This window comes from Nycticebus coucang, chromosome 3 (genome assembly GCF_027406575.1).
Source record: "Nycticebus coucang isolate mNycCou1 chromosome 3, mNycCou1.pri, whole genome shotgun sequence".
Lineage (NCBI taxonomy): Eukaryota > Metazoa > Chordata > Mammalia > Primates > Lorisidae > Nycticebus > Nycticebus coucang.
This window is the reverse complement of record NC_069782.1, coordinates 31,166,550-31,310,728: the sequence shown is the minus strand read 5'-3', so window position 1 is coordinate 31,310,728 and position 144,179 is coordinate 31,166,550. Positions and strand designations below refer to the sequence as shown.

The 144,179-nt window shown below is 37.1% G+C and overlaps 1 pseudogene across 1 annotated transcript; it reads right to left on the bottom strand.

Moving 5' to 3' along the window:
* Positions 1-30,147: 30,147 nt before the first annotated feature.
* On the bottom strand, positions 30,148-97,752 carry LOC128580895 (receptor of activated protein C kinase 1-like; annotated as a pseudogene). Its single transcript, XR_008378755.1, has 3 exons — positions 97,508-97,752; positions 69,860-70,026; positions 30,148-30,776 (listed from the first exon to the last, which is right to left on the bottom strand). The product of XR_008378755.1 is annotated as a receptor of activated protein C kinase 1-like (transcript).
* Positions 97,753-144,179: the final 46,427 nt, after the last annotated feature.

Genomic DNA, 144,179 nt, shown 5'->3' with positions numbered 1-144,179 from the left:
TGCAACAATAAAAAATCTTCCAATAAAAACAAAGTCCTGGACCAGATGGTTTCACGTCAGAATTCTACCAGACCTTCAAAGAAGAGCTTGTACCTATAATGCAGAATCTATTACAAAACACAGAGAAGGATGAAATCCTCCCCATTTCTTTCTACAAAGCAAATATAACCCTGATACCAAAACCAGGAAAAGACATAATAAATAAACTACATACCTGTATAATTAATGAGTATTGACACAAAAATACTCAATAAAACTTAGAAAACAAAATTCAATTACATATCAAAAAAATAATTCATCATGACCAGGTGGGCTTCATCTCAGACATCCAAGGCTGGTTCAACATATGCAAATTCAGAGATATATAATTCAATGTATAAACAGAGGTAAAACCAAAGACCATGTAATCCTTTCAATAGATAAAAAAAGGCACTTGACAAAGTCAGCAACCTTTTTTGGATAAGAACACTTAAGAAAATAGGCATAGATGAGGCATTTCTTAAACTGATAGAAGCTGTCATTGACAAATTCACTGCCAGTCATCAATATGATTCAAATATCATATGGAATGGAGAAAAACAGAAAGCATTTCTGCTTAGAATTGGAACCAGACAAGGATGTTCACTATCACCACTACTACTCAAGATAGCAGTGGAATTCCTAACCAATGTAATCAGGCAAGAAAACGATATCAAGAGCATCCAAATGGGGACAGAGGAGGTCAAACTAATGCTCTTTGCTGATGAAACAATTTTATATCTCCAAAATCCCAAGGATTCAACCACGAGACTCCTAGAAGTGATCAAGAAATACAGTAACATCAGGATATAAGATCAATATTCACAAATCAGCAGCCTTCATATATGTAATAAATAGGCAAGCTGAGAATCAAATCAAAGATACAAGGCCCCTCATAATAGTATTAAAGAAAATAAAATATCTTGGAAGGATCTCCACATAGAGAACTCTGAAACACTGAGATAAGAAATAGCAGAGGATGTTAACAAGTTAAAGAACATGCTATGCTCATTGCTGGGAAGAATCAGCATTGTTAAAATGTTTATACTACCCAAAGCAATCTACAGATTTAATGGATTTAATCAATACCCATTAATATACCACTGCCATACTTTAAAGCTAAAAAAAAAATGACATGAAACCAGAAAAAAAACAGAATAGCCAATGAAATTCTATGAAGTAAGAGCAGATCTGGAGGCATCACATACCACATTCCAAGTTATACTACAACACATTCTTTAATACAATTATAAGAATAAATATTATTAGGACTTAATTATTAATTTTAAGATATACTGTTTTATAGAAGACTTTCAGAAGAATAGCTTTGATCAAGCTTTACCAATCTATACCACATCTGTTTTAATTTACGATCAACACCTATCGCATAATTCTAAGTGCTTAATTTACAATACAGAAAACTGGTAACAGGAGTGTGTGCAAAAACAATTATAAAAAAGCAATAGTTTGCTCCAAGTTATCAATGACTTTTTTTAAAGTAACAACTAAATCGCCTTATGGAAGATTTTGAGCACAACTCAAAATGTTTACTAGCAAAATGTATATTCCATGTGAATAAGTAATTAATTTATTTTCTATGTGAATTATGTAATTATGTAATTAATGGTTACAGTTCATCCATTCTTTTTCAAAGTCCTCAGACTCATCTCATAATCTATCTCTATTTCTTTATTTTGCTATAGCTTCTCTAATCTCTGTATAAGACCAACTCCTGAATCTTTAATAATGGCTTGCCCTTAGGATCTACTCACTGAAAGATTTGATTCCTGTCTGCTCAGGTATCAGCCTCTCTCCATCACAAGACAAAGTACCTGGCTCTGGTACAATCACCGGTCAGAAAGGCTTCCATAATGAGTCACATTAATGCCTCATTGTCCAGTTAGTATCAGTCACCAACAGAAACCCACACTTCACATTAACTATCAAATGCTGTACCTTTATTAATCTGAGTTCATCTGCAATTACCTTTTGCCCACCCAAGTTTTCCCACTTTCCTCATAGGCATTTACACTTCATGTAAATGGACTCATACTGTGTATCCCTTTGTGTCTTGCTAATTTCTTTTTTTCAGACAAAAACACTTGAAATTTATTTACTTTGTCCTGTATATCAACCATTTATTCCTCTTAAAATTATAGAAACATTCCATATTTTGAATACACTACAATTTGTACATATATTTTTCTACTGGATTGTCCCACTTGAGACAATCAGTTGTCAGTTTGGGTAATCATAAACAAAGATAATGTTAATATTTTCTAAGAAAAGAATATGTAGCCATATGTTTTAATTTTTCTAACAAGTGTCCAGGTTGTTTCCATATGTTTAGTTTATATTTCATTGTTGCTATATAGCGGTTATTTTGTATATGTTGAATGAAAATCTTTCATTAGATGTATGTGAGACATATGTAAGGCTGCTATAATGTGTGTGGGTAAGGATAGCATTGAGTTTGTACCTCACTTCGGGGGTGAGGGAAATCTTAACAATATTGAGTCTTCTAATTTATGAACATGGTATATCTCTCCATTGACTTGGGTCTTCTTTCACTTTTCTTGGCAACATGTTATATGTGTTATAGTTTTCAGTGTGAGGTCTTGCATGTCATTTGTTAAATTTATCAGCAAGTATTTAAATTTTTCTTTTCTTTTCTTTCTTTCTTTTTTTTTTTTCCCTTAAGACAGGGTCTTACTCTGCTGTTCCAGGCTAAAGTGCCATGCCATCAGCCTAGCTCATGACAACTTCGAACTCCTGGGCTCAAGTGATCCTCCTGCCTCGGCTTCCAAAGTAGCTTATCACAATACCCAGAGAAGTTTTTCTAATTTTAGTGAAGATGGGGTCCCCCTCTTGCTCAGGCTGGTTTCAAACTCCTGACCTCAAGGTATCCTCCTGTCTCAGCCTCCCAGAGTGTTAGAATTACAGGCTTAAACCACTGAAGCTGACCAAAGTTCTCTTGATGGTATTGTAAATGAGTATTTGTTTATATTTTAATGTCATTATTCAATTATTTGCAGTTAGTATATAAAAATATAATTAATTTTTCTATAGATTGGGCTCTATATAATATAATGTACTTTCTAAATTTTCTTATTAGTTCTATTTTTATGAATGTCTTAAGAGTTTCTTTGAAAACAACTATATAAACTGTGTATAAAGACAGTTTTAAATCCCTTATTTCAATCTTTATTCCTGCTTCATTATTTGTACCTCTGTCATTATTTGTAGGTCAGTCTGACAACTTCCCTAAGCTTGAAGAAGAAACAAATTTTGGCTTTTAAAAATTTTGTCTATTGCTTTTCTGTTTTTTATTTCACTAATTTCATCTTTATTACTTTTCCATTGAATCTTGGATTCATTTGCTTTTCTTTCCCTGGCTTCTTAAATTGAAAACTTAGGTCATTACTTTAATCCTTTATTTTAATTATATAAATTGAAAAGTATAAATTTCTAAGAAATGTCTTAGTTGAATCCACTAACTTTTCATGTGCGGCATTTTCATTATAATTCAATGAAACTACTTTCCTCCTTTTTGGTGATTTTTTTTAAAACCATGGTTTATTTACAAGTATGTTACTTAATTTTCAGATTTTGGGGTGTTTTCTAGATATTTTATTGTTGTTAACTTCTAATTTAATTCATTGGTAGTTTTAAGATGAAAGTTTGTAAGATTTTAATCTTTGAATTAATTGGATTTATTTTATCCCCAACAGATGGTCTGTCTTGGTGAATCTTTCATGAGCATATGAAAAGTTTATATATTTTTTATGTGTGGTAGTGTTCTAAAAATGTCAATGAGATGAAGATGCTTGATAGAAGTGTTCGTTTTTTTCTATATTTTTACTGATTTTTTTTATACTGGGTTTCCCTTCACTCACAGACTCCCATATTCAAATGCCTTCAATGTCTAAAATGCATCTTAGACAAAACAAGGTACTCCACCCAAATATGTTGCCCCACCCCCAGCCACAAGTTTCTACTATTTCAGTAATTTTCACCACCATCTTTCCTCTCACCCTTTGCTGACGCCAAAACACTAACAATAATCATTTACTTCTCTTTATATTACACTCAACACTCAATCTATCAATGAATTCCATTTTACCTCCAAACATTAAATCTGAGCATTCATTGCCGTTTCCACTGATAAAACTGTAGTCCGGTGGTCATGGTCTCTTTCACGGATTGGCCTCCCTGCCCTGCCCTTCTCCTTACAGCCTCTGGTCAGGGAGGAGATGTGGAAGAGGAGATGTAATGATTTTGGCAAATCCTCCAGTGACTTCAATTACATCCAGAATAATATGTAACACCACAGTATGGCCCACAGGGTGGGCCCCACATTACCTGGCTCCTGCATATTTCTCCAGCTCATCCCAGGGCACTATTCTCCTCCTGTGTTAGAGGCAGTGGGTTTTGTTTTCTTATCTCTGTGGAGGTTTAAGGGTTTGGAACTTTTTGTTTCTTCTACTTGGAACAGTGTCTCCCAGATTATCTCATTCTTTTGTGGCTCCCTCCACCCCACTATGGAAATCTCAACTCAAATGTCCTTTACCCAGAGGGATCGGATCGTCCTTGATGTCCCATATTCATGTTTTATCCATAGTCACTTCCTTATTACTATTCCACTTTATCCAACTTGGGACCAAATTTGTTTTATTTGTTTGTGTATTCATTACTTCTCTTTTCTTCTGGAATGTAATATTATAAGGGTAGGTTGAAGTGAACCTCACACAGTGCTCATGCTCCAATCTCTACCTCTAGTACACGTCTGATACATGGTACCCATGCACTAAATGTTGATTGTTTTATTGACTAGCTAACTCTGCCTCTCTGAATTTAGAAAAGACACCAAAGCATTTGGGTTAATTATCAATGATAATTATATCAATTATCAATTGACAATTCAATTGCTAACTGATGTAATATTGATAATTGCTATATTATTGATCATTGATATAATTATCAATTGATATCAATTATCATTGATAATTAACCTACAGTAAACTAGGTATGTGCCTTTTTCACACAAAATCTTGAAAAGGAACATCCCTGTAAGTCATTTGCTTGTTTAATAACCTTTACTATTTCTGCTTGACCTAAATCCTTCCTGTTTCTAACCAGTCTATGAAAAACATCTGACTGTCACTTGTTCGTTTCCTTCCTGTCACTCAGAGATCATCATGAGGCCTCTTTCTTTACTCCAGGCTAAATCATTCTACCATTTTTAACACTTCTAGAAGTTCTGAATATCTACCTCCAAAATCCTTTTGAGGTATTTCTATGTGCAGCCATGTCCAACAGAACTTTCCATCTTGTCCCAAACAGTAACGACCAGTCATATGTAGCTGCAGAATGCTTGACAAGTAAGGCGCTGAGGCACCGAAGGACCAATTTTTTTTAATTGTATTTAATTTTCATTAAGAAATATAAATACCCACATGTGACTAGTATCTACGGAATTAGCACAGCTCTATTAACAGTTGTGGAATATTCTATATCCTCCCAGGAAGAAGCACATTTCATTCACTATTAGATGAACCATATTAAATATGAAACAGAATTTTAGTTTTGAAGCGTGTAAGGAAAAGTGTTTCAATGCAATACACTGTATTTAAGAAAAATTTTGAATCTAGGGTGTCTTAACCTTGGCTCTAATTATCAAATTGATGTTATAGCATTAATTAGCCATAGAACTTTTTGTTTATGGAAGAAGCTGACATTAAAAATCCTGATTTATGAGTTGGCAGACTTATTGTAACAACACCCATAATTTTGTTTTTACATGGCATTTGTTACCCTTTGTTGAAAGGATACATACTGTATTTATAGACACACACACGTACAACTATTTGATTTTCCTAATTTCTTAAGGTAAACGCCATTCAGACTAGATTTTCTTTAGATATCATTTAACAATGCTATCTTTAGACTTATTAAAACTGATGACACCCCTTGACGCTATATTTATTTTCAGACTTCAAGGTGAGAGATGTGTATAAATTAGAGACAGTTGGAAACATTTACAAGTCAGCCTACTATTCGTGGGTGGTGGTTGTATCATGATATCCAGTGTGCTTACTGATTGAAGAAACTGTGTTCATTAAACAAGTAAACAAATCTGTGCCACATTTAGGTATTAGGTACATTTTAATGATTCCAAATTCCTATACTATACTTCTTACGTGGGGAGTTAAAGTCAGTGTTCACCTTTCCTTTTTTACCAAGGAGAAATGTCTTGATTTAAGGAAGGACTGTCTTTTTTTGCTAGCTTATTTGAGCTCTACTTAATACACAATCTCCAAAACTACCTTGTGCTAAGTAAATTGGAAATGAAATATGAAACCAATACATTTGATATTAAAATTTTAGCACTGCTGGTAGTCATAAAGCTTGCATCTACATATTTCTGTCATTTCTTCTAATATTTCACATTCCAACTTTTAGACAGAAACTTTAAAAAATCAAAATCTCTGGAGCAGTAAAAGCCTTCCAGATATCATCTGCCTTACATCTCCCGTAGACAGAAAAAAGCAAAGCATATGGTTCATGAAAGAAGGAAATGGTGGACGATCATATTTTTAGGATTGCTAGAATATTTTATCTCCAAACCTCATTTTTCATTTTCTCCTCTTTGTAGAATCTAAATATTTCTGAACAAATATGCCAAAAGTATATCATTTTTTTTTTAAAATTAGGAGTGAAGGCAATAATGTTTCAATAGAATTGAACTATCATTTTGATTCATAGCCCATGCCCTGGGGTAATAATGAACTAGGAGCCACACATTTTACAGCCATCTCTCTTTCTTTTCCTCTAATTCACTTTCCCTCACTCACATTCTCAATTTTTCTCTTTTTTTCCCCTTTCTCTCACAAACACACACACAACTGCAGTTTTAACAAAATTCATCTACGTAAGTAATGTGTAATGCATCTTTTTTTTTTTTGAGACAGAGTCTCACTATGTCACCCTCAGTAGAGTGCTGTAGCATCACAGCTCACAGCAACCTCCAACTCTTGGGCTTAAGCAATTCTCTTGCCTCAGCCTCCCAAGTAGCTGGGACTACAGGTGCCCACCACCACAACGCCTGGGTATTCTTTGTTGCAGTTTTTTAGCTGACCCAGGCTGGGTTTAAACCCTCCACCCTCTGTGTATGTGGCTGGTGCCATAACCACTATGCTACGGGTGCTGAGCCAATGTATAATATATCTTTACCTTTTAGTGGTACAGAAAAAGAAAAAAAAACTTCAATTAAATAAACATACCATCTCTGTGAGCACAAGTTTTCACGTCTATAGGAAATTTTTCCCTCATTAGGGAAGATTGTGTTGCTCAAAAGCCACAAGTTTCATTAGCACAATGAGAACTGATATTGTGATATTGGTGCTTATAAAATATGAGATATTTTTCACCTCCTTCCTATAATAGTGCATGCAAATTCTAAACTTCATATGCTGCAATAAATTGTCAGCATGCAAATGGCTGTTTGTCACTTTCAAAGGTGAAAGAGTTGTATTAAAAAGATTTCCCTCAGAAGAATATGTTCCAGCTCCATCCATGTAAACATGAAAGAGACAAAGTCTCCATCTTTCTTTAAGGCTGCATAATATTCCATGGTGTACATATACCACAATTTATTAATCCATTTGTGGATCGATGGGCACTTGAGATTTTTCCATGAATTAGCAATTATGAATTGGGCTGCAATAAACATTCTGGTACAAATATCTTTGTTATGATGTGATTTTTGGTCTTCTGGGTATATGCCTAGTAGAGGAATTATAGGATTGAATGGCAAGTCTATTTTTAGATCCCTAAGTGTTCTCCAAACATCTTTCCAAAAGGAATGCATTAATTTGCATTCCCACCAGCAGTGTAGAAGTGTTCCCTTTTCTCCACATCCATGCCAACATCACTGGTCTTGGGATTTTGTGATATGGGCTAATCTTTCTAGAGTTAGATGATATCTCAAAGTAGTTTTGATTTGCATTTTTCTGATGATTAAAGATGATGAGCATTTCTTCATATGTCTGTAGGCCACACGCCTGTCTTCTTCAGAGAAGTTTCTCTTCAAGTCCCTTGCCCAGCCGGTGATGGAATCACTTATTCTTTTCTTTCTTATACGTTTGAGTTCTCTGTGGATTCTGGTTATTAAACCTTTGTGGGAGACATAACCTGCAAATATCTTCTCCCATTCTGAGGGCTGTTTGCTTGCTTTACTTACTGTGTTCTTGGCTGTGCTGAAGCTTTTTAGTTTGATCAGGTCTCAGTAGTGTATTTTTGAAGCTGCTTAAATTGCCCTGGGGGTCCTCCTCATAAAATACTCACCCAGACCGATTTCTTTAAGGGTTTTCCCTGCACTCTCTTCTAGTATTTTTATAGTTTTGTGTCTAATTTATGGCTTTCACATGAAAGCTATAACCCAGTTATAACCCAAGAATAGGGGGAAGGGGGAAAGAGAGGTGAGGGAGGGGGGAGGTGGGTGGAGGGAGGGCGATTGGTGGGATTACACCTGCGGTGCATCTTACAAGGCTATATGTGAAACTTAGTAAATGTAGACTGTAAATGTCTTAACACAATAACTAAGAAAATGCCAGGAAGGCCATGTTAACCAGTGTGATTAAAATGCGTCAAACGGTCTATAAAACCAGTGTATGGTGCCTCACGATCGCATTAATGTACACAGCTATGATTTAATAAAAAAATAAAGAAAGAAATAAAAAGAAACAGAGAATTGGAAAAAAATAAAAATAAAAAGATTTCCCACAAGAAAGTGCACAACTTCATTAAGTGAAATCCATTCGAAGATGACCCAAAGATATTACAGAAGAAAGGGAAAACTGGTGATAGATATTGTTGCTGAAATGAGAAAATAATCACCAATTTGGCATCTGTACTATACATGTGTATGGTGTGTATGTATATTTCCATGTGTACACATGTACATTTACATATTTAGATGCACAGAATATTTTTTTTAAATCCCAAAACTAAATTTTCTCAATTGCCAGCATTTTTTGTGATGTGTCAACATGCGTGCTTCCGTAGGGCATAGTATCTGCTGGTCTGTGCACATTCACACTCTCACACAGAAAAATATCCTCACCCATTCTCTTTTCTTGCTGTGATTCTTATTTTCTTTTTTATTTCAACATATTGACAGGGTTCAAATATTTTCAGTATTATAGCTTGCTTTTGTAAAGCTTGACTCACAGCTGAAAGTGTGCCTACCACCAAACACTGTTCATGGTCCACTGCACACAAAATTTAGGATTTCTTTCTACCTCTGTGAAAAAGACATTGGTATTCTGATGGGAATCTGTAAGTCACCTTTGGCAGTAAAAATATGTTTATCAATATTTATTCTTTCAATCCATGAGCATGGTGCATTTTTCCATTTGTTTGCTACATCTATGATCTTAGGTTATAAACTTAATGTACACAAATTAGCAGCATTTATTTTCTTTTCTTTCCTTTTTTTTTTTTCTTTTGCAGTGTTTTTTCTTGGGGTGGGAGGCCGGGGCTGGGTTTGAACCCACCACCTCCAGTATATGGGGCCGGCACCCTACCCCTTTGAGCCACAGGTGACGCCCAAATTAGCAGCATTTTTATACACTAACAGTTAAGCTGAGAGTCGAATCAAGAACTCAATACTGTTTACAATAACTACAAAGACAATAAAATACCTTGGAATACATATATACTAAACCAAGGAAATAAAACATCTCCACAAGGAGAACTATAAAACAATGATAAAAGAAATCGATTAAAAAGATATTTAAAAGTCAATTCATAGCTGAAATAAAAAACAACAATGGATTTTTATGTTTATAATATATAAGTAAAAGACGTGATAACAATATAAATATGACAAAGGGTGAGAATTAGTAGGTTAATGAAATCATACTCTTGTGGAAATTTTATATTTGAAGTGATCTGAAATCAACTGAAGGGTAAATTCTGGTACTAGGGCTCCACATGTTAATACCCAGAACAAGCACAATATAAGCCAAATGGTTAAAAAGTCAACAGAAGATGTGAAATAGAATACTAAAAATGATTTCATTTACTGAAAAGAAGACCAAAAAAAATGGAACGAAGAAACAAAATTATTTAGAATGAAATGGAAAAGAAACATTGGGAATACAAAAAGAACAAATAGCAAGACGATAGACTTAAAATAACTATACTAATAAATGGACTAAATGTAATTGGACAAAATTATACCCCCAAAGCAGTGATTTTATAGAAACCAAGACTTAACTATGTGCTGTTTTTAAGAACTATGCTTAAAATTTAAGGACAGCAAAAGGTAGGAAAAAAATGAAGGGAAATAGATACATCTTAAAGAAAATCAGCATAAAGAACTCTGTGTGGCTATGTTAATATCATACAAAGTTAGTTTCAAAACTGAACATTAACAGTGAAAACAAGAGCATTTAATAAAGATAATAGCGATCAGTTTGTCAAGACGAAATAGCAACCGTAAGTTTACAGATCTTACAACAAAACTTCAAAATACATGATGCTGAAATTATTAAGCCTAGAGAAAATAGTAGATATCCAAAATCTCATAGGAAATTTAAGTATCTCTTCATCACTAAGTAGTAACATAAATAAAAGAAAAAATAGTAAGGATGTAGACATTTATAGAGTATTATAGTATTTCTACGATTTACAGAATAGAAAGTGTTTTGAAGTGTAAGTTGAGAGCTACCAGAAGTTGGTAGTATTTTTTTTTTGCTGGACTTCTCCAATTTTTTGGTTTCAGTTATGTTATATCTTAATGTTTTCATTTATTGATTCAATAATATTTGAGCCTCAGTGCTGGGTGCAGGCGACCAACAGTATATAGAGAGACATAGGATTCCAGATGTCAGAGATCAGAGTCTGGTGGGAAAGACAGACATTGGTAGTGGTAAGTCCCAAATATACTAAATAACTAAAAGAAAGGAATATCACAATTTTCCTCTTTGATCTTACAAAAATGTGATGAGGGGAAAATGTAAAATTGAGTACAATGGGTAATCTTATATCATACGTAGCATCTATAACGTACAATATCTAAACAAATATGTATATGAGCTATAATAAAGTTAAAATAATTATGTGTAAATGACATAGGATAGTCAACTTATACATGTATTTAAATTTATGATATTTATGGCATAAGATGATAATTTTTCAAGTAGCTATATGTGCACTTATATGTGATATAATGGATAAAATAATGTTATATATGAATGCACGTGCATAGTGTATTTACTTATATATATGTAAAATATTAATTTAGCTGAATTGTGAGACTTACTGGTCTATTTAGCTTTATCTTTGTATAAATATTTCTAGTATCAGTATCCATTTCGACCTTTTCCTGAAATGACATATTTAATACCCAAACCTCAACAATTGCCTGAATCGACACAAGGTTATTTTATCCAGAATCTCAGGGCACTGCCTCCTGTTTCCTTTGTTCTTATTGCCTCGCTCAAGTGCTGCTTTTTTGTCATTTATTTTAGAACCAGCTGCTGGAGCATATGCTGTCTACATTCAGAAGGTGCCCTGCACATTTTCACCCGCAGATGTCAACAGCAAGATGTCACTGTTATGTGTAGACAAGTAAATAAGTGTAAATGTTTGGCACAACAAACTGCCCTTAAAGCACCTGCACCACCACCTATCTTTTGCAGCTACCTTTTTTATAATATGCTGGACACATTCCTGCCTTTTTATTCTTTTAAAATGTAGGCATGTCAAGTTTTTTTAGTTCATCTTCTTTGCAGTCCTTAAGAATATCAGCCTGTGAAGATATTTGGGGTCTTGAGAAAGGTACTTAAACTTTCTGAGTCTCAGATTCCTTATCCTGTAACATGAAGATAAAGATATTTACTTTGGAGGGATATTTTAAGAATTAAATAAAATAATACATGTTAATCACTTAGCATACTGCTCAGCATTAGGGTCTATTGCAATTTGAGCTGGTTTCCATGGTTCAATGTGTCAGAGCTTCTAGACATGCATTTTGTGCCCTTTCCCTCTTAGCTAATTCGTGTAACTCTCTACAATATTTCAAGTATTCTTCATCATAGATTTTTTTTCAATGACCCCACTTAATGTTTGTCCTTCACTTTTGAAGCTTTAACATTTTCCTTATGGAATGTTGGCTTGAATCAGTATTTCCAGGACAAAAATATCCTTCTGAACCTGATTATTTTCTTCTAGGGTATAAATTAGTTTTCCCTTGACTTAGTGACTTTCACCTGGATGGATTGTCTGTTTTTGTTAGAGTAAGGGCTAACCAAGTTGAGGTCCAAGAGTTCATTCCGTATTTAGGCCAGTTGGGGTTATACCAAAGACGTATTTCTTTCATGCTTACAGATGTGCCCTTAACCCTGACCATCTGCTTAGCAAATAAGCAAAGGATCATGGTAAGTATTACTAACAGTGGGCTGTGTTATAAAACCTAGTCCCAGAGCTAAGCACTGCATCTCACCAATCACAGCATCATCTTGTTTAAAGAGTACAGCACAGCTAAGCAGATGTCTTGGGTGTGATCCAGGGACAATACCCATGGGAGGAGGCTGAGGGAGAAAAATGAAAGCCTTAAATAAAGTGGCATCACCAGGGGACTCAGAATATACCTATTTAGATGTATTTTCATTCTAAATTACTTTAAAGGGCTAAAAAACTAAGTTACTTTTCAGTTGATCCTCTGTAAGAGGCTCAAGTGAATATCTATTTGACATTTTTATGCTCACGCAAATTTCATAGTGCGGAACACACACACACACACTTGGCAACAGATACGTTTTCGGATAAAATCAGTATGGTGTACTCTTGGTTACAGTTTGTCATGATTTGTCTCTCTTTATATTTTATTTTTAACTAGAAGACCCTAAATAACATTTTCATTCAATTAAAGAATTTGAATTATAGCCATGAAAAAGATGGAATTTGGCAAACAGAAAAACAGTTTAAGAGACTGCCCACATCTCCTCACCTCCCAAATTCTAATTAGGCAAATATAAATTGGGTTCTGTGTCAGAGCACTCTGCCCAAAAGATAAAGCTGTGCCATTAAAATCAAAAGGCATGAACGTCAGCAGAAGTTTGAGAAGCTGGGGTTTTTAATCAGGAAAACTTCATTAAAGGAATGCTGCTTTATACATTGTTCTATTTTTATTCCCTGCCAAAGAAAATGATGAGAATCTCTGCTTGTTAAAAGAGAGAAAATAAAGGTGTTCATAGATGAACTACAGCATTTATATATATGACACTTTATCTTCCGGGGACAGAGTGATCAAGTTATCAGCTTATTATCTTTGAAATACTAATGAGATTTTTTTTTATTGTTAAATCATAGCTGTGTACATTAGTGCAATCAAGGGGTACAATGTGCTGGTTTCATATACAATCTGAAACATTCTCATCAAACTGTTCAACGTAGCCTTCATGGCATTTTCTTAGTTGCTGTATGTAAATATTTGTATTCTGCCTTTATTAAGTTTCACCTGTACCCATTCTAAGATGCACCATAGGTGTGGCCCCACCTATTACCCTCCCTCTGCCCTAGTCTCCTCCTTCCCTTCCCCTTCCTTGGCCCTTTCCTCATAGTCTTGTGCTATAGTTGGGTTATAGCCTTCATGTGAAAGCTATAAATTAGCTTCATAGTAGGGCTGAGTACATTGGATACTTTTTCTTCCATTCTTGAGATACTTTGTTAAGAAGAATATATTCCAGCTCCATCCATGTAAACATGGAAGAGGTAAAGTCTCCACCTCGCTTTAAGGCTGCATAATATTCCATGGTATACATGTACCCCAATTTGCTAGTCCATTTGTGGGTCGATGGGCACTTGGGCTTCTTCCATGACTTAGCAATTATGAATTGGGCTTCAATAAACATTCTAGTACAGATGTCTTTGTTGTATTGTGATTTTTGGTCTTCTGGGTATAAACCTAGTAAAGGAATTATAGGATTGAATGGCAGGTCTATTGAGTTTTTTTAATATAGAGGAAATCTGTGTTTGCCTATGACTACAGAAATGCTTTATTTTAACAAAGTAGTTGTTCTAGATGCTTATCTTTTAGGTGTTTTTTTTTTTCTTTTACATATATGGTAATACTACTTTCAACATTCAACAATTAAATCAACAGTCAGGGGCTCCTATCTAAGTACTAACCAGGCCAGACCCTACCTAGCTTCTGAGATCTGGTGCATTCAGAGTGGAATGGCTTACAGACCCAAATGACCTTTGGGGAATGACATGCAAAGTCTTCACTTATTCACAGTAGTGTAAGGTTTTGTGAGCTATCCATGATGTAGTTTAATAATTAGGAGACCTAGTCATGGAATGTAAATATTGCGTATAAGCAAATATAATTCCAAATAATTCTTTATGGAGGTTGTTTAAATTAAATGAGAATAAAGACAGTGCATACATTTCTTGATTATGCTTTTCTTTGTCAAAGTTGTAGGAGAAAAATCACCCTTGCGGGAGTCATGACAAGCCATAGTTCTCTATTGTTCCTGGGACAGCTGATAGGAGCAGAGGCTTTCAAAAGGGACCATGGCTTTGTGTTTGCTGGAGACAGGCACTGTTGCCTTTCCTCTTTGCATCTTCTGTGCCTCTTGTATAGGAGGTGCCCAATGATGGTTGTTTAATAAACAAATCTAGCTTGGAGATACCTTTTCAGATATGGTTGTACCGAGGTCTGGTTGTATTATCTTCTTCTCCCCATTCACAGTGAACCTATCTTTGTAGCCTCACTTCTACAGAAGTATGAATAGAGCCAACTGTCTAGGCTACACTTTACAAAACATTTTTAATCTGACCCGATGGCTGATCAAGTGTCAAAGCACATGCTTATGTCTTCAATTACAAACGGAACATGCTCGGCGACTGTGGCTCAAGTGGCTAAGATGCCAACCACATACACCTGAGCTGGGGGTTTGAATCCAGCCCAGGCCCGCCAAACAACAATGATGGCTGCAACCAAAAAACAGCTGGGTGTTGTGGTGGGTGCCTGTAGTCCCAGCTACTTGGGAGGGAGAGGCAGGAGAGTCACTTGAGCCCAGGAGTTAGAGGTTGCTGTGAGCTGTGATGCCACCGCACTCTACCCAGGGTGACAGCTTGAGGCTCTGTCTCAAAAAAAGGAATCAATTATTTGGGTGGCGCCTGTGGCTCAAAGGAGTAGGGTGCTGGCCCCATATGCTGGAGGTGAAGGGTTCAAACCCAGCCCCAACCAAAAACTGCAAAAAAAAAGAAAGAAAGAAAAAGAAAAAAAGAAAGAAACAGAGAACATTTAACCTTCCAGGCACTCATCCTGAAAATAAACCATAACTATCAAATGTTTAGTATTTATGAAAATTCTAAACATAAAACAAAGTATTCAGGAAAGGAAGCCTAAAACAGGCATATCTATTATTTGTGACATATTAAATTTTATTTTTTATTAAAACAGGTAATTAATTTTTTTCTCAGTTTCAGTCCTAGTAGCGAGAAAACTATAATCCTTAAAACTATTAGCAGTGTTATAATTTTTTTTTTTTACTGTGCCTTCCTACTGATTTTATTCTAGGTTTTACTGTATTTTTTATTTAAAAAGAATAACAGAATATTATTTATCCTTTTTATGTTACACATATATTTTATAAGCTATCTAAGATTTTATGAGAGATATAGATGCCATAAATACATTTATAGAATTTATATTTTTTTCTTTTATAATTTATATTTTCTCTTTTCTGCTTCCCCTGTGTATAACACAGTGACTAGCCTGTAAGGGTTCGATAAATGGTTTATGGTTAGAACTGAACAAATTGAACAACTCTGTGTCTTAAAGTAGAATTGAAAAACACCTGAAAGGATGGAAATTTTTGTTTGGAGAGTACAATAAATAAATGAGAGCCACAGTTCAGAAACTCTTGCATTTAATATGAGCCAATAGTGGAAAGGAACAAATAGGAGCAATTTAATTAATTTGTATCATCTGATTTTGAAGAGAAACAAGAAAAATAATTTACTGAATTAGCCATGTCTTTCTTTAGATGCAAAGGAAAGTTGAACTAAAAAAGCACATTTATTTTGGGTGACAAAAGCAAGTCAATTAACTTATGAATTCTAATGGAACAAATTACTTAAACATTTTTATATGTCTGTGAGTTCTTCTGTACTGAGTGATGATGTATTGTTTATACATAATAATTTAATTTTCTATCATAAATGATGGCTATATGAGGCATGCTCACTAATAAAACCAAATTAAGGGAAAAAGGGATTTTCCAGCTTCAATGGAACCATCTCAGAATCTACAGTTAAATCAAGGAAGCTTCCAAGTCAATACTGTATAGAATTTATTATGTAATTTTTTATGTCTTCATCATTTCTATTGATATTTTCAGAAGAAAATTGTTTAAACTAAAAATATATACAAATATATACCTACACGTAAGTCTAACACACAAAGTAAAAATATCCTTGATTCTTTTTTTTTTTCGCATTTATTTATTTATTTATTTATTTATTTTTTATTGTTGGGGATTCATTGGGGGTACAATAAGCCAGGTTACACTGATTGCAATTGTTAGGCAAAGTCCCTCTTGCAATCATGTCTTGCCCCCATAAAATGTGACACACACCAAGGCCCCACCCACCTCCCTCCTTCCCTCTTTCCGTTTCCCCCCCCATAACCTTAATTGTCATTAATTGTCCTCATATCAAAATTGAGTACATAGGATTCATGCTTCTCCATTCTTGTGATGCTTTACTAAGAATAATGTCTTCCACGTCCATCCAGGTTAATACGAAGGATGTATATTCTCCATTTTTTTTAATGGCTGAATAGTATTCCATGGTATACATATACCACAGCTTGTTAATCCATTCCTGGGTTGGTGGGCATTTAGGCTGTTTCCACATTTTGGCGATTGTAAATTGAGCTGCAATAAACAGTCTAGTACAAGTGTCCTTATGATAAAAGGATTTCTTTCCTTGTGGGTAGATGCCCAGTAATGGGATTGCAGGATCAAATGGGAGGTCTAGCTTGAGTGCTTTAAGGTTTCTCCATACTTCCTTCCAGAAAGGTTGTACTAGTTTGCAGTCCCACCAGCAGTGCAAAAGTGTTCCCTTCTCTCCACATCCACGCCAGCATCTGCAGTTTTGAGATTTTGTGATGTGGGCCATTCTCACTGGGGTTAGATGATATCTCAGGGTTGTTTTGATTTGCATTTCTCTAATATATAGAGATGATGAACATTTTTTCATGTGTTTGTTAGCCATTCGTCTGTCGTCTTTAGAGAAAGTTCTATTCATGTCTCTTGCCCATTGATATAAGGGATTGTTGCCTTTTTTCATGTGGATTAATTTGAGTTCTCTATAGATCCTACTTATCAAGCTTTTGTCTGATTGAAAATATGCAAATATCCTTTCCCATTGTATAGGTTGTCTCTTTGCTTTGGTTATTGTCTCCTTAGGTGTACAGAAGCTTTTCAGTTTAATGAAGTCTCATTTGTTTATTTTTGTTGTTGTTGCAATTGCCATGGCCATCTTCTTCATGAAGTCTTTCCCCAGACCAATATCTTCCAGTGTTTTTCCTATGTTTTCTTGGAGGATTTTTACTGTTTCATGCCTTAAATTTAAGTCCTTTATCCATCTTGAATCAATTTTTGTGAGTGGGGAAAGGTGTGGGTCCAGTTTCAGTCTTTTACATGTAGACATCCAGTTCTCCCAACACCATTTATTGAATAGGGAGTCTTTCCCCCAAGGTATGTTCTTGTTTGGTTTATCAAAGATTAGGTGGTTGTAAAATGTTAGTTTCATTTCTTGGTTTTCAATTCGATTCCAAGTGTCTATGTCTCTGTTTTTGTGCCAGTACCATGCTGTCTTGAGCACTATGGCTTTGTAGTACAGACTAAAATCTGGTATGCTGATGCCCCCAGCTTTATTTTTGTTACAGAAAACTGCCTTAGCTATACGGGTTTTTTTCCGGTTCCATACAAAACGCAGAATAATTTTCTGCAAATCTTGAAAGTACGATGTTGGTATTTTGATAGGAATGGCATTGAATAGGTAGATTGCTTTGGGAAGTACACAAATTTTAACAATGTTGATTCTTCCCATCCATGAGCATGGTATGTTCTTCCATTTGTTAATATCCTCTGCTATTTCCTTTCTGAGGATTTCATAGTTTTCTTTATAGAGGTCCTTCACCTCCTTCGTTAGGTATATTCCTAGGTATTTCATTTTCTTTGAGACTATGGTGAAGGGAGTTGTGTCCTTAATTAGCTTCTCATCTTGACTGTTATTGGTGTACACAAAGGCTACTGACTTGTGGACATTGATTTTATATCCTGAAACATTACTGTATTTTTTGATGACTTCTAGGAGTCTTGTGGTTGAGTCTTTGGGGTTCTCTAAGTATAAGATCATGTCGTCAGCAAAGAGGGAGAGTTTGACCTCCTCTGCTCCCATTTGGATTCCCTTTATTTCCTTGTCTTGCCTAATTGTATTGGCTAGAACTTCCAGCACTACGTTGAATAATAAAGGTGACAGAGGACAACCTTGTCTGGTTCCAGTTCTAAGAGGAAAAGCTTTGAGTTTTACTCCATTCAGTAAAGTATTGGCTGTGGGTTTGTCATAGATAGCTTCAATCAGTTTAAGAAATGTGCCACCTATGCCTATACTCTTCAGTGTTCTAATTAGAAAAGGATGCTGGATTTTATCAAATGCTTTTTCTGCATCTATTGAGAGGATCATGTGATCTTTATTTTTGCCTCTGTTAATATGGTGGATAATGTTTATAGACTTGCGTATGTTAAACCAGCCTTGCATCCCTGGGATGAAGCCTACTTGATCATGATGAATGACTTTTTTGATGATAAGCTGTAATCTATTGGCTAGGATTTTGTTGAGAATTTTTGAGTCTATGTTCATGAGTGAGATTGGTCTGAAATTCTCCTTTTTGTTTGGGTCTTTTCCTGGTTTTGGTATCAGGGTGATGTTTGCTTCATAGAATGTGTTGGGGAAGAGTCCTTCTTCCTCAATTTTTTGGAATAATTTCTGCAGTACAGGAATAAGCTCTTCCTTGAAGGTTTGATAGAATTCTGGAGTGAAGCCATCTGGACCAGGGCATTTTTTGGTTGGAAGCTTTTTTATTGTTTCTTTGATCTCAGTGCTTGAAATTGGTCTGTTCAGAAGCTCTATTTCTTCCTGGCTGAGTCTAGGGAGAGGGTGTGATTCCAAATATTGATCCATTTCTTTCACATTGTCAAATTTCTGGGCATAGAGTTTCTGGTAGTATTCAGAGATGATCTCTTGTATCTCTGTGGGATCAGTTGTTATTTCCCCTTTATCGTTTCTCATTGAGGTTACTAGAGATTTTACTTTTTTATTCCTCGTTAGTCTGGCCAATGGTTTACCTATTTTATTTATTTTTTCAAAAAACCAACTCCTTGTTTCATTAATTTTCTGAATGATTCTTTTGTTTTCAATTTCATTGATCTCTGATTTGATTTTGGAGATTTCTTGTCTTCTACTGAGTTTAGGCTTAGATTGTTCTTCTTTTTCCAATTCCATAAGATCTCTTGTGAGATTGTTGATGTGCTCTCTTTCTGTTTTTCGAATGTAGGCGTCTAAAGCGATGAATTTTCCTCTCAAAACTGCTTTTGCAGTATCCCACAGGTTTTGGTAGCTTGTGTCTTCATTGTTGTTATGCTCAAGGAAGTTAATGATTTCCTGTTTTATTTCTTCCTGCACCCATCTGTTATTCAACAGAAGATTGTTTAGTTTCCATGCCTTTGGGTGGAGTCGAGCATTTTTGTTAGAGTTGAGTTCCACCTTTAGTGCCTTATGGTCTGAGAAGCTACAATGTAAAATTTCAATTCTTTTGATTCTGTTGATATTTGTTTTGTGTCCCAGGATATGATCAATTTTGGAGAATGTTCCATGGGGTGATGAGAAGAATGTATATTCTTTATCTTTGGGGTGGAGTGTTCTATATGCGTCTATCAAGCACAGTTGTTCTAGGGTCTCATTTAAGTCTCTTATATCCTTGTTTAATTTCTGTTTAGAGGATCTGTCCAGCTCTGTAAGAGGAGTGTTAAGGTCCCCTGTTATTATGGTATTATCAGATATCATATTGCTCAGACTGAGTAAGGTCTGTTTCAAGAATCTTGGAGCATGTAAATTGGGTGCATAGATATTTAGAATTGAAATGTCTTCTTGTTGTATTTTTCCTTTGACCAACATAAAGTGACCATCTTTGTCTTTTTTTACTTTAGTTGCTTTAAATGCACATGTATCTGAAAATAAGATTGCAAATCCTCTTTTCTTCTGAATTCCATTTGCCTGAAAAATTGTCTTCCAACCCTTGACTCGGAGCTTTAATTTGTCTTTTGAAGCCAGGTGTGTTTCTTGCAGACAGCAAATGGATGGCTTGTGTTTTTTAATCAAGTCAACCAATCTATGTCTCTTCAGTGGGGAATTCAAGCCATTAACATTTATTGAGATAATTGATAAGTGTGGTAGTATTCTATTTGTCTTATTTTATGAGAGTCCATTGCTTAGTTTTATCTTTTGCATCAGTGTGGAGGTTAGGTTCTGTCCTTTAATTTCTGAGTTCTTACTTTGCTGCTGATCCATTGTGGTGGTCAGTGTGCAGAACAGGTTGAAGTATTTCCTGTAGGGCTGGTCTTGTTGTGGCGAATTTCCTCAATGTTTGTATATCCGTAAATGATTTGATTTCTCCGTCAATTTTGAAGCTTAGCTTAGCAGGGTACAGAATTCTGGGCTGAAAATTGTTCTGTTTAAGTAGATTAAAGGTAGATGACCATTATTTTCTTGCTTGGAAAGTTTCATTAGAGAAGTCTGCGGTCACTCTGATGGATTTGCCCCTGTAGGTCAACTGGCGCTTACTCCTGGCAGCTTGCAGAATCTTTTCTTTGGTCTTGATTTTGGACAGGTTCATCGCAATGTGTCTTGGAGAAGCTCGGTTAGAGTTGAGGCAACCTGGGGTCCGATAGCCCTCTGAAAGCAGTGTGTCAGAATCTTTGGTGATATTTGGGAAATTTTCTTTTATAATATTCTCTAGTATGGCTTCCATTCCTCTGGGGCATTCTTCTTCCCCTTCTGGAATTCCTATAACTCGTATGTTGGAACGCTTCATAAAGTCCCATAATTCTGACAGTGAACGTTCTGCTTTCTCTCTCTTCTTTTCTGCCTCTTTTACTATCTGAGTTATCTCAAAAACTTTGTCTTCTACCTCTGAAATTCTTTCTTCTGCATGGTCTAACCTGTTGCTGATACTTTCCATTGCATCTTTAAGTTCCCTGATTGACTATTTCATTTCCTTCAGCTCTGCTATATCGTTTTTATATTCTTCATATCATTCATCTCTGATTTGATTCTGTGTTTGGATTTCCTTTTGGTTATTTTCCACTTTATTAGCAGTTTCCTTCATTGTTTCCATCATTTCTTTCATTGTTTTCAACATGTGTATTCTAAATTCCCTTTCTGTCATTCCTAACATTTCTGTATAGGTGGAATCCTCTGCAGTAGCTACCTCATGGTCCCTTGGCGGGGTTGTTCTGGACTGGTTTTTCATGTTGCCTGGAGTTTTCTGCTGATTCTTCCTCATGGGTGATTTCTTTTATCTGTTTCCTTGCCCTAATTTTCCTTTCACTTCCTCTTGCTCTTTAAGTTCTCGTGCCTGTGGACTAAGGGTTACAGGACCAGGAGGGTGAGAAGGTTGAAGAGCAAAAAAGGGATGAAAGAAAGGAGGACCGAGTTATAAGTAAACAAAAAAAGAAAAATAGAGAAAGGAGAGGGGGTGGGTAAAAGGAATATTGACAAAAAGAAGAGAGGCACAGAAAGAGGGAGACAGAGCAATATAGGTGTATAGTAGGGTACTTTGATACAACCTAAAAAAAAAAAACACCTTCTGGGGGTGCCCAGTTGGGTGGTTCCCTTGAGGTCAGCAGCTCTTTGCTAACCTGATCAGACACAGTACCCCACCTCCACCAAGTAGAGAGGAAAGACAAAAATGCTATAAATCAAACCAAAACAAGCAAACAGAAAACTTTACGGGATAAAATTGGCTGGAAAAACCTAATAATAGCGGTAGAAACACTAACAAAAATGAAGTTCTAATTATTGAAATAGGCAGCAATGGGAATGTATAATTAAACTAGAAAAATTGAGAAAGGAAAAGGATCTGTATGGAAAAGGTTGAACTTAAAAAACAAAGCAATAATCCACAACATCAAAATAAACAAAAAAAACAACCAAACCAAAAAAAAAAAACCCAACCAAAAACAAAGCAGTATGTATATGTTATTGAATATTGTCTGGGCAACACGTGGTCTTCTGGGGTATGAGATGTTAATCACAGTTCTGATATGACTGGAGGCTGCTAGTTTCTCAAACCCCAGCACGTACACACCCTAAATCTCTCTTCAGCCCACTTAAAAGGCACTTTGAACTTGTTCACTTACTGAGCAGAAGCTTTCTCAGGGAAGTGCTTGTCGCTGGAATCACTGCTGAAGTGGCTATCCACTTACCCTGTGTGTCAAAACTGGTCTCCCTCTGCCCCCGAGGGTTAGGGCTGCAAGGCGGCTCAGACCCCGCCCTTAGGCTACTTGGTCACTGGGTTACCAGCTCCCACCCAATTCCAGCTCTGGGACCCTGAGGGCAGAGCTTGCAGGGCAGATCACTCACAATGTCTGCCTGTGACCCTGAGCCAAACACTATTAGCTCCGTCTGGCTCAGCGGCTCAGACTGGGGCCCTAGACAAAGGCCAAAGTTCTCTGCACTTCCGCTCAGGCTCTCCCCAAGGCAGTTCAGCTGAGTGCCAAGTCCAAAGACACCAAAACAGTTCACAGGTAAGGCCTTTCTGGTTTGCAGTCTCACTGCTACTGAACTTACAGTTGCGAGTGGGTTTAGACGGATTGAACACACGCGACCACTTGCCGGTTTTCCACTCTTTTAGTCCTCCTTTGGGGTCCAGAAGTCTCTCGCTGACTCCCTGTATCCTCTCAGGGGTGATGATAGGCAGATCCCACCAGCCAGAGATGCCTGGAGTCCTATATCCCCAGACTCACGGTGCCCAGATGCAAGGAAGCTGTTACTCGGCTGCCATCTTGCTCTGCCTCTCTAATATCCTTAATTCTTTCCGATTATTCGTAAAGAAAAACTGGTAAGTGTGACCATCCTACTTCACTTAAAGTTAATATTTTGAGGCACAGACAGGGAAGGAAGAGAACTCTTCATTAGACAAATCTCAGGATATACTCACTAAACCTCAGAAGTATGTTACATAGTGGCACAAAGCAATTACAAAGGAAATACAAACAAGTGTCCTGTTGAGTTTTTCATGATAATTAAATAGTTCTTTTGTAATAATATGAATTAAAAATCTGGATCCATGGAGCTGCAATAGAATGTGCTATATTGTCAGAAGTATTTATTTTAAAAAGTCATGGGGGCAGGACACAAACGTAGGAGGGTCCTTATCTAACAGAAGCAATTAATGTCACCTGCTTCTGTGTACCCTCAATGAACCCCCAACAATAGAACATAAAAATAAAAAAGTCAATCTGTTGAATGAACATTTAGTTGTGAAATTGAAGGGATACTTTCTTTTTAAATATTTCTTTTATGTCACAGGCTCTTGGAAGGAGCAGAATTAGGATGTGTCCAGCATCTTTTTCCAGTGGAGTGTTATTCACATGTTTAGAGTATGATGCTACTGACAATTCTACCACAGGTTTAGATTTCCCTGGAGACAGCCAGGTTTTCTCCAAAATAGCTAATCCTAATCTATATCCTCATCTAAGAACACATAGTCCCAGTCATGGAGGTTCTACATAACATTAAAACCAACAATAGTGTTATGCTATAATAGAAAACTGTAATAAATAAACACTGAAGTCAAATTATGTGCTTCATCATATTAATCTTTTATACCTATTTTGCAGATGAAATTTAGGTTTACACGTCAAGTAAACCACTTGACAATACAGAGCCAGTGTCAGAACCAGGATTTGAAACAATTTGGTAAACTTTAATGTTCATGCAAATAAGCTTTATGCCAAATATTTCTCTTACTTAAAAGTTTGCAGATATATTCTTAGGGGTTTAAAAATTCTACTTGAGTAAACATGCATAGCTGCATTCAGCATTTTTTTCATGAAAGAAGCAACAATTGGCCCACATGTATTGTGCATTAATGATGAATTATTTCACATTCATTAGTTTTCAAAATACTCATTGATCAGAATGTGCCAGTGACCCTGATAGGCACTGGGATAGAGCAGAAATTAAACAGACAAAAATACCTGTCTCATGGAGTATCCATTTTGGGTAGTAAGGCAGACTGTAAGAAATTAATAAATAAATTGCATAAAATATAAGATAAAGTGATTAAAACAGGGCGGAGTGGGGGAAACTCCGTGGAGTTACAGAGTGGAGCATGTCTTAAGGTTATTTGCCCAGCCAGGCAGAGATGCAGTCCCAACAGAGAGGCTGAGGCTGCAAGTTGCTGGCTGAAATACAGGAATAGAGGGGAACTCATTGCTTTGGGAAAGAAATGAGCAAGTTGAAAGTAATGGGAAAGGGAAGGGAAGGGACTGGATGGGAACCTTTGGAAGGTTTTGAGCAGAGTGCTAAAGCGATGTGGGATGTTTGAAAAAAGCATTCTGGGTGTACTGTCAGAAATAGAAATTAAATGTTAAAAACAAGAGGCAATGAGTCAGGAGGCTATAGCAACAATCCAAGCAAGAGAGGTTGGTAGCTTGTTTTGCCATCACGTGGAAGATGTTGGTGACTTAGAACGAATGAAACTTATGGAGGTGGTGAGAAGTTAGAATCTGGATATATTTTAAGAATAGAACAAAGAGGATTTTTGGTAGGAGTGTGTGTATTGAATGAGTGGCTAAAGATGTCTCCAAGTCTTGAGGCCCAAGAATTTAAGAAAAAGCTGCCATTTCTTAGATGAGGAAAATGTGAAAGGAGAGTTTGAGAAGGGACGAAAGACATTTATGGGCTTGAAAGTGGGTTTTGTTGTTGTTGTTCTTATTGTTGATATATTAGGTTTAAATAACTATTAATCATCCAAGTGGGGTCACCAGGAAGGCAATTTAGGACATGAGTCTGGAAGAGATCTGGGTTGGAAATACAAATTTGGAAGCTAATAGCATAAAGATGTATGTGTGTATGTACATATGGATGTGTGTGTATAAAGACACGAAGGTGGAAGAAAGTGAAGGAAACTCCAAATAATGGGTATAGATAGGAAAGAGTTAGGAAGATGACAGATCTTCAGAGGGAGGTCAGAGACACATGGAGAAATCATCAAAGTGAGAGGAGGAACAAGAGATATGGGAGAATAATCAGAATAGCCCAGTACACTGAAAACAAATAAGTATGTTCTAAGAAAGGCAGTAATCACATGTGTCATACCCTGCTGGCTGTTAAATATGAGTAACACTAACAACTAACCATTGGATTAAAAATGGGGGGGGGGTCGCTAGGTCATGGGTCACTACAAAAGTTTGATTCACCCATGCAAGTTTCAACCTGCATAGCTTATCCGTGCTGCTGGGAGGGCTTCATTTGTTTCTGTCCACATGGATTTTCCATTTCTTGATTTTTGTGTACCTCAAAGCTGTAGGAATGACCCACGTACCTTCCCAGCTTCTAATCAAGTGGTGCCCTATAAGTCTAAGAGGAAGACATTTATATTAAACAAAATTGTGTTTCCTAATTTATTGAATAAAATGAGAATGTGATTTATAAAAGCATTTTTTGTGGTATGTTTTTATTTGTTTCAAGTAGTAACTTCAAAATTCTCCATGGTTATATTTGAGGGCAGACTACTAGACTGATGGGCCCATCAAAAAAGTAATTTTTTTCCTCAATTATTCCCTCAAATAGGTTTTCTGGGCTTTGTGCTTTTGCTTCCTCACCTTCAGCAATGCCTATGGTTCTTATATTTTGCTATTTTTCATGATCTCATATTTCTTGTAGAATTATTTTATTCCTTTTGCTCGTTATTTTTGACTGACTGGGTTAATTCAAAAGAGTCATCTTCAAACTCTAAAATTCTTTCTTCTGCTTTGTCAAGTCTGATCTTAAAACTTTCCACCATGGCTTTGTATTTCCTTAAATGAATGTTTAATTTCAAGAAGTTCTTTTTTTTTTTAATGTATCTACGTATTCAGTAATTTTTTAATTGATTGCCTGGATTTTTTTTCTGTTTTCTTTGAGTTGGTTTTCCATTTTCTCTTGTACCTCATTGAGCTCCCTTAAAATCCATATTTGGATTTTTTTTATCTGTCATTTCAATATTTTTATTCTGGCTAGGATTCTTTCATAGAGAGCTGGTCTGCTCCTTTGGGGATGTCCTTCCACGCTGATTTTTCACACTTCTGGAGTTCTTGTGCTAAGCCCTTCTCATCTGAAGCAGCTGTCACTTATTATGTTTAAATTTTCTTTTTGTTAGATGGTACTCCCCAACACTCATACTCTTAAGGCTCTGTCTGTAACATATGTTGGGTAATGACCTTTGGCTTTGCTCATGGGCACTTTGCTGGGGGTGTAGGTTCTGTATGTATACCTTGGTACCTTGGGTAAAGATATCCTTGCAGTTTGGGGTGGCTCAAAGGAGTAGGGCACCAGCCCCATATGCTAGAGGTGGCAGGTTCAAACCCAGCCCTGGCCAAAAACTGCAAAAAAAAAAAAGTATGTGTGTGTATATATATATATATATATAACCTTACAGTTTCATCTCTGAGACAGTAGGTCATTCTTGTGAATAATGCCCTTTATTATTGAGTCAGTAAAGGTCATAGAGGGCTGTACAAGTTGTCCTCCCTTTCAGTAGGTAGTCTTGCAAGAAAGAGCCTTCTGGGGGCAAGACATGATTGCAAGAGGGACTTACTTTACCTAACAAATGCAATCAGTGTAACCTGGTTTATTGTACGTTCAATGAATCCCCAACAGTAAAAAAAAAAAAAAAAGAAAAGAAAAGAAAGAAAGAGCCAGCTTCAGTGGGGTTTTGGGAAGACCTGTGATAAGCCCCAGAAGAGAAGCCCTCAGATGCCCCTGGTGATGGCCAGGGCACCAGACCTCAGAGGACTCCTTATGGTCTGCCACAGCAGAAATGAGTAGAGGACGGAGGATGGGTGGGGCTGAGTCATACAAGCCTGTGTTCAGGCCACAAAAGGCAGACACAAGCATCTGTCTCAACAAGGATCATGAGGACCCCCAAGCTGCTGGAGGAAGCAATGGGAGGCGGCAGTGGGGACTGAAACAGCCCTACCAAATTAGAAAATCTCACGGGGGAGTTCTCATATGTGATTCACAGACTGGTCATCGGGAATGGGTTTTGCTCTTTTCCCTCATCCCCTGCCCTACAGATCTCTGCCAGCATCCAGCTGTAAGCAGCAGCCCAAACTCCTCCTCTAGCTCACCAGCGATGGCAGTGGGGACTGGGAGCTTCTCTGCCCAGGATCCTGTCCCAGACCAAAAGTGCAGTTTTCCTGTTGGGAGACTCTCCCACTTACTCTCCTTTCAGTACCACCAATGTGGAACTTCTGCTTGGTCTGGTCTCGGGCTCCTCCATCTCTCAAGATTAGTTTATAATTCTCCCTTCCGTTTCCCTGAGCAGCACAATCAAGTCCTGGGTATGGGACATGGCCTGGAGCTCTGTCCTCAGATCTCCCAAATTCAATCCCTGGCCATGCTGATCCCACTGCCCATGAAGTGAGTGTTCAAGCAAGCTCGATATCCCTCAAGCCAGGCAGGTGGCACCAGGGAGGGCTGGTGGGCACAGAGCTCACGGTCTGAGCCCCCTCGGTCTGTGGAAGGTCTTTAAGGAGAGATATTTGGGCCCCATTCTTTGTGGAAGGCTCGATGAGGTTTGTATGCTCATCATAGCACACATGACTGAGAACCCTGCCTCAGTTGTCCCTTGGGGCACCCATGTCACTCGGTAGCAGTGGGTAGGGGAGACATGGGGAGGAACAGAGTCTGAATGGAGAAGAGGTCTGACTCGGGTCCCTTGTGTCCTTCTCCCCAGACGGCAGCCTAGCCAGGAAGTCCACGTTTGGGTATCACACAGTGTCGCCAGGATCCACCAGCACCCTGTGGCCACTGCAGTCTGGGGGAGAGAGGGTTAGGCTGGAAAATCTTCATGAGGGGACAACATGAAAACTGAGAGTCAGAAGCTGCCTGTGGAGGTCAAAGGCACACGACGGGTGGAAAAGCAGTATCATACCCACCATCTTGGTTCAGGCCTCAAAGGTGGTAGCAGCCCAGTACTTTGTTTTCATGAAGTTCCCAGTACAGCTGTGGGGCTTGTGAGAGTAAACAAGCTCTGCAGCGACCTGGGAGCCCGAAGTCTGCCAGAGGTCTGAGAAACAAGTCCCCTTGCTATGCTTTCTGTGGGACACCAAGTTGCTCCAGGCTTGAGTTCTGCCAAAATATTGCCCTTTTTTGTTCTGCTCTGCAAATTTCCTAAGAAATCTTTGACAGGTCCTGGCACTTTTCCCTCAGAATCTCGCCTGAGCTATGTGGCTTCTTTCCCTTCTTTCATCTGTATCTTTTCCTTCTTTCTGAGACTATGTGCCAATCAGGTCTCTAGTTCAGCCAGCTTTCCCCAATTCTCCACTTATATTTAACTATCTGTCTGGTTTTATAGTATGTGTTAGATCTGTAAGCATAAAGAGTTGATGTCTAGTAGATTGATCATATTTATTGAGAATTATAGTCAAAGGCCCAGTGTGGTGGCTCATGACTGTAATCCTAGTACTCTGGGAGGCTGAGGTGGGTGGATTGCTTGAGCTCAGGAGTTGGAGATGAGGCTGAGCAAGAGCAAGATCCCATTTCTAAAAATAGCCAGGCATTATGGCAGGCACCTGTATCCCCAGCTACTCAGGAGGCTGAGGCAAGAGGATGTCTTGAGCCCATGAGTTTGAGGTTGCTGTGAGCTCTGACACCACAGCACTCTACCAAAAATGCAAAGTGAGACTCTATCTCAAAACAAAACAAAACAAACTCTCTCTCTCTCTCCATATATATATATATATATATATATTTTTTTTTTCCCCCCAAAGAAAATTAAGTCAACAGGAAGGAGGAGTAGCTGAGGATTATTTTTCCTGGGAAGAAAGCTGGACTTTTCTCACTACTGACAAACTGCAGCATCCCCTTGTTTCCCAGCAGAAACAAACAATCAAGGTTGGAAAGAAAGGATACTATTTTTATTGTTAACTGTAAATTTTCATAGGTTCTTGTCAGTGAAGGATGACGGAATACAGCACTGCAAAATATGCCTCTTTTTTTTTTGAAGCTGATACAAGAGGGGCATTTTGACCTTCCCTTTTTCTTCTGAAAGAAGGAGATGAAATCACTTTATCAAGGATATCCTCCCTCTATCAGAAGAAGGACAGAGAAAGGAAGTTGAGACCAAGAGAATTCTGTACAAACAGACCTTGTTCAAATAATTCTCTTGTTTATCCTCTCTACAGAAATCAGATATTTTCTACAATTATCTCTCTTCATTCAACTACTATAAAAAATATTTATTTTCTGCCACTTCTTTGGATCTTCATGTCCTTATGGAAAGCTCCTGTGTCTCATTAAACTTATATTAATAAATATCTGTGGTTTTCTCCAGTGAATCTGTTTTATGTCAGTTTAATTCTCAAACCCAGATGAAAAAGCCTGAGATGATAGAGGTGAAACTTAACCACTCTGACAAGAATAATAAGTTGATATAAGTTTGTAGAATATTGTCTGACACAAAATAAATGGACTATAGAGTTTTCTATTACTGCTACAAAAAATGTTGGAGGCATTGGGTACATGGAAATCTGTACAAATTATTTTACATTTAATTATTTAGTAATATAATTCTATCTCCATACTAAACTTTCCCTTTTTATGATCTTTTAATATGATCTTCTGATATTAACAATGTAAAATAATTAGTTCCTGGAACAAACGTTCTAGTATAACAGATTCTAAAATCACTTTGCCAAGATGATATATTTTATTTTATGATTGAGGCTCTTGACATCTTAATTTTGATCTTAATCTTTTTTTTTTTTTTGGCAGACAAACCAGTTTTTTATTTGTGCCGTAATTCATTTCTAGCGAGTACTAATGGTCACCTGCCACACTCACACCAGGCTGTCCGTGTAGCCAGCAAACAGAGTCTGACCATCAGCAGACCATGCCAGAGAAGTGCACTGAGGTGGCTCTGCCTTGCTGCTGGTACCGATTACTTCTTGCTTCAGCTCATCTACAATGATCTTGCCCTCTAAGTCCCAAATCTTGATGCTGGGGCCCGTGGCAGCACACAGCCAGTAGTGGTTGGGGCTGAAACACAGGGCATTGATGATGTCCCCACCATCTAGCGTATAAAGGTACTTGCCTTCATTGAGGTCCCAGAGCATGGCCTGGCCATCCTTGCCTCCAGAAGCACAGAGGGACCCATCTGGCGAAACAGTCACCGTGTTCAGATAGCCGGTGTGGCCAATGTGATTGGTCTTCAGCTTGCATATTAGCCAGATTCCACACCTTAACCAGCTTGTCCCAGCCACAAGAGACGATGATAGGGTTGCTGCCGTTGGGTGAGAAGCGGACAAAAGACACCCACTCTGAGTGGCTCTCATCCTGCACCGTGTATTTGCACACACCCAAAGTGTTCCACAACCTGATGGTTTTATCTCGGGATTGATCTTAATTTTTAACTATAAATGTTAATAATTGCATCATGAGTCTTTATGACTGCCTTAGTCCTTTTGCCTCATATTTCGTGCCACTATACATAGAAATTATTTTAAAGTGAAAGAAGTTTTTACATATAGATAAAATGTATGCATCTTATAGATTTAAATAATGTATATATATACTGTAATAAATACTTTATATAATATAATGTATATATAACATACATTACATATTGCATACATAATATTATTTATAATATGTATATGTATACACACATGAATACATTGTGTGTGTGGTGTGGGAGGGCATGATTTGGAGTATAAATACATTATATGTTCATATTTTTATAATAATATTAATGCATACAGTACTAAGTTTTTACTACCATATAATGTGCAATCTTTTAATGCAATTTCTTTGAGCAGATAAATGATACACTTAAAAATTATAACTTTTAAATGGCTAGACACAGTGGCTCACCCTATAATCCTATCACTTTGGGAGGCCAAGTCTGGAGGATCGCTTGAGATCAGGAGTTTCAGACAACCCTGAGCAAGACAGTAAGATCCCTGTCTCTACAAAAAATAGAAAAATCAGCCAGGAATGGTGATACAGGCCTGTAGTCACACCCGCTCTGAAAGCTGAGGCAGGAGAATCACTTGAGCCTAAATGTTTGAAGTTTCAGTGAGCTACGATGACATGACTACACCACAGTCTGGAAGATAGAGGGAGGTCCTATCTCCAAAAATAATAACAATAATCAATAAATTATAACTTGTAAAAGTGAATACATCCTTAGAGATTCCATTAATGAATTCTAATTCTTATCACAATTGATACAGAGTTCCCCTACTAAGGGCTAAATAGGGACCCTGTCCCCCAATTTACTAGGTCTAAGTAGGCTCAGAAGTCAGTCTCATCACAAACTTCATCTCTAGGCCAAAACAGGCCCTTTGGAAGCTGCATTCTCTGGACAGAAACAAACCTCATTAAAAGCAACCTGATTGGTATGTCCTGTGGGCTGCCCCTCTTTGAACACACTCTCCTGCTTCTTCTGGAGCAGAGAAGAGCTTGCTTGGAGCAAAGACTCCAAGGACCACCGTTTTTATTCTGCACTGTGAACTAAAATGAAATCTTAAGTGTCCCCCTAAGTGGCTAATTAACTGGACCCCCTCTTGGCCAGGAAGATCCCTAAAACTGAGTTGCCAGCCAAGAGAAAAGAGATCAGACATGCCTCCATCATGCCCTGGCTTCTTAGAGATGTCCTCTGTGACTCGCCAACAGGCCTAAAGCTATGCAAGACCTATCTGCATGTCCTCAACGTCCATAAACCACTTGAGCCTGTCTAGTACTTCCTATGTAAATAACAGATCTTTCATCTTAATCATTCTTTTCACTGACTCCAGGTCTTTTAGCTTAACTATTTCAGCCAGCTGTCAGCTAAAGAATCTCTAAACTCACCTTTCACCTGTAAGCTCCCCTATTTCCAGGTGTTCCACTTCTGGGGGCCAAGTGAACGTATGCTTTCTATGTGTTGATTTATGACCTCCTCTGTAATTTTGTATAAAATGTATAAAACCAAACCTTAACCCCACCATTGGGAGTCCATTTGCTCTAGGCTTTTTGGGTGTAGCCCTGGGTCATGGTCCTCAAATCTGGCTCAGAATAAACTACCTTAAATTATTTTACTTGTGTAGCTTCTTTTCTGTTGACAGCACTATGGCAGGTCTTTTTTTTTTTTTTAATTGCTTTTATTGATTGATTGATTGATTGATTGATTGCAGCTTTCTTGGCTGGGGCCAGGTTTGAACTCAAACTTGGCATATGAGGCCAGCACCCTATTCCTTGAGCCACAGGTACCACCCCACTATGGCAGTTTTAAAATTAATTTCTGCTCATAGGGCCCTGGGCAATTGTGACATGCTCTAGACATACATTCCATTCCATAGGCTGGGCAAAGAAGTCTATAAATCCCTAGATAGAAGGCCCAAACAGGCTTCCACGCCACTGCAAGAGGTTCTGTCTGTTCTCCTCTTTCACTTATCCATTTATCTTTCAATAAAGTCTGTCCTTTTGCTTACTCAGTAGTCTAGTGATTCATTCTTCAACTTTCCAAGGACTCAGCAGAGAGAAATTCTGGCCACACAATGATATGGTCAATATTTCCCATAGGAAGTAAAGCAAAGTGTTTAGATCTTATAATGTAAAATATATATTCAGTCTTGAGTACGGAGATTTACATAAGATTCCATTTTCCTCCCCCAACAAGCAAGCAGACTTTCCTAAACCCATTGTTAAAGTTCTATCACATATATAAGGACAGTAGAGGTAGAGGTCTTTGAAACAATTTAAGTTTAAATCTCTTTCTCTGCATATTCTGTTATTTCATGGATTGCTTGAGGCCAATTCCATGTGAAAGGTTCCGTGCTGTTAATTACTTTGTTGGAAGAAACAAGGGGGAAAAAGAAGTCTTAAATGAATTTTTTAGACCATACTTTGTCCAGATTTTCTTTCTTTTCATATCCTCTTCTGCTTTTTGGTATTATTGCAAGACCTTGAGCTATTCATGGCTAGTGATTCTCTACTGAAAGACTTTCGTGTAAGGTTTTCGTTTTGGTTGGGGTGGGAGGTGAGAAGTTATATAATTGCAATCCACTTTTGAAATGTTCTATCACTGAAACTCTAATAACAGCAGGTTTTTCAATATTAAAAATAAAATTTAGGTGAGGAAACAAAATTGTATCAAAATCTTTATTTGGAGAATTTTCAGCCACCAAGTTACCATCCTTTTAGGTAAAAATGATTTTATTTCTCATGCTTCCAAAGAAAGGCTTTCTCCTTGACCTCCCTCCAGGCTTTAACCTTCAGTGTCTCTCCTTGTTGGGCCTGCATCACCCAGTTTGAACAAGAATCTTGCTGAGTCAGCTTAGGAAGAATCCTACACCCTGGATATCTTATCATCCTGGTCTATCTTCAGCAGGAATCTCATTTGATCCCTTTGAACCATATCCCCCCTTACTCACAACATTTTCCTCCTACTTTATTGTATACTGTGATTACAAATATCCACTTTTCCATGTTGTATTTGGAATTGAGGCCAGTTCTATACTGAGATCTCTTTTTTCATATTGCAATAGTTCCTAAGTAAAATCTGTCTTTACCACTTTGCTGCCCAGTTGGTTTTTCTTGGATGCTCCCCGTTTATTCTTTGGGATTTTCTCTACACAAACTTGGACTCATAAACATTGGGTTGTTTCAATCCGTACTTCTTTCATATTAGACACTTTCCAATATCCACCCTGTTGTTTTATGTTCTAAATATAAAATACATTCTCATGCACCACAATTGTCCTCTATATTTTTTCTTTTGGATATCTCCTTATATTAAAAAAATCAAACAAACACATATATTTATAACCTGTTTTACATTTGGTTTCATTCTGTCTTGATTTTTGAGTTGAGCTCTGACAAAAGAACAGGATTAGTTCTTGTCTCACGTGCTTTGTACATGTGTTCTGCTTTGCTTTTGTAAAAGTGGCAGAAATGTGCAAGCAATGTTTTAGCCCTGTGGGCACTCGTCAGGCACTAAGTGGTGACAGAGTGCACTGGCTACCAAGCATTTCAACTGCCTTAAGATCTTTAGATTTTAATTTTATGTCACCTTGAAAAGTCTTATTGAAAGGCCCATTATATTCTCTTCCCCTGGTACTGATCAAGTAAAACAAAAATAGAAACATCATTGAGCACGATGTTGATTTTGAGAGTGGGCATTGTTTAAAAAGAGAATGCTAGGAAACCGCGATAAAGTACAAACATGTATCCGGGCATAATAGACATGGCCCATTGTTTTGCCTCAGAGTCTAGAGCCTTTCAAAAAAACCCTTTTTTTTTTTTCAGTGAAGAAAATCTCAAGAGAAATTGTGAGATTACTTCTCTAAATGATAAGCAGGTCAATGTCACTCCCTTTATGAAGCAAATAAAACTGCATGTAAATAAAAAGTGATTTAAGCTTTTCCAAATAAATGAACCTGATCTGCATTAAAACAAGACCAGGTCCATGTAACTAGTCAAAACTGCCAAATAGGATCAACAGCTCTTATTTAGAATGCAAATTCATGATTTAATGTGAACATTTATTATTTATTACAACATTCTCTTAATACATCCTATGTGATTCCTAGGCGTAGAATATGAGAAAAGAGTTTTTAAGTAAACAGGGTAGATGCATCTATTTTTTTTCCCTTTCAATGTATTTGAGATGCTTGCATTTACAGAAAGCACAGACCACTGTAATAAAAGGCTTATATTTGAAATTTTGGGGATTTGAATAATAAAGTAATACCATTCAATGTGATTTTTTTATTTGTAAAACTGGTGTTCAAACAGGAACATTAATATTATTTTCCCCAAAGTAGCCCATTTAGAAGGAGTACTACTCATATTGATGTCACTTTCAACACAGCTTCTTCTTTTTTTTTTATTAAGTCATAAATACATAGATCATGTATACATTAATGCCTTCATGGGGTACAATGTGCTGTTTTTATATACAATTTGGAAGGCTTACATCAAACTAGTTAACATAGCCTTCACCTCATTTACTGAATTATTGTGTTAAGACATTTATACTCTATACTTAATACATTTGACATATACTCTTGCAATATGAACCACAGGAATGGTCTTTTTTTTTTTTTTCTCTTGAGAATTCTTTTTTTTTTTTTATTAAATCATAACTGTATACAATGATATGATTATGGGGCATCATACACTCACTTCATAAACCATTTGACACATTTTTATCACAGTGGTTAACATAGCCTTTCCGGCGTTATCTCAGTTACTGTGCCAAAACATTTGCATTCTACATTTACCAAGTTTCGCAAATACCCCTGTAATATGCACCACAGGTGTGATCCCACCGATTCCCCTCCCTCTACCCACCCCCCCTTCCCACTTCCCCCTATTGTTAAGTTGTAGCTGGGTTATAGCTTTCATGTGAGAGTCCCAAATTAGTTTCATAGTAGGGCTGAGTACATTGGGTATTTTTTCTTCCATTCTTGGGATACTTTACTAAGAAGAATATGTTCCAGCTCCATCCATGTAAACATGAAAGAGGTAAAGTCTCCATCTTTCTTTAAGGCTGCATAGTATTCCATGGTATACATATACCACAATTTATTAATCCATTCGTGGATTGATGGGCACTTGGGCTTTTTCCATGACTTAGCTATTATGAATTGGGCTGCAATAAACATTCTGGTACAAATATCTTTGTTATGTTGTGATTTTTGGTCTTCTGGGTATATGCCCAGCAGAGGAATTACAGGATTGAATGGCAGATCTATTTTTAGATCTCTGAGTGTTCTCCATATATCTTTCCAAAAGGAATGTATTAATTTGCATTCCCACCAGCAGTGCAGAAGTGTTCCCTTTTCTCCGCATCCATGCCAACATCTCTGGTCTTGAGATTTTGTGATATAGGCTAGTCTCATTGGAGTTAGATGATATCTCAAAGTAGTTTTGATTTGCATTTCTCTGAAGATTAAAGATGATGAGCATTTTTTCATATGTCTGAAGGCCGTGCACCTGTCTTCTTCAGAGAAGTTTCTCTTCAAATCCCTTGCCCAGCCTGCAATGGGATCCCTTGTTTTTTTCTTGCTGATGCGTTTGAGTTCTCTGTGGATTCTGGTTATTAAACCTTTGTCAGAGATATACCATGCAAATATCTTCTCCCATTCTGAGGGCTGTCTGCTTGCTCTGCTTACTGTGTTCTTAGCTGTGCAGAAGCTTTTTAGTTTGATCAAGTCCCAGTAGTGTATTTTTGAAGCTGCTTCAATTGCCCGGGCGGTTCTCCTCATGAAATACTCACCCAGACCAATTTCTTCAAGGGTTTTCCCTGCATTCTCCTCTAGTATTTTTATAGTTTCATGTCTTAAGTTTAAATCTTTAATCCAATGAGAGTCTATCTTAGTTAATGGTGAAAGGTGTGGGTCCAATTTCAGTCTTCTGCAGGTTGCCAGCCAGTTCACCCAGCACCATTTGTTAAATAGGGAATCTTTTCCCCACTGAATGTTTTTAATTGGCTTGTCAAAAATCAAATAGCGGTAAGTAGCTGGATTCATCTCTTGGTTCTCTATTCTGTTCCAGATATCTACTTCTCTGTTTTTGTGCCAATACCATGCTGTTTTGATCACTATCGATTTGTAGTAAAGTCTGAGGTCTGGTAGTGTGATTCCTCCTGTTTTGTTTTTATTTCTGAGTAATGTCTTGGCTATTCGAGGTTTTTTCTGATTCCATATAAAACGAAGTAATGTTTTTTCAAGATCTTTAAAATATGACAGTGGAGCTTTAATAGGGAGTGCGTTGAAATTATATATTGCTTTGGGTAGTATGGACATTTTGATAATGTTGATCCTTCCCAGCCATGAGCATGGTATGTTTTTCCATTTGTTAACATTTTCAGCTATTTCTTTTCTTAGAGTTTCATAGTTCTCATTATAGAGATCTTTCACGTCTTTTGTTAGGTAAATTCCCAAATATTTCATCTTCTTTGGCACTACTGTGAATGGGATAGAGTCCTTAACTGCTTTTTCAACTTGACTGTTGTTGGTGTATATAAAGGCTACCGATTTATGAATGTTGATTTTGTAACCTGAGACGCTGCTGTATTCCTTGATCACTTCTAGGAATTTTGTAGTAGAGTCCCTAGTGTTTTCCAGATACACAATCATATCATCTGCGAAGAGCGAGAGTTTGATCTCTTCTGACCCTATATGGATACCCTTGATCGCCTTTTCTTCCCTAATTGTGGTGGCTAAAACTTCCATTACAATGTTGAAAAGCAATGGAGACAATGGGCAGCCTTGTCTGGTTCCTGATCTGAGTGGAAATGATTCCAATTTAACTCCATTCAATATGATATTGGCTGTGGGTTTGCTGTAGATGGCCTCTATCAGTTTAAGAAAAGTCCCTTCTAGACCAATTTTCTTGAGTGTTCTGATCATGAAGGGATGCTGGATATTATCAAAAGCTTTTTCTGCATCAATTGAGAGAATCATATGGTTTTTGTTTTTTAATTTGTTTATGTGCTGAATTACATTTATAGATTTATGTATATTGAACAAGCCTTGAGACCCTGGGATAAAACCAACTTGGTCATGATGTATAATTTGTTTGATGTGTTGCTGGATTCTGTTTGTTAGGATCTTGTTGAATATTTTTGCGTCTATATTCATTAGTGATATTGGTCTATAATTTTCTTTTCTTGTTGGGTCTTTTCCTGGTTTGGGGATCAGGGTGATGTTTGCTTCGTAGAACGTGTTGGGTAGTCTTCCTTCTTTTTCTACATTTTGGAACAGGTTGAGTAATATAGGTACTAATTCCTCTTTAAAGGTTTGGTAGAATTCTGACGTGAAACCATCTGGTCCCGGGCTTTTCTTTTTAGGGAGGTTTTGTATAGTCGATGCTATTTCTGAACTTGATATGGGTCTGTTCAACATTTCCACTTGATTCTGGTTAAGTCTTGGAAGGTGGCGTGCTTCCAAGTATCGGTCTATTTCCTTCAGATTTTCATATTTCTGAGAATAAAGTTTCTTGTAATATTCATTAAGGATTTTTTGGATTTCTGATGAGTCTGTGGTTATTTCATCTTTGTTGTTTCTGATTGATGATATTAGAGATTTTACTCTTTCTTTCCTGATTAGGTTGGCCAGAGGTTTATCTATTTTATTGACCTTTTCAAAAAAACAGCTTTTTGATTTATTGATCTGTTGTATTATTCTTTTGTTTTCAATTTCATTTAATTCTGCTCTAATTTTGGTTATTTCTTTTCTTCTACTGGGTTTGGGGTTGGAATGTTCTTCCTTTTCCAGTTGCGTGAGATGTCCCATTATGTTGTTAACTTCCTCTCTTTCCGTTCTCTTGAGGAAGGCTTGCAGTGCTATAAATTTCCCTCTTAGAACTGCCTTTGCAGTGTCCCAGAGGTTCTGATAGTTTGTGTCTGCATTGTCGTTTTGTTCCAAAAAATTGGTGATTTCTTTCTTAATCTCATCTCTGACCCAGCTATCTTTCAGCATAAGGTTATTTAACTTCCATGTTTTTGTATGGGTATGCAGATTCCTGTTGTTACTCAATTCAAGTTTTATTCCATGATGGTCCGAGAAGATGCATGGAATAATTTCTATTCCTTTAAATTTACTGAGGTTAGACTTGTGACCTAAAATGTGATCAATTTTGGAGTAAGTTCCGTGGGCTGATGAGAAGTATGTGTATTCAGTTTTGTTGGGATGAAATGTTCTGTAGATGTCTGCTAAATCTAAATATTGGATGGTTAGGTTTAAATCTAAGATATCTTTGCTCAGCTTCTTGCTGGAGGATCGATCCAACACTGCCAAGGGAGTGTTGAAATCTCCAACGATTATGGAGCTGGAGGAAATCAAGTTACTCATGTCTGTTAGAGTTTCTCTTATAAATTGAGGTGCATTCTGGTTGGGTGCATAGATATTAATAATTAAGATCTCGTCATATTGAGTATTACCCTTAACAAATATGAAGTGACCATTCTTGTCCTTCCTTACTTTTGATGGTTTAAAGCCTACTGTATCTGCAAATAAAATTGCAACACCTGCTTTTTTCTGATTACCATTTGCCTGAAATATGGATGACCATCCTTTCACCCTGAGTCTGTATTTGTCTTTTAAGTTGAGATGTGACTCTTGTATGCAACAAATATCTGGCTTGAGTTTTTGTATCCAGTCAGCTAACCTATGCCTCTTTAGAGGACAGTTTAAGCCATTCACATTGATGGAGAGTATTGATAAGTCTGGTGGAATTTTGGGTATCGAGTTTTTCAAAGGTCCAGTGGACATTTTTAATCCTTTCACCAGTGTGGAAGTTGCAGTTTGATCCGAAGTTTCTCAGTGAGTTTACTTTTGTGGTATAGGATTGGGTTGGTCATTGTGGAGGATAGGTCTGAGAACATCCTGAAGAGCTGGTTTACTTATGGCAAATTTTTTCAACATATGAATGTCATTGAAGTATTTAATTTCTCCATCATAGATGAAACTCAGTTTAGCTGGATACAAGATCCTGGGTGAAAGTTTTTTTGCTTTAGGAGATTAAAAGTTGATGACCAGCCTCTTCTTGCTTGAAAAGTTTCAGCAGAGAGATCTGCAGTTATTCTAATATTCTTACCTTTGTACGTTATAGTTTTCTTTCGCCGGGCTGCTTTGAGAATTTTCTCTTTCATGTTAACTTTAGTGAAGCTAATTATGATATGTCTGGGAGATGGCTTATTGGGGTTGAATTGTGCTGGGGTTCTGAAGCTGTCTGCTATCTGAATTTCAGATTCTCTAGGCATGTCTGGAAAATTTTCTTTCATAATTTCATGTAGAAGGGCCTCTGTGCCCTTGGCAGCCACTTCATCGTTCTCCGAAATTCCTATAACCCTTATGTTGTTTTTTTTCGAATTATCTGAGAGTTCTCTGAGTGAGTGATCCGTTTTTGCTCTCCATTTCTCTTCCTCTTTGAGAGATTGGGAGCGTTCGAAGACTTTATCTTCAATGTCAGAAATCCTTTCTTCTGCTTGCTCCATTCTGTTACTGTGGGATTCTACTGTATTTTTCATATCTTTGAGGGCTGTAAGTTCTTGTTTCAGTGTGTCTAAGTCTTTGGTGGTTTCGTCTTTAAATTCGTTAAATTCTTGAGACAATTTTTGAATTTCTCCTCGAATTCCTAATTCCATTTTATTAATCTTGTCTGCAAACCAAATTCTGAATTCGACTTCTGACATCTCAGCCAGTTGTTTATGAATGGGATCTTCAATCACATCTGCCGTATCTTTTCTTGGGGGGGTTGATCTATTCTGGTTATTCATGTTACCAGAGTTTTTCCGCTGATTCCGCCCCATGGTTTACTCCTTTTGGTTTTTCCCCTGGGGTTTTATCGAGGGCCCGTACAGTGTTGTGGCCTGAGAAACTGGGGCCCTGTCTGGTGTGGTGGAGCAAAGTGGTTCTGTCTTGTTTTCAGCTGGTTTCTGTTCGATCCTATTGCAACTTCTACTCTGGCTTGAAGTCTCAGCTGTGTGGAAAAATCAGCAATTAAGTCACCCCGCCTGCCCACCTCTGGCCCCAGTTGGAAAAGGAGAATCAAACCTTCCTACAATCGCACACCCAGGGCACCGCCTGAAAAGTCCTCAGTCTATTAGCCCAGTTCAAAAGGTCCGAATCAACTGTCTCAATCGGCACTTGTCTCGGGTGGAAGGGTTCAAGAGGTCTCTGGGAACTGGATCACAGGGGCCTGGTGACTCCTCTGACACAGCTCACCCCAGTGCAGCGTGGAGTCAGGAGGAGCCACCCAGCAAACAGAGCAGTCTGGGAAGGTTGACGTCTCCTTCCCCACTTTGCCCCTCCATCGGACCCAGTCACTGGTATCTCTGCAGATGGCTAACCCAGTTGCCTGCAGTGAACAGACACTCCAGGGGTTTGCACCTGCCTGAATCGCAAGGAAGTCTTCCAGGCCCCCGCAGACTGCCGCTATCTAGCAGGAGGAGGTGGGGCCTGACATCTTTGAGTGTTTGATGCAGGTGATGGGAAGGAGGTGTTCACTCAGGCTTAGCCCCGTCCCTGATGGATGCTGCTAACAGAACAGAACAGAACAGACAACTTTGTGAGGTTCTGTCTCTGTTCCTGTCGTCGCCTACAGAAGACGGGCTGTTTTGAGTTCAAACGTCTTTGCTGCTGGAGAATTGCGTCTGAACACCTGTCTGGGTCGGCCCCGCCCTGGAAGCTTCCCGGGTTTGTGAGCCGTATCACTGGTGGCCTCCTCTGGTTGCCCAGGGAGACAGGGGGTGTGGCCTCAGAATATCCAGAAGTGAGCGTTCTGCCGTTAAGGAAAAAATGGCTGTTGATCTACCTCCAGGGAACTGCTGCTCTGGTGTGGGCACTCAGGCGACCCTTTTCTCCTCTGTCCCGCGCCCCAGAGTCAGCACTGAGCGGCCGCAGTTTGTGCTGGGTCCACACCCCTTAAGAGATCCCCCACGAATCAGAACTCTTGGGGGATGGGCCCCCAGACCCTGATTGGGAGTGTGGGGGGAAGCTAGAGTTTCATTCAGTTTTACACAATACTACGGTCCGGGGAGGGCTCCTGCACTGCACCGCAGGGAAGTGCCGCCAAGGCTTGATTTCCCCTCAGCAGAGTGCCCTCTCCTCGCTCACGTATCCCAGAGTCAGCGCTGACCTGACGCAGCTCAGGCACTGTGCACTCCCCTCGAGAAATCACCCAAGGAGCCGAACTCCTGGGGGATAGGCCCTCAGACCCTGAGTGAGAGTAGGGGTTCTCAGCTCTCAGCGGAGAGGCCAGAGTCTGATTCAGTCTTGGGCCCCGTATGCCCGGGGAGGGTTGCTGCACTGCACCGCAGGGAAGTGCCGCGAGGCGTGACTCCCCCTCAGCCCGGTGCCCTCTCCTCACTTGCGCGCCTCAGAGTCAATGCTGACCAGTCGCAACTCGGGGCTGTCCACTCCCCTTGAGAAATCACCCAAGGATCCGAAGTCCTGGGGGATAGGCCCTCAGACCCCGAGTGAGAGTAGGGGTTCTCAGCTCTCAGCGGAGAGGCCAGAGTCTGATTCAGTCTTGGGCCCCGTATGCCCGGGGAGGGTTGCTGCACTGCACCGCAGGGAAGTGCCGCGAGGCGTGACTCCCCCTCAGCCCGGTGCCCTCTCCTCACTTGCGCGCCTCAGAGTCAATGCTGACCAGTCGCAACTCGGGGCTGTCCACTCCCCTTGAGAAATCACCCAAGGATCCGAAGTCCTGGGGGATAGGCCCTCAGACCCCGAGTGAGAGTAGGGGTTCTCAGCTCTCAGCAGGGAGGCCAGAGTCTGATTCAGTCTTGGGCCCCGTATGCCCGGGGTGGGTTGCTGCACTGCACCGCAGGGAAGTGCCGCGAGGCGTGACTCCCCCTCAGCCCGGTGCCCTCTCCTCACTTGCGCGCCTCAGAGTCAATGCTGACCAGTCGCAACTCGGGGACTGTCCACTCCCCTTGAGAAATCACCCACGGATCCGAAGTCCTGGGGGACAGGCCTCCAGACCTCAGTGGGCGGGAGGGGAGCGCCGGGGATTCAGGGTTGCCGGCAAAGGATTCCCAAAGTTTTATTCAGCCCTATGTCCGGCAGGAGAACGCCACGGCACCCCAGTAGGGGAGGTAGGTCCAGTTTTTAGAAGGTCTCTCCCGTGGAGTGTAGTGGGAGGGCCTTTAATTTCTGCCCGCTTGTTCAATTGTGGGGCTCTAGAGCCGGTCTCATGGGGGAGGGGGACTCCCGTCCGCTTGGTGGTGGATTTTGTACCTTTTGTTTGCGTCCTTGTGATCACAACTTGCCTCAGCGGTGTTGATGTGCGTTCTTCAGCCTTCTCTCTTGGTGAGGCTCAAGTCCACCAGGATACTTACTAAATTCCTGTCCCTTAACTCTCCTTCTGGACGGGAGCCTTTGTTGAAAGCTGGCTTCAGTCCGCCATCTTGTCTCCTCTCCCATAGGAATGGTCTTATGGCTTACCCTCCTTCCATAAAGTCTCCCCCCGTCCTCCCCCTCTTCTTACCTCCTTTATCTTGGACTATAGCTGTGATTTATCTTTCATATGAAAGTGTGAGTGATTAAAAATTGGGTTCATAATAGTTCTGAGTACATTGGATATGTGTTCTTCCATTCAGCTTCTTATCATTGCCATCCTTTTAAATAAGAAAACACTACCTCAACCACTCCAAGGTTAGAAAATATACAGAAAGCCCTGTAGCCCAGTAAATGAGAATGTGCTACTTTTATCTAGCTGTGAGGACAGGCTATGAAGAGCAGTAGTCGTTAGTAAGTACTCCCATCCATTGCCATAAATTTTACAAATCATAGCCTTTATGGGCCTTATATGTCATTTAAATATTTAAAATCTCTCAGTGTGATAAAAAGCTTATTTTGAAATTCAGTCCATGATCATTCTGGACTTGACACCTATTTGCCCTGGCCGTGTCTTCAGTTGATAACTGGAACAAATGGGTCCATACTGAGTCAAAGTTTTATAAATTTTATCCCAAACATGTTTATGTTGTGATGGTGGTGGTTTTGTGATTGCTGTCATTTTTATTGTGCAGCCACGTACGTGGCAGCTCTAAAAAACCCTCTAAATTGGGACTAGCTTTTAAATTTGAAATCACTTGATTTAGAAACAATTTTATCCAAATTCTAAGTAAGATGTAGATTTCAATTTTGGTTTATCTGCCTAAACATATGTGTGCATATCAATTATTATTGTTTAATTATTAATTCAGTTTTCAAAAGTCTGGTCACCTGGTCTTTGTTCTCAGAAAAAATTCAAGCCTTTTTCCCTATTCTCTTATTTAACACAGCAATCATCACCCCAGAAGATTTCTGCAACCAAATACGGGACCAAATTTCTTCCACATCACCATGAATCAGTTCTGCTGCAGACACCAGCTGGTGGTCCTCCAATTCAATTCTGATGCTATCCACCTGGATATTGATCAGATCCCACAGGTTGAGGGCTCAGTCTCCAGTTACAAGGCTGGCTTCCTAGACTTTTGACCAAACAGCTTCAAGGTCGGGTTCCCATAGTCCCCTCATTGGACTTGATTGCTTTTCTGGAGAGGTTCACAGAACTCAGGAAAACATGTCACCCTAAAGTATATGACAACAGATACAGATAAGGAGATGCATAGGGCAAGGAAGTGGCACACCACTCTCCAGGAATCTCCATGTGCTCAGGTCTCTGGAAGCTCTCTAACGCTCTCCTTCCAAGGACTTATAGAGGCTTCATTATGTAGGAATGATCAACTAAACCAGTGAGTCCAACATTCCACCCACAGGCCCCATGAGACCCAAGATGGCAGTGGATAGAGCCCACCACAAAACTATAAACTTATTTAAAACATTATGAGAATTTGGGGGATTTTTTGATGGAACTTGACTACATGGTTCTCTGGTGTGAACATTGTAGATGACAAGGTAGTGTCGCAACATCTAAATTAAACACACATCTGCTGTGGCCATTTGTCTCCATTAATGGCTTCGGTTGATTGCAGTATGCAGCTTCCTTTGTGTTATTTTTTAAGCAATGATGGTCAAATCGACACCATCTGATGTTACAGGTGCTTGTGGTAACCTGGCAAGGCAGTGATAATCAATATTTCAACCTACCATTGCAACTTTATGTGTTTAATATTATTTAGAAGTCAGGTGAGCACTCGTATTTGATTATTGAGGGTTCTTTCACACCTGGGAGACACCTCATACATTCCCCACTGTGCTTTACAATCGCCCCTTTACCTCCTCTTTCATCAGCAGCAGAGATGTAAAAGGGCCCAAACCTTGCTTTTGATTTTCTTCTTAATTAATTTTCATAAGAAGTAAATATAGTCCTTTATCTATTATAATTGTTTAATCCCAGCATGGCTTTTATAATGTCTCAACAGAAATCATAACCCCCCGTCAAAAAAAAAAAATAAAAATAATGGATGAAGAAAGTGTATTTGATAAAAAGTGAACAGATGACTACTTTTTTTGTCAAGGCAAGTAGTAAGGTACTTTGCTTAATTTGTAGGGAATTGTGCAAGTTTTCAAAGTCTATCATTCAAAAAGGCATTTTATGCAAAAACATGCTGCCAAATTCATTGTGTGTGAAGGACTGTGTTGTAAGGACAAAATAACAGAACAGAAAAAAGTCTGTCTACTCAAAGAAAAAAATAATTTTTTTTTTAAGTTACCGCTCAGATGGATTCCACTGTCACAGCTAGTAGAAGCAAAAAAAATCAAAACCACTTACTGAGGGTGAGCTTATTAAATGATGTATGGAAAGTATGGCAGATATAATTTTCCCTATAAAAAAGGAGAATATTTCTAAAATCAGTTTGCCACATCAGACTACAGCTAGCCTAATTGAAGAAATTGGAAAATTGATCAAAAGAAGTTCAGAGAGAAAAGCTGCTAAATTTAAATGTTATGCTTTGGTGATGGATGACAGCACTGAGACTACAAATACGGATCAACTTGCTGTTTGTATTAGTGGTATTTATGACAAATATCATGTCACTGAAGAAATGGCTTCTCTAGTGCCATTAAAAGACACAACTAAATCAAGAGACTTGCACATAGTACAAAGCAGTAAAAAATATGTTAAAGCGGTTTTTTTAGTCCATTGTCAATATACGTAGTATAGTTACTGATGGCGGCCAACTGATGGTAGGAAAAAGAGAGAGACTAATAAAATTAAAAGAAAACAATGCAATTGCTGCCCCACACTCATGTTGGATGAAGAATCACTGAATAGCACGTAAACAAAATTTATGCAAATTGTCATCGAGACTGAATTTCATGAGTCAAGTGATCGAATCATCACCAATTCCAGAAATTCCTTAAAAGCATCACTGTTGATTTGGTGACATCCTTTACATTTGGAGGTAAAATGGTAAGTTGAGGCCAAACATTGAAAACATCTTATAATTTGCACATTATCAAAAACCAAACTTATGCCAGTACTTGACAATGAAAACTGGCTTTCTCTTTTTCCAGAGAGTTAGCATTTTTAGTGGATTTAAGGTCTCATATAAATGAGTTAAACATATGTCTTCAAGGTAAAAACCAACCTATCAATACAACATTTCAAATTATAACAGCATTCCAAATAGAACTGAAATTATGGCAAGCTCAAATTAGGGCACACAATTTTATGCATTTCCACACACCAGGAAACACAGTCCTGGGAACAGTGAAAAATATGCAGTCTTGTTTTTCGATTTTATAGAAGAATTTGAAAACAGATTTCAAGATTTCCAGGAAAATAATCAATATTTTGGTGCATTTGAGCCTCTGTTTTCAGTTGACATAAATATGTTGCCTGCCAATTTTCAAATGGAATGCATAGAGCTGCAATCTGACATTCAACTTAATGAAAAGTTTGATCATGTCACTTTACTGGATTTCTATAGGTCCCATCTTCCCAGAGACAAATATCCCTCACTTCACAATCATGCCTTCCTCATATCATTACTTTTTGGCAGCACCTACATTTGTGAGCAACTATTTTCAAGAAAGAATGAAGCACATTTAAAGTAAAATAAAATTAGAACCAAAATATTAAATGAGCATCTAAAAAACTCAGTGAGAATTCCAACTACTTCCATCAAAACAGATACTGATGCTTTAGTTTCTTAAATTCAATGTCAAATATCCCATTAGTTTTGTGTTTCCCACTTTTCTTTTATTTTTATGTTAAAAAATCTTTTTAAAAACTCCCAACAGCATTTTATCACTTAGGTATGTATATTGTCTATATTAGTGATCACAAACTTGGGACCTGCTCAATGATTTTAGAAGACTCTCTGACTGGGCAGCTGAATAATTAGGATTATTATGTGAGGACATTTTTGCTTATCTGTGGTGGCAGATATCACAAAAATTACACAAAGGCCTTTTTTTTCTTTGCTTATCAGCTTTTGTTAATGTTTGTGTGTTTAACGTGTGGTCCAAGGCAATTGCTCCTTTTCCAATGTGACCCAGATAAGCAAAATGGTTGGACACTCTTGGACTAAACCATTGATCATTGGTAATCAACCCAAATTTCAGCCCCTCCTCCCAAGAGGAAGCAGAGTATGGCTGAAAGTTCCAACTCTTTAATCATGCTCTAGAGTTCTAGTCTTTCCAGAGACTAGCTCCATCCAAAAGTTATCACTTAATCATTAGCATCCAATAAAACTGTCCTTTAAAGATTCCAAGGATTTTAGGAGTCATATTCTAGGAAAGGAGGAAAAGGAAAGTGTATAATTTCACAATATCACACCAGGTCTCTGGACTTGTGGGTATTTTTCTTCGTTTGTTTGTTTGTTTTTCTATTTCTTTCAGTCTACTAAGTGACAGGAAGGGTATTTTCTTAGGGAAGAAAACTTTATGGTTCAGCTTTAGGTACAACTTTGTAAGATATGCATTTCCCTTTTTCCAGGAGAAAGACTTCTATGGTTAACTCTCAACAGATTTCTTGTCCTCTGCTTGTTCTATTTCTGAAACATTTTAGGGGAATAGTGCCAGGTCAGGTAGTTTCATGGCTTTTTATACATGTATACTACAAAGCACTCCATCCCTATCCTGAGGTCCATTCCACAGGGTAAATACTATCCTGCTTTTCATTTATTTATTTATTTATTTATTTATTTATTTATTTATTTATAGACAGAGTCTCATTATGTCACCCTCAGTAAAGTGCTGTGGCATCACAGCTCAAAGCAATCTCAAACAGCAAACCTCTTGGGCTTAGCCGATTCTCTTGCCTCAGCCTCCCAAGTAGCTGGAACTCCAGGTGCCCACCACAATGCCCCAGCTATTTTTTTGTTGCAGTTGTTTAGCTGGTCTGGGCCAGGTTCAAACTTGCCACCCTCAGTATATGTGGCTGGTGCTGTAACCACTGTGCTTTGGGCAATGAACCTGCTTTTCTTTTAATATGCTTCAATGATCTGGAAATTCTAGCTAGAAGTTATAGTCTGACAAACTGGTTAATTACCAGAATAACTGAAAGCTCCCCACAAATTCCTGCCCCTGACATGGAAATTTGCCATTAAAATAACTAATTTATTTGTTAGTTTGCTGCTGGAGTAACAGGATGAGGTTTTGTTGATAGCTCTCATTCTGTGAGAGACAACTAATTTACAAAGTAATAATTTTGAGGTTCATTAGATTGACAAGGACAATTTAGAAAAGTTAAGATGGGGTAAACGTGTACATTTTAATCTGGTAAGTTGCTTCCCTTTTCAGTTTCTTCTTCCCAATGTAGATGCCAGGAGGAAGTTTTTCCTTCAACCTCTAAAGGTTCACTGAAAAATCATCTCAAAAAAGTCAAATTAATTGGAAAAAAAGGCATGCAGATTTATTTAATGTCTACATGGGAAACTTTGTGCAGGATGACAAGGCCCAATGGAGAGAATGGACACTCAAACACCATGTTTAAAAGAGGAAGGGCTTTATTTTGGCTGGTGGAGTGACAGCACAGAAGAATTTAAAACAGCCACATTCCCTGACTGGCACAGTTTTCTCCTTTATATCCCTAGTCAAAAAGTTCTGGTCCCCAGGGATGCAAGGCTGGTTTAACATACGCAAGTCCAAAAACGTTATCCACCATATTAACAGAAGCAAAAATAAAGACCATATGATCCTTTCAATAGATGCAGAAAAAGCACTAGATAAAATCCAACATCCTTTTCTAATTAGAACACTGAAAAGTATAGGCATAGGTGGCACATTTCTGAAACGGATTGAAGCTATCTATGAAAAACCCACAGCCAATATTTTACTGAATGGAATAAAACTGAAAGCTTTTCCTCTTAGAACTGGAAGCAGACAAGATTGTCCTCTGTCACCATTACTTTTCAAAAGAGTGCTGGAAGTTCTAGCCAATACAATTAGGCAAGACAAGGAAATAAAGGGAATCCAAATGGGAGCAGAGGAGGTCAAACTCTTCCTCTTTGCTGACGACATGATCTTATACTTAGGGAATAACAAAGACTCAAACACAAGACTCCTGGAAGTCATCGAAAAATACAGTAATGTCTCAGGATATAAAATCAATGTCAACAAATCAGTTGCCTTTGTATACACCAATAACAGTCAAGATGAGAGGCTAATTAAGTACACAACTCCCTTCACCATAGCTTCAATGAAAATGAAATACCTAGGAATATACCTAACAAGGGAAGTGAAGGACCTCTATAGTGAAAATTAGAAAATCCTAAGAAAGGAAATAGCAGAGGATAATAACAAATGGAAGAACATGCCATGCTCTTGTCTGGAAAGAATCAACATTGTTAAAATGTCTATACTTCCCAAAGCAATCTACCTATTCAATGCCATTCCTATTAAAATACCAACATTGTACTTTCAAGATTTGGAAAAAATGATTCTGTGTTTTGTATGGAACCAGAAAAAAACCCATATAGCTAAGGCGTTTCTTGGTAATAAAAATAAAGCTGGGAGCATCACCATACCAGATTTTAGGCTGTACTACAAAGCTACAGTAGTCAAGACAGCATGGTACTGGCACAAAAACCGAGACATAGACATTTGGAATTGAATAGAAAATCAGGAAATGAAACTAACATCTTATAACCACCTAATCTTCAATAAACCAAACAAGATCATACGTTGGGGGGGAAGACTCCCTATTCAATAAATGGTGCTGGGAGATCTGGATATCCACATTTAAAAGACTGAAACTGGACATACACCTTTTTCCACTCGCAAAAATTGTTTCAAGATGGATAAAAAACTTAAATTTAAGGCATGAAACAATAAAAATCCTCAAAGAAAGCATAGGAAAAACATTGGAAGATATTGGTCTGAGGAAAGACTTCATGAAGAAGACTGCCATGGCAATTGCAACAACAAAAATAAACAAATGGGACTTCATCAAACTGAAAAGCTTCTGTACAGCTAAGGAGACAACAACCAAAGCAAATAGACAACCTACACAATGGGAAAGGATATTTGCATATTTTCAATCAGACAAAAGCTTGATAACTAGGATCTATAGAGAACTCAAATTAATCCACATGAAAAAAGCCAACAATCACATATATCAATGGGCAAGAGACATAAATAGAACCTTCTCTAAAGAAGACAGACAAATGGCTAACAAACTTATGAAAAAATGTTTATCATTCCTATTTATTAGAGAAATGTAAATCAAAACCACCCTGAGATACCATCTAACCCCAGTGAGAATGACCCATGTCACAAAATCTCAAAACTGCAGATGCTGGCGTGGATGTGGAGAGAAGGGAACACTTTTACACTGCTGGTGGGACTGCAAACTAGTACAACCTTTTTTGGAAGGAAGTATGAAGAACCCTCAAAGAACTCAGGCTAGACCTCCCATTTGATGCTGCAATCCCATTACTGGGCAGCTACCCAGAAGGAAAAAAATCCTTTTGTCATAAGGACACTTGCACTAGACTGTTTATTGCAGCTCAATTTACAATCGCCAAAGTGTGGAAACAGCCTAAATGCCCACCAACCCAGGAATGGATTAACAAGCTGTGGTATATGTACACCATGGAATACTATTCAGCCATTAAATAACTGGAGACTTTACATCCTTCGTATTAACCGGGATGGAAATGGAACACATTATTCCTAGTAAAGCATCACAAGAATGGAGAAGCATGAATCCTATGTACTCAATTTTGATATGAGGACAATTAAGGACATGGAGCGGGTGGGGGAAGGGGAGAGTAGAGAGAGAAAAAAAGAGAAAGAGGTAGGGGTGGGGAAAGGAAGAGCAGAGAGAGGGAAGGAGGGAGGGGGTGAGGCCTTGGTGTGGGCACACCTTTTGGGGGTAAGACATGATTGTAAGAGGGACTTTACCTAATAAATGCAATCAATGTAACCTGGTTTCTTGTACCCTCAATAAATCCCCAACAACAACAACAAAAAAAACATTCTGGCCTAAGGTTTCTTTCTCATTGGTCACTTCGAATCGAGCCAGAAAAGCTGGTTCTGGCTTTTAGGGAACCACGGGGTTTACAGAAGCTAAGCTTCAAGTTTCTAGGTCCCAGAAAGTTAAGTTTCTACAAATTCCTAAGAGCTGAGTCACCATAGGGAGAACCTCACAGGTGTATCCTTGGGGTGTCCTTGAGCAGATCTCTGTTCTCTTAGACTTTGCTTTTTCGAGTATCCTCTCTCTCCTTTAGAATGGAGACCCAAATGTAACCGAATGAAGGCTCAGCTGCTCCCTGGACCAGATGTATTGAAAGAAAATGACTTTTTCACAGAGTTGGCAGTGAGGAAATAGCCAAGAATCATGACTCAAAGAACCCATTTCAAAGACGTGGGCTGAAGGTAGGGTTTTAAAAAGAGAACTTGATGTAAAGGCTATGCGGGAGTGGCAAGGAGATGTTGGTTAGCATGATGACTGTGTTGAATTGTTGCTCCATCTGGTCAGTGGGTTGGCATTATCACAAAGGCTGTGTGTGTATAGATTAACTGCAGACCTGATTAATCTCCTGGGGGGGTCTGTTGAGACTCAGTCTCTGGAACTTCTAAACAACAAGCACATAATTAGATGGAGGAAACTTCTGCAAAGGAGTAACTGGTGGAAAGAAGTAGAGTAAAGATCAGAATTTCCCCATTAAGGAAGGGGAAGGAAGTTTTCAAACTGGGCACTGAAAAATAGAACACTGGCTACACAAAGACATAGGGGAATTGTCAGTCTTTACACTTAACACTTAGGTTTAACAAAGTATGGATAGCTCTATGGAAATAAGATTGGGCAAAAATGGTAGGATCTAATGCTGATTAACCGAATGGGGAAATCCAGTAAGGCCTGTCTAGATTCTTCTTGGTCTGTCTGAGCATTGAAAGAAATTAAAAATATTTTACTCTCAAATAGGGGATTTTGACATTATGGGCTGACTTAAGGAACCTCAAGATCTTGCTGACCTCCCTGCATCTATCACTGGGTCTCCCACAATCATTGAAGTTTTTTCCTTTTTTTTTTTGACTTTTTTTTTATTATTAAATCATAGCTGTGTACATTAATGTGATCATGGGGCACCATACACTGGTTTTACAGACCATGTGACACATTTTCATCACACTGGTTAACATAGCCTTCCTGGCATTTTCTTAGTTATTATGTTAAGACATTTATATTCTACATTTACTAAGTTTCACATGTACCCTTGAAAGATGCACCGCAGGTGTAATCCCACCAATCACCCTCCCTCCGCCCTCCTCCCCCCTCCCTCCCCTCACTCTACCCCTTCCCCCTATTCAGCCTGAGATCCAAACCCACCTAGGAGAAACAAACAAAAAATCAAAAACATTCTTTTACTCAGTCTGGTACTTCCCTGTAAGACTGGGATATGACTACACCAGAACAGACACTTTAAAAAGATAACTTCCTTTCTCGCAGACCCATTCAAATTCCAAAGGGAACTATTTACCAGCTAATCTTCTCTCTCATTCAATCATCCTCATTAGTAATCCTTTATTGTACCTCAGTAAAATCCCTTTTTCCATTCTCCCTTAAGTCACTTTACCAGATGGCATGGAAGCATCTGAACCCTGTTAGGGAGTTGACTCTTCATTTTCTGAGGGTTTCCATATACTCACATGAAAACATTTGTGTAGGTTTCTCTTATTAATCTGCTTTATTGTGAGTTGATTTTTCAGTGAACCTTGTAAGGGTAAAGTAGACATTCTCCCTTTGTCACAAAAGTATTCATTTCTTCCCCTTTCAATGGGAGACTTATGACCTTTAGTTAAACATGGTAGGTCACATAAATCTTTTATGGCCAATTTTCACACAGAATGGTGGAGAGAAAGTTAGAGTAGGAATTTTTTGTTTTATGATTGGCTTTGGGAAAGAGAATTTCTTGTTTCTGTGACCTATCTTGGAGAAGAGAGATTCTAGTTTCTATGGCTAGCCTCTTGGGAGAATGGGAGCGAGAGAAAGAGGGTAAGGGAAGATCAGAGAGAAACGTTTACTTCTGAGGCTGCTTCTGCTTTTAATTAATTAATTTATTTATTTATTTTTGAGACAGAATCTCACTATGTTGCCCTCAGTAGAGTGCTGTGTCATCACAGCTCACGGCAACCTGAAACTCTTGGGCTTAAGAAATTCTTTTGCCTCAGCCTCCCAAGTAGCTGGGACTATAGGCGCCTGCCACAGTGGCCACCCAGCCTATTTTTTTTTTTTTTCTGTAGTTGTCATTGTTGTTTGGCAGTCTCAGGCTGCGTTTGAACCCTCCAGCCCCATTATGTGGCTAGCACCCTAGCCGCTGTGCTAAGGCTCTGAGCCAGGTTTTTATTTTTGATATTGCTTTCTGAAGTCCTAACAGCAACAATCTCTCAAAATATAATAAAAATTATTTGTATATAATTAAAAACGGTGATAAATGTTAAATAATAAGGTAGAATTTTTTAAATTTGGCTTTAATAAATGCTAAACATTCTGAAGAATGCTCAGTTGCAGCTTGGGGAGGAGGAGGAGAAGCCAAGAAGCAAGTAGGCAAGTCCAACTTTAATGCAAGCAACTCCCCCTTTGAACACTGAGCTGCAACTTCTTCAAGTATTTTTTTGCTTGATCTTAAATTTGAAAAAAGGAAATTGGCCCCATGGCATGATCCAATTGTCTGTTTTTAAAAGAAAAAAATTGTTGACTAGTATCCCTGTATGTTTAAATTAGTTAGCAGTCTTATTTCTAATATCTAGTTTGCCTTACTTTGTATGTCTTTGATTTTCTTGCATGTCCAAGAGCCAAATCATATCCTCTGAAAATAATTTTCTAAAAATCAATTTACGTTGAATCACTGGCTGATAAATGAAATTTTGCCTGATTCCACCTCAGACAGTAGAACACTGAATCGCTATTTATTTTGGAGAGAAAGTTAGACCATTAATGTTGTTGAACTAACATTAACTTGAAAGAATCTTAGTAAAATTTTCTGTGTTTAAAAGCATGGGCAAAGGAAAAAGCTGAATTGGAGGAAATCATAAAACTGAATGACCAATAAATTTTATGAGACAAAGCAACTAATTAAACATTTGTTCCCTAAAGACAGACATATTGTATTAATAAACACAATAACAGAAGTAGAACCTTGCTCCCTAATCAGGTAAATTTCATTTTTATTTTTCTTTCTTTATTTAATTTATTTATAATTACAATTTTTTTTAAAGACAGAGTCTCGCCATGTTGCACAGGCTAGTTTCAAACACCCTGGTGCAAGTGGTTCTCCCTCTTCAGCCTCCCAGTAGCTAGGATTACGGGTACGGCCTGCTGTGCTCAGGTGCATTTTTAATTTATGTCTATATAGAAATGATGTCACTCTATAATTGAGAAAATTTGCCTATTAGTCTTGAAATTTAGAAAACTCATCTTCCCCAAATCAGGGATGGAGAAGAAAGACACATTCATCAGTCCTTTCAGGCCTGCTAACTTAACCAAAAACCTCATCAGAAACACCTAGGCTTTTCCTGCTTTATCCTGTCAAGCGGATACAGAGAACCTCTGCAAGGTGTCTACCTAACAGACTGTTATAAATGGTCAACATACAGAGATGGTCAACATGTGGAACTAGGCCTTCAAGCTCTTTTTTCTAGGATGAGTTAGTAGACTTCATTGTCACACCTCAGTACCAACAGCTCTGATGGTCATTCCAGAAAGAGTTCCAGAATTGCTTTGAAAGGTGGACTAGGTACTTGCCTGGGTGCATGGCTTCCTGAGGGGATGCTTTGAAGGTGATCTCATTCAGCAATGAGGTATGTATGGAGCACTTGTTCTAGGATGAATTGCGAACATAATTGTCGAACCTCATTAAGTGTAACTTGATTTGTTTTAATCATTCCTAATGAGGACATGCTCAGCAAACCTATTAATTTGAAAATTGTTGTAAGTAGTATCAACACTTGGAATTATTTCACAACTTGTAGAACATTAAAGACTCATTTCTAGGGGGAAAAATGCTTCTTGGAGCAGGAATACTTTAGGAAGGAATGAAACCACCATTGTACATGAATGTATCAATGGCTAGCTACTAGTGCTTTTATGAACAAGAAAGAGAAGGATTAGACACAAAGATGTGAAAAGATCTTAAATTTGGATGAATTAGTGCATGTCCTTTAGAATTGTTAACACTGGTTTACTACCCCAGTGAACTTTTTTTTTTTATTTTGGGGACATCAGAATACTTGCTAAAACTATAAAGCATACCATACCTTGTGGGGAGTTAGGGTAGGTGTTAAACTCTTTGCGAAATATTTAGGCATTGCCTAAAGAGGCAGGGATTAAATAAGTAAATAGCTCACAGTCATGCAGCAAAGTTGAGTCTGAAACCCAGATGTCCCAATACCAGATGTATTACAGTTTTCGTTATTTCTTACAGAAAAAAAAAAGAAAATAAAGCCTGCCAATAAAAAGTTTGATCTGTTCATATACTAAACCAAATATAATTAATTTAACATAAACTCACTTCAAAATATACATTCCTTGAACTTGTATATTTTACCAGGAAAAGTAAACCAATATAACTTTCTGTATATCTTTATAATAGACTTTATTTTTGAACAATATATATTTCAAGTGGTGTTACATGAGTACAAAAAACAAAATTCCATTTCTTTATTTTTAGTTTATATTACTAGCATACATATTGAAGTCAGAAGTGTCAGAGGAAGCTTTTTAATTTGTCTCCTGTGTACCAAACCACACAAAGAAAGCTTTTGCAAGACAGAACATTTCTGTCAAAAATTGCTATATACAGGTGGTTATTCGGATTCATTTCTTATTTGCTCGATATATCCCGTTTGACAGGATTCTCTGTGCTTCAACTAAATTATTAATGTTCATTCCCTTCTACCCATTATTTACATAAAGTAAAATCCAGCACCATTGTGCCTTTGGTTCCTCCCTCCCAGGTATAGATTTCAAGGAAAACAATTTTAAATGAGAACAAGATTATATTTGCGATATAATTTAAAAAGACAAAATTAGAAATCACATTTTTTCCTCATTGATATGATTTTGAAAGAAAATATCGCAAGAACTTTGTTAAAAAAAAAATTCTGTGAAAATACTAAAACATAGGGCGGTGCCTGTGGCTCAAAGGAGTAGGGCGCTGGCCCCATATGCCAGAGGTGGCGGGTTCAAGCCCAGCCCCGGCCAAAAAACTGCAAAAAAAAAGAAAAAAATACTAAAACATGAAGAAGGGGTGGAAGCTACTGGTCATGAATGGATGGAAATGAAACCTTTTCGTTTCTCAAACACAAGAATCTAGTATTTCTATAACCACCCCCCTTCCTGGAATTGATAGCCATTCCTGCAGCACTCCAAATTCCTCTACAGAAATACTTCTTCCTACTTTGTGCAATATGCTTGGACTAGCAAGTATTCTGCTTTGTCTTTGCCAAGGAGTAGACTTGTGACCTGGACGTCAATCATTTTAGGAGTTGTCTTCAGTAGAGTAACAGAGAAGGAATGAGGAGGACTGATTCATCCAAGAAGAGCCGGGTCTTAAAACTTTCCCTTATTTCCTACTACCTGGATTTGTGGAACTTTTCTTTTCCACACCCTTTGTGACACGTTTTTTCATCAATTAGATCCTTCTAGGCTACCTAGGCTGTCACCTGCTCTTCCACTGAAACTCCCCTCTGTGTCTAAGTACCCAGAGGTATTCTCTGGCTCACCATAAAGAACAGTAATAGGGGTAAGGATTAAATTATTTTATGAATAAAATACTTGCAATAAAACGTTAAATATTCTCACCACAAAATATTCTTCTAAAATCTATGTCATGGATAGATTTTACATAAAACCATCTTCAGTACCTCAAGAATAAATAACACTTCAATTTGAAGGCTGAAACAATATTTTTCATAAGAAGCTTTGTATTCCAATCATATTTATGCAAATAGTCTCATATGTGCCTGATTTTCTAGCTAATACTGAAAAACAAAATGTGTCTTTCCTCTTGACCATGTCCTTAACAGCAGAATAGAGTGGAGCTGCTGTAATCAGCGCCCCTGCTCGTACTATCAAGTTAGCATTTCATGTTCAATGCCCTTTTTCTTCTTAAAACAAAACCAAAAAGAAATAAAAACATAAGCTATAGAGCAAGGACAATAGAGATTTTAAGGATTTTTAAACTGGAAAGCAGTTGCAATCAGATTCCTTTTAGCCTTTTGGTTTTCAATTATCTTTAGAGCAGCTGAAAACAAACTCTAAAATGGAAGGAAAGAGTTATCAGTAATCAGAACTGCCATTATGAAAATAATCTTACCTGCATGGGAAAATGTAAGTGATGTGAAAAATAGTGAAGTAATTAAAATTTTATGAGCTTCATGCTTCCTGACAAAATCAACACTCAATATAACAGTGTTTCTTTTCTTTCTGAGAAGAAAGAAAATTCTACTTTGACTTGGGAATTGGTAAAGGGTTTTTTTTTCTGTTCTTTCTTCAACTTCTGTCTGTTGCCCTTGTACTCCCATCCCCTCCTCCAAAAATTTCGCAGAAAAATGAGGAAATTAATTTATAGCATATGGAAGCACTCACTTCTCTCCCTGTGCTACCCTGAGGGGTGGGGGAAAGTGATGTGCAAAATCTGTCAAATGAAATATGTATTTCCAAATGTGACCCATAAGGAAAAGTTTCTTGAAGACTTATGAAGCTTGGGATCATTCATAGTTCCTTTCTCTGAAAGTCAGTGTTTTTATTTTATTTTATTTTATTTTATTTTATTTTATTTTATTTTATTTTTTCAGACGGAGTCTCAAGCAGTCGCCCTGGGTAGAGTGCTGTGGCATCACAGCTCATAGCAACCTCAACCTTTTGCGCTAAAGCGATTCTTTTGCCTCAGTCTCCCAAGTATCTTGGACTGCAAGCACCTGCCATAATGCCTGACTATTTTTTGGTTGTAGTTGTCATTGTTGTTTGGCAGGCCCTGCTAGATTTGAACCTACCAGCTCCAGTGTATATGGCTGGCGCCTTTGCTGCTTGAGCTACAGGTGCCAAGCCAAAGTCAATGTTTTTATACCTGCCCCCACTATGGAGATTAGTTCATCAATAAAATATATTCATTTTCTTTGTTTTTCTAAAATATTAGTTTTCTTTTTTCTGTGTGCATGTCCATTCACTTAAAATTAAAGTTTTTAATTAATATATAAATTATATCATTTAACATGGGATAATTTTATGAGCACCTGAAGTTATTTAGATCATCTTTTATGTAAGTTAATAAAGGGACTTTGTATCGGGAATAGAAATTTTTTATGTAATAATAAGAATAGTGGGGTGGTTATGGTGGCTCACACCTATAATCCTAGCACTCCGGGAGGCAAAGGCAAGAAGATTGTTTGAGCTCAGGAGTTTGAGACCAGCCTGATCAAGAGAGAGATGCCGTTTCTATTAAAAATAGAAAAAAGTAGGTAGGATGTGGTAGTGCATCCCTGTAGTTCCAGCTATTAAGGAGGTTGAGGCAAGGGGATTGCTCAAGCCCAAGAGTTTAAGGTTTCTGTGAGCTATGAAGCTCTACTCAGGGTGACAGAGTGAGACCCCATCTCAAGGGAAAAAAAAAAAAAGAATAGTGTATTACCTCCCAAGATTTCCTTTTTTAATCACTCCTGTTTCCCTTTCATATCAGTTTTAAAAATTAGAGATAGTTTACATCTATATAGATGTAGTTTAAATATAAAAATATATTAAACAGATATCTTTTCAGTTTCCATTATTTTTATGTTAAAACTACATCTATATGAAACTAAACTGATGTCTGCCTAATGAATGATAATTTCCAAAATAATTTCACTTGCATTTTAATTTAATTACTGCAATGTGCTGACGCTGTGTTAAGCAGAGTTTTCGAAGATGATAAAATCTATTCCCTGCCTCTGAGAAGGTCAAGTCTAGTGAGAGGGATGTGCTAGGCTTTATGATTCTCATGATCTCTGCTGCCTTCGCTACATAGTGTTCCTTTTACATAATCTTAACCCTTGGATGCCCTGTGATGTGCTGCACACAGTTACAGAATTCCTCAGCCCCTCACTGAGGACATAACGGGCCCTCATGCTCTTCTGACAGTCAGGAGCTCCTAGAAGTTTGGCTCCATATCCTCCTCCCCCCTCCTTCAACGTAGATATTTTCTTCAGCACATATTTTTTCCCTCCCTATGATAAAAGATGAGTTTCTTTCTCTAGAACTTCACTTCATAAGTATTTTCTCTATTCTTTATAATTTCCCTTTATTTTCTGGCTTTTTGCCTTCAGCTTGATTGTCCAGACTTCTCCTTTGGTTTTGGATACTTAACTCCCAATGCGTTATTTCAGTTTTCCCCTGCCCTTCCATTCAATTATAAGAAAGAGGGATTCCGTGTATCCTGGAAGAAACCATGGACATCAGGTATGCTTAGGTGGGCTACCGTGCAAGGGCATCTTGTTAGCAATGGGGGACTTAAAAGTTTACTTTTTTTTTTTTTCTTTTAAGAGTACAATATTTATTTTCACTGTACCTTTTCTTAGTTTAACTATGTTTTTTTTTTTTTTTATTAAACCATAGCTGTGTACATTAGTATGATCGTGGGGCACCATACACTTGGTTCATAGATCGTTTTTCATGAAATTGATGTCATTGTGCAGTGGTGGTGGCAGCTGTTTCTCTTCGTCCCGCCCCTCCTCTTCCTCATTCCCATTTCTTCACTCTCCCGTCACCCTTTTTTCCCCACCCTTTCTCCCTTTTGTCTCTGTCACTCCCCTCTTTTCCGTTACTTCTCCTTTTCCTTTTCCTCTTCTAGCTCTTCCTTCTCCTATTTGAAGTCCGTCTTTTATAGATCACCTTATTATCTCTGCTTACCTTGCTTTCAATTGCCATGGTGAAACACACCTAGTGTATTCTCCTAATTAAAATGATATATTTGTCCTTAGAAAGTGTCCAAGTAGAATCAGTCCAGACCTCTGGGGAAGGAGCTGTGGATCAGGATGCATAAAACCACAGAAGAAAAAAGCTTCTACTCAACTCATTTTCCATCTATGTTTGGCACAAAGTTTGAGCTCATAAATTGTATTACATAACTCACATATTTAACTGCTATGCTTTGCTTTACTCTATGGACATCTAATTAAGAATGTCATCGGGGCATCTTTATTCTCTTCCTTACACTGAGTGTACTTTGTTTCCCATTTAAAATGAGACAATGTTCAGGGAAGTAGAATTGCGGAGGTAAAACCATGCAGAAACTTTAAAACTTTAAAGAACATGAACATCTAACTTACTGAGGCCATATGGCTCAACTCTGTCTTTCCCATTAAGAAAAGATCTCTAGTCATATTTTGGTATTAACATTGATAAGACTTATTTCTGGAGTTCAAGAAGTCTGATTGACAATTTTATGGTCTAAAAGACTTCCACTAATCCTGGAAAAACTATCCTCCCATGTAAACATAGAACAGCTTTTGCATTTGCATAAAAATCTTACCAAGAATTAATTTGGAGCCAAATTCTTGTCTAATAAATACATATGCATTTGCTTAAAAGGTACTCATTGCTTATATAAAAATATATCTACAAAAATGATCTAAGAACATAATACATTGAACATAATACATTCAATATACACTGAATATTCACTGTGTGCCAGGCACAGCGAATCTATGAACTAGGACTTATCATTTCCTTTATATGAAAATGAATTGAGGTGCTAACTAGTTACATGAGGTTTATACACAAAGTACATAACTCCAAAATTCATACCTTTGACTAGTACAATACATTGTCTATCCCAACAGTAGAGAACTTGGATCCAGAATCCAGTCCTGGCATCCTCTATTATTATCGCTATATTCCTTCCATAAAATGAAATCAATTCATAATTGGTTAGTCAATTATAGAAATTCCTTTCCTTTTATTTCAATTCTCTTCCAAGTTACGATCTTTTTTATTTTATTGTCTTGAAACAAACCTTTTAAAACATTGATCTGCATTTCGTGTACTTTTCTCAGCACCTATTAACTTCTTAACCAGTTAACCTTGCATTTGTTTCAAGCACAATGCCAATATATTGTGCTAACGCTTAGAGTGCCCTGGATTTTTTTCTGCTTTGGAACTCTTTTTCATTTCTTCACCTACACATCTCATCTTGGCTCTTTGTGTACATGGGTTTCTCTCTCCTCCTTAAAACTCTGCTTTATTTAATTCTAAGGCTACTTTCCTTTACAACATTCCTTCTCAGAATTCTATGTTGAAATTTTACCTTCAGACCAGCTGTTAATGTTGTCCATCACTTTTCAATTAAAGTGATTTTTTGAATCATTCCATCTTATTTTGATCTGAATTAAGTCAATGCCCCTACATGTTTATTTCCAGTGTGGATCTTTCTTTGGGACATTAGCACCACATTTATAACTGTCAAATTGGCAGCTATACCTAGGTAGCTCACAAGCCCCTAAAAATGAACATGCCCAAATTGCGCTCATTATCTTCCCTGCCTAACCCACCTCACCTACATGCCATGTCTTAATGGTATTGCCAAATACAGACTTCAACACCAGAATACCTGGGCCCTCCTGCTTCCTCTCTACACAGTCCCATCACATTCTGTCAGTGACTCTTTTTTTTTTTTTTTTTTTTTTTTTTTTGTAGAGACAGAGTCTCACTTTATAGCCCTTGGTAGAGTGCCGTGGCACCACACAGCTCACAGCAACCTCCAGCTCCTGGGCTTAAGCGATTCTCTTGCCTCAGCCTCCCGATTCTGTCAGTGACTCTTTACAGTATTTCTAAACACTGTCCTTTTCTCCCTGTCACTGTTTTACCAGTGCTACCACCATAGGTGATTTTGCGTCTAAGTCATGAAGTTACTCTTAACTATTTTCTTTGTCTTCTGTCAATGGCAGTCATCACCATTTCCGTTTGTTGATTTTGATGGTAACAGAATAATCATTTGCAAGAGTGTCATTTTTTTTCTGCCACTGTCCTTCTTGCCTATGACATGAAATCTAAACTCTTTATCAAATATTAATACATACAGATTACATTTCCTGGTTAAGATTTCTCATAATTGGCAATGCCTATAGCTCAGTGGGTAGGGCACTTGGCCACATACACCCAAGCTGGCGGGTTCTAATCCAGCCCAGGCCAGCTAAACAACAATTACAACTGCAGCAACAAAAAAAATAGCCATGTGTTGTGGCGGGCGCCTGTAGTCCCAGCTACTTGGAGGCTGAGGCAAGAGAATGGCTTAAGCCCAAGAGTTTGAGGTTGCTGTGAGCTGTGACGCCACAGCGACACTCTACCAAGGGCGACATAGTGAAACTCTGTCTCAAAAAAAAAAAAAAAAGGGCAGCACCTATGGTTCAAAGGCTAGGGCGCCAGCCCCTTATGCCAGAGGTGGTGGGTTCAAACCCAGCCCTGGCCAAAAATTGCAAAAAGAAAACAAAAAACAAAAACAAAAATGCTCAAGTTAAACTTAAAAAAAAAAAAGGATTTCTCATAATTTAGTGGAATATCAGTATTAGAATACATAAATTATAAATTATAATATCTCAGAAAAAGTTTGTTAAGTAAGGTTCCTGTAGTAGCTGTGCCCCTCACCTGGGTGGTGTGCCCTATAGGTGAGAGCATACCAAAAACTTGCAAATATAACTTAAAATATAATTTTAAGCCCCCCTCAGTCCACTGAATGAGCTCCTTTGGGCCAGGGTCATCCCAGAAAAATCTTAAAGCTGAGTTGCCAGCCAAGAGGAGAAGAAAGATAAGACATGCCTAGTTACTCTCTGTCTCTTTTGGAGTTATTCTTTATAAAAGTAAGACACAAAATCATTAACAAACCTAAGACCATATAAAACCAAGGTTAAACCACATCTGCGGGTAATCAATTTACTCAACAGATCACTTGAGTCTCGGCATAGGTCTAGTGGCTTATGTGTGATGGGCCGACTTCATATTTACTTAAAAGATTCCAAACCTAGACAAAGCTTCATTTCTATAATTGATAACAAGTAAAATATCTTTAGACTCACTTATAATCTATAAGTCCCTGCTTCAAGATGTCTCGCCTAACCAATGTGTAACTTCTACATATTGATTTCTGACTTCATGCACAATTTCGGTCTTCCTAAAACGTACAAAAACCAACTATACCCTAACCTCTGCAAGACCACTTACTCGAGGCCTCTTGGACATGGCTCTCTGGGCCGTGGTAGTGCACATTTGGCTCTGAATAAACCTCTTTAAATTATTTTACAGAGTTTGAGCTCTTTTCCCTGACATGAACAATAAAATCCTTCCATTCAAATGGTCGATTTTATTAGTTTCGGTGACCGCATACAATTATGTAACCACTACCACTGTCACATCTCATTCCTGACACCACTTGCCAGGGCCCAAGACTAGGTTCCAGACGCGGACCCCTAAGTTACCTTGCTCAGGTAAAGTTTCTCTTAGGTGCCTGAGGCCTATCTACTTTAGCTGGAGAGAGAGAAACAGTGTCTTAGAGACAGTAAAGCAGTCTTAGAATAGATGATCTTAGTCTTTAGTAGAGCTTGGTAATCTTCAGCAGAGAGACGCAGTGCTGCCGTTCTGCAGGCAGGAGAGGAGATAGTCAGAGTAAGCGGGTCTGGGATAGAATGCACATGCTCCTGACTGACTTCTCCTCCAGCCTAATATAAGGCTGATTTCATGCCTCTAGACACCGCAGGTGTTGAGACTGCCAATTCACCATTGCTCTCATCACGCAAGCTCTCATGCTTGTTAGGAGAGCTAAATCCCTCTCCATGCCCTTTCCACCAAGGTGTTCCATTATTGAGCTATACAGGTATTTCTAATAACTCTCACTCCTCCTAGTCATAGGTTATACGGGATGCTACATACCACCATTAAAACACGGGATGATTTTATTTCCCCTCCATTTTTTTTCCCTTTTCTTGTCTCTCTTCAATGGTTGGCTGTAAATACATGTACACACTTTTGATCTGCTTTCTGCCATAATAATTTTAACTTTTTTATATAAATGTAACCAAACAATATACTCAGTGGTCCCCTCTATTTTGTTGGAGGATATTTTTCAAGACCCCCAGTGGATACCCCACCCAGTACTTAGGATCAAATTCAGAATATTTATCCTATGTTTTTTCTTATACCCCTTTAATAAAGTTGAATTTATAATCTAGGCACAATAAGAGATTGACAGCCATAACATAATGAAATAGAAAACTTCTAACAATAATAATTGAAGTCATGTGAATGTAGTCTCTCTCTCTCTGTCTCTCTCGCTCTCTCAAAATATTTTATCTTACCAAATAGTGGGTAACTAAGACTTCATACGGCAAAACCATGGATAGGGTGGGGGATACTGTATATCTCTCTGTATTTAACCTATTTTTCTTGTAATAATGCTTTTGAGATTTATGCATGTTTTTGCAGGAATAATTCATTTCTCCTTTTCATTACTATAGAATAAATGAACCAAGATGCACCATGTATATTGGACTCTGGTTGTTTGTTTCTTCACAGCATTGTAAGGTCTATTAGCACAAAAGCCTGCTGGCACCACATTCAATTTCTTACACATGTAATTGTTTCAAAAATAACCAACCAACAAGATTTTCTTAAGTCATTTAGGGTCTGTCTGTTTTGCATATACCCAGCATCTGCTGCTCATTGGCAACCTGGAGCCTTTTGGTTTTAAGACACTGAATGGCCATCACCTTGGAGACTGGTCACTGGTCACTGACTCAGAGACTCCCATTGTGCTGATAAGTGATTTCACCTAGACATACAAGTTTCCTGTCTGATTCCATCTGCCCAGGGAATTCTCTGTCTAGATGGGTCCCCATTCTAAGCCTCTGACAGACTTATTTTGTGAGGACCCTTTCTTCTCATTCAACTGTGTCCAAACATCACTCCATAAAGATTATTGTGGTTTATGTGATGTTATCTTTTTCCTTGATCAGTCCCCAACTTCCTCAAACCCCTTACAATTATAAAATAGTATTCTACACTACAGCACATTTCATTCATTAATCAGCTGATAACCATTGGATTTGTTTTCACTTTTGCCTATTATTCATAACTCTGCTATCATACAAATCTATGCAAGCATATGTTTTAATTTCTTTTGGAAAAATCCAAAGAGCATGCCTGAGTCATATAAAAATATATGTTTAGCTTTTAAGGAAATGATGAAATTGTTGACCAAAGTGACTGCAGCACTTTGTGTTTCATTAAGAATGCATGAGTTTTTTAAGCGTTCCACATTATATCCGACAAATGCCAATGCCAGTTGTTTCTGTTTTTGTTTTAACTTTAGCAATTCTTGTGGGTGGATAGAGGAATCTCATTGTGATTTCAATCTGCATTTCCATGATGACTAGTGATGTTGAGTAGCTATCTGTTCACTAGTTTGTCATTCAGATACATTCTTTTGTAAAGTATCTGTTCAAGTACTTTGTCTTTTAAAAAATGGATTCTCAATGAGCATTGAGTTGTATGGGTAATTTTTAAAAAATTCTGATGCAAACCATTTGTCAAATATGTATTTTACATTTTTTTTTCTAAATCTCTGGCATGTCTTTTCTTAACTTTGTCTTTTGAAGAGCATAAAAGTCCATCTTATCAAATGTTACTGTGATTTGTGCTTTTCTTATGTCTTATTTAAGAAGTTTGTACTTAAGCCCATAACACTAAGATTTTCAGCCATGTTTTCTTTTACAAATTTAATTTAATTTCAATTACAATTTCAATTGTAATTCAACCTTACAATTTCAATTTAATTTATATATAGTTGAATTAAGCGTCTAGGTTCATTCTTTTCAAATAGATATCCAATTGTTCTGGGTCTTTTTGTTAAAAGACTATCATCTTCTCCCTATTGAATTATGTTGGTACATTTGTCAAAATCAATGGACCACTGAAGTTATGTCTATAATTTATAATCTTTAAATGCCCTTTTTTTACTTGATCTTAGCAATCCATTCTACACACTACTGTTCTACTGATAGAAATAAAACATAAATACGCGTGTCCCAAAAGTCACCCATAAAGTTGTCATCCATAGGTAAATGGGAAATTGTAGCTAAATGTACCTTAAGTTAGAAAATATTAATTACAAAATTTCACAAAAATATAAAATATTCTTTATGTGTTGCCAACCTCTTTGTAAAAAAATTATTTGTGTTATTATACTACTCTCGTACTAAAAATCTTCCCCAGTTCCCCATGGAATAAACACAAGGCACGTTCACAATGTCCATAATACCTTTAACACTTTTGGCTAGTGGAAGAGGACCTGTCAAAAAGAATAGCATGCAGTGTGCAAGTACACAGAGGTATAAAAATGTGTGGTATTTTATTGAAATTTACAAGTACTTTTGTATTTTTATAATATATACCATGAGGCCTGATGTATATTCATCTAGTGAATACAATTCTCTTTATCGTTTTTTAAAATTTTATTTATTATTAAATCATAGCCGTGTACATTAATGCGATCATGGAGCACCATACACTGGTTTTATAGACCGTGTGACACATTTTCATCACACTGGTTAACATAGCCTTCCTGGCATTTTCTTAGTTATTGTGTTAAGACATTTATATTCTAAATTTAGTAAGTTTCACATGTACCCTTATAAGATGCACCACAGGTGTAATCCCACGAATCACCCTCCCTCCGCCCAACCTCCCCCTCCCCTCCCCTCCTTCTCCCCCTTCCGCACATTCTTAGCTTATAATAACTGGGTTATAGCTTTCATATGAAAGGCATAAATTAGTTTCATAGTAGGGCTGAGTACTTTGGATACTTTTTCTTCCGTTCTTGAGATACTTTACTAAGAAGAATATGTTCTGGCTCCATCCATGTAAACATGAAAGAAGTAAAGTCTCCATCTTTCTTTAGGCTGCATAATATTCCATGGTGTACATATACCACAATTTATTAATGTAATTATTTTGCTTTCTTTTTCCAGCATCTTCTATCTATTCATCTTTGCGTCTTAATTTCACGGTCTAGTTCAGTGCAACTAAAAATATCAGTCTCTGAGAGGCATCATTGGCACCTTGTGTCCAAGGACAAAATTACAACAAATATAGTTAAATGGGCAACCCCTCTTTCTACTGAGCTGAGCAGAAGAGGTGGGTTTTATAGACAGAAAAGGGCTCAAGAAAAGAGAAACAGAAAACGAAAAGTGCATTGGTCATTTCCAAGTTGTTGTTGTTATTATTATTATTTGCAAATGTCAAACAGAGAGGACTTCCTTATCATTCTGGCTAAAACTGGCCTGTTTGGGAATTTGGATAATCTCTCTCTTACCCACCCACCCTGAACCCCATTGATTTTTTGGAAGGTAAAATAATTTAAGTTCTGCTTAGCGACATGAAATTTTAGCATGAATGGCTCTATTTTGGTTCAGATTGTTGGGCTAAGTGTAGGAGCTCAGTCCAAACCAATGGGCTCCTATAAAGTCTATTCCACACAACTTGTTAGCAGGGCAAAAACGCAAGACTCGCTGAGTCATTATCTCCAAGAGTGAGGTCAAGAAAATGTGTTTTAACACAAGCATTTCTATTTATTTTTGTGTGTGCTTATTGTTTTGTATGATCTATATAGTGTTACTTTAGCAATTCTATAATGTCTAAGATTTCTTATACGTAGTCAGGTATGTTTAAATCATTTAAAATTTTTAAAGTGTTGACTAAAAGAAAGAATGTTCAGAGAAATTTGAAATTCTTATAAGTAGCTACTTATCTGTCATCTCTCAGTACTAATTTTGCTAAATTAACAAGTATGGTTTTCACTCAATTACCAGATGCTTGACTGACAGCTTCCTGGAATTTGAAAACTATATCATGTGAATTCTCAGGATGGCATAGGGGAAGAAGAGAGAAAATGCTAAGGGATTTGTTATAAAAATGATTATTCAACCCTAATACATCCTTTTATATTTTTTCAAATCTTGACAAGAATCATACAATTTTTTTCTCTTTTGTTATTAACTAATACATTTTCTAACATCAAATATTTCCTAGATGAAATCTTGATTAAAATGTATTTTCATTTTTTCCATTATTCTGTTGAATTTCATTAATTTATATAAAGTTTGTAATTAGGTAATTTATTTATGTGATTCAGTATTGAGAAACCTCATTCTATCTTTGTTCCTCCACCTCTTTTCACCACTTTTCTTAGTTTATCATTTATTCTTTTGGTTTTTATGGAAATAAAAGCAAACATGTTTATATATATCAGCTTCCTACTTTATACAAGGTGGCATAATATATCCATGGTTATGTACTTTGATGTTTTTCTTTCTGTTAAAAGAAATATCCTCAATATCTTTAGTTAATTACTTTTTTAAAAAATTGTGTATTTCTTTATTGAATGAAATATAGATTCTTTAGCCAGTATTTATGGATACTTGAATTATTTCCAAAGATTTGTTATTCTGAAACACACCACACTCCCACAATTTTGTATATAAACATGTGCATTAAAAATATACCATTTGTTTAGATTCCAGGAGGTAGGATTGCTAGCTCAAAGGATAAATGTGTCTTTAATTTTGGTACTTATTGCTAGAACTCCTTGTTCTTCAAAGGTGCTGCCCCACTGCATGTGTGCTAGTCTCACAGATACAATAGTTTTCAAATTTTTGGATAGTTTGTCCACTGAGTGATAGAAATGCTATTTCAGAATAAATATGTTCCACTTCATATAAGTAAAATTTGGTGTATTTTTACACATTTGTCCAATAAACTGTCTGTTTATAGTCTTTGACCATTTTCCAATGGGTTGTCATTGTTTACTATAGATTTCTGAAGATATTTTAGATAAGAGAGAGACAGTCCCAAGTCTATCTTGAACAACTAGATGAAGAAAATATGGGAAAGGTGGCTGTCTGTGGAGAAGGGAGGTAGGAATTAAGACTTTGATTTTTGACATGTTAAATTTGAGATATCTGTGAAGACATTCAAACTACATGCAAATTAGGCTGTTGGATGTTCCAAATTGGAACTCGAAAGGGAGAAGTAGGGTGTTATATAAATTTTGTAGTCATTTGCATAGAGATGATAATGAAAGTTCTGGGAATGGATGAGATCATCTAAGAAGAAAACGTAAAAATGATCAGGACAATTTTTGAAGACACTCAAATATTTAGAGTAGTCCAAGAAGTACTCATTAGGATGTTGGAGAAACTTAGCACTCCAGGTACTGGACTAACTATATAGGGCCTAACCAGCTGAATCCTCTAGGCCAGTGGTCCTCAAACCTCTTGACACCAAGGAGGAGTTTCACAAGAGACAGTTTTTCTATGAACCAGGGGCAAAGGGGAAGATGGTTTCAGAGTGATTCAAGTATCTCCACCTCAGATCACCAAGTATAGATTCTCATAAGGAGCATGAAATCTACTCACCTCACAAGTCCAGTTAATAGTAGGGTTCATGCTTCTGTGAGAATCTGGTGCCCAGGCTGGCTGACCTGACAAGAGGCAGAGCTTAGGCAGATAGCCCCCAAATGGGGAATGCTACAAATACAGATGAAGCTTTGCTCTCTTGCCCATCTCCTTACCTTCTGCTATGTGGCCCTGGTTCCTAACAAGGTATAGATTGGTATCCATCTGTGGCCTGAAGGTTGGGGACTGCAGCCCTGCCACTTGCCTCTGAGAGAAGGAAAACACATTAGGGAATCTTCCAGGGTGATTTATATCAGTGGGATCTGATGGCAAATCCCACAGCCTGTTTAATGGGAGTATGATAAAGACAAGAACTTGCTAATTCTCCATAAAGTCTGTGTGCCATTGAGGAGATGCATGACCACATGCACATCTATTTGGCAGCTGGGTGTGGTTTGGGACATAGCCATCATGGGAAAGATAAAATGTTCCAGAGACAGAAACTAGATTCAAAAACTAAACTTGCACCAGCCTCATCTTAATTCTCCATTATTTATGTATATTTACATATAAATATGTTTTTTCTTCATTATTTTGAAGAATGTGACTCATTTAATAGAGTGATACAATGTAGTTAACTTTATAAATACTCAGGAAATAAACTTATATCAGCATAAAAATATGTCAAAGTTTTAAGAGTTTTTTCCCTTTGTTAAAATTGAATGTTATTTTTATTTTCTTTTTGATTACCTGTGTTTTTGTTTTTCTAGTCATGAACATAAATTTATGTATGTAAAACGTATATAAAGATAAGGTTTTTTATCTGACTGACAAAGAGAACCAGTAGTAATATTTTTTCCCTGTGAATTTATTTTCAACATTAAAAATCAGAAACAGTTTTAAAATGGATAAATTAGATCAAACTACTATCTATTTTGTTGGCCTAATTTTTATCTCATTATTGTAAAGTTTGCGATTGGAGGATCTAAAACATATGTGCTATTGAGATTAAATTCTCATTTGTAATTGATTCAATAGAAAGAGCCTGTGATTTTAATTTATTTTTCATTATGGGCCATGATATTTGGGTCCCTTTTTCATTTAAATGCAAAAATATTCACAGAGTATTAGCTCAATGTAGTGCAGTTTTAATTAATTCAATTGCATCGGCTACCTCTTGACCAAATCATCTTACCCTAATGGGATGTGCTCTTATGGAACGATAAACAATGATTCAAAACAAGGCAATCGTAAAGTGATTTGCTGGGGGAAAAGCAAGGAATATGCTGGGGCTTTGGAAGTGGGAAAAGCCTTTCCTAGTGGTTGTATAAAGAGGCAAAGATCGGTGTGTGCTACCTTGGGGCTGGCTGGTAGCTCTTTTTTTCTTAAAATCTAACTTTTGAAAGGCTCCAATTGCTTCCCTTCGGTACATCTCATGAATCCCCTTTTTATCCCCTTAATTTATCTCCATCTCATTATGCTCTTGTCAAGTGTGACCTTGACACTTCTGCACTTAATTTGCCTTGCAGCATGTGCCTACTGTTAATAATTCCTTTCCATTTGTGTTATTTATGAAAACATTTAAAGGCATAACTGCACAAGCAATTTGCCTTCATTTTGTAGGTTTGTCCTTTCCAACTCAAGAATAAAGAGCTTGTTTATTCCACCTTTGTCTATAATTTGTACCACAATGTGGTGATTCACCAGATACAATGCCAATAAGTCTTGCTGAATCATTCTCTGATGCATTTAATAAAATGTATTGGTTGAGTAACTAGTGATGTGAATAGGATACGTCCAGGCTAATGTTACCCCATAAAATGATTATGATATTAAAATAAGTGTGTTTACCACAAGATGCCTTATAGTTGTTGATGAGGTAACAGTATATAAATACTTTAATATATAGATAATCACAGAGCAAGGAAAGAAATGCACTGATGGAGGATTGCTCTATACTCTGTCATCCTATAATCACCAATATACTGTGTTCCCAACCTAGCTTTTCAATATACCAAGCACATATCTTCTTTAGCTATGAAACTGGGCCACACTGGATTGTAACTTAAAATTGAATCAGAAGAGGTAAATTACAAGATTAAAAGGGTATACAAAAATAATTTCTTCAACTTTCTTTATGCCAATAAGATGTCCTTAAATAATGAAAATATATATTATATCAACAGGTACCCATTTTATTTCTTATTAAAACTCAGTTGCTAACATTGTATAAGCATCCCCTAGACCATCCTTTGAGAGATTTTGGGTATCTCCTACCAGAAAGCTTTTTATATACCTAAGACTGAGAAACAGGTATGTTCTAGGATTGTATGCAACATCCTGAATGGAAGTTTCATATTTGATGGGATGTTCATTTGTCTCCAAACTAGGTAAATGCTATTGCTAGAGCACCATCTCCAGCCCAGCCCCAGAAAGTGTATATCATTGTGCAACAGAAATTGAGTAGGGGACATTCCTACCTAACTAAAGCATCAGTGTGATCTTAATAATCTCATTTGGCAAGCCATGGCCATTCGATGACATTCAGAGATTCTCAGGGTTCCATGGTTATTGCAAATCCCTCTCATCTTCCATTTCTCCACTGTAAACTTCTCAGTAACTGTATCAGGAAATATAATGGAATTCTCTGGTCTTTTGTCGATTTCTAGCCTTGTATCCATCACAGATTCTACTTACTTTTACACAGTAATGGTTCCCAAGACCTTGATTTTAAACCATCTGAACAGAAATTCCTAAATGGTATAATTTACTGTAATATTACCAAGGCACCTTTTTCCTAAATGGCCATTTGTTTTGTAGGTGATTAGTCCTGGTGAAGATAAATTGACCTACATCGTATGGAATGTTAGTTGCCAATAAAGGTGCCTGATATTAACCAGGGTTCCAAAAACCATGGAACCCTGAGAATCTCTGAATGTCATTGGCACCTGATATTGCATTTGGACCACCCTGTTTTGGATCAGCTAATGCAGAGTCAAACACATAATTCTTGCCAAATAATTTAATTTGCTTTTTCAAAGAAATTCAATAATTCACATTAGATAGATAGATAGATAGATAGATAGATAGATAGATAGATAGATAGACACCAGAGAGCTAAATCAAAGGATAGAGAGTTTGTTCCACATATGATGTTGGTGTAACATCATGATCATGTAATCACACCTACAATAAACTATGAAGACTCAAGACTGTAACAGGCAAAATCTTCCATGCAGCAGTAACTAAGCAAGATCCAGAGTTATTCAGAGGCAGCCCCTTGGTGGAGAGAGAAAGTAGAGAGAGCTGTTCTACTGACTGAAGGCTGGCAATAACACTGCTTTGTCAGGTCACTGGGCTGTGTCCCACCACTAAAACATTAGACAACAGTGAGTACTGATGGACATATGTTAGACCTGGGGATTTAAACCTTCTGAGGACAAGGATTTTGCCTAGTTCACCTTTTGATACACTGTTCCTAAATCACCATCTGTTCCAGTGTAGGTGCCCAATGATATTATTGTTTGATGGTAAAGGAACATGTGTGAAGCATTCTTCTAGAGCAAAGCAATCCCAGTAGACTGAAATACCCTATGTATGTTTATAATTCCTAAAATTCCAAGACAAACCAAAAACTATGTCCATTTAAAACTGTCTTCTTACAGCTCTACCTTACTGTCATGGAAATGAACATCTTCATCAAAGAGTTGCAATTACACTCTGTTACCAACCTTTCCTTTGCTTCTGTAATGGTATCCCTCTCTATTCATTGAAGACTTGTCCTTCTCTACTAATGCAGGCACATAAAACACAAACAATGTTTTTGCTTTGTATTTTATTTGGAAGACCTGTCATATCTAAATATACCACTAGACACCCACTGGACACCCACAGATCAATGGCTAGGGGGAATGTTTCACCTAATTATCAGAACATGTGAATAACTAAGAACTCTTCAGTTAATTTTACAGACTACCTGATGTGATGTTAAATTTGATAATAAATAATGCTCACCATAATAATTCCAGAAAGTTTTCCCAGTATTATTATGCCTTTAACTGATCATTTAGTTTTCATGTATTACTAATTTATGTTCAGATTTATATTTAAAAAGGAACTACAACTACTTGTCAATGCTATAGCTTGCATATGTTTTATTATTAATTCTTTATTTTATTTTATTTTTTATTATTATTATTTTTTATTTTTTTGCAGTTTTTGGCTGGGGCTGGGCTTGAACCCTCCACGTCCAGCATATGGGGCCAGTGCCCTACCCCTTTGAGCCAGAGGTGCCGCCTTATTTTATTTTATTTTATTTTATTTTATTTTATTTTATGAGACAGAGTCTCACTCTGTCACCTGGGTAAAGTGCTGTGGTGTCATAGCCCACAATAGCCTCAAACTCTTGGGTTCAAGAAATCGTCATGCCTGAGCCTCCAAAGTAGCTGGGCCTATAGGGGCCGGCTACAATGTCTGGCTAATTTTTCTATTTTTGGTAGAGAAAGGGTCTTGCTCTTGCTTAGGCTGGTCTTGAACTATTGAGCTCAAGCATTCCACCTGTCTGAGCCTCCCAGAGTGCTAGGATTATGGGCGTGAGTCACTATACCCAGCTTATTTTTAATTCTTACATTAAAGAATAAGTGTAATCTCCCATAAAGTATAAATTCTACATGGCATACACATTACTATTTCATGCATAATATATCTCAGTTTCTGTAAAATTATAAAAGTAACTTTTTAATAGATCTCCATATTACTAGTAACCTTTTATACTCGAAAATAAGGAAGCAGTGGGCTTAAAAAGATTTTTACCTAAGGCTAGCTAGCAGAATTTAATGTGTAAAATCCAATTTTACTTTTTATCATTTATGACAAGTGAACTTTAGCAAGGCAAAACAATTGTTAACAAGTGGAAACACTGCTTATACAGCATTAGAAGAAAAAATATACTTTTTTTTTACCCTTAAATATGTAAAGTGTCACTATTATGAAACTTGACAGATTTGAGGCAAGCAGACTTAAAGGGGTACATTTTAATGTTTGCTAAACATAAAAAGGAGTTTTTGGAAAGCACTGCATGCTTTAAAAATAAAGGACATTCATATGCAAGATACCAAGTAGCTTACCAAAATATTCTGACTTATTTCTCTTTAGATACAAATGATTAATTTTCTAAGCTTGAATGATGTGAAATCAATAATCCAGTATCTCATTACACATTTATTTGCTTAATGAGATGTAACATAAATTTTCACCACTCTCTTCCTGCCTCTAAAAAAAGGCCTAGTGTCTTTAATATAATATTTCAAAACTAATTAGTCTTCTTTTTGACAAGACACATGTGCATTTATTCTGAATAAAAGCTGTCAAATGAGATTTTTTAATGAATTATTTAGAATTCTTCTTGAACTTTTTATATCTTGGTAACCTTGATCACATGAAAGAGTAAATTTTTAGCCATTGTTAAAGGCAAGACAGGGCCGCTGTTGTTTTTTTTTTTTTTTTACTGCTTTTAGCATTAATCCGTTTATGTTCTCAGTTGTACAACCTTATAGTCTAAACTGAATTTCAGTATTTAATAATTAAAACCAGCCATTAGTTATTTTAATTTATATGTGTAGTAGACTTATAATCAACATAATATAGTATTTTTGGTCATTTCTGAGTTCCTAAAAATTCTCATCATTAAATACATTGGATTCTGCTATGAGAAAATCATGTTAATGCATCTGAAAAAATGTTTTAGTGGAGTTAGATAGATGTAGTCTCTTAAATCAGTTATTATTAAAAATTGCTTGTAAAAGATCCTTTAAAACTAGCAGAAATTTATAGTACTTAGAACATGGTTGTTAAAAAGACATAGTGTCCCATCTCTCTTTGAGTTAAGATCAAACATATGCTTTGAGCTGAAACAGTTTAGCAATTAAGATAGTACTTATACCACCTTCTGAAAAAGGAATATACATATATAGTAGAACCTTCATAGTTGACCACCTCCTTGCATTGACCAAGGCCTTAAGTTGGTCAAATTTCCATAGACTGGACATGCACCACATGTACATATAAGTACATACTCCCTTATGTACTTATAGACATACTCCCTTATGTTGACCATTTCTGTATGTTGACATATTTGTTACTATCCCTTGGGTGGTCAACTTACAGAGGTTCCACATAGAAATGGGAAGAGTGATTCATTCATCTGAATTAAGGCAGTCAATGTCAGTTTGGTTTGGGTAAGTGGAATTCAGTAAACCATTTTCATGCTCAGATTTCTGTCTACAGTAAACAAAAAGAAGAGGCCAATGGATTTTGCATTATTTAAAATTTACTGTTACAGTTGGAATAAGGAATATGCTTCTATCCTCATTGCTAAAACTAGATATTGAGCTTCCATGACTGACTTACCTATGGAATTGCAGATACACAAATTGTGGCAAAGAAAAGAAAGATCTGCAGAGCCTGTCACATACAGACCCCCACACTGCTATTTTTCTTTCCTTCTCTTTTTTGATGTACTCTGTCATTTGTGAATTCTTAATTCAAATCTTCCTATATTGACTTTAATTAATATGGGTTAACCTCCAGCACTGTATGCAACGCTTCTTAAAGCACATTTCATAGATGCCATCTTCTGTCACTTCTCCATCAAAACTAAAATTTCCTGGTAATTAAATAGTGTTATGATTCTTTTACTTTTGTTTTTCAGTCACTAATGTTTCTACTACCTATTGAAATATCTGTTACCTTTTACTTTTATAATAACTTCATATTTAAAGCAAAGTTATAAGGAACAGATTTAACAATTGTTTGTGTTTTGTCTTGTCATATCAATCAATTTCTGGGTACAGGTATCAATATTATAAATATATACGTATATTCACCCTCAAATGATTCAGAAAATTTTTTATTCTTTAAAATATACTATATATTTATATTTACAAATATCGATACATTCAATAAACCATTAACTAGACGAATAAAGAAGAAACAATAAATGACACCAACTATCATCCGGAGTAAAAGAGGGATATCACTATAGACTCAGCAGAACTTTAATGGGAAATCAGAGAATAATAGGAACAACTTAAATATATAGATAAAATAATTTATCTATAAATTATAGAGAGAAGGAAGGAGGGTTGTGGGGGAAAGGAAGAGCAGAGAGAGGGAAGGAGGGAAGGGGGTGGGTTCTCAATGTGTGACACATCTTGTACCTTCAAGGAATCACTAACAATAAAATATATATATGTATATATTATATATATGAAATGGACCAATTCCTTGGAAGTCCAAAATATGAAAATACAAACTGAATAGTTACATAATAATTAAAGGGATTTAAGTTATAGCTTAAACCTTATGAAATTGATTTTTAGGCCTAAATGGTTGCATATAACATTTAAAAGAAATGACACCCAGGCTACACAATCTCTTCCAAATAACAGAATAGAAGTGAGTACACTAATTTTATGAGGCCATAATTACCCATATAATAAAATTCTACAAAGAAAGCAAAAGAGAACTATAGCCAAATATTCCATGTGAATCTAGATGGAAATAAATTTAAACATAATACTAGTACATCTAATCCAAGAACATGTAAAGGGAATAATGTATCATCCTCTAGTGCAATTTATCATGAAAATGCAAGATTATTTCAGGGTTTAAAAATTACTAATTTGATAAACTATAGATATTTACAGACTAAAGATTAAAACATGATCATATCAATTAATGTGAAAAAAAGTTCTGATAAAATCCAATGTCTATTCACCAAAATAAAAGAGAGAAAACAAAAAGGAACTCAGTAAACTAGAAATAAGGAAGGATTTCCTTAACCTGATAAAAGGCATCTAAAATAATCTGATACCTAACATCATACCTAGTAATGAAGACTAAATGTGTTCCTCCTAAGACTGATAGTATGGACAGAAATCTAAACATATTCCTAAGATTGATAGTGTAGACAGAAATCTAAAATGTCTTCCAAGATTCTTGACTCGTGGTTCATACCCGGAGTGTGGGTGAGACCAGGCAATATGATAGTATATCACTCCCATGAATATATTACTATTTAATTAACTTTGAGTTTATCAAGAAGGAGAACATCCTAGGATGGCCAGACCTAATAAGGACACCTTTGCTCTCCTCCCAGTCTTGAAGAAGCAAACTGGCATGTGTTATGACCACACCTATGGAGAAGGTCATGTGGCAAGGAGTGGAGGAGAGCCTCTAGGAGCTGAGAGCTATCACAAGCCAAATGCTAGCAAGAAATGGGGACTTCAGTCAGGCAATGTCGATCACAGAATTCTGCCAACAACCATGTGAGTTGTAACTCAACAAGAAAATAGGAGGCATTTCTCAAATCAGTGAGGCAATTTCCTTCTTTATTTTGGTAGTAGTTACCTATATGTATGTAAATATACATTAAAGCTCATACAATTTTACATGATAAAGGTACAATGTCAAGATAATGAAATTCTTTATGGCACCTTCTCAATTGCTATATTTATTTTCTGGTTTGTAACATTATTATCAATTGACATGTAATAATTTTACATATTTATGGAGTATACATGATATTTTGATACATTGTGCAAAGATCCTATTTGGAAAGTAACTGGTCAATTCTGCCCTTCTGTTTCTACCTATTCAATGCTATCTCACTTAAATAAGATATCAGCACTTAATCCCTTCAACCAGGTGAAATGCTTAAAAGAGGTTTCTTGTATATAAGAAAAGAGTATGTCCACGCTAATGCCTACTATCACACTTCACTTCTTTCTTCTAAAAAAAAAAATCAATTTTGAAATCTTTCAAAGAAACACTAATTCAAATTACTTCAATAGGAACTAAAAAAATCATACACATATCATAGGAAACAGAAATGCATTTGGCAGCCTCCTCTTTTTGTCATATGATAACTAAGACTATAAAATGTGACATGTAAAATTAATTTAAAATGTATATTAAAATGTAAATATTCACCTCATATTTATTAAAATGTAAATATTCACCTCATCTATTATTTTTTCATAATATGATATCATATTTGAGGGCATCTTTCCTGACAGATAAGATCAATAAAATACCATAAAAACCTAAGTGTTAAAACTAATAAAGATTTGACACCAACACTCAACAAATGGGCATAAATAAGCAATGTTTTTATTGTACAAAATAAAATCAACATATTCCGGTTGTACTCTAATTTCAGCAATTTTCTACTATACAAGAAACTTAAAGGAAAGTTAATATTTCAGCAATTTTCTACTATACAAGAAACTTAAAAGAAAGTTAATATAGAAAACAAATTGACCTAAATTTTAATAAGATATCTTTCATTGTATACCATCTCAAAGCTTGGCATAGTTTTGTTTTGTAGAAGACACAATCTTCTCTGAAATAAAAAGCATGGAAATTTGGCTTGAAATACACACATACACACATACACAATCATATGTAGGTATGTAAAAAATAAAAAGTAAAGAGGAGCTTAGGATATGATTTAATAATTGTGTCCCTTGGTGTTTACCTAGAAGAGTTAAAAACTCATGTCCATGCAAATACTCGCATATGGATGTTTTAATCAATTTTATTCGTAATCACTGGAAACAACCAAAACTGCTCTTCCATAGGTGAATGGATAAATAAACCATGGTACATCCACATAATGAAGGTCATAGGAAGAAATGAGCCATCAAACCACGAATAAGTAAGAAGAAAATGTAAATGCATATTATGAAATGAAAGAAGTCATTCTGAAAAGAATGTATGATTCAACTACATGACACTCTAGGAAAGGCAAAATTACACAGACAGTGAAAAGACCAGAGGTAGCCAAGGGTTGGGTAAAGGGAGAGATGAATAAAAATAAATAAATTAGTGGAGTATAGTGAATTTTGAGGGCACTGAAAATAAAATAATACGAGGCCAGACAGTAAGTTCACTAGTTCTTCCCAGAAAAAGTGCTATAGATCTCATTGCTGATTATCTCCAGGGTCGCTTTCCAAGTACTCCCCTTGGCCATCTAGTGACTTAGTGATATTCAGCAATGAGGTGTGTTGTACCTTTTCTAGATTGTCCAATCTTGTACAATGTTACCCAAGTGTCATTATACATTTGTCCAAATGTGTAGAATATGCAACATCAAGAGTGAATCCTAATGGGAATTAAGGACTTTGATGAAGATAATGTGTCAACGTTAGTTCACTGATCATAACGAATGCACCACCCTAGTGGGGAATGTTGACAATGGCGGAGGCTATTCTTGTGTGGAGGTAGGGAGTGTATGTGCTGCCTTTGTACCATCCCCTCCATTTTGCTGTGAACCTAAAACTTCCCCCAAAATTATCTTTAAAAATAAGAGAGAAATAAGACACAAATCCAAGATACATTCTTTTTTAAAACATTTTTAGTTTACGTCAAACTCTTGTCTATTATTGAAAAATTAGGAAATATAGAAAAAAGAAAATACATTCAAAAACACTGTCTCCTACCTTTTATGATTATGGATTATGAAATCCAGTTGTATTTTTTGATTAAATAAGTGCTCTTTGTATGCTTTCTCCAATTCATTTAATTTTCTAAAGACCTTTAGACAAAGTTATTAATAATGATAATAATAACCATTGCCTGTCTTGCTTATGCAATTTCCTATTTTCTCTTTTCATTCACAGTTACTTTGTTATATAAATGGTGGAGCCCATGGCCAAAAGAATTATGTGATGGTGTTCTTTCAGGAGTAATAAATTTTGATGGTCAGTTTGGCAGAAAGCAAACTCCTCATTTCCATATCATGATTCAGAGTACCAAGAGGTTCTTTTCAGATTATGTATACTTTTAAGGTATATAGAATTTCCAAAAATGTAGAGCCTGATTGCTCTACAAATATGGTCAGCATACGTCAAATATTTACTTAATTCATTAGTAGAGAACCAGCAACTTGGTAAGGCAGGTCTGAAGTGATTTGGAGAAAGCACAAGTATTTATGGCAGGAAAAGAGGATGCTATAATTTAGAAATAAAGCTGGTTTATGTCCTATAAGCCATTAAAACTATAATTTTGCTGATATTATTTGAATCTCTACCAAATAATTCATTTGTGAAGCTGTGAAAGAAGAAATATTTCATTGCTATTGGACAAGAGTTATTTGCATTACTCTTGGTTATCTACAAATTAACATCCTTCCTTCAGTCATAAAATATATTAATGGATAGTAAATGGGAACTCAAATGAAGGCACACGATCCTTTTGCATATTTCTGAGTTTTATATTTTCTAAATCATTTTATATTTATAAGTTAAAGGTTGAGGTGGTTCATGTGATTGTAGATGTACCTTCAAATGACACTGATAAAGAGTAATAGTAAAGGTAAAGGTAACAAACGTGAATCTGCTGTATAGAACCTGGGGTGGAGAGAGGGCACTTTCATTGATGTTCTTTAATCAGATGGATTCTGGAAAAGCCTCTGGCAACCAGATAGCTGGAACATTCAATCCTCACCACTTTTATTATCACTTATACCTCGTGCTTCGTTTGCTGTGCATGACCACATGGTTTATTCATACCACGTCGGGTGTTTGGCATCCAAGGTCTAGCATCTAACTTCTAGATTGCATTTAATCATTACTGTGTAAGTGTGACATTTAACTGGTGCTTCAATTCCTTCGATTGGTATAGCTGGCAGCAGTGCTTATTTTCTTAGCCTTTGGAGAACATTCTCTTAAAAGGGCCATTCCTCATAGGTCCACTATCTCTGATTCATTTCCTTCTTGCTTACTGGGGAAATACCAGCTCCATTTCTTGACAGAACAACAACAACAACAACAACAAAATGGAAGCAAAACAAACAAAAACCATTCTAAACTAAGACCTGTGAGGACACCGCATTGTTTAATCCCATAATATAAGTGTGTTTGTGGGTGCCTTTGGAGGATGGAGGTGTTGGTAATGACAGCAATGGCATTTTTAACTAACAAGTGAAAGAAGTTTAAGCTTCCCAACTTCACATTTTAAGAGTCTCTTCCAAAACTTTGCAAAGACTCTAGCAATTAGTTTATACGGATGCCCTAAGTTTCTACAAAATTGATGGAAGTCAAGAAGTTTAACCACCATGGGTGAAGCTATAATCTCTTCTCTCTCTGAACCTCTAGGTAGACTCTCCTCACTTGTGGGGGATGTGGAGGCTGTGGGGAATGGGTAGAGAAGCATTGAAGTATGGGAAGTAATTTAAAAATTCGGTTCATGGAGACTTTACATCTTTTGCATTAACCTGGATAGAGCTGGAACACATTCTTCTTAGTAAAGTATCACAAGAATGGAGAAGCAAGAATCCAATGCACTCAATTCTAATGTGAAGCCAGTAGATGAACTAATATATACCCACATAAGAGAAAAAAATCAATTCAAGATGGAGAGCCGGGAACGAGGGAGCGGGGAGGCAGAGGAGAGAGGGGATGAAGGGTTATAGTGTATGGCACACCTCTTGGGGTCAGGACTCTACTATAAGAGGAACTTTACATAACAAATCCAAACAGTGTAACCTAATTGTATCCTCAATGAATCTGAACCAATAAATGGAAAAATTAAAAAAACACACACAGAAAGAAATTTGGTTCACGGGAATTAAGTTTTCAGAATAGAGTCCTTTTGGAAGGTTACCTCCATATACATTACTAGCATGGTATGATAGACTAGTAAGTTGAAGAACTACAAAGCTTAACCTTTTCTAAATTACCAATAATAAAAAAATAATTTTTTACCAACCTTACTAAATAAGTGAATTACTTTTATTCTCTCTATAGAGAGAGACTGGAAAGACTCTAGCAATTATTTCAAATGGATGTCCTATGTTACCCCATAATATTATAGAAGATAATATTTATCAAGGAATCATTATATGAAAAAGATGATCAAAGAGTATATAATAACAACAGCAAAGAACAAACGTATTCTAGAGATGAGTTAGACATTGAATTATACATTTTCCCTGGATTTGGGATATTCTTCAGTTTCTAACAAATTTATAATTTCTTGGAATTTTTATTCTTGGTCTAAAAATGTTAATTTTCATACTTCAATTTGAATGCATAATTTTGTATTTTTTTTAAAGGAGGCCTTCAAGATTAATTTTTTGGACTTACAAAATCTGAATCAAGTCCTTAGTTGCCTGGATCTTCTAAGCCTCAGATCCTTAGTGTGGAGTGTGGTGGGTGTTTGGTATGAAGAAATTGCCTTTTGTTATTTTAGTCTCTTATAGAATGGAGGGAAAAAAAGTTAAACATTCACCTTTAAATATACTATCCTGTCCCACATTGTTTTATGTTGCCATTAATCTGTTTTTAATAAGATATGCAGCCTATTTTAAAATAATATAATATTCTAGGTACTAAAAATCACACTGAGTGTTTTTAGATTTGTTTTTACTTTCTATAGAAAAGAGAAAAAACATCTACCTGTATTGTGTATATAAGCTCAAAGGAACATGTATATATAATCTGTCACCATCTGTTCTGGAAAATAAACTTCCACAGACAACCAAGAACAAAACTATTTCAAATATGCCCAAGCTGTGAATTAAAACTGCATTAAATAAGTCTGCAGAATTTCATTCCTCATTTCTATTGCTCCCCAAATGCAAAATTTCTGCAGCAAATATATATTTTATCTCATGATGGGAACAAAAGAAATTAACAATATATAATGTATAGCTGGTGCTGCTAGCTAATTTTTAAAAGTTGCTAAAAACACAACTGCTAATGAGACACCACTCAAACTTCATTTTAAACTTGGTTTTAATTGTCAATGCTTTCTGCCAGAGTAACTAAAAATTATTTTCATACTATAATTGCTAATAGCTATCTTTCCTAGTTAAGATGGCTCATTTTCTCCCAAATTCCATTCAAGATACCTATGAGGACTTAAAATGTATGACAACACACAATTATAACAACACGTAATACTAAAAATGACAGCAATCTTATTTCTTCATTAAATTATAAAGCCTACAAAATGGAAATTGAGAATCATTTTGAGAGAGCTGAAAAGTTATACTGGAACCGACCCATTTGTCAGAAAGATGAAGAGGATAATTATTTTTAACCCATTTTCTTCTTCCTTATTTGGAGATCAAGGGCCTATATGATCCAGAAAATTGAGCAGTCTTTTTAATGTCACATTTATTTCAGTTATGAGGCAACGGAAATGCATCCCTCAATTCTCCATCACACACGTCTCTGATCACATTGTTCTGTACTTAGTCCTATACTCCAAAATCTCAATGCAACTTAGGAGGTCTTGCACAAGTGCAATGGACAAAATGTTTGTGTCTCCCCTCATTTCATATGTTGAAATGTCAAGCCCGATGTGATGGCAATAAGAAGTGGGGGCTTCGAGGCTAATTAGGTCATGGTGGTGGTGCCCTCATGGTGGTCTCTCTCAAGATGGGTTTAGTGACTTTATAAAAAGAATCCTAGAGAGGGCAGCGCCTGTGGCTCAACAGAGTGGGGCCCATAGGCTGGAGGTGGCAGGTTCAAACCCAGCCCCGGTCAAAAACTGCAAAAAAAAGAGAAACCTAGAGCACTCTCTCTCCGTCGTCATACCACAAGCATATACAATAAGAAGTTGGCATTCTGCAAGGCAGAAGAGGGCCGGCGCCTGAACCTGACCATGATGGCACCCTGATCTTTAACTTCCAGGCTCCAGAAGAGGGAGAAATAAATTTATTTTGTTTATAAGCCACCTAGTCTGTGGCACTTTGTTACAACAACCCCAACTGATAAAGACACCATAAGCAATATCTAAGGAGAAAGAAAGGATGGAAAGTACTATTACCTTGTAAAATGTATTCTCTTTTGTGTTTCAGCATTTCAAACCTTTATAAAGAAACAAGTAGGGTGAGGATGATGTTGCAGCCCAGTGGAGCTGCAGGAGGTGAATGTCAGGGAAACACTAAATATGGTTACAAGGTCCTGGACCTTCACTCAGTTCTACAAGGATTAACTAAATAGGCAGGATTGCCTGAAGGTTTGAGGTTTTTGTGAACTGACTCAAAAGGCTGATTTGTTAGGAGGGAAAAAACAATTTTTTTTCTTCCAATGTGGTCAAAATTTCATATTGACCATGACATTTTACTACATTACTAAAATGTTTTTAGAAAATGGAAGTTTTGCTGTTTCTAAAAGCAAAAATTTCCTCTAACTAGAAACATGTTTAACATTTGGTTATCATACCTATTATCCTTTTTTTTATCCATTCTTGAAACTTACCCATTTTTTTTCTAGTATCGACAAAGAATAAAATGAAGAGGAAGTACCAAGAGATCCACATTTTTACTAATGTGGTCACCCCTTTTTTAAATAATAGAAGGATTTATTGTGTGTGTCTGTATGTGTGTGTGTTTCGTTTTGTTTTGAGACAAAGTGTTACTCTGTCACCCTGGGCAGAGTACTATGACATCATAGCTCACAGCAACTCTTGGGCTTGAGCAATGCAAGAGCCTCAGCCTCCCAAGTAGATGGGACTACAGGTGTACATCACTACACTGGGCTAGTTTTTCTATATTTAGTAGAGCCAGGGTCTAGCTCTTGCTTAGGCTGGTCTTGAATTCCTGAATTCCTGATCTCAAGCAATCTATACCTGCTTCAGCCTTCCAGAGTGTTAGGATTACAGGCATGAACCACCACGCCCAATCCTAATAATAGAAGAATTTAGAATGGTAGTGTTATTTTATATGATTAAGAATGTTTGGGGAATCATAATTACATCGTTTCTTACCCATTTACCATGGCAGGGACATCAGTGGGATCAAATACTCATATTCTTCTGTCTTTATTCAAATGTCTGCATAATTGTTCCGAAATAAGATATTTTAAAGGCAGGGGAGTGAGTGGGGAGGTGGCCAGAAGGAGGGGGATTGATGGGATTACCCTGTAGTGCATCTTATAAGGGTATATGTGAAACTTAGTAAATGTGGAATGTAAATGTCTTAGCACAATAACTAAGAAAATACCAGGAAGGCTATGTTAACCAATGTGATGAAAATGTGTCAAACAGTCTATGAAACTAGTGTATGGTGCCCCATGATCGCATTAATGTACACAGCTATGATTTAATAAAAAAACCATAAATATAAAAAAATATATAATAAAAAGGTAGGGTCAAAAGCATATAGTACTAGTGAGAGAGTGAAGACATAGTTATAATTATCCATATTAAGTATTAAAAATTTAAATAAACAATTCATTATAAAATAAACAATCAGAAGTCTGATATACTAACAATTTTAGTGTTCGCACTTCTCATCAATTCGTTTATCGATGAAGGAGATGCTGAAAGCAAAAATTTAAAAATTCACATGTCAGTAATAAAATACATTTTGGAATATTAAAAACATACTATTATTAAAAATCACTTACAATATGGGCGGCACCTGTGGCTCAGTTGGTGGGGCGCCAGCCCCATATGCCGAGGGTGATGGGTTCAAACCCGGCCCCAGCCAAACTGCAACCAAAAAATGGCCGGGCGTTGTGGCGGGCGCCTGTAGTCCCAGCTACTCAGGAGGCTGAGGCAAGAGAATTGCTTAAGCCCAGGAGTTGGAGGTTGCTGTGAGCTGGGTGAGGCCACGGCACTCTATGGAGGGCCATAAAGTGAGACTCTGTCTCTACAAAAAAAAATTAAAAAAAAATAAATAAATAAAATCACTTACAATAGATTAAGTTGTAGAAGAGTTTGACATTGTCTATATTTTAGACATTTGCCTAAATCTAAATTGCATTTACATTAGTAATGTAAGCTGGACTCTGATATAAATCAATATTCTTTATTAATAATACAATTCTATTCATGTCAGAAGGCAGTTCTCTTTCTGATAATTACTATTGCATATTCCATGTTATTTAATGACATATAGTCATTTCAACTTAAAGCTTTTGGTTAACTATTTGTAGAAATCACGCAGATCTATAGGATCTAGAATGTTGCCTTGTTGTTTGACAGACCGTACCATAGTCTGTTACCAAACACCAGAAATTTTTGCTTTTAAAAGATGTGATTTTTCTCTTTTTCTCTTGGGAATTACTTTATTGGTTCCTCCCAGTATAGCAAGCTTGTGTTAACAAGAATACAGCTGCTGTCTAAGAACATGGTTAGTGTTGGAAGAGAATCATATTTTTAGAAAGAAATGTTAGGTTATGATTAGGGCATGAGAGAGTCATATAAAATATACAGACATGTCCATTTTTAAAACTCTAGCTTTTGTGTTATAATGTGTATCATATAGTGTTAGTGTAGTGGATATCATATAGTGTTAGTGTAGTGTATATCCTATATCATGTACATATAGTGGATATCATATAGTGCTAGTGTAGTGTATATCCTATATCATGTACATATAGTGGATATCATATAGTGTTAGTGTAGTGTATATCCTATATCATGTACATATAGTGTATATCATATAGTGTTAGTGTAGTGTATGTCCTATATCATGTACATATAGTGTATATCATATAGTGCTAGTGTAGTGTATATCCTATATCATGCACATATAGTGTATATCATATAGTATTAGTGTAGTGTATGTCCTATATCATGTACATATAGTGTATATCATATAGTGTTAAATTAATGTCTCTGTACTGTCTCTGATTCTATCTGTACTGCTATTAGAAGTCTGTGTTACTCACTTTCTTGAATTTTTAGGCACAGAATCGGTTGAATTTATCATCTTTTAATGGAGAACAGTAATGTCCTCAGGAATTACTGAGCTGTGAAAAGTTAGTTTCTCCGTAATCTAATGATGACAGGCTTTTTCCCATCCATTCATGCCTTTGACTATTGGTCTATTTCCTCCTTTCACTTCTCACCACAATTATAGTGATGATTCTTAATTTCTTTCTCTCGTTGTTCTCATATTTTGCCTTTTGCAGCTCTACTAAGGACTTAATGTTACAGAAAAAAAAAATTTAGTAATCTTGAAATACCCATCAGTTTAGCTGCCAATGGTCATATTTTCACACACACAAAAAATAAAATGTAGGAACTTTTGTTATAAATACGCTGTTTTAGATGCTGGGTAAATATCTTTGACTACTGTGTTGACTTACCATTTTGCATTCATATACCAGACCTCTAAAGCTGTCAGGATTCTGTTCACCAGAGAATTATTCACTTATTTTTTTTTCCTCACCAAATCTGTGCATTCATTCAGAAGGTAAAACTATGGGACACTGAATTGCATCACAGGAATTTAGATCGCCATTTGAAAATCCTTCTCTTTTGCGTTCAGTATTCATTTTGCTTATTGCCAGTGTGTTGATTTTTACACACAGAACACAGTAGCGTTCAAAGTAGACTTTCACATCACTGCTTGAAAGATCCCACAGGATCAGATGTGACATAAGGTGGGTTGATAAAACTGTAAAGGCAAAGAGCATTAGAATGGAAATAACATTAGTTTCACATTTTCTAACCCTGTAGCCTTTTATAAAAAGGTAAATGATCTAAAAGGTATAAAAATACCATCCAGGCATACAAATAATGACATAGGGATCATCAAATATGTACGTAGTAAAACAAAACAAGACAAAAAACCCACCAAAATTCTGGGTTTTTTTTTCCTTTCTGTAAGATATTATAGTGTAGGATGAGAGGGAATAATAATTTTATTTCATTATTTTTTGAAAGAATGCATCCTATAAGATAACCCCCTGCTACGTTTTAAAGGTTTGGGGATTTTAATTGGCTTCTATGTAGCTCTGTCCTCAGTGCCTGTAAAATGACTGGCACGGTGTAAGTGCTCTATAAGCATATTTTTGTTAAATAAATGAATAAACTACCAGATATCAGGAAATTGTCTTTTGTGGTAGGCCAGGTATAACTCTACTGAACTATAGTACTTAAAGATCAATCAAGGTAACTGTGGCATATAATAACAATAGTAATTAGAAGTCAGAAGGATATCCTTTGAAACCTGGGATAGAGGGGGAGTTCACAACCTTATACATAGAAGAGGTAGAATTTAATTCATAATCTGTCTGACTTCTAAATCCACAATGATTAACCTCTACATGTTGAGGCACTCCAGACATAAGAAAAATGCATAGGTGAAACAATATACAACTATAGGTTCACCCAAAATGAACATGAACATGACAGTTGTACTAGGCTATAGACAGGTCCTGGGAAACTCCACATTTTAGCGACAGAGTAAGCAAAATCTTGGAAGAAATAAATAAACCAACCAGAAAGCTGTGAAGAAAATAAGACACAACTGTATCAAAGGCCAACGGAGTAGAAAATGTTAATACAGATTAATAGAAAAGAGGAAAATAAATAAATAAATAATGAAAACCTATTGAATTTGATTATTTGGAGGTCTTTGAAAAGAGCTTTGGCTGGTCAGACAATTTTTCCAGTCTTTCCTTAGTTCATGCTTGTAATCTGAGGGGCAAGAGGTGATTGAAGGAGAGAGAAAGAAGAGGTGGAAAGAAGAATGAAGAAAAAATTGATACAGGGAAAGATGACAAGCTGAACATTTGCAATGACAGAGGAAGAATGCAGTTCAAAAACAAATGTGTGGCTTGGATTTGGGCAAAAACAATGCCACTTCATTTGAAGTTGGACAAATAAAAGGAAGTGTGGACAGCAGAGATGATTAATCTGATGGCCTCTATTTCTTTTGTAAAGTAAGAGTAGTAACAGGATCAAGCAGAGAACCTAAGGAGATAGAGGCTCTTTGGAAGTGAAGAAATTTAGTTGGCTCAGTGTGCTACTGTGGAAGACTATGTTATCTAGAAACCAACTGTTTTATTATTTGTGAAATGTAAGATTATAATAATAAAGAAAAATTATTTAATATATAGATTACCAAGTTAACATAATTATTTATATTATTAGTAAAGAAAATGAAGAGTGAAGTTGTCAGGGCATAATACCAAAAGACAGTCTCACAAGATAAAATTTCACCTCCCTAAATTACATTAGTTTCACCTATAAGTTTCTTGAAAAGAAGGCTCCTAGCCTTTTACCTAAAATGACACATCTGAACAGTCTATTGAATACATAGAGTTGTATTACTTATACCTGAGCACTGACTTACCTTGAAGTTTGACTTCCTAAACATTTTCATGAGTTACATTCAGTTGTAAGGAATAGCAAAAACCTCATTCTCAGACTCTAATTAAAAGATAGCAATCTCTAGTCTTTATTTCTCCTCTTTTATAACAATCCCTGTTACATATGCTAGCATCAAACTTGATTACATTATCTAGGAGTAACCAGTTTACAAATTCTCTGTGATTCTTGCAGCACAGTTTCTTCTCTTTTCAGATTTTCTGGGACATATTATTTTTCATAATTCAAAATATACAGCAATGCTACTCATATGTAATCAAGTCAGTTGTATTCACCATTATTCATAGTCTCACTATATTTTAATGTTTCAGAAGACCTTGGTTTCCAAGTCTCTTAAAGGATAATGTATATTACTTTTTGTAATTAAATGATGTTTGCCAATGTCACTACTTACCATGCCTCTGAAACAATGCTGAGGACAGAGGATGGCCTCTTCTGTAATAGTATTAAAATAAGTAATGTCAGCAGCTAGCTGTTCTAGCGTGATTGAGTTCTATGAGTTTTTCTGAAAAATTATTAAAATATTTCTGTTGTGCACTGCAGAAAGAGGCAATAATCCAAATAATTGAATTGGAAATACTTTTTTGATCAACCTGATCATAGTATCAACTTTTTCTTGTCTGAAAAAACAGATTTAGGCCATTGCATTATATATGTGTCATCTGGTTTTTTTGTTTGCTTGTTTAATTTTTTGTCTTTAAAAGGCTTGTTTGGTCCTCGGTTGTCTTTCATGAAGCCAAGCCATGGTGTTTTCGATTTCCTGTTTGTTCTCTATAGCAACTAGTACAAGGTATGTTGTATTTTCATTGTTTACACAAATATTGACATATTTGTTCAATATTCACAGTTCAAAGAAGATGATGAGCCATTATCACATTAGTAAATTAGTAAAAAAAATAAAAAAAGGGCTCCACATGATGCTATTTTTTTTTAATTCCTTTGGCATTTCAAATATTCATTATAAACAAGAAAGAATATATATACTTTAAAATAATTGTTATAACATAATAAAGCTACTTAATCTTAACAAACCTTACTCATACTACTATTTTCTAATAATTTGTTGGATTTCACTTTAATTTTAGCTTTGCTTTGGCCTCTGCTATTGGGTTCACAGGCAAATCACTGTTTTTGTCCACTGTTACATTCATAAAAAAAGAAAATGTTGCACCAGGTGACTGATTTGTATAATTCATACTATAAAATCATTATTGGTGAGAAAGATGATGAGGTTATTTAAGATTATTTTTTTCAATTACATTCATTTAATGGAAGTCAAGGTAAAGGACAAATTTGTTCAGTGTTTAAATTCAGCAAGTAAAATATTAGTATGGTTTGAATGTGTCTCCTGAAAGTTCATGGGTTGAAATTTAAGTGCTGATGTAATGGTCCTGGGAAATCAGGCCTTTAAGAAGTGATTAGGTCTGAGGGACTTTACCCTCACAAATGGATTAATGCCATTATTTCAGAAGTTGGTTAGTTAGGAGTTCTCTCTCATAGGTGATGCTTCCCTCTTTTGTTTTCTGACATATTATGACAGCACCCAGGACCTTCCCTGATGCCAGTGCCATACTCTTAAAATTCACAGCCTCAGAACAAAGAGCTAAATAACTTTTTTTTTTTTTCATTATTACTAAGTCTGGCTGGGCGTGGTGGCTCATACCTGTAATCCTAGCTCTCTGGGAGGCTCAGGGGGGTGAATTGCTTGAGCACAGGAGTTTGAGGCCAGACTCATCTCTACTAAAAATAGAAAATCTACCCAGGTATTGTGGCAGGTGCCTGTAGTTCCAGCTACTTGGGAGGCTGAGGCAAGAGGATCGCAAGAGCCTAAGAGTTTGAGGTTGCTGTGAGCTATGCCACCATGGCACTCTACCCAGGGAGACAGAGTGAGATTTGTCTCAAATAAATAAATAACAATGAATAAATAATAAATAAATAAAAATAAATTACCCAGTCTGTGATATGCTGTTACAACAACAGAAAACAGACTAAGATAAATATTTTGTGTGCTAGTGCACATCTCAAGGAAATTGATTAGAACACTAATAAAATGTGTACTAGCTAGTAAAGGGGTAGCCATCTAGTGAGTTATTTATTTTAAACCAGTTTACTTAAAAAGTGAGAATATAGTGTAATTTATCAAGTGATTCATATTGTCATAGGGTATATGATTTAAAAAGTACACAACATTTTCATTTCATTTTTATTTTTATGAAAATATGAATAAATATAGAGCTATAGATATATACCAGTACAAATTACTCAGACTTCCTTGGAGCCATTCTGCATAATGTTTTTGAAATCCCCATATAGTAATGATCAGACTTAAGGGTAAATTATTACCCAAGCAGGGCCATTTAATATGAAGACAAATAAGCATTCTGCAAAAACAAGCAAGACTGAAACAAGCTCAGAGTTTCATTATAGCACTTCCCAGCCACTCATCAAGTGACATAAGCAGTTTCTCTCAGTGTGAGAGGTGGCATTTATTAAGCGATTGTTATATTCAACATAGCGTGTACTGCTGGTCTCATGTACTTTGGTTAAATATTAATACTTATTCTAAAATACAGATTATTACTCCCATTCACCAGACAAATACATCATTTTCCATCAATCACACAGCTAGCAAATGGCAGAGCCAAGATTTAGCCTCAGATCTATATGACCCACATTTCATGTCCTTGATCACTATGCTGTCATGAACCTTAAATTGTGTATTTCAATTGTTGTATCTTTAAAGTGAGGACTTGATTTCTACTCTGTCCACTCATAAAGCTCTGTCGTATATTTCACATTTGTGAAAATGTATTCATTGTGTCCTATCTAAATAACCAGCCTGTCCATGGTACTTGGTTTTGGTCAATGTCTTGTGCTTAAAGATGACAGCATGCTGTGTATGAACAAAAAAGCTTTAATGTAAAGGGACTGTTTCAAATTAGTCTATCTTGTGTTCTCTTCCTCTGCTACAAGAATAGAATATTCCAGTTAGAAGCTATTTGTTCATCCTGGATTACAGAATGGAATGTCAAGAGGGGCAGACCTTTAGTCAACCCATGGTCCTACATCAGAGCCTTGGACACAACGCAGGCTTCATACAACATTAGAAAGAAATAGATATTTGTTTTTGTGAACCACTTTGATTTAGTAAGCTATTTCTTACCTCAGCCAAAGCTAAGACAAATTAGTGTGAATACTAAGTGTTATAATTGATTTATGTCCACTTACCTGTGAGTTTTGTTTTGAAGAAAGGAAATAGTTAGAAAAGTTTGGTGTTCAATGTGTACCAAAACATCGTCTTTTGTTAGCTCAGTTGGGAATAAATAATTTTCTTAAGTAAATAATGTATCTTAAATGTTCCACCTCTTCAATATTTATGTATATTATCATAAATAATGCATGTCTACAAAGAATTCGTAAATGTTTTCAAATAAAATTACTGCTGCATCTGAAAGGATTTGTTACATCCTGAAATGAAACCTATGTAATGATGCAATTATCAGATAACCTTTTCAGTTGTTACCCTTGGAACTGATTTGGGGGAAAGGTTATATGGGTTTCTAACAAGATTCAGTTGCAATTATTAATTAAAGACTTAATTGGAGTATATGGTATCACACTGTTGAAACTTTTCCCCAATTTTATTAAATATCTAGGTATACTATAATTTTCATCCATAAACTTTCAGTGGCATGAAGCAAGATGTATGTGTGTGTGTGTGTTTTATCTTTGTATTTCTGTGTTTTTCACAGAAGTTGATCCAGAATAAGCACTCAATAAATGACCCAAATAGATAATATTGCAACTCAGAAATCCTAGTTTATATAAAGGATCATGGCATTGGGGAATATTGTTCATTTCTATTTTTATGTCTTTAGTGTGGCCTACTAGTAATATTTCAATGTTATTTGGCAATTTTCAAGCACTTAGTATGCCTCATCTCATTCAGTTTTTCAACTTTGTAAACCATGTCATTTCAGGTTTATATAAAGGCATTTCAGAATTATTGTACAGTACTACGTTGAAAATGGGTATTAAAATCAGAATTTATGAATTTCTTACTTTTACTTCTTAGCTTGTGTTCTTTCTTCTCAGTTGTGCTGCTTAGGAAGTAAATACTGAGGTAGGAGAACAAGTCAGGAAAAAAGAGTATTCCTATCTTGCGACCTATTCATTATCTAATAAATTGATAAATTTGTTATTTGAAAATACACTCACAAGCTAATTCTAATCTTAAAAGCACTGGGAAATTTTGTATGTACAGATCATACTTCTAATGTGAAATAAAAACTCAGTCTATTTTCCAGGAATTCTAAAGAATCTCAAAGTAAATGCCAATGATATTTGTGTAAGCTTCACAAACTTTAGAAAATTTAAGAATAAAATAAATCTAAGAGAAGGACAAATATACTAAAGCACTTCAAATCAGAGTATTCAGTCAGGAAGAGCAAAAACCTGTTACTATAATCTTTTTAAAAAGAAGTATCACCTAATTTTGCTTACACTACATTCAAGTTGTATTTAACACCCTGGAGATATGCCAAAGCTTGCTAATACCACTATTATACTAAATAAAATGAAACCCGTTTGAAGAAATATAAAACTTTTCCTAAAATTAAAATGTTAGATTAAATTCTGAGAAAAAATGTTTCATTCATCTGTGACAATATCATTAAAGCGGGCTTCCTTTTGTTCATTACTTTGAAAATGGATAAGATGCCAGGATTGTGGTAGGCATTCCTGTACTTGGGTAATTAATTTCTTTCTGTTAAGCATGCGTTAAATTTAGTAGTTTGCTTCAAACAAAAGGATAGATGCAGAAGCCATGGGATTAAATCAAAGATTTAATTAGAAAAGGGCACCCTTTCTTTCTCTTTATCAGAGCTCTCTCTGTGGGGACAGCCAGCTACGAGGGGAAAGCTTCCATATGGAGAGAAGGGGTTGGCAAGGAACTGGTATCTGTGACCAATCAGTGAGAATCTATTTTAAAAAGCCTCCCACAGTGGAGGCTCGTAAAGACTGGTCACCGCAGCCCCAGCCAATACCCTGTAAGGAAACTTAAGCTGAGAGAGAGGCACCTAACTAAGCCCAGCCCAGATTCTTGATAGACATATACTGTGAAATAATAAATATCGGGTATTTTAAATCAGTTACCAGAGGGATTAAAAATGAGTAAGTACTCATACTCGTGTTGGTAAACTCTGCTGCAAACTACCTGCCCCTTCAGTAAATATCCCTGCCCTTTACTTTATGTAGTTATTTACTTATTCCTGAAATGGGAGGAAAAGATTTTATGTATTATTTTAAGTATTTTAAACTTTCATCTTTATGCATTTTAGCATGTCATTAATAATAATAATTGTTTTCCCTTAATCATTGGGGCATGATGCTCTACAACTAGAGTTTGTCTTAGATCTATTTTGAAAGAACATTAAGTTCGCTGTGATCTCCTAATATCTGATCCTGCAGATAAAATTGAGATCAACAAATTTAAGGTTAATTTAATTTCCTCTTTATAGTTAATATCTGCTACATTATTGTTCTGGATCTATTATTTTTTGTCATAAAGTTTAAATTTGCAGTGAGTACTTTATATAAGCAAATCTTCCAGTTGCCAGAGGGATTAAAAATGAGTACTCATGGGCGGTGCCTGTGGCTCAGCGGGTAGGGCGCCGGCCCCATATGCTGAGGGTGGTGGGTTCAAACCCAGCCCCGGCCAAACTGCAACAAAAAAATAGCTGGGCATTGTGGCGGGCGCCTGTAGTCCCAGCTGCTCTGGAGGCTGAGTCAAGAGAATCGCCTAAGCCCAAGATTTGGAGATTGCTGTGAGCTGTGTGACGCCACGGCCGTCTACCGAGGACGATAAGGTGAGACTCTGTCTCTACAAAAAAAATGAGTACTCATTTCCTTCAGTTTTGTCTGAAATATCACACTTTAATGAGGCACTGCCTGTCCTTTTTCAAAACTAAACCCCTCCTTATACACAATTCCCATGCTTTACCTTTATTCCATTGCACTTACTAACACTGGACTATACAAATTAGCCTATGTTTCCTCACCATCATGATTTTATCTGATGTCAGTCTTCTCCTAGGAGGAAAAAAGCTCCATGAGGGCAGAGAGTTGAGGGAAACTGGCACAGAAGGATCTTCTATGTGTGAGTGTAACACTAGAATATAATAGAGAAGAGACGGACCTGAACTGGTCAGAGGAAACTTTCCATAAAAGCCTGGTTACTAAAGAACAGATCTCAGAGTACAGTTATACAAACAGAACATAAAACCATCAGCTCCTGTCTGTTACCAAGGCTCAGTGTTTGTATCTTGCCTTCCAGCGAGTGCTGTGTTCACTGGTCTCCATTTCCCAAAGATACTAAACCAGAGGTAAAAATGAATCAATCCTTATTTTCTCATAAGACTAGGTAACAAAAGAGGACAATCTCATTGTCTTTAGCTTCACAGTTTTTCTTCTAGAAAAACACATTCATTTAAACCTTGAACAATGTAAGTTTCAACTCATGGGTCCACTTACATGTGAGTTTTCTTCCACCTCTGGCACATCTGAGACAGCAAGACCACCCACTCCACCTCTGCGCCCTCCTTCTCTTCAGCTTGTTCAACATGAAAAGGACAAGGATAAAGATTTCTATGATGATATCCTTCCAACAATGAATAGTAAACATATTTTCCTTCTTATGGTATTCTTAATAACATTTTTTATTCTCTAGCTTACTTCATGATAATAATAAATCATATATAATATATGCAAAATATGTGCCAATTGACTTTTTGTGTTGTCAATAAACCTTCATGTTACTTTGCGCAGAATCAAAAGTTATACACAAATTTTTGACTACTCAGAGGTCAGTGCTCCTAACCCTATGCTGCTCAAGGGTCAACTGTACTTCTTTCAATCATATTTTACTTTAGTTCTTGGTTTTATTATGAAATATTTGTGTATTAATGTAGAGAAAAATGTTAAGCAAGATAGTATATTTAATCTCAAAATAGTCACACATCTATGTCAGACTAGTAGGTCTGCTAGGTTTTCATTGCAATTATTTTTGCACTTTACATTCTTAAATTTATATTAGCAAAAAGTTGTTATTAATTTTTTAAAATATTTTTAATTACAAGAAGTTTATTTTTGAAGGAAATGTAATTATAACATGTAGGCATGCTGTATTGAACTATATTTGTTTGTGTGTTTCATAAATTATGCATGACTTTAGAATAGTAACAGTTCTATTTTCTTGTAATAAATCAAGTAAATTTTAAATAAATGACACTTAGTGATATAATTACCCCAGCATCACATAATCTGAAATAGTAATAAAATATTTCTTTAAAAAGCAGATTTAATTTATAATCATCTTTATTTTCAGAGAGTTTTAAATAAAGAAAAATGGAACAGAAAGTACAGAGATTTCTCATGTATTCCCTCTCTCTCCCCATATAATGTCTCCAGTCATTATCATCTTGATTCCATAGCCCACATGTTATAATTGACAAGAAAATATTGATATATATAATTAACTAAAGTCCATAGTTTTCAATGGGTTCTCTCTTTGTGTAGCATATTTGTTTATGGGTTAGGACAACTATAAAGTAACATGTATCCACCATTATGATATCATAACAAAATAGTTGCATTTGTTATGCCCAGATCATGAAGTCCCCACAGACCACCAAGGAGCCAATTCCGATGCAAAAGCAAAAGAGCCTTTATTATCACAAACTCGAGCCTGGGCTCCTGGGGGCTCCGCTGCAACGGTTCTGAGCCAGGAGCCCCGGGCTCTGGGGCATAGGGTTTTTATAATATGGGGTAGTGGGAGGGGTGTGCTAGGCTTCAGGAAAGGGGGAGTCTCGGGATTGGCTGCCAAATGGTCTGATGCAGAGAGTGGTCCCTGATTGAGAGGTCGCACTCTCATGATTTCAGGGAATTGCCTGCTCTTATAGGAAAGTAAACTTATACAACAAAATGGTGGGGAAAGTGAAACTTAACTTCTAAGATGGTGGCGACCCTGCCTAAGATGGCCGTGGTCTGGCTCTCTCATTTCCCCCTCTACTTGTGACTCAGAGCCCAATTATGGGTCCAGTTCCATCTCTGTCATCTCTAATTCTCTTTCAGCTAGGGAGCGATATTGGCCCTTTAAGACTAGTAATTGTACGACACCTAGGTGTTTCCGTACAAAAGTGATGAGTCTACTGATGATACAAGGGCCTATTGTCAGGAGTAAGAGTAATAGTATCAAGGGGCCGGCCAGGGCTGATATTAGGGTGGTTAGCCAGGGAGACCAATTGAAGAGGGACTCATACCAGCTTTGGTTATTTTCTCGGTCTGCCTGGCGCTTTATCAATCTCTCTTTCACAAAAGCCATTGACTCTTTTACTACTCCTGAATGATTGGCATAGAAACAGCATTCTTCTCCCAAGGCCGCACTCAGCCCCCCTTGCTGGAGGAATAAGAGGTCTAGTCCCTTCCAGTTCTGTAAAACTACTTCGGAAAGGGAAGTCATGGATTCCTGGAGTAGGGTAATAGACTTTTCTAACCTTTCTATGTCCCAGTCAGTTGTTTCCTGGAGGGTCCCATAGTTCTTATCCTGGAGGACTAGGGCAGACATTCCAGTCCCGGCCCCTGCTAAACCTATTCCTAATAGCACTGAGATGGTAAGTGTAGTGATTACTCCCCGCTTTCTGCGTGGGGTTGGGTCTAAAAATCTTTGAAGTACTACATCATTTTTATGGTAGAGTATTCTAGGTACTAGCTGCACCAGGACACAGTAATCTTGGGTCTGATTTAAGACTCCTGCATGTATGCATGGGGCTAGTCCAGTGGAATAGGCCCACCAGGCATTGCTTGAGGGTATCAGATATCCGGTTCCATTCCATTGGCCGGTGGCATTGCACAGATGTTGGTGGAAGATAGGCACCCTCCCGATGCACAAGCCTGTCCCTATTACCATTTGAAGGGTAAGTCTAGGGTGATTCTGATGCCATCGACAAGCTTCAGCCTTCCCAAAGGTGTAGTTTCGCAGGATGGCATATGCTTTATAATAAGGGAGTTTTACCCTAAAGCAGAGCCAGCAAGCTGCTGTCAAATCAGGCCTGGTTAAGTTAATTACCTGGTAAGTACTCTTGAGTAATTCCCATGCTGGCTCAGCATTAAAATGGGCACTGGGTAAGTCCCTTGACGTCTCAGGGGCACAGGTAGTCAAATTTAGAAAAGCCTGGAGACCTGTTGGGGGCTCAAGGATGCAGGTTTATCAGCAGCAATTGGGCTGTATACTACTTGTATTTCAAAGAAGCCTCCTTTATCATAGTAATATATGTTGACTTGCCAGGGGCTATACAGACGGAGTCCCCAGGTTTTCCCAAATTCCCAGTGGGTGAGCTTGTCTTTCCCTAGTCTGGTGAACTGAATGCGTACCAGGAGACATAATCTTTGTCCTCCAAGGATCCCCATCCAGTAACAATTATTCCTGCCGTCCTGGTCTGTCCAAGGACCCGGGCTCCTCTTTGCCTCGATTAAGTCAGAGCAATTGGGGGGCGTCCACCAAATCTGACCCGTGGAGACACACTTCCAATGTTTACAGAAATAATGGTCCTTTCCCCCACACTTATCAATTTTGTGACCTGGACAGATATAATAAGAGCTATGGTGGGGAGACCAATAACTTTGTGTCAGGCCCACTATTTGATCTAGGTCCACGTGCAAATCAGGGTACCAAGTGTACTTGGGGTGTATTTCCCAGGTAGCATTTAAGAGTGTCCATTCCATGGATCAGGTAAGCCCTCCAAACCCATGGACAGGTCCCCCCAAAACTTGCCAAGTTACATTATATGTCTGGTGAGGGCTCAAGCCGGGGAGGCATACAAGAGGGCACATACAAGTAATAGTATCAGCGTGGAGTGGGTGGAGTTCACTGCAACTTGAGTTTCAATGGATTGTCCCTGTCCTGTTGAATCTTCCATTGTGGGATGAAGTCTTCCTGGATGGCAAACGGGTCTGCAAGTTTGACGTGGGTGTGTTGTACCCAAGAGGCAACGCTGTCCACTTTGAGAGCAGTGGGTATCACTAGAATCACAACATCAGGTCCTTTCCACCGGAGCTCCAGTGTCTCCCGGCCGTGCCTTTTCATGTAGACCCAGTCACCGGGCCAGAACTTGTGGAGTTCAGGTACAGGACCAACCTCATAAGTGGCTCGCAGGTGGCTCCAGTTGTCCTTTTGTACCTGCTGGTAACATCAAAGGGAGAGGAGGAAATTTTCATCATCTGCTTCAGTTAATATATCTATGCGAGTGTTGGGAATGATGGGTGGTGGTTTCCCATAGAGTATTTCGTAAGGAGTAAGCCCAAGCTTATAAGGAGAGTTTCTAACCCGATACAAGGCAAAGGGAAGGAGAGCCACCCAGTCTCTGCCAGACTCAAGTGTTAATTTGGTCAAGGTCTCTTTTAAGGTTCTATTCATTCTGTCTACCTGACCCGAGCTCTGGGGCCTGTATGCACAATGTAATTTCCAGGGTGCTCCCAGAGCAGTTGCTACCCCTTGTGTTACCTGAGATATAAAGGCAGGGCCGTTGTCTGAGCCAATCAGGGCTGGCAGTCCATACCTGGGGAGGATATCTTCCAGCAATTTCTTCGCCACCGTCTGGGCGGTCTCGTGCTTCATTGGGAAGACTTCAGCCCACCCGGAAAAGATATCTATAAAAACTAAGAGGTATTTATACCCATACCGTCCTGGTTTAACTTCTATGAAATCTACTTCCCAATATGCACCAGGCTTGTCTCCCCGCTCTCGGGTCCCTTGGGCGGTTGGCCCAGCCCTGGTGTTTGTGAGTTGACAAGCTTTGCAAGCACTAATTACCTGGTTGAATTTGGTGTCCAATCATTCAATTTTAATCTTTGCATGGCGAACCAAGTCCTTTAGATTCCTATTACCCATATGGGTGGCTTGGTGCATGCGCTGTAGCACCTCCATCCCTAGCTGTGCTGGAAGGAGGGTTTTGCCATCAGCAGTGCGCCACCAGCTGTTATATCGTGGAGGGCTGTGTACTTGGGGAATAGTACGGAGCCATGCTAGGTCTTCTGGGGTGTACTCAGGCTTCTCTGGCAAGACTGGTGGTCCTGCGTCTGGTAGGCTGAGGGTTAGGGCCTGGGCTGCTCTCTTGGCAGCCTCATCTGCTCGATGATCACCTCTGGCCACTGGAGAGATTGGCTTTTGGTGCCCTGGGCAGTGAATGATGGCTAACTTTTTTGGCAGCCAGATAGTGGCTAGGAGGTCTAGTATCTCTTGTTTATTAATTTATTTTTCTTTTTTTGTAGAGACAGAGTCTCACTTTATGGCCCTCGGTAGAGTGCCGTGGCCTCATACAGCTCACAGCAACCTCCAACTCCTGGGCTTAAGCGATTCTCTTGCCTCAGCCACCCGAGTAGCTGGGACTACAGGTGCCCGCCACAACGCCCAGCTATTTTTTGGTTGCAGTTCAGCCGGGGCCGGGTTTGAACCCGCCACCCTTGGTATATGGGGCCGGCGCCTTACCGACTGAGCCACAGGCGCCGCCCTCTCTTGTTTATTTTTAACAATTTTTCCTTCTGCAGTTAATAGCCCCCTCTCTTGGTAGTTTGCTCCATGTACATGGGCCGTGGCAAATGCATATCAGCTGTCAGTATTGATATTAATTTTCTTACCTTTCCCCAGAACCAGGGCCTTGGTGAGGGCAATGAGCTCTGCCTGCTGGGTAGAGGTGCCACTCAGAAGGAGCTCGGCCCACAATGTCTCCGTTTCTGAGACCACTGCCGCCCTTGCATACCTGTGTCCATTCTTCATGAAACTACTGCCTTCCATGAACCATGTTTCTTCAGCGTCAGGCAGCGGCTGGTCGGTCAGGTCTTGGTGAAGACCGTGGATTTGTACTAGTATACCTGGGCAGTGATGGAGTGGCACCTCTGCATTTGGGTTGGGTAAGAGAGTGGCAGGATTCAGGGCTGCACTGGGAAGGAATTGAATCCATGGTGGATTCAGTAGTAGACTTTGGTAATGAGTCAACTGTGTGTTACTCATCCACTGGTCCGGGGGCTGCTTCAAGATCCCCTCAATGGTGTGGGGGGTTGTTATCAACAGTTCTTGTCCCAGGGTAAGTTTATCTTCATCTTTTATCAACAGGGCAGTGGCTGCTATAATGCATAAGCAAGGAGGCCATCCCGAGGGCACTGGGTCAAGTCTTTTGGATAGGTAGGCAACTGGGCGAATCCAGCGTCCCAGGGTTTGGGTTAATATTCCCTTGGCCACCCCTTTATGTTCATCCACATACAGGTGGAAAGGTTTCGTGATATCAGGGAGGCCCAGTGCAGGAGAAGTTAAGAGGGCAGTCTTGAGTTCTCTAAATGCTTGGTCCCTGTTTGCTAACCACTGGAAAGGCTGCCCCTCCTTGGTGGCTTCATAAAGGGGCTTGGCAAATTCAGCAAATCCCAGCACCCACAGCCTGCAAAATCCAGCTGTTCCCAAAAATTCCAGCACCTGCCTGGGAGTAGTGGGAGTTGGGATTCTGAGCACAGCTTGTTTCCTGGCTTCGCTCAGCCACCTCTGGCCGTCCTTAAGCACATATCCTAAATAACTCACAGTTTGTTGACAGATCTGGGCTTTCTTCGCTGATGCACTGTATCCCAAGTCTCCCAGGGTGGCGAGCAGATCCCACGTTCCTTGCAGGCAATCTTGTTCATCAGCAGCTGCTATCAGTATGTCATCTACGTACTGGAGGAGGGTCAGGCCGGGGTGTAACAAATGGAACTCACCCAAGTCTTCATATAGAGCCTCATCAAAGATAGTTGGAGAGTTCTTGATGCCTTGTAGTAGGCAGGACCAGGTTAGTTGTCCGCTGATGCCTTCCTCCGGGTCACTCCACTCAAAGGCAAACTTAGCCTGGCTTTGTGGACCTAGGGGTAGACTGAAAAAGGCATCTTTCAAATCCAAAACTGTGTACCATGTCTGAGTCGGGGTTAAGGCACTCAGGAATGTATACGGGTTGGGCATGGTTGGGTGAATATCCATTACCCATTTATTGACTTCCTGTAAGTCCTGCACTGGACGATAGTCATTAGTGAGGGGTTTCTTGACAGGCAACAAGAGAGTATTCCATGTCAATTGGCAAGGGATCAAAATTCCTGCCTGTAGGAGGCGTCTAATTTGTGGAAGTATTCCTTTCTTTGCCTCTGCGTCTATGGGGTATTGTTTTACCCGTATGGGTTCTGCTCCATGTTTAAGCTCTACTAGAACTGGAGGCCAATGAATGGCCAGCCCTATTCCTCCTGTCTCAGCCCACGCCGAAGGATGGGAGTGGAGCCAAGCACTAATGTCAGCTTGGGCTCGTGGTGGTTGTTGGTGAAGCTCGTATTCATCCTCTAGCTGGACAGTTAGAACTTGTATAGGGCGCCCTCAGTTATCTGTAACCTGGGGTCCATCCTGCTTGAAGGATATCTTGGCCCCAATTTTATTCAGCAGCTCTCTGCCTAATAAAGGGTATGGGCAGTCTGGGATGACCATAAATGCATGGGATACCCGGCCCGTGCCCAGGTCCACAGTTCTTCAGGTAGTCCATAAGTACTGTTTCATGCCAGTTGCCCTTTGAGCCCAAGACTTCTTTGTGTCTAGTTTACCCTGATCTTCTATAAGTACTGAAAACTGGGTGCCCATGTCCACTAGGAAATCTACCAGTGTCCCCTCCACTTTGAGGATTACCCTGGGTTCAGGGAGGGGTGCTAAACCCTGAATCCTCTAGTCACTCAGTTCCCCAAGTTCTAGAATGTGAGTCTTACCATGGGGAGTGGGCTTGCCAGCTCTCCTTTTAGGACATTCTTTAGCCCAGTTCCCCATCTCCTTGTAGTAGGCACACTGGTCCTTCTGCAGTTGCTGGAGCCCCCCCACCCCAAGATTTTTCTTCATCTTCCTCTGTTAGTTGCCATAGCTGAGCCTGCTGGTCCTGAGGCTTGGTAGCAGTGGTGGCCAGCAGGATTTTAGCCAGGTCTTGAGTTTGCTTGGCCTGAGCCTGGGTCTGCTTTTCCTCTGGAGTATCTCTGTTATTATATACTTTCTCAGCCACTGCAAGCAAATCCTGTAAAGACTTCTCAGCCAGCCTATCTACTCTGTGGAGTTTCCTCTTTATGTCAGGGGCAGATTGGTTAACAAAGGCCATAATAACTGCAGCTTTGCTATCCTCTGCCTCAGGATTCATGGGCATGTAAGTATGGAATGTCTCCATGATCCTTTCCAGGAAGGCAGCAGGAGACTCATTTTTCTCCTGCTGCACGTTCCCTACCTTAGCCAAATTGGTCGGCTTAAGGGCCGCTTTTCGGAGACCCCTCATTAGAGTCTGGCGGTAGACTCAGAGACTCACCTGACCTGATTCTGTATTAAAGTCCCAATCAGGGCGGGTGAGGGGAGAGGCATCATCAATCTCAGCAGGATTGGTAGTGGGAGTCCCGTTTCAGCCCATGACTGACTTCCGGGCCTCTGACAGAACTCTCTTTCTCTCTTCTGTGGTGAATAGCACCTGTAAAAGCTGCTTATAATCATCCCAGGTGGGCTGATGGGTGAAGAGGACAGAATCTAAGAGGTCAAGTAGGGCGGTGGGTTTTTCAGAAAAGTTAGGGTTCTGCATTTTCCAGTTATACAAGTCACTAGTGGCAAAGGGCCAATAGTAAAGGTTCTGAACCCCATTCGCATCTGGGGGACTTGTGGCCCTCAGGGGAAGGATAGTCTAATCAGCAGCCACCTCCCAATGGGCTCACTGGTGAATGGCGGACTTCCAGCGACAGGTCTTGCTGCTGCCCCTGTTTCAGCAGTGGGCTCCCCTGCTGCCACTTCACTGGGAGGTACGGGCTCAACCTGTGGAGGGGCTGGAGGGTGATATGGAGGAGGACAAAAGAAATCCTGATCTGTACGATCGTGCAAGACAGGGTAGAGTGGTGCAGAGGATTTGGGTTTAGAGGGTTTTTCAATTGTGAGGCTTCTCGCACACTGCAAGAACCACACTGCTTGAGTTTTTATCTGCTGGGGGCAGAATTGCTTTCAGCCAGGGTGGGGGATCTTCTAGTAGGTCCTTCCAGGTGGTGATGTATGGAACCTGGTTGGGGTGACCGGTTCGTGGATGATAAACAATGTCCTTAACCTGGAAAATAATGGGGAGATGAAAGGTTCCCTCTGGAGGCCAGCCAACATTGAAGGTTGGCCACTCGCTCCTGCAGAAAGTAATCAGATTAGTTCATTTCACCACAAGCCCCAAATCTTGAGCTCTAGTCTTTACTTCTAAGAAATGATCAAGGAAAATAGACAGGGGGGGTCGTCTGAGTCTGTCCTATTTTTAGCAGTCAAAGTTGCCCCATTATAGTCAACCACACTAAAACACCAATGAAACACAACACACACAACACACTAAGGACACATAAGATTGACGGTCCACAGAAACAAAATTGAAAATAGGACGACGGTCTCTGACTATGCTGTGGGAGCAACCTGCTACGTCTGTTCAAGAGAACCACAAGGGGAATTGCATCCACACCACATTCTGGGGATTCCACGTCCCAGTCCAGTGGGGCAATCTCTTCAATAAACACCGGAGGGTCTGAGCCCCCTCTGCACTCTAGGGATTCCACATCCCAGTTTGAAGGGGTCAGGTCCCTCTCAGAAAGGGCCGGGACGTCTCCACAGCACCCCTGGCCATCAGCTGCCAGCTCGTCTGCCTTGACTCCACACCAGCCACCCTTTTACAGATTTCCAAAAACAACCACAACAGACAAGACAAACACTTACCACTTATTGGCTCTCCAGATCAGGGATTCTCAGGGGTCTTGGGAATCCCAGACAAGTCCCCAAATGTTATGCCCAAATCACCAAGTCCCCAAAGACCACCAAGGAGCTGATTTCGATGCAAAAGCAAAAGAGCCTTTATTGTCACAAGCTCGAGCCTAGGCTCCCAGGGGCTCCACTGCAATGGATCCGAACCAGGAGCCCCGAGCTCTGGGGCATAGGGTTTTTATAATATGGGGTAGTGGGAGGGGTTTTCTAGGCTTCAGGACAGGGGGTATCTCGGGATTGGCTGCCAAATGGTCTGATGCAGAGGGTGGTCCCTGATTGGGAGGTCGCACTCGTATGATTTCAGGGAATTGCCCCCTCTTATAGGAAAGTGAAACTTATACAGCAAAATGGCGGCAAAAGTGAAACTTAACTTCTAAGATGGCAGCGATCTGGCCTAAGATGGCCGTGGTCTGGCTCTCTCACATTGACCCTAAAAATCCTGTGTTCCATGTATATTCTTACTTTATATTTAATTAATTATTGAGACAGAGTCTTCTCTCTTGTTCCAGGCTAGAATGCTATGGCATCAGCCTAGCTCACAGCAACTTCAATCTCACTCTCCGGGGCTCAAGAGATCCTCCTGCCTCAGCCTCCTGAGTAGCTGGGACTACAGGTGCTCACCACTATGCCTGGCTAGTTTTTTTTCTATTTTTAGTAGATATAGGAGCTCACTCTTTCTCAGGCTGGTCTAAAACTCCTGAGCTTAAGCAATCCACTTTCCTCAGCCTCCCAAAGTGTTAGAATAACAGGTAAGCTAGTAAGCCAGCACTCTTGGTCTACAGTCTTCCTTTTTATTTATTTATTTTTTTTTCTTTCAGAAACAGAGCCTCATTTTGTTACCCTTGTTAGAGTGCTGTGGTGTCACAGCTCACAGCAACTTCAAACTCTTGGGCTTAAGTGGTTTTCTTGCCTCAGCCTCCTGAGTAGCTGGGAAGCATCTGCCACACACCTGGCTATTTTTCAGAGACGGGGTCTTGTTCTTGCTCAGGCTGGTCCTGAACTCCTGAGCTGAAGCGATTTGCACGTGTCAGTGTCCCAGAGTTCTGGGATTACAGGCATGAGCCACTGCACCTGGCCATTATAGTCTTACTTAAAATAAATAAATAAATAAATAAAAATAAAGTAGCTATATGACCTACTGAAATTTTGCTTGTAGTTATCACATATTTATTTTTGCTAACATCATTTTTCACCATTTATTTTAGAAAGCCAACTAGGTAAAATAAGTATAGAAAAGTGTACATAGGTCTGGTTGAGAGAGATTGCTCCCTTTCAACTAGACAGTTAAAGAACCAAATGGTGAATGCAAGTTTTACTAATTTCTCATAAAGATGGTTGAAATATTAACTATCAATTAAATATTATGGAGGCTAACTACACCGGATAGAAGCTCAGGTGACATTTATGTGGGAAAGATGATAAATGTTTAACATTTATAGTTTAATAGTAATATAGCAGGGATTAACCGATTCCATCATCTGTTTAAAAACAGCAGTTATCAATCTTTATTGTGTATCAAAATCATTTTGCATTTTATTAAATTTGGATTTTGTGTCTGACTGTACTCTCTGGGAATCTGATTAAGTAGCAGTGGTGTTTTGATATCTAGGAAGTTGGTATTTTTAACAAGAAAACAAAGCGATTCTGATAGAACTAGTTCACAGACCAGGCTGGGAGATGTAAAAGCAACCCTGAAAATGGAACCAACCTGGAGCTCTCAGACATCTCTGTGCAGATCCCTTTATCACATAAGCAGTGTATCTGTGCTTGCTCATTGTCACAGTGTCGAGGTAGATGCCACCTCAGCGAGTGACTTGGCCCACCCACTCGCTCTGCCTGTGAATTCTAAATCATTTTCCTGATGGCTTTCTCATAACCTCTGGCAAACTTAACTCTTAAAGGCTGTTCCAGGATGTGATTGCCATTATATTCAAGCAGTTTTTATGCTCAACTGTGTTTTCTATACTTTGTCAACATGGGCCTGTTCCATTTTGTTTATGACTCTTTGATGACTAACAACTGACTTCCATTCTCTGTACAAAAACAGTGATGTAACCAATTCCAATAACTTTTTTTCTTTCAGATTAACATCCACCTACCACCTTAACCTTTCTTCATAGTGTCTCTTCTCCATTCTTTGATTCATCTTTATTACTCACCAGATTCTTTTCATCATCATAAAGCTATTGAAAACCGACACAATGATCAGTTGGTGACTAATATGAACCATGGTGGAGCACATCCAGCTCAAAAAGGGCAGCTTCACACTATTACTAACAGCAGCATTTGACTAGGGTTGCGTAGCCTACAAAGTACTTTCACATGCACTATTTATTCTGTTTATGAAACAACCTTGTGAGGTGGATTTAAATATCCTAGTTTTATAGAACATCCCAGGCCTACAAGCGGTGAGGAATTCAACTCCTATTTACAAAGCAGATATAGTTTCTCAACAATCCCTGACGTTGTTATTATCCCTTGATAATTCATTTTAACAGAGGATGGCCAGAAGATCAGTGAAGCAGCAGATCTGACTGGGTGATTCCAGGCACAGGAACCATCGAGTTCCACAGCTACCTAGGAGTTGTTTCACAATTCCAGATGAAGTTGTGTTCAAAACTGAACTTAATCTTGTATGATAATGTCTCATGGGAATAACCTTCAGTTCCCAGCCCTGTTACAGCTTTATATTTTTGCTGGTAGCCTCTTTGAATGCATTAAGTAACAGTAGAGACATTTAAAACTGTGTCTGTTATGAATTTAGTTCCACCAGGATTCACATTTTTCCTTCTCTGGGTTACTGTTTTTGACAATTTAATTACCTTTGCTTTTCTAGATTCAGCAAGTCAATTTCTTTAAAACTCTTGGCTATTTATTTGGATTTGGAGATCAGTTTTTATGGAATTGACAACTCAACAATATCAACTCTTCTAGTACATGAATGTATGCCTCTACTTAGTTGCTATTTACATTCACTTATCATCATTTTATTGTTTTAAGCATAGAACCATTACAAATACTTTGAAAATGTATCACTAAGTAATTCATTTGTTAAATGCTATTATAAATCTGAGTCACTCAACTGTTAGGAGCGCCCATGCCTCTGGCCAATAGCAAATTTAATCTGAGTATTATGGTGATTTCTTCTTTAGGTTGAGAAAAGCACCACCTGGAGATTGTACTCAGTCTAGAACATCAGTAGAAAGATCTTTGGTTACAGCTAATTTGCTCTGTCTTCTAATTTCCATGGTCCACCAACACCATGACTCAAGTCAACAGGAATGGTGAGATTCTAGCAACCTGGAACTAGTCTTGCTGATGAGAAAAAGGGAGTCTTGTGTATCTCCACTAGGAGTTGGAGGCTATCTTACACATACTAGCAAGTGGGAGTTAGAACAGACAAGAGTAATTGCTACCATCTTGTAGATCTTCCCACTGGAAACAAGGGGGAGTACCAGTGTTCAAAGGCTTTGAGGATGATTCCGAACATGAGCCAGGTTTGAGAACTATAGACCCTCTGCTAAGCCTCCATTACTGTCTCAATTTTGCAAATCTTATAATGTATTCATTTATTTCTTTTTATTAAAAGAAAAACAAAATTATATAAACAAGCATATGTTAATGCAACATGTGAAAATATGCTCATGGTTCTTGGGAATCTAAATACAGAAAATCTAGAATGAATATTCATAGTACAGTTAACTGGGTTGCATATTCTTGTTTGCACTGAAAACTGATGGGGATAAATGAAACTGCCTTGCATACAAATTCTTCTGACTACAGGCTGTCAACGGCTTATTGCTTTACTGCCTTATTTAGCTCCACTTATATTGCCTTTTGCATATGAGTGAAAATCAGCAAAATGATGTAAATACATGTGAGAGATATATCTATTATTTCATGCCACAAGTGAGGAAAAAAATAACAGATCCCAAACCAAAATGAAAAAAGGTGCATCTATGGACATGAATGCAATGGAAGGTGGGGGTCTCGTGACTGTAAATGTACAAAATCAATGTTATTTTCCCAAAGCTAAGGTAGTCAAAATGACATGATTGTAATGTACAATAAAGGTGAAGCCAAGTTGGCTGAAAACTAACCAAATTACCATCTTTGCCACTAACTTGATTAAAATATACATAAGAACTATTTAAGTTTTGATTGTTCATGTTCAATATCCAGGTACTTGAAGTCCAAATGTTTACTTAAGGGTCTATTTATAATTCTATGATTTCAGCATCAGATTTATCTTTATTAGGTAAAGATAAAACAATTTTGTTTTTAAAAAATCATCATTCAATAACCTCCTAAATAATGTCCTTCCTATAATCTCTTATGTTGACTTTGTTAAGGTTATCTCAAATTATTTTTATTTAAGCAGAGCTTCCAAAATTAGTTACAGTTCACTTAATATTTCATATTAATACTTAAGATTTTAATTAATGCATATCTTTGATGACCTTCTGGTGACTAAGTCACATCCTACCCCAGCTGGATTTATCTGCATTATAACTGTGAAAGCATAGTCCAGATTAACAAAAATCAATCTACTGCTGCCACCTATGGCAAGTATCAAATGAGCAAATGTTTTTAAATGTCTTCAAATTCACGAAATTAGTGTTTTACTAGACAATAACATGAATGATAGAAAGGCTGTTAAAATGTTTGGCCATTGAAAGTCAAATGATATTTCCTGTTTCACCATCACAGTCCACATACTTCCTGGATCTCAGCAGCATACCACATTTTCCTTTCAAAACAATTGAAAGGCAATTTTCCTGAGTTTAAGCCGATTCTAAATTAAAATTCTGTAAAATAAATTAAAGCTGTAAATACATTTAGTGGACTTTAGAATGTATAACATTGGCTTTGCTTGTGTTTTAGACTAAAATAAGAATCTGTCCTTTTCGGCTATCATCTTTGAATTTCTGTTTTATCTAGATGTGTTTAACTTTTACTCAAAAACTAAATTTAGAAACTGTTTGATTTTTCTAATGTCTGCCAGCTTAAAAACTATTAATATTTTCTGCTAGGGAAAACATATTGAATTTTCCTGTTTTTGCTATTCAAATTACTTTCAAATGGAATATTTTAAATGAAAAAGCAAAACAAAACAAGGACTTACCATGGAGCCATATCCCAGCAACCCTATTAGAAGTAGAAAATATGGGCTTGGTTCCCATAGCTCAGTGGTTAGGGTGCAGGCCACATACACGGGGTGGGCGTGTTCCAACCTGGCTGGGTCAGCTAAAATCAACAATGACAAATGCAACAAAAAAATAGCCCAGCGTTGTGGAAGGAGTCTGTAGTACCAGCTACTTGGGAGGCTAAGGCAATAGAATCGCTTAAGCCCAAGAGTTTGAGGTTGCTGTGAGCTGTGATGCTGAGGGTGACGTAGTGAGACACTGTCTCAATAAATAAATAAATAAATAAATAAATACAGTAAATCAAAAGTGTGCCCCCTATTCACAATATCTCCATTATACAATGGATTTATCCATCATACCGTGGAGGAACATGCCAAGGGCATATAGCTTTGTCCCATTCTAAAGTTGCAAAATCCTGAACTGCACATCATAAGTTGAGGACTCTCTGTATTAAATGTATGATATAGTAATTTAGATAAGGGTTGGACCCAGGTGTAGACTCTTAAGGTGATTTCTAGACTTTCTTTTTCTTTTTTTTTTTAGACTTTTCAGAGTCTAGGATCATATTTAAACCTAACAGCACTACTTAGCTTTACACCATCACAAGAATTTTAACCATTTAAAATATAAAATAAAATCAGCCCTCCCAAGGCCCTCATTTTAAGAGCAAAAAAAAAAAAAATTTTTTTTGTTGAAATATTGTAGCTAAATCCCCCAAATCCCCATTTAAAAAAATTATAGGACAAATTTCACAATTCTGCAGGCCTGGTGTTAATGTCAGAGAGAATGACTTTCACCACTGACACTTGGGTCCAAGTCTACAGACAGTCCTGCATACAACTTTCTTTCACCCTCCCAGCATCCTCGAACAGTCTTTCTTTTATAAGACCTCATTCAGGGCTCTCTGGCTGCCCTCGGGCCTTTCAAAATCCCCAGGGAATAATACCACCCAGGACACCCTGCACCACAGGTATCCTATTCCAAAGTCATCACTCTCTCTAGTTTTCCTCAAAATTGAAAGGCCAGTGTTTGAAAAAATTCATCCTTCTTTTGAGGCATTACTATACTTGCTCTGTACATTGTTCATCATTCTATTTCATTGATTCTAAAATGTACACTTAAGAAAATGTAATAAGATGTAAATCAGAATTTATGCCTTACATCTGGTATGTTTGATTTAAGTGGCATTGCTTTGTTTTGCTACTGTATGTGATGTTATTGTATCAACTGCTTTTTCAACTGTGTTTTGGATGAGAGGAAATATAGTCCTTGTTCATGAGGCTGAACCTCTAAACACATGTTTCCATAAATAGGATTTGTATAATATTAGTAGTATATGAGTAGCTGTAGATGAGACGTCAATAAATGTTTTATTTTATGTTAGTAAATGTATATATATTTTAATGTTGGACAGGAAAAATACAGTGTGCACTTAAAACTGTGATTTAAAGGCCTGGTTGCTTAGGATTAAACAAAATTTAAAAAGATGACTTGATTTAAATTGGGATGAAAAAAAAATCTAAAATAAATAATACCATAGATGGGGTAGGAAATTCCTGAGTGCCCTAAGGTCTTGGAATGTACCATGTTCATCTTTGAATCCTTGGAGCTTGTAATGCTGTTCTTTTAAGCAGCTTCTCAATGATCTTTCATCAATGAATAAAATAGGTTTGTGCTTTGGTAAACGTATGAAGTGGCATCAACTGCTTGCACCCACCAGCCTTGCCTGTTTACCCCTCTGCACACCTCAAGACAAAAATCATTCACATTATACCTCTGTGTTAGAATGCTGCTCATCTTTGTGAAAGTATATGACAAGTAGCCTAAGCAGAGAAACTTTTGAATTGTTATGTTTCATAAACACCCTTTCAACTATATGGTACCCAGAGTAAGAATGTAGGAACATTGTACGCTGTTCGCTAGAGTGATGTTTTGACTTCCCTAGCTTCTTTGTATTTGACCTTCCTCACTCTGCATAGAGTATTGAATTCCAAAGGGTTACCACTGGCAGCATGATGTTATGGGCCAACATTTTTTTCTTTCCTTTGCAAGGTCTAGCAAGGGACTAAAAATGAAGCAGTTCCTGAAAAAATTCCCTGAATATTTTCCGTGCTTCTGCAAGTTTCTAGAATATGGAAACCCAAAAATCCCAGCTAGGTGTAGAGAAAGGTTTTATATTTCATCTCTGTGGTGTGAACACGCTGTCAAGAAATAAGCTTGTCACTAGACTAGAAATCAAGTCTTGTCCTCATTTATGTTATCATTGTCTTATTCTCATCCCTTCATCCTTTCTCTGTACCTCAGTTTGCTTTCTGGTTAAAAAAGAGGGGGCTTAATCTAGCTGATTTCCAGCGCTAACTTCTGCCTTGAAGTTTCCTTGAATCTATTATCATTAGCAAAGTTAGACTATGATGAGATAAGGAGGGAATGGGGAATCCTTGCCCACCTGCCAGAGTGTCTATTGGAAAAAAAAAAAAAAAAACAACTTTGTTGTCATCTCAAGATTTACTGCTAACTCCTTTTTCCCCACTTCCACTTCTTTCGAAAATGATTTATTGCTGCATCATGAACACACCTGGATTATGAATAAAAGTAACCAGACCAATGGCCTCATTGAGTAGCCTGACAGTTTATATGGAATTAAATGTAATCCTTACGACAGAGAAGATGATAACCATAAAGATCTTAGGGTGTGCAGATATGTGTGTATCTGTGTGTGTATGTTTTCATTATAGAGTTGTTGCAATTTACAGAAAATAAGGATAGGTGAAACATGTTCTCTTTCAGATGAGTCCTATTTTAAAGTAAACTTTCAAGTAAAACTCCCAAATGGATCTAGATTACAGCCAACCGCCTCCACCCATCACCAGTGACGAATACAAGACAGCTGCTTAATTTCACATGCCTTCACTGCAACAACAGTGCCTCCTGCATGATAGCCGGCTGTGTGCTGCCAATTCACAGGATGTAGTCAATTTCTGAATTGTCGCACAGCAGCCCTGCTGATGCTTAATCCTCATGAATTGACATGTGGCCAAGACCTTCAAAGGACTCATTTTTAAAGGGAAAAGAAAGTAGGAACAAAAAGAAAGAAAAAAAACTCAGTGCAACATGTTGAGGCACATTCTGTGAGGCAAAAATTTTAAGGTAGGGAAAAAAAAAAGACTCAATAAATAAATGTAAAGACAGACAGTCTCCAACGTACAGATGGTCCATGTGCTGAGAGTTCATTTGCAGACCAGTTGATGTGCTTGATGTATTTAATATACAAATGATATTGAATCTATCAACAATGTGACTGTTGAAAAGATAATCCAAAATGTACGGTCTCCACTGTAAGCTTGATTCATTTATTCATTGAGCACCTATTAAATCATAGGTAGGGGGAATGTGGCCAATGATACAGGTTTTATCCTTGCTTCTGTGAACTTATCAGTTCAGCGAATGACATAAAATATTGGATATGGATGTGAACAACATGGGTCTGAGTGGTCAGGATCCTTGTCCATGTCTATGGGCTTGGGTAAAACTTTCAAGAGAAGTAGATTAAGAGTATCAAGAGAGAGAAAGGCTTTGACCTGGATGGTAGCCATCTGTCTCTAAATTAGAAATAGAACCTTCCAGCTCTGTGATATGGATAACTTCTCACATCTTTCTTGGAGGGTTGAAGGACTGGGTTCCTGAAACTGATCTTTGATCTATTTGTTTTATTGAAGAATAGTTATGAGCTAGGGATAAGGCTGGCTCTTTTTTTTTTTTTTTTTTTTTTTTTTTTTTTTAGAATAAACATGATTTCTTCACCTATTATCTTCTGCCTGGTGAATCCAGTCCTGATCCTGTGGCAAGCACCACTATTGCCGAAACCTATTTACTTTCTATTAACGGTTTCCAACATGCTGCAGCAGACTCACTCTTCTTGTGTTTCACTCTCCCATTAGACCTCCCTCGAAGCTCCTGATGACAGGTTCTGAACCTGTAAATAATCAGGCCATTTGTGCTTGGTTTACTTTCCCTACATATTCACCAAGTTTCTGCTGAGGACTGAGACCCTTTCCATCTCCACAACTCACCACCCACTCACCCACTACCATGAAAATGACCATTCAAAGTATACTAGCAACATTTTCATAATAGAAAAATATACTCCACATACAAATACAGCATAAAAATAAAGAGGAATCTTCTCAAGAGGAGAGTTTTTGCTCAGCGGGCTCAGAAGAATTTAGCCCTATGGTTGTGTGGAGGGCCTGGACTTCTTGCTAACATAACCTCCTAAGGTCAGGCCCTGTCACCACTGTTCCTTGCTCAGAAAAGACATGGGAAGAAGCCCACTCTATTTTTCTTTCCAATTTCACTGTGTATCTCCTTCTATGAATTGCAATTAGTGCCAGGAATAGTCTTGAGGCTTTCATCTTACTTTATAATCCCAGAATTGGCCGTTTTCAAAAGTTCAAGTGGCTTTTCTGCCATAAGAAAAGAGAAATAGATATAAGGTCAACGGTTCTTACTTGTGCTTTTTTCTTCTTATTTTTTTTAACTTAAACTCTGAGAAGGGAGACAAAGGCAAACATAAGAGATAAGAGAATTCAGGGTTTACAAAAGGCTAATTAAAATGTAGCAGCTTCATTTCAGAGTATATTGAGACTTGAGGGGCTCAGAAAATAAATGCACTATTAAGACACCTGCCCCTTTTTCGGTAGGTGCCTTGTTGAGAGAAAATGTGCATCTTTATTTCAGAATAATTTTGATACGATGGAGCAATAGGGTTGGGTCTTCCAGAGGAAAAGGTGTTTCTAATTCTCTTGCCCAGATTTTAACTAATGAAGATACCAAGAAAGGGAAGTTAGGAATAGAATGAGGCTGGTGCTGCAAAGAGACCATGAGGTGGAAGTTAAGTTAACTGTGCAATAAAGACTACGCAGCAAGGTGTAGAACTAGTCTGAGTTAATACAGACTCCCTCTGCTCTTCCCACCTCAGAAGGCAAAGGAGTAATTCATTGCCTGGCAAGTCCAATTGAAGGATCCTATTAGGGATAGAGAAGACATTTTCAGTTAACTTATTAAGGAATGGTCCCTCATAGGTTAAAAAGGGTAGTAACATGGTTATAATGTCACTTTGTGTTAATAATGACAGTTCTGGAACAGGTGATTTATATACACAATGTCTACTCTCCATGACAATACAGAAAGGAAGGAATTATTGTCTCCAGTATAAACAAGACAGAATACTCAGGGAGGTTAAAAATAACTTATTCCAGGTCACAGAACAAAAAAGTAGAACAACTTGAATTCCGGTTAGCTTGATATGCAAACCTCTATTATCCCTGTTGCCACCTGTAAATATTCCTCTCACTAACTGCCAAAGTGAAGAAGCCACATAAATTAGCTCTGCACAATGTGGAGACGGAGGCTAAACATTGCAGTGCTAGTGAATGCTGGTGCTTCTTGAAGGTGCTTGTGAATCTAGAGAAACCACCTTCAGATGATAAGCTATTAGGAAAATAGAAAAATCCTGGGTCTCTAATGCCATGTTTCTGCCTAGATAAGCCAACATGATCCATCTCCAGACTTCGGATTATACAATAAACAATTTCCAATTTACGTAAGTCGTTATTCACAGTTTTCTTAGCGTTAAACCTGATCTCAACTGGTATAAGAGTGAGGCAGCCCAGATGGTAATTAGAGTATAGATTCTAGAGCAAAATATCTGCCTTCCAATCCTAATTCAGGCACTGACTAGCCTTATGATGCTGGCCAATTTACTTAATCCTCTTTGCCTCAGTGTCATCACATGTAAAACTTAAATAGAATTTACTACCACAAATTATTTCAATTATGTGTAAGTCAATATTTGTAAAGGATTTGAAACTCCACTTGACATATAGTAAATGGTACACAAGGTTTTTGGTTTGCTTGTTTTTGTGTGAACTTACTAAGTAACATTATTGTTTCAATTCCTTGCAATGATTTTAATTTTCCTTTTGAAATGTTATGACCTTTCTGTGTCTCATACATATTCATTTGCAAATATAAATAGTAATATTAGTATCATATCGCACTCTGTGCTTATTAATAACTTGTATCTTCCATAAAACAATTAAAGTTTGTATACATGTAATAAAGGCCAAGCTAAATGATATATTAGGGTTCATGTCTGCTTTTCACATCCACCATTGCATTTTGATTCTTACAGCAGCTCTGAGAAGTACTTAAGGAGGCTACTCTCAACCTCATTCAACAGATGAGAAAATCGTAAGCTTACTGACATAATCAAGATTACATAGTTATTGATAGAACTGAGACCAAATCTATACCTTCTGATACCAAAGTAGGGTAACATTTATAACCCCATGCTTAGTATGCCATGTCACAATTTTATATAATTTTCCTCTGTTTAGATATGTATGTAATACTTTCCTCTCATCAGTAATAACCCCTGGTTGGTAAAATGATTTCAGCTGTCTTTAATTCTTTAACATGCATTTAAATAAAGATATAGAAGAATATACATTAAGATTGAGCTAAATCAAAATGGAAATCCTGTTACCCAATTTTACAATTGTTAGGTCAAGAGGCCATGAAACACAGTCCTGGCCAATGAGGTTAGAGTTCTGGGGGAATTCTGAAAACACTTTTGCTAGTTTTTCTTCATATACTTTCTTAAGAATCCAGCCTTCACTTGTTTCTGCAGAAAGGAAGAAGTCAAATTCTAGTAATAATATAATATGTACTATGTAAATGTATAGAAAAGAAGCTGCAAGGAGGTAAACCTCCAGGAAGGAAAGGAGCATTGGTGGAGAGTCAGAAACTTCCTTCCTTCCATATAGTTTGTGTCCTAGACAATGGCAATATGCCCATATAGTATTTGTTATCGAAAAAGAAGAAACATGAAAAAAAAAGTGACCAATAGTAAAGAAGGAAGATATAACCTTGTATAGCTCACTCTTGGGAAAAAAAATGTATTAACAAAGGCAATCAAAGAAATTGGGTTACAGCTGAGGAAAATAAGGGTTCAGATTTATTACTTTATTAAGATGAAGGACACTGTTCATATGTTAACTGAAAATCATTTGCAAAATAGAAATACTGTATTTCTTCAACACTAAGATACAGGTTTTTTTTTTTAATGATTCAGAGACTGGAATGTGTTTCATAATCCATTAAATGAAGTATAGGGGATTGGCATTAGCTCCTACAAATCATCTTGAGGCAATATTCACTAAAATCCTTTTTAGATTAAATTTTCTACTTGATCTTTGAAGTGTGTTTTGTTCAGTTGTGGCCTATTTCCTCCCCTCTTCTTTCCATTCTGTGTCAAAGTTAAAATTGATACATTCCACTGCTCTCTCTTTCTGTTAGCGGGCCTTGTCCTCACGTATCCTTAAGTTGAGTTCTTTGATGTTCCAACATTTGGGAGGTTTTCTATTAGATTTCCTATGTTGGAATGGACACTTTTTCTCTTTTAAAAATGTACACAAGGAATTATTTTAAAAATGGAAACAAAAGTAGAAAATAGGAAGTGTTAGTAAGGATGTGAAAAAATGGAACCCTTACACCTTTGCTGGTAGGTTTGTAATATGATGCAGTCGCTATAAAAAAATGGTATAGTAGTTTCTCAAAAAATTATCAAAAACCATATAATTACTGTATGATCCATCAATTCCACTTCTGGGTATATATCTAAAAGAATTAAAAGTGCACCCATGCGTATAGCAGCATTATTCACAATGACCAAAGGTGGAATCAAGCCAAGTGTCAATCTATAGGTGACTAGATAAACAAAATGTGGTACATATATACAATGGAGTATTATTCAGCCTTAAAAAGGAAAGAAATTCTGAAATATGATATAATGTGGATGCACCTTAATGACATTTTGCTGAGTAAAAAAAAACCAGTCACAAAGGGCACATTCCATTTATATGAGAAAACAGAGTAGTCAAATGGATAAAGCTAGAAAGCAGAATGCTGGTTTCCAGGGCTCGGGAGAAAAGGGTATGGGAAAATAAGGAATTCCATTTTAATGGGTATTGAGTTTCCATTTGGGAAGATGAAAAGCATTCTGGAGCTGGGTGGTAGTGATTACTGCATAACAATGTGAATATTCCTGATGTCACAGAACCAAACACTTTAACATGCATAGCAGATTCTATGTTTTGTATACTTTATTATGATAAAAAATTAAATGTATATCAAGTAATGGTGCAGCCTAGAGTTTATGGCATTTTAGATTTGAAGAAACATTAATGATTCCAGAGAGCGAGGGGTGGACAGTCCTTGAGAAGCTGAGAGAACTGGATTCAGGTCAGAGGTGCCGGGCCAGGCCTTGAACAGCAAGAACAAAGGGTTCATCACCACCAAAGAGTGACAGAAGGCTGCAGGGACAGGTATGTTCACAGATTCCTTTGTATGAAAATATTGGAGTTTCTCTCTGGATGGCATCTTACTTCTAAATGATGTCTGAAGTGAGGTCAGCAGGTAAGAGGGAGGTGTTGGGGAGATTGAAGTAATTATTGTGAAGAACTGAAACTAATTCCTACAGGAAAACAAATAGAGGGTCAGGAGTAGTGAGTGCCCACTTGAGAACCTGACTTTAAAGTGCAATCAGTCTGAATAGTTGTTATTTATTGTAGCAGGGTTCACCTGTTTGTGTGCATATGAGGAGAAGACATTTGGTTGAGTTAGTCCAAAGGCATGGCTGGGAAAGTTTAGTATATGTAGAATGATTGCCAAGAAGGAAGGTGAGCAAATTCAGAATCATTAAGGAAAAAAAATGATTTAAATGATTGAGCTTGAATCTCTCTGTTTCTGAATCAGAGATAATAATAGACCTTATCTTATGGAAAGCACATGAAACTCTTCAAACAGTGCACCTGGTTCTCAGAAAGTACTCCATAAACTTTAAATATGGTTACTGTCTTTTTACTATGGATTATAAAATCTATGCTAGACAATGAATGAAGTGAAAACAGGTAGAAGCTGATGACGAATAGGAAAGTAGTAGGTCAGAGGTTGGAGCGTTTAATGAGAACAAAAAAGAATTACACTGAGGATTCTTGTGCAAAGAAACCAGGGCTAAAACTTTGAATGAACAGGGGGTCTTGACAAGAGATGGGTGGGTAAATCCACGAGGCAAGGAAGTGGGTCATATAACCTGACAGCACATGCTTCAAATGAGCAAGGTGTTTGTAGAAGGAAGAGATTGTTATGTTTGGAAACCTTCAATGTACGGCCAGGAGGAAGTCCACTTCCCCTCCTGTCCTCGAGGAACATAGTATGACAGAGAAAAGAAAAACAACAGATTCCATTTGAAGAGAAACAGCCTGCTCAGAGGACAGCTCAATTTTAGTAAAAACAGACATGAAGGGAACAATCAGAGAAAAAAGTAGGAATTAAAAAATGTTCACTGATGACAAATGTAGAGTTTCGAAGAACAGAGTGATAGTGTTTTTTAAGAGAGGGAGTTTTTCCTGCCTTTATGAGAGATTGAGTCAGATCAACAGAGGTACTTCAGGGCACAGGGTAAGAAGAACCACATAGGCACACTCCGGGAGAGGGGTGGGGCCTTGGTGTGTGCCACACCTTCTGGGGGCAAGACATGATTGCAAGAGGGACTTTACCTAACAAATGCAATCAGTGTAACCTGGATTATTGTACCCTCAATGAATCCCCAACAATAAAAAAAAAAAATTAAAAAAAAAATGGAAATGTGACTGAGGCATTTGGTTTTGATATCTTGACGGGCAAAGTCCTGAGACCTGATTGAAATATTTACACATCTAGGAGCTGTTCCTTAGGGTTAGCATCATTAGTAATTTAATTATGTTCTGTCTGGGGCTAAGTGTGTTCACTTTTTTATATTATTTTCAACTCTACATATATTCATGCCTGGCATCCTTGAATCAATTGCGAACGTCCTCAAAACATGCTTTTCTTTTGAGATTATCAGACTTTACTAATTATCTTATAAAGAGTAGATGTTCAAGGTTGTTTTCTTAAATTGGTATTTTTATTACTTGAGTCATAAAAGAGACCACATTATCACTTTGAATTATACTGAGCTACATATACATAAATAATAGTTTCAGAAGCGAAGGCTAATATGTTCTATTATTAATCTTGAGATGATGATATTTTATATTCAGGCAGGAATATGGGGTAGAAGAAATTCCCTATCTGTAACATTTCATGGTACAGATTTAAGTTGAAATGAATTAGGAAAGGTATGTAGTTATCTGTCAGGTTTAGCTACCCTTGTTTTTCTTTATTTTCTCTCTCTCTTTTTGAGTATTCTGTACCATGCAAAGTTGAAGAGTTTGAGCAAGACTAAAGTAACTTAAAGATTGTTTTCTTCAAAATACTTAATGGTTTCTATCAGGTGTTGTAAGAAGTAAGGGAATGAACACAACTCCATACAAATGTCTTTGTCTCTAGATTGCCCACAAATGAAACAGATTCTTGGAGGGCGGCGCCTGTGGCTCAGTGAGTAGGGCGCCGGCCCCATATGCCGAGGGTGGCGGGTTCAAACCCAGCCCTGGCCAAACTGCAACAAAAAATAGCTGGGCGTTGTGGCGGGCGCCTGTAGTCCCAGCTGCTCGGGAGGCTGAGGCAGGAGAATCGCGTAAGCCCAGGAGTTAGAGGTTGCTGTGAGCCGTGTGACGCCACGGCACTCTACCCAAGGGCGTACAGTGAGACTCTGTCTCTACAAAAAAAAAAAAAAAAAGAAAGTGGAAAATGAATATGAGAGATGGGAGAAACATCTGTTTCATCAAAGGAATTGAAATTGATACCAGAATATGAGATAAATTATTTATGGTAATGACTCTTTTCCTGATGTCCTGAGTAATGTTTTGTTACAACTGTAGCCCCTGATTTCTGCTGATTGAAATCTTTGGCACTCTATTCTCTTAACCCTTCCTGTGGAAGAAACATGAATACCCAGCAAGCATACCACAGTAAACTGGCAAAATTCATAAAATTCTTAATGTAAATATTCCTAAAATAACTTTTAACTATCCTATTCTAGAGTATAGCCCTCTGTTCCCTTTCATAAGGGCCTTTCACGAATGCATTTAATCATCTTATAAACCATATATGAAAATTTAGTGAACTTTTGATATTTGTATTTTTTTCTTTAATATTAACACAGTATTTATCAAATTTTTATGATTGACCTTTTTATTTTTCCATTTCTAAAAAGTATTTGAATAAATATCTAACTATCATAATTATTGCCTACATTTTTAAGAACACTATATTATTGATTGCATCCTAAGTTTAATTAAATATGATATATATCCTTAATGTAGAAAAAATGTATTATGTGATGAAACAGTCATATTTCTCCCACTGTAGTGTGATGACAAAAGTATTAATATCATCTATTATATCTTCAAAATAATGACAAAAGTAATATACAAATAATCAATCACTGTTTTAAGAATAGTTTTCTTAGCTCAGATTAGAAAATTCATTGATATTTTCAGTCAAACTCTTAGTAAACTTTCACCACAGACCTCACATCATAAACTCAGTAGTTTAAGAAAATAAACCATACAACTTAAGCCTTTAAAAGTCTTATAAATTAAAATACATTGAGGACTTTATTTTAAAGTAATGGTAGATGAAGTAGTTCATGTTACCGCAGCCTCTAGATAAGTAACCCAAATTTTTTGATAGAAATAATGATAAATAAATACATCCCCATGCTATCAACTTTTCTGCCTTTTAGAGCTAAAAATTTGTATTACAACCCACTGAAAAAAAGTGGCCATAAACTACACTCGATTTTGTGAGTTTGATTCAAATGTCCCTTCATGAAATGGCATCAGCATTTCATTTCCCTTATTCTCCTTAGTGAAGGACCTCAGGGACTTTTTTTATTTTAATGCTGGTAAATAGCTGTGAAAAAAACTGAGGTTCTTCATTTTCAAAAGCAAAATGCTCTTCTCTCACTTAAATAGACACATACAATTAAAAGGCAAGCAAATCCATCTAGATAAGAGATCAGCAGCAAAAGGAAAAGTTATGGCAAAATTGCTATTTATGAATATAGGCAATTATACTTTAGACTGACTTTATGAAATCATTCTAACATATTATGAGTTAAGACTAAAGGTAAAGAACTTTGGGGTATTGAAAAAGAAGTTACATGTTACCCTACTTTCTTTAATAAAGGAAATAAATCATTTGACCCCCATCCTTTGAGACAGGCGTAGCTATTCCCATTCTGCAGTGGAGAAAACTGTGCTAACAGTTGGTAAGTGACTGACCTCCCATCACCAGTGAATGTGCTCTGACTCTTGATCTCCTTGTTTCTTTGTCACTACACGGAGCCCTTCTCTGTGTATCCTACAAAGTAGGCATACTGTTAGAAGTGGAACAGTTATAAACAGAGACATCGACAAACAAAAAGGCAAAGAGTAGAATTTTATTCTGTAACTGTTGGATTCAGGAGGGTATTGATAGTTTTTGTGTGTTACAATATGGTTCTTCTTCTGGGTTGTCAACAAGAATGTCATCTGTTCAAGCATTACACAGAGCAAGGGAAAGAATATCTGCCCTATATCAACATGCCTGCTTCCTAGAGTTTCTGTTCAACAGCATTTACTTGAAAGTGGCCTCTGCCAGAAATTTAGTAGGCCTCATTCAATGATGGGAAATGAAACTTTTTCCACAGCTGTCCCACTCATTTCAAGGGGAGTTAATGACAGTGGTCTTACTCCACAAAAATTATACCACTCAGCTCTTTCAAAAATAAAAACCTCTTACGAATATAAGTTTTCTTCATTGTTTATCTATTTACTTCTCATATACATAAATATTTCTCATAACTAAAAAAATGAATTGGGCACAATTCTTGTTCTCAATAGAATTCACCATCTGTCTTATTATACACTGCTGTGTGATCCAACTCTAAATATAACCACCACTGCCATTTTATTATATCTCACCATTTGGGGCAGAAATTCAGTTAGGCCTGCTGGGTAATTTGGTATCACTTGATATCAACTAGGGCCAGGGGTTCTCAAACTGCAGGCCACGGGGCCACATGAAGCAGTGTGATTGTATTTGTTCTCGTTTTGTTTTTTTACTTCAAAATAAGATATGTGCAGTGTGCATAGGAATTTGTTCATAGTTGTTTTTTTTGTTTTTTTTTTTTTAACTATAGTCCAGCCCTCCAATGGTCTGAGGGACAGTGAACTGGCCCCCTGTTTAAAAAGTTTGAGGACCCTGATAGGCCATTGTTTCCAATTAATGTCTGACCTTCTCTGTAGGATGCATAAGGGCTTTGCTGAAATCCCTAGCATTCTACTAAAAACCAATTGATGGTGGGCTGAGTTCTTCTTTCTTTTCATGTGGTCTCAAATCACTACAACTGCCCTCTCCATCCAGGGAGTCAAGCTTCTTATTGGGAAATCAAGGGCTCCAAAAGAGAGTGATCTAAGGGTCCTCGGCATAAATTATAAGCCTTGTCTATTATCCTTGCAATACTTCTCATGATTGTAATTAAATGATTAAAGATTCATTGTTACTATGTGTTCTACTATAATGTAAGGTTCATAAATATCAGAACCATGGTAGACTTGATTCCTCTTTGTCCTAAGTACTTATCAGAGTGTCTGGCACACAATAATAAAAAATAATTGATGAATGAATGGATGCATGATTTCAATATAAAAGTTTTAACAGTTCTACTAGTAGAAAAAAAGTATGGCATTAGCCATTAATTGCGCTTCAAAGGGTAACTTTTGAGATAGTATGAGCCACTTGTTAGATTTTTTTGTAGTAGAAATATCATCATCTTTAAAGGACCTGCTATATGCCAGAGTTTTTTTTTTACAAAGGTCATCTTATTTTTTTTCTAATAGATTTTAAAGATATATATTATTACCTTCATTTTACAAATAAGTAAATCTTCACTCAGAGAGACTAGAGTAACTCTTCCAAAATCACAGAACTATTCAAAATGTATCTTGAACTTCTATTAACTTATGACTTAATAGGAGATTATTAGAGGTAAGTTTTAACATTATACAGCCCAAGTAAAAGATGTACAGACTCTGGAAACTTAACTTTTCACATATCTAATAGCTATCCACATCAAGATTCTGGAAGTTTTCCAGTACTCTTAACACTGGAAATGTAGTAGGTGGTCCACCTGGGGCAAGAGGAATAGGCATGACTTAGTCTCAGGACATAGAGAGGTGCCCACCTGCACAACATACCCAGGAGTAGCTTTCCATAGAAGACTCACATCCACAGAGAACATGGGAAGAGACCAACTGCCCAAATGACTTATTTTGGTCCCTCAATTGATAAAAACATACAATCTGGTCCTATGCATACCCCCGGCTACTATCTGACAAATATATACCCTTGATGTTATTTTCTAGCCTGTGACTGACACCAGTTTTAGCAATATTTTGCTAGAGTAGCTCATAATAAATATAAAGAGAAACTCTATCTAAGCATAAAACAACTGACAAAAATTTGAACTGCTTTTACAATTGGCATCCAAGCTAATTAATTGCTTACAAAACAAACAACAAAGTCAGTTCTCTTTAGAAAAGTATAAAAGGATACACAAATTATCCACATTACAATCTTAGGTTAGCCAACATACAAAGAACCAGGAAAATCTAACTTGTTTTCAAGAAAAAGATATAATCACTAGACATCAACTCTGAACTATCCAGGATGTTTTATGGCATATATAAAGATTTGTAAAGAAGATGTTAAAATTATGTTCAATCAGGCAAAATTAAATCTTATAAAGAATGAAAAGATAGGAAAATTCAGCAGAAAATCAGAAGTTATAAAATAAAACAAAAAGTTCTAGAATTAAATACTACTAAAAGAAAAAAATCAATAAAAATTAATTAGATAGGAATATGGAGAAAAAGTTCATACACATGAAGATTAAGGTATAAAAATGATCCAATATAAAGTATGAGGAATAAAAAGTTAGAACAAAATGAAGACACAGGGATGTAAAGAATAATATCAAAATTTCTAACACATTTATTTGGAATACTGGGAGGAGAAGAGAAAGAGAATGAGACAGAACAAATAATTGAGAAAATAATGGCTCAATATGGCTTAAAATTTTTGTAGGATGTAAATTTTCAAATTCTATAAGCTAGTTTACTGTAAAGAGGACAAATACAAAGAAAACTAAACCTACCCATATCATAGCCAAACCGCGGATACAGAGAAATTTTTGAGAGTAGCTACAGCAAATTATCACTTTACATACAAGAGAACAATAATTTAAATGAGTGTTGATTTCTCATCAGAAACTGTAAAACTATAGGAGCCAATAGATAGCAGGACATTTTAACATTTACAGAAAAGAAAAGAAAACAAAAAATGTGTCCAACCCAGAAATCTATATCCAGCAAAATATCCTTTAAGAATTGCATTCATCTTCTTAGGCTTCCATGACAAAATTCCACAGGCTGGGTGGCTTAACAGAAATTTATTTTTTCATAGTTCTGAAAACTTAGAAGTCCAAGATATAGGTGCCAGCAAGCACCATTGGGGTCTGGTGAGAGCTTACCTCTTAAGTTGCAGAGGCTGCCTTGACACCATGCATCGACATAGCCCTTTTTTGAGGCATGCACTTGAGTAGGGGAGGAGAGAGGGAGAGAGAGAGAGAGAGCACGCTAGCTCTCTGGTGTTTCTTCAAAGAAAAAAAAAAATACACTAATCCTATTGGATCAAGGTCCTACTCTTATGACCTCACTCAAAATAATAAATTCCTTAGTTCAAATATAGCCACACTAGAAGTTATGGTATCCACATTTGAATTTGAGGGTTGAGAGGGATGAAAACATTCAGTTCATGACAAAGTAAAGGCAACATAAAGGTACATTTTTTAACAAGCTTAGATAAAAAAGATTTCAACAGATTTACACTATAAGAAATTCTTGAAAGGGAGGGAGGGGGAAGAGAAGGAGGAAGGTCGATGGAGGGTTAGTAGGGGGACCACACCTATGGAGCATATTGCAAGTACAAGTTGGATCTATCAGGTGTAAAGCACAAATGTCTTAATGCTTAATTAGGTAAATGAGGTGAAGGCTATGTTGATTAGTAGAACGTAAACACTCCAATTTGTACAAATAATCAACACATTGAATCCCATAATGGCATAAATGTATTTATGATCTATGTACAAACGACTTAATAAAAAAAATAAAGAAAAAAAAGAAATGCTTAAAGGAACTTACTTTTGTGGAAGGGACATGAGACTAAGGGAAATTTGGATCATGGGAGGCTAAAAAGCATCAGAAATAGTAAATATTTGAATAAACACTGATTTTTTCCTATCTTTAAAAAAATACATAGATCTGTTGAATGTAAAAAATATAACTTTGTTTTGTGAGATTTATAATGTGTACAAATTAAATGTGTAATCCTTCAATAAAGGATTGAAGACGATATACATGGAGCTGTGTGGTTGTACCTTTCCAGCACTTCATTCAAATATGATGGCAACTGTGCAGACTGAAACGTTAAGGACATATATTATAATGGATGCAGCAACTACTAACTATATAATACGAAGCCAGAGAGCTAAAATGATAACACAGCCATTTCAAAAGTGTGTCAATTGAACAATTCAAGACTAATTTGTCCCAAAAGTCAGAAATTACAGTGATAGACATATGGAATAACTTCCCCTATGCCATAAATGGCAGAAAATGAATTTAAACTTAGTTCTGCTATCCCAGTTTGTGGTGGAATCACTGTGCTGTTCAATCTGCAACATTTTACAGTCTCTTTCTTTCCAAGAAAAAACATTTCTATGGACCAAAGAGTCTATGGCCTGCTTATTCTCACAGATATTTATTAGCTGTTCTAATCCTTTCATGGTATTAATTGCTTTGATCATTCTAAAAATATTTATTGAGCTACTACTGTGTACCTGACAATGCTCTTGTCCAATCATCCATGGTGGCCTCTGCCATGTTATCTGTCCTAATCTGAGATAAATCTCTCAGGTTTTCGAAAGGAAGAAAATTTCAGGAAAACACCCCTATGAGGAAGACTCATGAACCTATCTCATTATGATACATCAACAGATCCCTTCAGATAAGGAATGTGAACCAAATAAAAAATAACATCTCTTAAAAGACCAAGGCTGTAACGTTTCAATTCCAAGAAAATTTCTTGGAATGTTGTAAACAAGTAAAGATGGATGTGGAATTGAAATTTCCTTTCACTTTTGAAGGAAAGCTTCTGCAGCTGGACATCACAGTCCTAATCTGAGATAAATCTCTCAGGGTTTAGAAAGGAAGAACATTTCAGGAAAACCCTACTTGAGGAAGACTCATGAAAATATGTAATTATGTTGCAGCAAAAGGGTCCCTTTAGCAAGAAGTGCTGAAAATCAATTTTATGGCCAATAAGAAACTCTTCATCCCTGACTTTATGAAATTTACATAAGAATTAAAGTCTTAGCCTTCCCAAAGCTTTCAGGTCTCAGAGGCATACAATCCTAATCGTAGACTGGGCAGTGGAAAAATAGCATGAAAGAGTGTGAGTCGAGGTGGTCTGCACAGTGATAGTACTGAATCTTCCACACCCTAAAAACATCTCTGTCTAATTCCAGTGCTAACACAAATACAATTTTAGTCCCAAGACAAAATTAACACGCATAGTCTCCTTGTCTAAAGAAGACTTCTAATTTTAAAATAAACTGAAACAATAAAACTTTCATTAAAGTAATTTTGTTGTTGTTATTCAAAAATTTGATGTGGCATATTTTTTATTAGGGGACCACAAGATACAGGCGCATTTCCAGACCCTGGAAATCCAGCTGAAAGCAAAACCAACAGTTTTTTTTTTTTTTTTTGGCAGTTTTTAGCCAGGGCTGGGTTTGACCCCACCACCTCTGCCACATGGAGCTGGTGCCCTACTCCTTTGAGCCACAGGCGCTGCCCTAAACCAACAGCTTTTGACCACAGAGCTCATGGACTATTAAGGAGAGATAATTATAAACAAGCAAGTAAATAAAAAACACACTAAATATTACTGTTAAGAGACTTTAAGGATTGTCTTATCGAAAAGAAAAAAGTGGTGGAAGGCTTACATGAGATTAGGTGATTATCCTCGGCAAACACGTTCATGATGCACGGTAAGCCTCACAGGAGTGCCGGGCATTGTTCTCAGCACTTTACAAGCGTATTTGACCAAGGCCATGAATTATGTAAGGAAACAAGTCACAGCGGATTTTAGAGAAAAGATTTCAAGCTCTGGGAGGATAAAGAGCCAAGACTCACAAGCAGGAAGGCATTGACATGTTTAAAGAATTGAAAGGGAATGTGGCGGGGCATGGATGGTATGGGACTCGTGGGGTTAGTGAGGAGGGCATCCTAAGTGCATATTAAGCAAAGGAATGATGTGATTAAATCTTCATTTTTATTTTATTTTTATTTTTTATTTCATTTTTAAAACCAGATTAGTCTGGGCACTTGGAGAGAATGGAGTAAAGGGACACAGGAGTGAAGACAGAGTGACAAGACAGGAGGCTATTGCTTTGGTCCAAACAGCAGATGACGGCTGCTTAGAACAGAGTGATTATGATGGAATTTCAGGATGCCTGGGATCTCTTCCTCCTCTGAACTCTTGTAATATTTTTTTTTGCATCCCTTCTTTGTATTATAATAATCCTGCACTCCTCTTTTAGACTCTTTTGGTAGCAGGACTAAGCATCACTCCCTATTTTTTCCTGAATTCTAGATACTTTCTATATGTAGCACATAGTCAATGCTCATTTATCCAAAATAAATAAAGTTATAATATTCTCCTTGGGCATTTGTACATGTGAAAATGTACATAATGTATTTGAATAACAAAAATTAAGAACCTGGTATTTCTTATGTTGTTAAAGTTTAGATTGTATAAGATTTTTAAAATTTGGCTTTATTTTTCTTTTCTCCTAAAATAGAGCCAAGAATGAATTTTATATCTACTTTTGAGTTAAACCGGTAAAAACAAAGCGTTGAGCAATTTTCAAAAAGAGGAAAAATATAGTTTTCATTGTCTCATAACTTAAATATAACTGAGTTGATTTAATTTACTTTTGCGAAAGTGGAGGTCTTGGGGGAGGAATGGTAGTGATAGGATGTGAAACAAATAAAAAAAAACATCTCTCATAAGACCAAGGCTGCAAAATTTCAATTCCAAAAAATTTCTTGGAATGTTGTAAATAAGTAAAGATAGAAGTTGAACTGAAATTTCCTTTCTTCTTTGAAGGAAAGCTTCTGGAATTGGACATCAAAGGTTCTAATCTGAGATAAATCTTTCAGGTTTTAGAAAGGAAGAACATTTCTGGAAAACACTGCTTGAGGAAGACTCATGAACATATCTAATATATCCTTGGTGAGAAAAGACTGTAGGTACACATTGTGGGAAGAGAAATATGAGAACAGGAGAAATTGAATCTAATGATCTATATTTGTACACATTATTTTCTTTTTTACTGATTGTAACTTCTCATCACGTTCCTTATCCCCTAGCCAAGAGTATGCCATGTACAATAAGGCTATTCTCCATTACATTCTCATGCACACATGCAGGGGAAAAAAAACTCGAATGCATGGATTCTATAATATTTAGAAATACTAATTTTTTTTTTCAAAGTAGGAAGAAGTGGGTAACTGATGAATAGATGGAATACAAAGAACAAATTTATGATATATTAGACCCTCTAAGAGTATTCTGCACAAAAAGTACTCCACAAGGTTACGAGATAACATTTGGTGACGTGGGAAAAACAGGAAGGAAGTGTGTATTGGAGATTCAGAGAGAAAAGCTGGTCAGCAACAATGGAAACCAATCCAAAAGAGACATTTAGTGTTGTTTTATCACAGTGGTTTCTTCATCTTCCATCAAAGCCACATGATCATTGCCTGTAATGATTTGCCACCTCACACCCACTTTGAGAATTGGTGCCCAGTTTAGCAAATTTCCCCCATAAAGTTAATTCCTTTAGAATGCATGTCCTGATCATTCTTCAGATATTGGCAAACAAAATGTTCCTGACAAAAGGGAGATTTCTTTGTTACATGCTATCTTGGAAATGGGTTTCTATCAATCTGAGATTATGCCTTAGGTTTTTACACTCACTACTATGATTACTTGTTAATGCTCATCTTATGCAATGTACTGATAGGTTTGACACACACTGGTACCTCAAAACCTAACACACTGGTACCTCAAAACCTAGGAATAGGCACTTTGTAAATATTTGTTGAAGGAATGAATGGAGTTCATGACCTAAATTTCTTGACTCATGAGAGTTGCCAGATATATACAAGTTCTCCAGAAGCTTCAATTAATTCTTTTTCTACCATACAACAACTGAAAAGAAAAAGTTTATGAAAAATTGAGAAATTCTGACAAAATGTATTTATGTTTGTTTCTTTATATTGAGAGTTGAGCATGCATATAGGAATAAAAGAGACAAGTCTTTTCAAGTGCCCATGTATAGACCCAATACTGGACTATAAAACAATTCTCAAAAAATTAAAAAAAAAATTGAATATAAACAGAGTATCTTTTCTGAACACAACAGAACCAAGCTAAAAATTAATAACAGAAAAAAAAGTAGAAAAATCTCCAAACTCTTGGAAAATACACAAAACATTTCATAATCCAATGACCAAAAAGGAAGTCTCAGCTCAGGGAAGCCAAAGAAATGGATCAAACATCCAAAAAACAAAGCAAAATAAAATACCTTTGGACTCAAGATGGATTATGGAATAAAATGCAAAAAAAAAATGAAAGTTTTATAAATAAAAAAAAAACTTTGGAATCTAGGATGATACAAAGAGTTTATTAGACTCAATACCAAAAGAGAAAATTTGCAAATTTGAATGCATCAAAATTAGAAACTTTTGCTCTGTGATATATAAAATGTTATATAGCATTTACGGTAGTGGTGGTGATGTGTGTGTATGTATGAATATTATCTGAAAACTCAACAGTAGAAAACAGCATATGAACAAAGATACAAAGAGATATCTTAGCAATAGTACCTACAGGTGAAAAATTGGTGCATGAAAACATGTTTAACATCATTAACCACCAGTTAAATGCAAATTAAAATGAAATGCTGACACACATCTATTAGAATAAACAAAAAATAGTGAGAACACTACATGCCAATGAGGATACTGAGAAACTGATTTGCTTATGCACTGCTGGTGAAAAAGTAGCAGTCACTGTGAATGATAGCTCAGGATTTAGAAAGAAAGAAAGAAAGAGTCTTATAACTGAGAAAGTCCATTCTGAATATTTATCCCAGAAAAATGAAAACATATTTTTATACAAAACCCTATATAGAAATGTTTATAGAAATTTCATGTGTAACAACTCTTCACTGGTAACAACATAGATGTTCTTTGAAGGGTGAGTGGTTAACTGTAGTTTGTAGCATCGAATTCTGCTAAAATGGGACAAACTACTGATGTAGTCCAATCTCCAGAGAATTATGCTGAGTGAAAGAAAACAATCAAAAAGTTGCATACTGTGTGATTTCATTTATATCCCATCATTGAAATAATAAAGTTATGGAAATGAAGCCTAGAGCAAGTGATGGACAGTGATAAAAGAAAAACTTTAAAAAATACAAGAAGAAGACATTTCAATTCTAAATATTTATGCACCCAACTTAAATGCTCCCAGATTCTTGAAACAGACCTTAATTAGTATGAGCAATATGACATCCTATAACACCATAATAACAGGGGACTTTAACACTCCTCTTGAGCTGGACAGATCCTCTAAACAGAAATTAAACAAAGATGTAAGGGACTAAAATGAGGCCCTAGAACAACTGTGCTCAATAGACATATATAGAACACTCCATCCTAAAGCTGAAGAATATACATTCTACTCATCGGCCCATGGAACATTTTCCAAAATTGATCATATCCTAGGACACAAAACAAACCTCAACAGAATCAAACGTATTGAAATTTTACCTTGTATCTTCTCAGATCACAAGGCATTGAAGGTGGAACTCAACTCCAACAAAAATATTCAACCTCACACAAAGGCATGGAAATTGAACAACTTTATGCTGAATGATAGTTGGGTGGTGGAAGAAGAGATAAAAGAGGAAATCATTAACTTCCTTGAGTATGACAACAAGGAAGACACAAGCTACAAAAACCTGTGGGATACAGCAAAAACAGTCCTGAGAGGAAAATTTATCACTTCAGATGCCTACGTCAGAAAAACAGAAAGAGAACATATCAAAAAACTCACAAGCCATCTTATGGAGTTGGAAAAAGAAAAACAATCTAAGCCTAAACCCAGCAGAAGAAAAGAAATATCCAAAATTAAATAAGAGATTAATGAAATCAAAATCACAAGAATCATTCAGAAAATTAATGAAAAAAAAGTTGGTTTTTGAAAAAATAAATAAAATAGATAAACCTTTGTCCAGTCTAACTAGAAATAGAAAAGTAAAATCTCTAGTAACCTCAGTCAGAAATGATAAAGAGGAAATAACAACAGATGCCACAGAGATACAAAAGATTATCTCTGAATACTATAAGACACCTTATGCCCAGAAATTTGACAATGTGAAGGAAATGGATCAGTATTTGGCATCACACCCTCACCCTAGTCTTAGCCAGGAAGAAATAAATCTCCTTAACAGAACAATTTCAAGCACTGAGATCAAAGAAACAATAAAAATTTTCCCAACAAAAAAATGCCCTGGTCCAGATGGTTTCACACCAGAATTCTATCAAACCTTCAAGGAAGAGTTTATTCTTATAGTGCAGAAATTATTCCAAAAATTTGAGGAGGAAGGAATCTTCCTCAACATGTTTTATGAAGCAAACATCACCCTGATACCAAAACCAGGAAAATACCCAACTACAAAGGAGAACTTCAGACCAATTTCACTACTGAATATAGATGCAAAAATTCTCAATAAAATCCTAGCCAATAGATTACAGCTTATGATCAAAAAAGTCATACATCATGATCAAGGTTTCATCCCAGGGATGCAAGGCTGGTTTAACATACTCAAGTCCATTAACATTATTCACCGTATCAACAGAAGCAAAAACAAAGACCATATGATCCCCTCAATAGATGCAGAAAAAACATTCATTAAAATCCAGCATCCTTTTATAATGAGAACATTGAACAGCATAGGCATAAGTGGCCCATTTCTTAAACTGATCGAAGCCATCTATGACAAACCCACAGATAATGTTTTAATGAATGGAGTAAAACTGAAAGCTTTTCCACTTAGAACTGGAACCAGACAAGGTTGTCCTCTATCACCACTACTATTCAACATAGTGCTGGAAGTTCTAGCTAGTACAATTAGGCAAGACAAGGAAATAAAGGGCATACAAATGGGAGAAGAGGAAGTCAATTCTCCCTCTTTGCTGACAATATGACCTTATACTTAGAGAACCCCAAAGACTCAACCACAAGACTCCTGGAAGTCATTCAAAAATACAGTAATGTCTCAGGATATAAAATCAATGTCCACAAGTCAGTAGCCTTTGTATACGCCAATTACAGCTAAGATGAGAGGCTAATTAAGGACACAAGCCCCTTCACCATAGCTTCAAAGAAAATGAAATACCTAGGAATATACTTAACAAAAGAGGTGAAGGACCTCTACAAAGAAAATTATGAAACCCTAAGAAAAGAAATAGCAGAGGATATTAACAAATGGAAGAATATAACATGCTCATGGCTGAGAAGAATCAAAGTTGTTAAAATGTCTATACTTTCCCAAGCAATCTACAGATTCAATGCCATCCTATTAAAATACCAATATTGTACTTTCGAGACTTGGAAAAAATAAGTCTTCATTTTGTATGAAACCAGAAAAAAACAGGTATAGCTAGGCAGTTCCTTGTAATAAAAAGAAAGCCAGGGGCATCAGCATACTAGACTTTAAGCTGTACTACAAGACCATAGTGGTCAAAACAGCATGATACTGGCACAAAATTAGAGACATAGACCTTTGGAATTAAATAGAAAACTAGGAAATGAAACTAACATCTTACAGCCACCTAATCTTCGATAAATGAAATAAGAACATACCACTCTGGGGGAAAGAATCCCTGTTCAATAAATGGGAGAACTGGATATCCACATGTAAAAGACTAAAACTGGACACACACCTTTCTCCACTCACAAAAATTGATTCAAGATGGATAAAAGACCTTAATTTAAGGCATAAAACCATAAAAAAAAATCCTCAAAGCATGGGAAAAACACGTGACAATATTGGCCTGGGGAAAGATTTTATGAAGAAGACTTCCGTGGCAATTGCAACAAAAATAAAAATATACAAATGGGACTTAATTAAACTGAAAAGCTTCTGTACAGCTAAGGGACAACAACCAAAGCAAATAGGCAACCTACCCAATGGGAAAGGATATTTGCATATTTTGAATCAGATAAAAGCTTAATAATTAGGATCTATAGAGAACTTAAATTAATCCATATGAAAAAAGCCATCAATCCCATACATCAATGGGGAAGAGAGATGAACAGAACCTTCTCTAAAGAAAACAAGTGAATGACTAACAAACATGAAAAAATACTCATAATCCCTAATTATTAGAGAAATGCAAGTGAAAATGACTCTGAGATATTATCTAACCCCAGGGAGAATGGCCCACATCATAAAATCTCAAAACTGAAGATGCTGGTGTGCATGTGGAGAGAAAGGAACATTTTTACAGTGCTCGTGGGACTGCAAACTAATAAAACCTTTTTGGAAGGAACTATGGAGAACCCTCAAAGAACTCAAGCTAGACCTTCCATTTGATCCTGCAATCCTATTACTGGGCAACTACCCGGAAGGAAAAAAATCACTCTACTATAAGGATACTTGCACTAGATTGTTTATTGCAGCTCAATTTACAATCACTAAAACTTGGAAACAGCCTAAATGCCCAAAAACCCAGGAATTGATTAATAAGCTGTAGTATATGTATACCATAGAATACTATTCAGCTATTAAAAAAGATAGACTTTACATCCTTTGTATTAACCTGGATGGAAGTGGAACACATCTTAGTAAAAGCATCACAAGAATGGAGAAGCATGAATCCTACGTACTCAATTTTGATATGAGGACGATTAATGACCTAGTACATGGTGGGGGGTGGGGGAAGGGGAAAGCAGAGACAGGGAAGGAGGGAGGTGGTTTGGGGTGTTAGTGTGTGACACACCTTTTGGGGGCAGGACACAATCGTGAGAGGGACTTTACCTAACAAATGCAATCAGTGTAACCTGGTTTCTTGTACCCTCAATGAATCCCCAACAATAAAAGAAATTAAAAACAAAGCAAAACATTAGCACATATAAATTTTAAAGATTAACTCTTGAAGTTTTCATTTTGTAAGATGTGGTGTCGGAAGTGAGAATCTCACACTTAGACACTGCACAATTTATGCATCTTGGAGCAACAAGCAAACAGGTGGAGATACCTGGCTGACTTTCTTGTGCTCACTGTTTCTCTCTGTGCATTTGGAGGTCATCCCTGGGAGGCACTGTAGGATAAAGAGCTCCACAAATTATTTTTAGTCCTCCAAGTTTATTTGAACATTCTTTGTTCCAAACTAGGTTTGGAAATGACAACAGAAGTGAGACTGGGTACAGTAAGAAGGCTTCAGATGTCTTACTGGATCAACAGAAACTGAATTGAGTTTAATTAAAGATCTTCGGTAAGACAGGTTCCAGGAAAAAAGGAAATATTAGATTTATTTAAATGCAAGGGAGTCTGGGACTCCATCTCAGAACCTGTACTTTTCTAGAAAAATAGCTAAATTGTACCAAAAATAATTTAGAAATTTGGTATCAACAATGGGAAAGTCTCAACCCAAACAAAATTGTTTATCTATAGGGCACAACAAAAAAGGAGCACCATTAATGCCTCACAAATAATGGGACATAATTTGATTGGCAAGTAGAGGCTTCTCAGCATTATTTCTCTTTATTTTCCCCTGTACGCTGAATCTGCTGATATTATTTTCTTGTTTGTCTGGACCCCCAAGGGCAGTAAGGGAGAAAGAATTAGCTAAGAGTTTATTAACATCACCCACTCAAATCAATAAGGTCTGCTTTATAACCACTCTTACGCTTTGGTGAAAGCCTTGAGCTCATAGAAAAAGTGAAAGTTATTCCCCGTTGGTGTAAAAAAAATTTGACTTATTAATTAAGTTCCACTATGGACTTGGTAATTTAAATGCATGCAAATGGAACCTGAAGAAGCTCAAAATCAGATGGAAGAGCCCAGTCATATTTGCCTTGAGGATGATGTCTGTGGCCACAAGTCCCCAAGTGGTCCACATACGGGCCAGAAAAAGAAAACAAACAACAATAGCAACAACAAAACTTCCCCAAATAAAATTTCCAAAGCCATTCACAAAGTGACTCCCACTCACCCTGATGGGTCAATCAACCAGACCTGCAGGCAAAAGAAAGAAAACTGTTCCTGATTTCAAAACCCACTCAAATGTTTCATTTGTTTTACAATATTCTGTTTAACCCAGACAGCTGTAGCCACCCATTATGTAGAAAGACTCTCCCCAGATATATATAATTTTTATATACATACATATACATAAATACATACACACACATATATATCATATATATGTGTATATACACACACTAACTTAAAAAAATATACACAAGGGTAGGTACAGGTTTAGTTAAGTTTCTTGAACATTTTAAAAGAACCTTAGAATTATCTGTATGTTTATATACAGTTGTTCCTCAATTTACTATGAGGTTAGATCCTGATAAACACTTCCTAAGTTGAAAATATTTAATACCTAACATATTATAACAACATGGCTTCATCTAGACTGTATGACAAACCCACAGCCAACATCATGCTAAATGGGGAAAAGTAAAAAGCATTCCCACTCAGAATTCCAACAAAATTGGAATTCCTTTTGTCACCACTTTTATTCAACGCAGTGCTAGAAATCCTAGCCAGAGCAATCAGGCAAGAAAAGGAAATTAAGAATATCCAAATAAGAAAAAGAGGGAGTCAAACTATCATTCTTTGCTGATGATATAATATTATATCAAGAAAATCCCCCAAATTTTATCAAAAGACTCCTGGAATTGAAAATTCAGCAGTCTCAGGTTACAAAATCATTGTAAGTAAATAAATAACACTCCTATACACCAACAACAATCTGAGAATCAAATAAAAGACTCATAACTTTCACAGTAGCTACAAAGAAAATAAAATACCTAGGAATAAGTTTAATCAAGGAGGTGAAAGATCTCTGCAAAGAGAAATATGAATGACTGAAGAAAGAAATGGCAGATGATATAAACAAATAGAAGAATGTTTTGAGCACATGGATGAGCAGGATCAACATTGTTAAAATGTCCATGCTACCCAAAGCGATTTACATATTCAATTAAATCTTCACCAAAATACCAATATCATTTTTCACAGATACAGAAACAATACTGGTACACTTTGCTTGGAATCAAAAATTGCTCCAAGAGCCAAAGCAATCTTAAGCAAAAGGAATCAATATGAAGACCTCACCGCTCTACCAGACTTTAAACTATTCTAAAAGATTATAGTAAGCAAAACAGCATGGTACTGGCACAAAAATAGAGACATTGACCAATGGAACATAACAGAGAACCATCCACATATTGCCAACTGATCTTTCTTTGGCAAGAAAGGAATCTCTGTTCAATAATTGGTACTGGGAAAATTGGATAATCTCATGTAGAAGATTAAAACAGGATTCGCACCTCTTGCCATGCATTAAAATTAATTGAAGATTGGTTTTAGACTTAAATCTAAGACATGAAACTATCAAAACTCTAGAAGAAAATGTTTAAAATCTCTTCTCCATATTAGCATAGGCAAAGAATTTATGAAGTAGATCCCAAGAGCAATCATGGCAAAAAACAAAAATAAATAAATGGGATTTGACTAAATTAAAAGTCTCCTGCACAGATAAGTAAACAACCTTAAAATAGGCAACCTTATTATAATAAAGCAAATAGGCAACCTTCAGAATGGGAGAAAATATTCACATGCTGTATGTCCAATAAAAGGCTAATAACAAGAATCTACAAAGAATTCAGGCAGATCAGTAAGAAAAAATCAAATAAGCTCACTAAAAAGTGAACAAAAAACATGAACAAACTACAAAAGGCCCTCTTAATTTTGTTATTTCCCATTGCCCTTGGCATTTAGACAAACAGGATTTAAAAAATAAATATTGGCTCTAATGTAAATCCTTCCTCCATAAAACAATCAAAGGAGAAAAAGAAAAACCCTTTAGACAGAATTTAGGGATTCAAAACCTTTTTCAAGTAGCAAGTAATTAAGACTACTATTTCTTTTACTTCCCAAACAAATACTGTCATACTGTGTCATACTTGTATTCTTGCTGAAAACATCCAAAAAAGATAGATGAAACACATACTACTGGAGAAGCAATGAAGAATAGAAGGTGTAAAACTCTGGAAAGGAGAGAGCCTCTTAGAGATAAGGTAACAATCTTCATTCTCTCTCTCTTCTTCCTGTCTCTCTCTCTCTGTCTCTCTCTCCCTCTCCCTCTCCCTCTCCCTCTCTCTCTCTCTTCCCCAAAGGATATTGTCAGCTCTTCCCATGGGCTGAAAATTTTGTTTGGCAGAGGCAGAGGATATCTGTTGGAAGTCAAACAGGTAGAGTTTTTTCAGTTGCACAAGGCTAGAATTACAAAAATTAAATACTTGAAGGGTCTTAAACACAGGGTTTCTTTTCTCCTCAACATACAGAAGAACCTCCATAGCTGACCACCTCCCTACCTTGACTACCTCCTTAAGTTGACCTACAATCTCTTGGGTGGTCAACTTACAGAGGTTCTCATGTATTTGCCAAATTTTGAAGATGCCTATGAAAATTAATAAATCTAAGTTCAAAAACAGAAGGGGCTTTCCACATCTCTTAGTTCTGGGGAAGCAAAGACTCATCAGATTCTCAGTTAAAAGCCCTAAAGTGTCTTGTGTGAGATTCAGGGTTTAATTAGAGCTAAACTTAATTTTACCAACCGTAACAGTCTTTAGTCAGCTCTATTCCAATTGGACAAAAAGGATTGCCTTCCCTCTGACTTGTGATACCTATGAGAGGAAATTTTAAACTTTCTCTGGTGAAATAGTAATATAACATGAGTCAACTTATCTATCATTCAAACAAAAATTATTAGTTATGCCAAAAAACATCATTGTGTAACCAGACTCAAAGAGAACGGTCAGACGGTAGAAACAGACTCACATGCACAGAGGGAAGTAAAACTTATGTGGTGGGGGTGGGATGGGTGAAATCATATCTAACAAGTTCAATGTGCAGTGTCCGTGTGGTGACTCAAGCAGTACAAAAGTAATCTACATAACCAAAACACTTAATATTCTGAAATAAAATACGTGTAAATAAATAACACTGAATCCTTAATTGCTGAACATAAGCTTGAAATATATATTTTGGCACCTGCAATGTCTGAAAAAAACTGTGGAAGAGGGATACAGTACTCCCCTCTTATGTGGATTCTCCCTTTCTGAGGGTTCAGTTACATGGTTCAGCATGGTCCACAGATAGGTGAGCACAGGACAATAAAGTATTTGGGGAGTGAGAGGGAGACTGCACTTAACTAAATTTATTCTATTTTATTATTAGTTATTATTGTTAAATTGTTGTTGTGCCATATTTATAAATTAAACCTTATCCTAGATACAAATATGTGTGGTTATAGAAATCCACTGGGAGTCTTGGAACATATCCCCTGTGGATAAGGCATGGGGGGGGAACTTCTGTATTAAACTTATTAGATTCATTTGGTATGTTATATTATATGGGATGCATTGTCAAGTCAAAAACGGTGTTTCATCTTCTTTGACTTATACTCAAATGGCAATTTGTTATGTGTTTGAGAAACCACATGAAGTTTCGAGAAACTGGATATGTTATCAGTTGGAATTTTGGCTATAAAATGTTTTATACTACATAAAATAACCAACGTTTTTTGCCAGTTGCATCGTTATTTAATAGTTGGCCTGGTTTGTGAGGAACTTGGCTGAAGAGCATAATCCAGTCCCTTGGTGTTACTTGCCTGATAGTTAACAGTGTAATTTCTCTGGTGTTCTATATTTTCTCAAAGGTCTTAGATGTGTGTTCACAGCTATCAACAGTATACCAGATGGTTTCACTGTGATTAGAGCAACAAAAATGAGATGAACAACAACAGGAATCTTCTTCAACAAGCCTGAGGTCTTGCCTATGAGTTCCACACTGAGACAAAGAAAGCCCTATTACAACAGTGAGAGAAAGGGACTCTTAGGCTCTGTCTCTCATACATGAGAATCAGAAACCACCAACTAACCTCTAACTAGGAACTTTCTCTCTAACAAATCAAAATTGTTTTGTCTTGCTTCTGCAATTACTTCATAAAATTTTCTTCTGTTACCCTATATTTAAAATTTAAAAACAATTAAATTTTTCATTTGCTAGCAGGGATTGAGGAAGGTAAGAGGTGACAGAGAAATAAATGTGGATATAAAGGTGTACTTGAGGGATTTTGGTGGAAATGTTCTGTATCTTGACTATCAATATCCTGGTTGTGATACTGTACTATAGTTTTGTAAGACATTACCACTGGGGGAAACTAGGTAAACGATACCTAGGATATCTCTGTATTATTTTATACAACTATGTGTGAATGTACCATTATCTCAAAATAAAATTTAATTATAAAATTATGTCATATGAAGTAGGTATAATTATTAGTCCCATTTTACAAAGAAGAAAATAGAGGCAGGATGCATGTAAGACATTTCCTCATTGTGACAGCATTATTAAGTAGCATAGCTGAAATTAGAATCATTTGTGTTTGGGGATGAGCTTCCTCACTCTTAATCATGAACTTTTACTGCTTTGATTTTTTTCTTTCTGGCTGCATATGGTCCACGACTAAATTAGCTTTTGTCTATGATTACTTAAATTACATTTCTCAGAATAGTCTTGTAATGAACAACAAACATTCTTATCAATATTTTACTACAAATTATTTTACATCACTCCTTAAAGGCCAATTTTCAAGCCCTCATAAACAGTGATGATAAACATAACAAAAATATATGACCTAACATATATGAACAAAATTAAGTTAAACCAGATGTATGTGGACATTCTAATCTGAATTGCATTTGGCACAATGTCTTGAAAGTGCTACTTGCTTACTGATAAGGGTGGCCAGAAAAAGCATCCTGTTTTTCAAAGAACTATTTGGAAATCAATGAAATTTATGTAAATCTCAATTAATTAAAGTAGGCTTGTCAATTAAAGAGCATTGTCATATAAAATCTACCTTAATTCTTAGACCATTAATGGGATTGATATCTTGGTTATACATCTTGAGGCAGCAGTTCTGCAATAAAAATATTATCACATGCTGGCTCACACCTGTAATCCTAACACTCTGGTAAGCCAAGGTGAAAGGATCATTTGAGCTCACAAGTTGGAGACCATCCTGAGCAAGAGCGAGACCCTGTCTAAGAAATAGCCAGGTGTTGTGGTGGGCATCTGTAGTCCCAGCTACTCCAGAGGCTGAGGCAACGGGATCTCTTGAGGCCAAGAGTTTGAAGTTGCTGTGAGCTATGATGCCACAGCACTCTATGCAGGGTGACAAAGTGAGACTCTGTTTCAAAAATAAAAATAATTGTAACCTGACATGGTATAAGTCTGAGTTACTTTTCTGTGAACAAAGATTTTAAAATATAAATCTCCTTTTTTTAATATAACATAAATTATGATAATTATTCCAGGTTATTTCCTTAACTTCTCAACTGTTTTTTCATCTTATTCTCATACCCTATGAAGCAGGGAGAATATAATGTCTGTGCATGACACATAAAGAAGGAGGAAATGTAATCTGTCCACATCCTTCTAACTAATAATTTAAGTGAATGCTAAATCTAATGATTTTATTTGAAGAAGAAATATTAGTCAACCTAATTTAAAAATCCCCATTGTGAATATATATCAAAACGTCTCATCGTATCCTATAAGTACATAGAATTATTTTTCTCAATTGAAAATAAAATTTCGAAAATAGAGTACAGGAAAAAAAAAAGGATTTATATGGGTTGCCATAGAACAGAGTGACAACATAATGACTCACTATAGTGTACAGAAAAAGATATTAGTACATAAATTTGCTCTAGAAGAGATTTATTGGAACATATCAAATTAATGGTAAGCTGTAAATTTGTAAATTCAGGAAACAGTGTACATAAAGGTTAATAAGCAATAGTCTTCCGTATCAGTCTGTGGTTGTTCTTACATCCCTACCTGGTTATTTTCAATAGATAAGTTATTTATTACACTTTTATTACCTCATGTACCTAGAATATTAAATGAAGAAAATGCTAGCAACTATCTGTGGTTATTGTAAAATTAAAACAAGATTCTTATATAAAATAGTCTAGTCTTTGGCTCAAGGCAAGTAGTAGAACCAGTGAATGTTGAAATCATGATTATCACTGTACATATCAGAGTTTCATTAAAGGAAGAGGGGAGGGAAACTGTTAGAAGTAGGAAAGCTAATTGATACAGGTGTTTTATATTTGGTGTGTCATCAGTCCTAGACAAAGACGTGTGTGTACCTCAAATTTAAAGATTAAAAAATGAGTGGAAGACATCGAAGGTTTCAAAGAGCACCTGAAACACAGGAAATGTTTACCAAATGTTAGCTCTTACTACTATCACTGCATGTGATCCTGTAATTATCTCAAATTAAGGTTTAAGTATAAAATTATGTAATATAAGGTAGGTATAATTATTATTCCCATTTTACAAAGAAGAAAATTGAGGCAAGATGGGTTTATGTCATTTTCTGTAGGTGAGCAAAGACTGGAACACATTCTGTTCATTACCAGAGCACATCATGTATCACGGGACACTAATCAGCAGTGCTATGATATTTGGATTATAAACTGTCCACTCAGAATAATTAATATCTACAGACAAGTCAAAGCTCCTGAGTAAAATTTAAGGGTCTTTACAATTTCTTTGGTAAGTAGGTTAAAGAAAGATGGAAAGGAAATCCTGTCTGTTGCTCAACCCAAAGCAGAGAGCAGCATTGTTAAAGCGTATTGGATAAATGAGCTGCTCTCTATTTCAAAAGGTTAATTTTAAAGTGGCTTGAAACAGGCATATTTCTACCAAAGTGGAGGAAAAATAACGTCTATGTCATCAGCTCCAAAATTTACTATCATTAAAAAGGTCTTATTAATTTATAGTAAGGGCTATACCCTAAAGGGATGGGGGAAGCT